Source organism: Chiloscyllium plagiosum, unplaced genomic scaffold (assembly GCF_037043375.1).
Source record: "Chiloscyllium plagiosum isolate Xiang-an unplaced genomic scaffold, Cpla_swu_hap1 HiC_scaffold_1, whole genome shotgun sequence".
Classification (NCBI taxonomy): Eukaryota; Metazoa; Chordata; class Chondrichthyes; order Orectolobiformes; family Hemiscylliidae; genus Chiloscyllium; species Chiloscyllium plagiosum.
In genome coordinates this window covers 127,714,947-127,859,125 of record NW_028270139.1, presented here as the reverse complement: position 1 = coordinate 127,859,125, position 144,179 = coordinate 127,714,947, and the positions used below count along the sequence as shown (strand labels likewise).

The window sequence follows — 144,179 nt, the reverse complement described above, 5'->3', positions numbered from 1 at the left end:
ACCGGTTCTGGGGAAGGTGGGACTATTACAAAATGGACAGTCTACATCTGAACCAGACCAGAACCAATGTTCTTGGGGGAGATTTTGTTACTGCTGTTTTAGATTAGATTACTTACAGTGTGGAAACAGGCCCTTCGGCCCAACAAGCCCACACCGACCCGCCGAAGCGCAACCCACCCAGAACCATTCCCCTACATTTATCCCTTCATCTAACACTATGGACAATTTAGCATGGCCAATTCACCTAACCTGCACATTTTTGGACTGTTGGAGGAAACCGGAGCACCCGGAGGAAACCCACGCAGACACGGGGAGAATGTGCAAACTCCACACAGTCAGTCGCCTGAGGTGGGAATTGAACCCAGGTCTCTGGCGCTGTGAGGCAGCAGTGCTAACCACTGTGCCACCGTGCCGCTGTTGAGGAGGTTTAAAACTAATGTGACAGGGGGCTGAGAACCAGAAGAGTAAACAAGTAGGCAACGAGGTGGAGACTGGAGACGGTAAGAATCATGAAGACAGCATTAATAAAGGGAAGAGTAGGCAGAGAGCAGATGAGTGCAAAACAACTGGTGGCATGAACTGCATCTACTTTAATGCAAGGAGTATAGTGTGTAAGGCAGATGAACTTAGGGCTTGGATTGGTGCTAGGAGTATGATGTTATAGCAATCACAAAGACTTGGTTGAAGGAAGAGTATGATGATTGGCAATTAAATGTTCCAGGATATAGACACTTCAGACAGGACAGGGAGGGAAGTAAAAGTGGGGGTGGAGTTGCATTGCTGGTCAAGGATGATATCACGGCTGTGCTAAAGGAGCACACTATGGAGGTCTTGGGTAGTGAGGCATTATGGGTGGAGCTGAGAAATAAGAAGGGTGCAGTTACACTGTTGGGGCTGTATTACAGACCTCCCAACAGTGAGCGTGAGGTAGAAGAACAAATAGGCAAACAAATTATGGAAAGATGTAGAGGCAATAGGGTAGTGATGATGGGAGATTTTAATTTTCCAAACATTGACTGAGATACACTTAACGTCAGAGGTCTGGATGGGATAGAATTTGTAAGAAGCATCCAGGAGAGTTTTCCAGAGCAGAATGTCAATAGTCCGACAAGGGAAAGGGCCATATTGGACCTGGTACTGGGGAACGAGCCAGGACAGGTGGTAGAAGTTGTGGTGGGGGATTTCTTTGGGAACAGTGACCACAATTCTGTAAGTTTTAGAATACTTGTAGATAAAGAAGAGAGTGGTCCTAAGGGAAGAGTACTAAACGGGGCCAAGGCCAATTATATCAAAATTAGGCAGGAGCCGGGAAATGTGGACTGGACACAGCTATTTGAAGGGAAGTCCACATTTGAGATGTGGGAGGCTTTCAAAGATAGGTTAAAGATAGTGCAGGACAGGCATGTCCCGTTGAAGGCAAAGGAAAGGAAGGGCAAGATTCGTGAACTGTGAATAATAGGAGAAATTGTATGACTAGCCAAGAGGATAAAGGAAGCATACATAAGGTCTTGGCAGCTAAGAACAGAACGGGCCCTGGAAGGATATCGGATAAGTAGGCAAGTCTTAAATGAGGAATCAAGCGGGCTAAAAGGGGTCATGAAATAGCTTTAGCGAGCAGAATTAAAGAGAATCCCAAAGCATTTTATTCTTATATAAGAAGCAAGCAGGTAACTAGAGAAAGGATTGGTCCACTAAAGGATAATGAAGGAAGGCTGTGTGTCAAACCTGAGAGAATGGGTGCGATTCTGAATGATTACTTTGCATCAGTGTTCACTGAGGAGAGGAATATATGAATGTTGAGATTAGAGATAGAAGTTTGATTAGTCTGGATCACGGTGGCATAAGTAGGGAAGATGTGTCGGGTAGGCTAGAGGTTATTAAAGTGGACAAATCCCAGGACCGGATGGGATCGATCCCAGGTTTCTGAGGGAGGCGAGAGAGGAAATAGCTGGGGCCCTGACAGATATCTTTGGGGTATCCTTAAACACAGGTGAGGTGCTGGAGGACTGGAAGGTTGCTCATGTTGTCCCCCTGTACAAGAAGGATAGTAGGGATACTCCGGGTAATTACAGATCCGTGAGCCTGACATCAGTGGTGGGAAAGTTGCTGGAGAAGGTACTGAGGGATAGGATCTATTTATATTTAGAAAAGAATGGGCTTATCAGTGATAGGCAACATGGTTTTGTGCGGGGGAGATCGTGCCTTACCAACTTAATAGCGTTCTTTGAGGAAGTAACCAAGTTGATAGATGAAGGAAGGGCTGTGGATGTCATATACATGGACTTTAGTAAGCTGTTTGATAAGGTTCCCCATGGTAGACTAATGGAGAAAGTGAAGTCACATGGTGTGCAGGGTATTCTAGCTAGGTGGGTAAAGAACTGGTTGAGCAACAGGAGACAGAGAGTAGTAGCTGAAGGGAAGTTCTCTAAATGGAGAAAAGTGACCAGTGGTGTTCCACAGGGGTCAGTGCTGGGGCCACTGTTGTTTGTAATATACATAAATGATCTGGAAGAGGGCACTGTTGGTATGATCAGCAAGCTTGCAGATGACACAAAGATTGGTGGAGTAGCTGAAAGCATAAGGGACTATCAGAGAATACAAGAGGATATAGATAGACTGGAGAATTGTGGCAGATGGATATCAATCCAGACAAATGTAAGGTGATGCATTTAGGCAAGACTAATTCTAGAGCGAATTATACAATGAACGGAAGAACCTTGGGAAAAGTTGATGAGCAGAGAGTGCAGGTCCATTGTACCCTGAAGGTTGCTGCACAGGTGGATAGAGTGGTCAAGAAGACATATAGTATGCTTGCCTTCATTGGGCGGGGTATTGAGTATAAGAGCTGGAAATTCATGTTAAAATTGTACAAGATATTGGTTCGGCCGTATTTAGAATACTGTGTGCAGTTCTGGTCGCCACATTACCAAAAGGATGTGGACGCTTTGGAGAGAGTGCAGAGAAGGTTTACGAGAACGTTGCCTGGTATGGAAGGTGCTAGCTATGAAGAAAGGATGAGTAGGTTAGGTTTATTTTCATTAGAAAAAAGGAGATTTGGGGGGGACCTGATTGAGGTTTACAAAATCGTGAAGGGTATATACAGGGTGGATAGAGACAAGCTTTTTCCCAGGGTGAAGAATTCAATAACAAGAGGTCACTCTTTCAAGATGAGAGGTGGAAAGTTTAAGGGGGATACACGCAGCAAGTACTTCACACAGAGGGTGGTGGGTGTTTGGAACGCGTTGCCAGCAGAGGTGGTAGAGGCAGGCATGATAGATTCAGTTAAGATGCGTCTGGACAGACGCATGAGTAGGTGGGGAGCAGAGGGATACAGATGCTTAGGAATTGACCGACAGGTTTAGACAGTTGATTTGGATCGGCTCAGGCTTGGAGGGCCGAAGGGCCTGTTCCTGGGCTGTAAATTTTCTTTGTTCTTTGTTCTTTATACATATTGGATTCATTGTCTGAAAGTTTGCCACTACGTTTAAGCAATGTTTATATTTTTGTTTACAATAGCTTGCTGGGCCAGATTCTGTCTAGCCCTTGCAGTTACAACTAAATCTGAGTTCCTTTTTGAAGTTTTAAAATAAGAGAATGTGACATTTTCCTTTCTCACAGCATCTGTGTTTATGGCTTCCCTGATTCAGATTGACAATCAATGCGTGTTCCTGTTAAAATGTATTCAGTTTGGTGTCACAAGCATGCGGCAAGTGGGAAATCAAATTGAGGACTGATTTTTAATTCGCAGAAGGAACCGCATGGGTTTAGCAGAAGGTGAGGGACATTAAAGGTACAGAAACTGACTGTGTTACAGGAAGCTGGCTCAAAACTCTTGCCATCTTCAGTGCATTAAACTTTGTCTACATAAATCCTCAGTAGAAAGAAATGTTATTAATTTTAACATTGCAATCACTCAAACACAACTATGTTAACATATCTTAAGCTGTTTAACTGTGGATGCAAAGGTTTTCCATTCTTCCTGGTACTCAGCATCGGAAGTTTGACAAGAAGATAACAGCAATTGAGAGGGAAAAAAACCTGACCTGGAAATATGCCAATAAATACTGAAGCACCACAGCTACATTATTGTTTGTTTGGGTGAAAGGTTTTGAGTGAGAAGTTCTGCTTGGGCTCTCTATTCTGGACTCAATATTGAGTTCAACGGTTTTAGGACTTGAGGCCCCTTCACCCACATTCTTACCCGAACACCCACACACCAGACCTTGTTACCACGTAATCTGCTATTTCACACATCCCATTGTTAGCTACTAAATGTCCCCATTAGGAGATATTCACTCTCTTAGGCTGACCGTTATCAACTCCTTTGTCTGTCCAACTGTTGGTCTCTCTCTATGGGCTCTATCTCCACCTAACATTTGATCCCTACCCCCCTCTCCCAACCTGTCTTCTGCATGAAGATCAACTTTTTCCTCACTACCATCAGTTCTGAAGAAGGGTCAATAGACCTGCAGCCTTAACTCTGATTTCTCTCTACAGTTGCTGCCAGACCTGCAGCGCTTTTCCTGCAATGTTTGGTGACAAGCAATAAATGTTGGTGAGCCTGTGACTCCCATGAGTAATTTGTTTTTAAAACGTGCGGTCCACTCTTTTTTGTCAGCCCATGCCAACAATGTTGTGATATCGGAAGCATAATATTGTTCTCAATTGGCTTGTGAAGAATTAATTGTTTATGATTATTAAATTGAATTATTTAATTAAGAACTCCATATACAGTGTTATGGGGACCAATTTTGGGGTGTATGGGATAGCGTGCTGCCTTTTTATATTACGAGTCCTCCTGCATCAAAAATAGTCCAAGTTGGGGTGCAGTGACATCTAGTCCCTTAATCTCATAGCTGCATTTGATTTCACTCCTTCTCTCTCGCTCTTTCTTCTCTCTCTCTCCAGCTGAATTCCTACAACTAACTATTGGTAAAGAAAAAATACATTGATTAATTCGAAAATTCTGTATTCATATTGTTGCAGAACCATCTCTGATCTTTACTCCCATTGGAAAAGGTTTCCTCCTGTGAGCACAGGATCAATGGCTTTGTTCTGCTGCGCTTTGTCACATTTTGAGTAGTCATTTTAGATTACATGCTTTCAAATGGCAGCAGATCTGAGCTTAATCCTGTATGAGATATGTTCGGCTGCAATATCAAAAAATAGGATGCATGATCAGTGATTATAAGACTCTAACACTGATAAATCTACACAGCAATTTCTCCAGAGATTTTCCATAGTTTTGTTTAGTTTTGAAATTGTGATTACAATTATAATTAATGAAATGCAATATAATTTGATCCTTTACCCAAAAGCCATTAAAGTATGAGTGATTTTTAGGAACACAAAAATGCCATTAAGCCAAAAGCAACACTTTTCACCTTTTCACAGATCAATCCAACCATTCCACTTTCAACATCATCAACTATATGTATTTATAGAACACTGGTTAATATCCCCAGGTGCTTCATAAGAGACAGGGCATGCAAATGTCAAGCCTCTAAGGGACGGTGTTGTGAAGTTCAGACAAACAGATAATTAATCCACCAAAAGCTTTTAACGTTGTAGGAGGTGATAGTGAGGTGGGGTTGGCTTTTGGCATGGTGCGGGAGATGGAACAAAGGTGTATTCGCTGCTCCCTCCTGTCCCCACTATCTCTATACGGTGAATCAATCATTAGGTGGCAAGTTAGTGTTCATCCAGCTGCAAAGCAATCAATTAGTGGTGCAAAGAGGGGGCTCTCATATATAATTGGGACAGGGGTGTCACACAATCAAGGGGCTGTGCTGTGGAGGGGAGGTTGGTCACTGCTATAAATTTAAAGGCTCTCTCCAACCTCCTCTTACTTCTTATTTCAGACTTCAAACATTGCAAAACTGAAGTTAAAAAATATACCCACACCACAACTCTGCTATTACACACAACTACAACCCTGTTAGCAGATATTTCCTTCCACTCTTGACCCACCTCTTCATATTTTCTGTAAATCACTTCCAAATGTATTTTTTTTTAAAATATGACCCAAGTTAGTTGGATATTTAATATTGGGAGTGAGCCTCTAATTTCCAAATTCACTTGCCGTCCATAATTTTGAAAATTGGCTTGAGGTCAAATTGCGACTCTAATGATATCATGCTATCTTTTATATTTTCCACTGCAAGGTGGGGAATGGCAAAGGACCACTGAATTTGTGGAGGTATAGTCCTGGAGAAGTTTTCAAAGAAAATTGTTGGAGTGGCTGATGAACAAGGGAGTTGGTGGCCAGTTAATAAGAATGAAATTAAATTGATAACAAGCACCTTTATAGGGTGGGACGGCACAGGATCCATGCGAGTAGAGTTAAGGAACCATAATGGAACAAAGACCCTGATAGGAGTTGTGCACAGGCCTCCAAGCAGTAGTCAGGTTGTGGGGCAGAAATAAATCAGAAGGAAGAAAAGGCATGTAAGGAACGTCATGTTTGACACAACGTCATTGGCCGAAAAGCCTATTCCTGTGCTGTACTGCCCTATGTTATATGTTGTAAAGGCACTATTACAATAATCACAGGGGACTTCAATTTACAGATGAACTTGAAAAATCAGGTCAGAAATGGATCCCAAGAACAGGAGTTCATGGAATGTCTATAAGATGGTTTTTAGAAACGCTTGTACGAGAGCCCATGAAGGAACAGTCAATTCTGGATTTGGTGATGCGTAATGAAGCAGACTTGATTAGGGAACGGAAGGATAAGGAACTCCTAGGGTGCAGTGACTATGATAGAATCCATCTGCAGTTTGAAACTGGAATCAGATGTAACAGTATTGACTGGAAAGAAAGCCTAGGCAGGAAGATGGTGATGCAGCAGGGCCTTCTGGGGAGTAATTCGGAAGGTACAGCAGAAATTTATTCCAAGCAGAAAGAAACATACTAAGGGGAGGAGAATGAGGCAACTATGGCTGACAAGGGAAGTCAGGGCCAACATAAAAGCAAAGGTTAAAGCATACAGTGCGGTGAAGATCAGCAGGATGCCAGAGGATTGGGCAAGCCTTTAAAAAGCAGCAGAGGGTAAGTAAAAAAGCAGTAATGGGTAGAAACATGAAACATCAGGGCCAGCTAGCTAGTACTATAAAAGAAAATTGCAAGAGTTATTGTTGGATAGATAAAAGGTAAGAGAGAGGCAAGAGTGGAAATTGGGCTGCTGGAAAATGAGGCTAGCGAAGTAGTAACGAGGAACAAAGAAATGGCAAAGAAACTGAATAGGTATTTTGCAATAGGGTTATGTTGGTGGCTTTCCAGAACTTCAAAAGATTCAGAGGCAGAAATGTGGCCCTCACTGAGAAGGTTTCGACGAAGAGGAAAGGTCTGAAGATGGATAAACCACCCGGACCAGGTGACTACACTGCAGGTTTCTGAAGGAGACAGCTCGGGAGATTGGAGAGTCCCAGAGCACTGGAAAATGGCTAATGTAACACTTGTTTTTTAAGAAGGGAGGGGGACAGAAAACAGGAAATTATAGGCTGATTAGCCTGACCCGGAATATTAGTAAAACTTCCAAGTCCATTATTAAGGATGAAAGTTGGAGTACTTAGTACATGTTAATTTAAGGCTGAGTCAGCACAGCTTTGTCAAGAGGAAGTTATGTCTGACAAATCTGTTAGAATTGTTTGAGAAAGTAATGAGCAAGTTAGACAAAGGAGAGCCAGGGAACATGATCTATTGGGATTTCCAGATGGCCTGTGACAAAATGCACAGGAGGCTGCTGAATAGGTCCATGGTCTTAGGGCAAGGTACTGACCTGGATAGAGGATTGGCTGGCAGGAAAAGGTAGGATTTGGAAATAAAGGGGTCATTTTGCCAGCGGTGACCAGTGAAGTTTTGCAGAAGTTAATGTATAACTATTCAAGTTCTATATTAACAATCTGGATAGAGGGACTGAGGGAATTGTTGCTAAATTTGTAGATGACACAAAGGCGGAGGGACAGGTAGGGTTGAGACAATAGGGACAGGACAGGCTGGAAGAGTGGGCAAAGAGGTGGCAGATACAATGTGGGAAAATGTGACGTTATGCAATTTGGTAGGAAGAATAGAGGCATAAACTATTTTCTAAATGGGAAACGGCTTCAGAAATCTGAAGCACAAAGGGACTTGAGAGTTCTAGTTCAAGATCCTCTTAAAGTTAACATGCGAGTTCAGTTGGCAGTTAGGAAGACAAATATAGTGTTAGCATTCATTTCAAGTGGACTAGGATATGAATATCTTTTATTGCCACTATAGACGAATGGGGATATACTGATGAGGCTGTATAAGGCTCTGGTCAGATCCTGTTTAGAATATTATGAACAGTTTTGAGCCCAGTATATAAGGAAAAATGTGCTAGCATTGGAAAGGGTCAAGAGAAGATTTACAAGAATAATCACAGGGATGTAAGGCTTGTCATATGAGAAGCGATTGAAGACCCTGGGTCTGTACTCAGTGGAGTTCAGAAGGATGAAGAGAAATTCATTGAAACTTACAGAATACTGAGAGGTGGAGATAGAGTGATCGTGCAGACGCTTCCAAAAGTAGGAAAGATGAGATCTCAAGGGCACAGCCTCAAAGTGAAGAGATGACACTTTAGAATGAGGAGGAATTTCTCCAGTGAGATAGTGGTGATACTGTGGGACTCATTTCCACAGAAGATAGTGGAGGTCAAAACATTGAGTGTATTTCAGGCAGAGATAGATAGGTTCTTACATAGTAAAGGGATGGAAGTTTACAATGAGAAGGTAGGACAATGAGATGAGAAATCTTTCAGATCAGACTTGATAGGCCAAATAGCATATTTTGCTTCTATATCATATGGTTTTATGATCTAATTGAATTATACCACCTTTCCTTCACTATTTCTGGTTAAATAATTGGAAATCCTTTCCTAACAGCACTGTAGATGTACCCACAACACCAAGAACTTCAGTGGTTCAGGGAAGCTCACCATCATCTTCTCAAGGGTAATTAACAATGATCAATAAATACTGGCCTAGACAACAACACCTACATCCCACTAACAAATAAAATAAATGTGAATTTGTGAATGGCACATACATGAATGGTAGAAATTTATTGCGTGTAGTGACATTTTGTAAACCTTTAGGCTTTTATATTTGTTGATATGTTAATGACCTGTGACAGAGTACATAGGACATCATTGCATCAAGAGGATCAAGGGTTATGGGGAGAAAGCAGAAGAATCGGGTTGAGAAATTTATCAGCCTATACTGAACGGCAGAGCAGACTTGATGGGCTGAATGGTTCAATTTCTGCTCCTATATCTTATTGTCTTATGAGTTGAAACTCAGAAATATGGTTAACAATGCTGAACACAGTAACCAACCTTAGGATAAGTAGATTGCTTAAATGAGCAGATACATTAAAGTCAACACATAGGGTTGAATTTTCTCAAAACAATAGGGTAAGTTCAATTTCGGGGAGTTTTGTTTAGGAGTTCTGTCTATGAGGTCCAAACAGCTATCTCACACAGTTCTATACTACTCATCGCATCATGTACGCACTACATCTCTATGGCACTGCACTTTCACTATCTTATGCTCACCAGTGGAAGAAGTTCTCATTGTTGTCAGGAGTATCTGGGAAATATGAAGCTTGTGCCTTGTTTAAAGCCAACTGGTGCACTATTTCAAACAGTGCTAGACAGGGATAGTCCTTCACAGAACACATTATACAATTCAAAAACAGAAATTGTTGGTGAAACTCAGCAGGTCTGGCAACATCCATAAGAAGAAATGGGTGTTAACGTTTTGAGTCCAGTGTTTATCAGAACAGAGGAAACTATGATGTGATTAGACATGAGTTAGGAAGCATGGATTGGGAGCAATTGTTCCATGGTAAAGGCACTATTGACATGTGGAGACTGTTTAAGGAACAGTTGTTGCGAGTGATGAATAAATATGTCCCTCTGAGACAGGCAAGAAGGGGTAAGATAAAGGAACCTTGGATGACGAGAGCGCTGGAGCTTCTTGTCAAAAGGAAGAAGGTAGCTTACATAAGGTGGAGGAAGCTAGGGTCAAGCTCAGCTCTACAGGATTACAGGCAAGCGAGGAAGGAGCTCAAAAATGGTCTGAGGAGAGCCAGGAGGGGGCACGAGAAAGGCTTGGCAGAACGGATTAGGGAGAACACAAAGGCATTTTACACTTATGTGAGGAATAAGAGAATGATCAAAGAAAGGGTAGGGCCGATCAGGGATAGCATAGGGAACTTGTGTGTGGAGTCTGAGGAGGTAGGGAAGCCCTACATGAGTTTTTTGCTTCTGTCTTTACGAAAGAAACAAACTTTGTAGTGAATGAAACCTTTGAAGAGCAGGTGTGCATGCTGGAATGGATAGAGATAGAGGAAGCTGATGTGCTGAAAATTTTGTCAAACATTAAGATTGACAAGTCGCCAGGCCCAGACCAGATTTGTCCTCGGCTGCTTTGGGAAACGAGAAATGCGATTGCTTCGCCACTTGCGAAGATCTTTGCATCCTCGCTCTCCACTGGAGTCGTACCTGAGGACTGGAGAGAAGCAAATGTAATTCCTCTCTTCAAGAAAGGAAATAGGGAAATCCCCAGCAATTACAGACTAGTAAGTCTCACGTCTGTCGTCTGCAAGGTGTTAGAAAGGATTCTGAAGGGATAGGATTTATGACCATCTGGAAGAGCATGGCTTGATTAAATGCAGAAAAATGTGTTGCTGGAAAAGCGCAGCAGGTCAGGCAGCTTCAAAGGAGCAGGAGAATCGACTTTTCGGGCATAAGCCCTTCTTCAGGAATGAGGAGGGTGTGCCAAGCAGGCTAAGATAAAAGGTAGGGAGGAGGGACTTGGGGGAGGGGCATTGGGAATGTGATAGGTGGAAGGAGGTTAAGGTGAGGATGATAGGCCAGAGAGGGGTTGGGGGCGGACAGGTCGGGAAGAAGATTGCAGGTCAAGAAGGCGGTGCTGAGTCCGAGGGTTGGGACTGAGAAAAGGTGGGGGGAGGGGAAGTGAGGAAGCTGGAGAAATCTGCATTCATCCCTTGTGGCTGGAGGGTTCCTAAGTGGAAGATGAGGCGCTCTTCCTCCAGGCATCGTGTTGCCGTGGTCTGGCGATGGAGGAGGCCAAGGAACTGCATTTTCCCAAAGCAACACATTTTCAGCTCTGATCTCCAGCATCTGCAGTCCTCACTTTCTCCTAGTTGATTAAATGCAGTCTACACGGATTTGTGAGGGGCAGGTCATGCCTCACAAATCTTATCGAGTTCTTTGAGGATGTGACTAGAAAAGTTGATGAGGGTAGAGCTGTGGATGTGATGTATATGGACTTCAGGAAGGCATTTGATAAGGTTCAAATCAATTAGGAGAAAGTGAGGACTGCAGATGCTGGAGATCAGAGCTTAAAAATGTGTTGCTGGTAAGGGCAGCAGGTTAGGCAGCATCAAAGGAACAGGAGAATCAACATTTCGGGCATAAGCCCTTCTTCAGCCCTGTTTCCTGAAGAAGGGCTTATGCCCGAAACGTCGATTCTCCTGTTCCTTTGATGCTGCCTGACCTGCTGCGCTTTTCCAGCAACACATTTTTAAGATTTGATAAGGTTCCCCATGGTAGGCTCATTCAGAAGATCAGGAGGAATGGGATACAGGGGAACTTAGCTGTCTGGATACAGAATTGGCTGGCCAACAGAAGACAGCGAGTGGTAGTAGAAGGAAAATATTCTGCCTGGAAGTCAGTGGTGAGTGGTGTTCCACAGGGCTCTGTCCTTGGGCCTCTACTGTTTGTAATTTTTATTAATGACTTGGATGAGGGGATTGAAGGATGGGTCAGCAAGTTTGCAGATGACACAAAGGTTGGAGGTGTCATTGACAGTATAGAGGGCTGTTGTAGGCTGCAGCAGGACATTGACAGGATGCAGAGATGGGCTGAGAGATGGCAGATGGAGTTCAACCTGGATAAATGCGAGGTGATGCATTTTGGAAGGTCGAATTTGAAAGCTGAGTACAGGATTAAGGATGGGATTCTTGGTAGTATGGAGGAACAGAGGGATCTTGGTGTGTAGGTACATAGATCCCTTAAAATGGCCACTCAAGTGGACAGGATTATTAAGAAAGCATATGGTGTTTTGGCTTTCATTAACAGGGGGATTGAGTTTAAAAGTCGTGAGATCTTGTTGCAGCTCTATAAAACTTTGGTTAGACCACACTTGGAATACTGCGTCCAGTTCTGGTCACCCTATTATAGGAAAGATGTGGATGCTTTGGAGAGGGTTCAGAGGAGGTTTACCAGGATGCTGCCTGGACTGGAGGGCTTACTTATGAAGAGACGTTGACTGAGCTCGGACTTTTTTCATTGGAGAAAAGGAGGAGGAGAGGGGACCTAACTGAAGTATACAAGATAATGAGAGGCATAGATAAAGTCGATAGCCAGAGACTATTTCCCAGGGCAGAAATGGCTAACACAAGGGGTCATAGTTTTAAGCTGGTTGGAGGAAAGTATAGAGGGATGTCAGAGGCGGGTTCTTTACACAGAGATTTGTGAGAGCATGGAATGCGTTGCCAGCAGCAGTTGTGGAAGCAAGGTCATTGGGGACATTTAAGAGACTGCTGGACATGCATATGGTCACAGAAATTTGAGGGTGCATACATGAGGATCAATGGTCGGTACAACATCGTGGGCTGAAGGGCCTGTTCTGTGCTGTACTGTTCTATGTTCTATGTTATATCAGACACTGCCAGACCTACCGAATTTCACCAGCAATTGCTGTTTGCATTTCAAATCACCAGCATTTGTAGTTTTTTGTTTTATCCAAATAGTTCATCACACTCAGTTAGAGTACAACAAAATAGAAAAGATTCTGAGGACATATAGGTGGCATGTTGGAAAAGCACAGCAGGTCAGGCAGCATCTGAGGAGCTGGAGAGTAGAATGGTCGATTCTCCTGCTCCTCGGTTGCTGTCTGAGCTGCTGTGCTTTCCCAGCACCATACTCTCGACTCTGATCTCCAGCATCTGCAATCCTCACTTTCTCCTCCATATAGGTGGCATAATGATACTTCATTGGAAATAGAGTATCACATTTTTAAATGTGTTGCCATTTTAAATCATTTTAAACCTGTCTGAATGACTATCATTCTGGCTGCAGCTACAAAAATATAGCAACAGAATCAATAATGCCATACCACATCGGAAACTTTCTGAAGAAGTGTTACTCTTTTCCTAAGGCTCAATATAATACAACAACTTGTCATTGTTCATAATACGAACTTCATATATCGTAAAGCCTTCAAACAGTTGTTAACAGTAAATTCTGTTAAACAAGAGGACAAGCGAAGATTGAATAAATAAAAATTATTGTGAAGAAAATGCTTAGAATAAAGGAAAACCCAAAGAGGCTTTTTAAATACTTAATAGAAAGAGAAAAAAACTAGGGTGAGAGTTAGGCCCATGAGAGACATGGAGGTAATCTTCATGGATTCAGAAGACTCAGTTCTGAGGAAGGGTCACCGGATCTGAAACATTAGGGCAGCACGGTGGCTCAGTAGTTAGCACTGCTGCCTCACAGCACCAGGGTCCCAGATTCAATTCTAGCCTCGGGCGACTGTCTGTGTGGAGTTTGCACATTTTCCCCGTGTCTGCGTGGGTTTCCTCCCACAATCCAAAGATGTGCAGGTTAGGTGGATTGGCCATGCTAAATTGCCCATAGTGTTAGGTGCATTAGTTAGAGGGAAATGGGTTTGGGTGGGTTGCTCTTCAGAGGGTCGGTGTGGACTTGTTGGGCCGAAGGGCATGTTTCCACACTGTGTAGAACCCACAGTTCTTTCGGTTTTTCTCTCACCTCAGATACAGGCACGTTATTAGAAAGAATTCTGGGGGACAGAATACGCTAGCACTTGAAGAGACACAGTTGGTTAAGGTAAGGCCATGTTTGACAGATTTGATCGAATTTTTTAGATTAGATTACATTAGATTATTTACAGTGTGGAAACCAGGAATGTTGAATCTTTGAAAATCTCTTCTTGGAAAAAATGGTGGAAGCAGAGTTTTGCGTGTTTTAAAACACATGTGGATAGATTACTGTTAAGCAAGGGGCTGACAGGTGGGAATGTAAATTTGAGGATACAATCTGATCAGTCACGAATGACAGAGACTACAAGTCCAACCCCTGCTCCTGAATTGTTCGTTTGTGTTGTGAAGCTCGTATATTTTGGACTGAAATAGGAACAGTTCTGCTTTAAAACTATGGATTGTGGAAGATATTGCTGCATTTTTAAAAACAGGTCATTGAAACTCAGTTTGTGTGGGGTTTACACTGCTGCTTTGTTCTGGCAGAATGTGGAGGCTGTTTAGAGATGGTTGGGCAACAGGATGTTCATGCAGAGTGAGATTTGCCCAGCAACCAGGAGCTGATTGGTTTGTGTATTAGTGACCAGCCATGGATACCAAAAGTAATCAGCCTGACAACAACTCTTGGATTAGCTTTTGGGTAGTTGAACTGCTTGTGAACAATTTAGTGAGAATTCAGCCGACTGGAAGGACAGCTGTTGTGTCTATATCTCTGCAGTTAAATGCCTGAAGCCTGGCGAAAGTCAACTATTTTCCCTAATTTAACTGGTTGACTCTTAAGTTTGAAACAGTGACACCCTAGTTTTAGATCTCTTTGAAAGGAATTATCCTCTCCACATCCACTCTATAAGGACCCCTCAGGATATTTTATGTTTCAATCAAATCAACTCTTAGTCTTCTAATCCCCAGTGAATAGATGCCTATTATATCCAATCTTTCCTCATACAACCCCACCCCAACCCAATTCCAGGGGTTATCCTGAAAATTTGATAATTAAACCCACTCAGGTGCCATTGGTACATGTTTTCATCCTTTATTCAAGTGTACTCAGGAAGAAAGTCCACTTCAGACTAGCTGAAATGAAACCTCTGAGGAATACAATATCTTTATACCATTTTTAGTTACATAATTATTTCATTATCCAATTACCAATTTTGTTTTGTATAAACATAAGAAATATGTACCCATTTTAAATCATAGGTGAATGTTGTTAATGTCTCTTTCACCCAGTCAAATATCAATTAATCCTATCACAGCCTGGCTTTACCCATTACCTACCTGTGCCCACGACCTCCCTGTGTCAAACGCTTTTCTAACTCCAAAGTGTCTTAGAAATGTTTTGTTAACAATGACTTCTGTTTTTACAATGTTCAAATGGAGAAGGGTTTACTATTACCCGTGAATATTAAAATCCCTATTAAACTCTTACAGTCTAATTCACTTTAACCATCTCCCATTTTGGCCCTTGGCCTAAGTTCAAGGTGGTCAAGATAGTGATGTTGTCCTTTTCCTTTGTGGTCTGCCACCCACTGATATTAGCTAGGTGTAGAGGTTTGGGTTGTAAAGGTCAGACTGTCAGTATTAATCACCCTTTTAATATCAGCCCCTAATCTAACACTCTGTTTCCCTAATTTCTAAACCTCTATCACATTTTCTGAGAGGCATCTTAGTGCAATAAGTTACGTAAGTTATATATTTAATTCATAATAGCTGGGCAATAACCAGGACATGAAAGATGATGTGAATCTATGGGTGTATCTGTACATTTGTTCCCTACTTTTACAGTTCCTCCCACCAGGTGGTAGTATCTATATGTTTAATATCTTAAGCTGAGTCTGTTGCTGTAATGTGGAGAATGTCCTACTGTGTCTTCTGCTGGATTAGGCTGGGACGTTCAGGCAGCCTAACTGAGATAACATAAGGGAACTCGCTTCGATATTGTTTCAGTTTTGGTTTTTTTTCTCATTCCACAGCTTGAACATTAACTGCTCCTCTTTTATACATTTCAACCAATTCTATCTCCCCCACTCTTTCTGACACACTCAGTGGTCATTGGGACATAACTGATTGCTCTCCTCTGCCACATGGTGATACACAATCTCCCATTACCCCCCTTTGTATTGGCTTTTTGCTTTCGAAGTAGTCTCCACTGGACAATTAGCTGTTTCACCGAATCCACATCTTGCCTTTTCTGTTAGTTATTTTGAATGAGAACGTACTACTGATGTGGATTCTAAACGACATCCATCTTTTACAGTGCTACTCATACCACCCTCAATCTCTATGGTGTATGGCAGCATGTTATGACATGACATGACATTTTACGTACTGAATTCCCTAATTACTCCATACTTTCTACCCTATGTCTTAGGAATAACAGAAATTAACAAAACAATGCTGACAAACATTTGGCCTCCATTCTACCCACACATGTTACAGTCTTGAACCAGCAATTGGTCAAACAATGATAGTATCATGGAAGATTAAAAAGATTTGCATTTGTTGCCTGGAAGGGAGCCATGCCCTCATAAATTTGTCTCACATTCTCCAGTGCTTGTTCAAGTATCCATGACGCATATGTATACAGTGGTCAAGAGCTGTATCTAATTGGGTGCTTTGAGTCAACCTCCCTTTTCTAATTTATTCTTACATTACAAACTTAGGCTTTGAATGTTTTGGCCCATGTTGGTGAGTTCAGTGAAACTGACAACTGATGTTCCTATATTGAATACTGTCAACTATTAAGTCACATTCCTTTGTCCCTGTCTCCCCAGGTCAACCACGCTGTTTCTATCACTGACTGGTCAATTTAAATCAAATAAAGTTATCGAGTGTGAGTCAAGCACCATTGGAGCAGCGTTATGTCTGAAATTTTTAGGACTGAGAGTACCAGCTCATGGTTTACATTCTCATACACGATCTTATTATTGTTAATTAGCACAAGTCAATTTCCTGGTCCTGGGCTGAATACTGAATATGGTACAGTCTGGTTTTAAATACCGAAGAAGGTGGTAAGGTGGTTATACCAATCTTTTCCTTGTGGTACATATTGCACATCCATCTCCAAAAATGTATTCATTTTGTCTCTTACTAGATCTATGTATCCATGGATATATCCATGTTTGTCATTTGGGTTACAAATGTCCCATCCTTGGCTTTCAGTAAGAGAATAAGTAACATCTTAAACCTCAGTCTAACATCCCACATGACTAACACTGTCTTTTGCATGAAAATATTTGTATTCCTTGTTTTTGAAATAGACTCATGATTCTGAGGCTTCGAGATTCCTGATGAAGGACTTTTGTATGAAACGTCAATTTTCCTGCTCCTCGGATGCTGCCTGACCTACTGTGCTTTTCCAGTACCACTCTAATCTTGACTCTAACCTCCAGCATCTGCAGTACTCAGTTTCGCCTTGAGATTCAGGAACTTAACAGATGTCTGAGTTTCTAAAAGAGTTCCTGCCAATCGTCCATATATGTCAAATCATTATTGCTTCTATGTCCAACTTAGGTCAACCTATATTCCAGGACTTGCTCTCCTATTTTCCACGTAGTCCTGCAATTTGTTATGCTTCAGATAATGACCCAAATCTCTTTGAAAGCCACTATTATCTCCACTGCATTCTCAGATACACCATTCCAGATCCTAACCACATGCTGCAGGTGAAAGCTTTCTCTCATTTGCATCATTTTCAACTTCAGTCTGTATCTTTAGGGATCTTAAGGCACAGTGGTAGCATCCCTACCTCTGAGCCAGAACGTCCAGCTTTAACTTGCAACTGCTGCGGAGGTGATTAAAAATCCCTACATCTCGGTTTTTCATTTTTGATCTTTCTTCAAATAGAAACCGTTTCTCCCCATTGAATATAGTTCCCTGACTGGGGCTGTTAACCTGGTCCAAACAGGGAGCCCTGTCTGTCAGGTGTAAAAGTCGTGTCAGACATCCTGATCACTCTGAGGGAGCCAGATCAGTATCATGTACTGTGATGTCTAAACAAAGGTGATTTGTCAATTTGGATACTGGCTTTCGTGGAGTTATCCCTGCATTTTTAAGAGTGCAGGGGAGACAACGGCCTAGTGGTATTATCTCTGGACTGTTAATCCAGAGATCCAGGCAATGTTCCAGGAAACCGGGTTCAAATCCCACTGGAGCAGATGATGATATTTGAATTCAATAAAAATCTTATTAAGAGTTGAATGATGACAATTGCTGATTGTCAGAAAAACCCATCTGGATCACTAATGCCCTTTAGTGAAGGAAACTGCCATCCTTACCCGATCTGGCCTACATGTGACTCCAGACCCATGGTAATGTGGTGACCCTTAACTGCTCTTTGGGCAATGAAAGTTGGGAAATAAATACTGACTTGGCAAGTGATGTTCACATTCCATGAATGAAGTAGAGAAAAAAAGGATTGGAGGCAGGATGTGATTCACCCAAGTGCTGTTCCTGGAGGCAGCTGCCTAGTTAACTGAACTGCTGCTATCACAGAAACGGGCTTTTGAAATCCTTGGCATCTGAAAGATGGAGCATAAAGATTAGACCAGTACATTCTTTCTGCGTAGCCAGGCAGGCCCTGCTGTAGAGCTGATGTACTCAGAGCACATATAGCGACAAGGCACAATGGATGTGGGGATCAGGGATCATTGGCGAATGACTGTGTCAGGTCATTTTTTTGGGTTAGAGATCAGGTATCATTTGGGATAGGTTCGGGTGTCCTTTAGGACAGTTACAAGACCAGGTCAAAGGTCAGAAGAGTAACTCTCCTCATGACTCCCCCATCCAAACATTTACAAGTCAAGAGTATAGTGTAATACTCCACACCCGCCTGGATAGAGATTGTGGGGACATCCACAATACACAATAAGTTGGCATGGCAAGTTTCAAGGAAATAGTGGTGGTTGGACTAGGCTTGAAGTTGGTATAAGGCTGTGAGAGGTCGGGAGACCTGCAGAAGGTATGATGGGCTGGCATGGATGAAGCACAGAGAATAGGAGGTGCTGAGGAGTGATTGCTGGTGGAATGTTTTATATTTCTCAACTTTTGGAGAAGTCCTGGGTTATGTTTGCTGGAGGTATGGGTCCGCTTGGGATTGTGAAAAGGCAACCTTGTGCATAAAACATACATAAACTCATTGGCATTTTCAATGTTGTTAAGCAGCGTTCCAACAATGTTCAGTTCAAAACAGATGTGAAAGGTTTTGAGGATTGCCTGGTTATGTAAAACTATGTTAGGATTACTGATGCATAATTAATATTTCAAATGATCATTTCCATAGAAGGGTGTCATTTGACAAATGCATCTAATAGCTTATTCACTGGAAATGTTTATTGACGTAAGAGTTTAAACCTTGAGTGAGATGTTTATAAAGTTGAGTATTTAAGTACTGAAGTGAGAAGCTTGTTGACATCATGTCTTAACATGAATTCTCCAGTACAGTTACATCATTAGTATGTACCTGACATTGTGGAAAATTCCTCATTCCTAATGAAGAGCTTATGCTTGAAACGTCGACTCTCCTGCTCATTGGATGCTGCCTAACTGGCTGTGCTTTTCCAGCACCACACTCTTGATTCTGTACTCCAGCATCTGCAGTCCTCATTTTCTCCAATGTAGAAAATTACCCAGGTATGCCCTGGACACAAAAAGCAGGACAAATCCATCCCAACCAATTACCGCCCCAAGGAAGGAGTAAATTATTGTAGATGCTGGAATCTGTACTGAAAAGAAAAAATGTTGGAAATCACAACTGAGAGAAAAGGTTGGACATGCTAAGGTTGTTTTCCTTCGAACTAAGGAAATTCAGGGGCAAATTAATTACTATATTAAATTATGAAAGGTCTAAACAGAGTAGACTGGAAAGTTGTGTTTCTCCTAATAGAGAAGCCAATTACCAATGCAAAATGATTAAGGTAAATGGATTAGAGGGGACATGAGGAAAAGCTTGTTTCATCCAGAAGGCTGCAATTTGCTGCACAGTTCAATGGTGGAGGCAGAAACCCTCAACTAGTTTAAAAAGAACTGCACCTGCACTTGAATTTCCAAAATCTGAAGGTATATGGACCGTTTGCTGAAAGGCAGGATTAGGATGGATGGTGAGCCTTTTTCTTTTGGCTAGCACTGACACAATGGGCTGAAGGACCACTTTATGTGCTATAACATTTTTACGGTTCCATTTGTGACATGATAAGCTGAGAAGGATTCACAAAGCTGATGGAATCCTGGCTTCATTAGGAGAGGAATTGAGCACGAAAGCAAGTAAAATATGCTAAACCATTAACAACATCAATTAGACACCAACAGTATTATTGTGTTGACTTCTGGCTACCTACTGCGGTTATCGAGGCCTTAGAAGGGATTTATTGGGAGACATTGGAGAATATTCTTCTTAGGGTAGAAAAGAGTAAGAAGAGAATTAATAGGTGTACAAGATCAATAGTTTTATTTGAGAACTAAAGAAAAAAGTGTTCCCAGATGCAGAAAGATAATTAAAAACTGATTTCAGGTGGCTAACAAAAGAACTAGAAGTAGTTTGAGGCCACAATGTTTCTGTACTGAGTTATTATAAACTGAAATACACCTTTTGGAAGAAGCAGATTCGATAGTAACAGCTAGAGGATGATTGATGAATTGCAAATACTCAAAGCAAAACAAATGGCAAAGATATGGGGAAAGAATGGGGAAATATTAGTAATTGGATACCTCCATTGTTGAACTAGCTCAGCCACAAAGAGCTGGTGGCCTTTAAAAACAAACCTTGGAATGGATGTAGCTGAGAAGGCCATAGTTTAATTGCCTATTCCTCACTAGCCTTGAGAAATGGTGCTGAGATGTCTTCCTGAACTGGTGCAGCTCATGAGGTGAAGGTGTCCCACACTGTTGGAAAGTTCCAGGAATTTTATGCAGCAGTTCAAAAATAACAGCAATACTGAGTGGCACGATGGCTTAGTGATTAGCACTGCTGCCTCACAACACCAAGAAACCAGATTCAATTCCAGCTCTAGGTGACTGTCTTTGTGGAGTTTGCACCTTCTTCCCTGTTCTCTGGTCTCTGCCAGGTGCTCTGGCTTCCTCCCACAGTCCAAAGATGAGATGGATTGGCCGTGTTAAAATCACCCTGTTAGTGTCTGGGGATGTGTAGACTTGGTGGATTAGCCATGGTAAATGGCGGGGTTATAGGAATAAGATAGGGGGCTAGGTCTGGGTGGGATGCTCTTTGGAGGATTGGTACAGACTTTATGGGCCTCTTTCTGCACTGTAGAGATTCTGTACTTCCATGACCATAAGTTGAAGTTGGTGGTATTCCTATGTGGCCTGCCATCCTTGTCTTTCTTGGCAGCATGGAATTGGGAGAAACTGTCAAAGGAGATTTGGTGAATTGCTGCAGTGAACATAGTTGATAGTCCACACTGCAGTCACTGTCTGTTGGTGATGAATGGTTGTGAATCAAGCAGGTCACTTTGTCCTGGATATATGGAGATTCTTCAGTGTTGTTGCAGCTGCACCCATCAAGGGAAGTGGGGTGCATTTCATCAAATTCCTACTTCTGTCTTGTGGAGACATGTTGAGGATTCAATAGGTAAGCCACTCATGACAGAATTTGAAACTTCTGTTCCATTCCTGTCAGTATTCATGTGACTGATCCTTTTAAATTTCTGGTTAATGATGACCGATCTTAGAATTTTGATAGAGGAAATTTGATTTGATGGATATCATGCCATTGAGTGTGAAATTTAATAGATTGCACTGTCTTGTTGGATTTGGCTATTGCCTGGCACTTGCGTAGTACAAATATTACTTGCCACTCATTCAGCCAAACCTGGAATTTGTTGCACGTGGAATTTGTTGCACGTGGACTTACTTTTCTAATGAGTTACAAATAGCATTGAACATTCTGCAATTAACAACAAACATTCCCACTTCTGACCATATGATTTTGGGGAGTTGTAGTTAGAAGAGAGATCATTGAAGAAGCAACTTACCTCCTTGATGCCATACTCAGTGTAATGCCACCTCAATATCAAGGGCAGACACTCACACCTCACTTCCAGAGGTTAACCTCTTCATCCATGCTTAAAACAAGGCTTTACTACAGGGGTGGCAATTAATTCTTCCAAGGCGCCACATGAGAAACCTGAGTTGTGTTGGAGGGCTGAACCAACAATAGATTAGATTAGATTACTTACAGTGTGGAAACAGGCCCTTCGGCCCAACAAGTCACACCGACCTGCTGAAGCACACCCACCCATACCCCTACCTTTACCCCTGCATCTAACACTATGGGCAATTTAGCATGACCAATTCACCTAACCTACACATTTTTGGACTGTGGGAGGAAACCGGAGCACCTGGAGGAAACCCATGCAGACACGGGGAGAATGTGCAAACTCCACACAGTCAGTCGCCTGAGGCGGGAATTGAACCCGGGTCTCTGGCGCTGTGAGGCAGCAGTGCCACCGTGCCACTGTGCCGCCCACAATAAGTCGAACATAATTCTGCTCAATATTAATTTTCTCCCATTGTAAAACATACTAAATTATATAGTTTTGCACTGAAACTTATAATCAAAAGAATACGGATATTCTGTTCCAATAAAGATATGAAATTGTGGATAGGTCAAATATAGAAGAAATAAACAGTAAAAACAATAATTTCAGTATTTCATTCTATTTTTAACATGTTAATCTCACAAACCAATAATGAAAAGTTGTTTCATTATTGTTAGATTAGATTCCCTACAGTGTGTAAACAGGCCCTTCAGCCCAACAAATCCACACCGACCTTCCGAAGAGTAACCCATCCCACCTTCTGACTAATGCACCTAACAACAATGGACAATTTAGCATGGCCAATTCACCTAACCTGCACATCTTTGGACTGTGGGAGGGAAACCAGAGCACCCAGAGGAAACCCACGAAGACACAGGGAGAATGTACAAACTCCACACAGACAGTCACCCGAGGCTGGAATCGAACCTGAGACTGTGAGGCAGCAGTGCTAACTGCTGAGCCACCGTGCCGCCCCTAGTTCAGTATTACAAACAACAAACAACTCTATACAAAAAGCAATAAGTGCTTTTGATGTTTTTCAGTTCATTTTACTTGTTTAGTGAGAAAAATCCAGTCTGTTTTGGGCTTGAACAAGTGCACTGAAATCTGGTTGAATGTCTGAGGTGGATATGCGAAGGACAGCTGAGAGGTGATCATCAGTGATAGAGGATTTGTATTTGGATTTGTTGAATTTCATCACTGAGAATGCCTGTTCGCATATATAGATAGATCCAAAGAGGACTAGAATCTTCTGAGCATGCCTCCTCATGTGTGGAAAGTTCTCCTCTTTGAGGGAAGAGTAAAAATCAAATAGTGAGACTGACCTAAAGTACTCTGCCAGAAATGTATCAGACTGCAGGTTGATGAGTTCAAGCTGAACATCACTAGGTGCATTCTCCACATTGCATGTAAATGGGGAAAAAAATCATGTGCATTTCATTCTCAACCGTTTTAAAGTCTTGAAATCGCCTTGAAAATTCACCATGCAGTGCTTCTAACATAGATGAGTACCTGTGGAGGTGATCAGCTGAAGGTGTGGCTTCCTTCAGTTTTGTCAACTGGGTGAGAATGTTGTCCTCCATTTGGCTTGAGAGAAGCTGCAACTTTCTTATAAAAGTCTTCACCAAGTTGTACATTTCATGCACAAAAAAGCCCTTGCACTGCAGTTTCACATTTAGTTCATTCGTAAGTGCAGTCACATCAACAGCAAAACCAAGGTGTGCAATCCAGTCTGCATCTGTAAGCATAGAAATCTTGAATCTCTTCTCTCAGGTCCCATACACTTTTCAGCATTTTGTCCAGGCTGAGCCTATGTCACGATGTTCAGTCTCATTTTCCTCCAAAAGTGCAACAAACTGCCCGTGATTCAAAGCTCTTGCCCTGATGAAGTTAACTATTTTAGTTACAACATCAATCACATGGTTAATTTTTAACACTGACTTACAAAACACTTCCTGATGTATAATACAATGCAAAAATACCAATTTCTGTTCAGGGTCAATTTCTGTCACTTTATCCTGCATTATCTTTAAGAGTCCAACATTTTTTCCATTGGATTTGGACAACCATCCATTGTCACACCCGCCAGCTTGTCCCATTTTAGTCCCAACGTGTCCAAACATGCATTTACCTCCGTGAACCAATCATTATCAGTTATTGTTCCTTTCATTGACTGCATGGCTGCCAGCTCCTCCGTGATTTTAAAGTCCATAGTTATCCCACCTACAAAGATCAGTAGCTGGGCTGTGTCACGTACGTCGCAGCTCTCATCTAAAGCCAAGGAAAAAAAGCTCCAGATTTCTCGCGATGTCCCCAATCCTTCTCGTTACAGTGCGCCGGGAGAGGGGCACATTCTCAAATGCCTCCTTTTTCTCCGGGCATATGAGATCTGCAGAGTCCAACAAACACTCCTTAATAAACTCTTCATCAGAAAATGGTTTATTGTTTCTGGCGGGCTGGACAGGAACGACCAAAGGGTCGGATATGGCCCGCGGGTCATAAAATGCCCAGGTCTGCTTTACTATGTATGGGCTGGAGCCAAATGTTCATAGTGGAACCAAAATTGAGCATTGATAAGCTAGTTATTGTTGAGTAAATGCCAATAACAACTCTCAAGTTGATGATTTATCCCACTTGCGGTGGATAGGATGTAGCTGAGCAATTTTCCACTGTTCAATAGATGCCAATTTGCAGCTTTACAGGAATGACTTGGCTAAAAAACACAACTGACGTTAGAGTACTAGTCTCCAACTCTGCAGACAGCATGTTGTCAGGACCAACATCTGCTATATTCAGTGAACTCAGTTATTTCTTAATATCTTTGAGGAGAAAGTGAGGTCTGCAGATGCTGGAGATCAGAGCTGAAAATGTGTTGCTGAAAAAGCGCAGCAGGTCAGGCAGCATCCAGGGAACAGGAGAATCGACGTTTCGGGCATAAGCCTGAAGAAGGGCTTATGCCCGAAACGTCGATTCTCCTGTTCCCTGGATGCTGCCTGACCTGCTGCGCTTTTCCAGCAACACATTTTCAGCTATTTCTTAATATCATATGGGCTAAATCAAATTGACTGACGACTGGGATTGTGTGCCCAGATTTGCTTTTAAAAGGCTGGTGATGTACCCAGTTGGATTTTTTAATATGTGGTCTTTATACTGTTTTGTATGGTCATGCACATGTGGCATTTTTGACACTGCTAGGAGCATTGCTGGAGACCTCAGCATCAGGCTGAGATGGACCATTCACTTCTTCCAGCTGAAGATGGCCATGAGTTCTTCAGCCTTGTCTTTTGCATTCATGCTAGGAAGCCCCCTATATCAAGGATAGAAATGTTCTTGGAGTCTCCTCCTTGTTTCATTATGGACTACCAGTCATCATTGAGTTTTGATCTGTTGGTTGTGGGATTGTCTTCATTCTGTCTATAGCAAGTTGATTCCATTGTTTATGATGAGGGTAGCTTCACCAGATTGGAACATTGTTTTAGGTGTATCTGATGCTCTTCTAAACCCCTTACTGAACCCAGGCGGAGAAAAACCTAGAAGTTAGCTTGGCTGTACCTATTTCTCAGCTTCCTAAGCTGTGACTATGGCAGTCAGGAAGCTTGAATAAATACATTTCTTGTATAAAATAGTAGAGTCTGTGGTAAAAGCAGGTCAGGAATTTTTAAACTCAACGAATGCTTTATTTAAGTTAGGGTCATCTTGCAAGACATGTCTCCAAACCTGTGTGGCTTAACATGAGAGTATTGCCAACTTTCTTCTCTTTTGTTGATTTTTAAAGTCTGTGTGAGATTTAATTAATTGCGTGCCTCTTTAATTTCTCTTGCACAGCCACACAGGGGAAATGGCTTGGAGACAATTTGTCTACAACCTAAAAGGAGGTATTTCATGTAGCTCCAAGTCCACACAGCTGGCAATTGTTGAGAATGCACTCATACTTACTGAAATATGGAACTGGCAAGAAGAGGCCACAAATAGTTGGCAGCTATTAACCACCTCCACACCACAGTCCCCAAGATATGTGAGTCCTGCAGTCTAGCCATTAGAGCTTGCAATCTCAACTCCCTAACTGGAGGCCCATTTACACCCTCTTTCCCCACTCAGTCATAGAGATGTACAGCACAGAAACAGACCCTTCGGTCCAACTCGTCCATGCCAACCAGATATCCCAACCTAATCTAGTCCCATTTGCCAGCACTTGACCTATATCCCTCCAAACCCTTCCTATTCATACACCCATCCATTTTACATGTTGCAATTGTACCAGCCTCCACCACTTCCTCTGGCAGCTCATTCCATACATGTACCATCCCCTGTGTGAAAACATTGCCTCTAAGGTCCCTTTTCTATCTTTCCCTTCTCACTCTAACCCTAAGTCCTCTAGTTCAGCCCAGTTGATGTGCAATCACATTACTCCAACACTAACCCACCTCTACACTGTTCATCTATTCTTCCGCTTGTCTACCTCACCAAAAATGATCTCCCAAATTCATAAAGATGGCCAACTCTGAAGCAATGTTTCTTCACGACTGAATATAATTGGGTTTTGTACCTTTATAATATTCTTTTTTTTGTCTCTGGGAAATGGGTAGAACTGGAGAGTTCAGAATTTATTGCCTGCACCAAAGGTGATGGTGAGTCCCCACTCCTATTCATGGTAAGGACCTCGTGAATGAACAGTGAGAGGCAGGATTGAAGACAGCACTGTTGCATTGCTCCTTCTACATAATCATTTCCTTGGGCTTCAAGATATGTGACATTTAAAAGGTTTCAGTTTAGTGTTTATACAATTGGAGGATATCACACTGTATTGTTATTCAATATATTTTCATTATATTCTTTGCAGACTGGACATTCTGTTAAACCATAATTCATTATTTAATCACTTTCATAGCTTTGAACAACAGATATTTTTAAAACAGATAATGAGATTGTTATAGAATCAATAGTTTTATGATGGCTAAAACAGCACTCTAAGCCTCACAGTAGGCTCCTAGCAACATAGATGAATAGAATTTTAATAGAGTGCTCTCTGAAAAAGATTCAGCTTTCTCTTGGTGTGACAGATTATAATTCTAACATTTTAGCTCCATTTAAAAACTGTAGAACTCTGGTAAAGTAACTTTTAAAATTGAAATGGTAATTGAGGTTTAGAAACAGATAAGTGAAGAAATTACAGAATCTAATAATAACATTCCATGAGAAGACTGGGTGGCATATAATGAAGGTGACAGAGGTTTTACCAACCAGCTGGAGAGGTAGCGAGAGACTTGTCACAATCTCTTTCTGAGAATGCCTGCTATATTAATGCCAATCAGGTACTAACATTGGCAACAGACTGCCATCCCCAGAGTTTATCTCCATTCCCTCCCCCAGAGCGGTTAGCCAATCAGTGACCAGAGCTGCTCCACTGCAGGCAACACGAGAGTCTCAGTGAGGGACCACACACCACACGAAAGTGAGGATGGGAAGGACTTTGCACTGAGGTTATCAGCAGCAAGATTTAACATTTGCCTTTCAGTGACCCAAACCTCTCCCACTGCAGGGTTTCTCCATTAAGCTCTGAATGCCTGACAACAAGGGATCAATCTTCATTCCCCCAGTGAACTCATTAACATCTCCAAAAGAACTTGTTCATCAGTCTGACTAGTCATTAACTATTGCTGGGGTGTTGCCCTTCAGTTTAATTAAATAATTAAATTAAGTATTCATAAGTACCCCACTTCCTGTAAAATTAGACTCAGCAGTTTCAATTTATGGGGCAATGGAAATGCTACACATGAGCTTTCTCATCTGGACTTAATGGAGGTAGAAGTGGGGAAAAACTTTGGGGTTGCTAATCTTTACCCTTTCTGAAATGCCCCCCCTCCCCTGCCTCCAATCTCATCTTTGATGAGGAATTAAATTCTATCCCTTGTGTGTTATGCTTAGTTTCTAAATTGCCTTTCAGTGGCTGATTATAACATAGGACGGTTACTTGGGAGAGATGGGAGTTGAAATGGGTGGTAAACTTTCCTGAGTCATTTTAACTGGTTTTAATACATTTTATAATGGTTTGATTGGTTGCTAACCATTCCAATTAGGAAACCACTTTCAAAAGGAAAGATGGTGGTTGGCTTGAATGCAAAGGAAATTGAATAATTTCAATCATGGGTCAAGTTCAAATCATACCCCCACCCCCTATCTTTGCCCTTAATGTTTTTTTTTCCTGATTTGACATCAATGTTCATCATAAATGTCACATTTGCAACAAATTGGAAAGCAAAATGTAGACTGCTCAAACATTGTGTTCACCGGCATTAAAAAGTTTAAAGATAGTGCATATTCAAATGAAGGCACCTGCTCATTTATGGTGTAGTTACAATTTTGAATTTGTGGAAGCCTCTTTGAAGAACTGTGGCCTGGAATATATTTGGAAAATCATTTCCTGAAGCTTGACTTCAGCCTGGCCTACTGCCCTGGTCCTTCTGGTGGTAGAAGTTGCAGGTTTGAAATGTGCACAGTGAGATGATTTGCTGCAGTGTATCATGCAGCTGGTGTGCACAGCTCCCAGCTGAGAGAGATAGAGAGGAGAGCACTGTACACTTACTCACTTCTTTATCTGAAATCTGAAAAGCTCCGAAATCTGAAATGTTTATCATGAAGTTTTTTCTCCATAACAAGGTTGTTTGGTGTGGAAACAGTTAACCCAACTCCACACCCACTTGACCCATGTCACTCAGATGTGACATCGTGGCATGGCCTAGCACTGGCAGGCATCAATTCCCTCTCAGCACTCATAGTAGTACTCACAGGTGCGTCTACTGTTTGGTAACTTTTTTTAAAAATTTCACCATGAAACTGTCACTTATTTCAAAATCAGAAAAATTCTGAAAACCAGCTGGCCCTGAGGGTTTCGGATAAAGGATTGTCTACCTGTACTGACTGAGTGGAAGGGTGTGAGAAAAGGGCTGTCCTTCAGGGGACTGTCATCCTCCAAGATATTACCCACCCTATTTTGTATTTTCAGCTTTCTGCTGTTATATCTACAATCCTCTTGCCCCCCCTCTGTGGGGTGCCCAATACCTCCTGCCCCCAAAAAAACCTTACTTATCTGTCTCCAGTTTCCATGACATTTCTGTGTGGGCATCTTTGTAGTACCAGTGGTAGCTGTAGAAAGAGTAGTCTCTCAGATTGAGGGTGGAAGATCCTTTCACTGAGGGATGGAAGTCTGCAACTCAGTTAGACAAGGCTGCCCACAGTGATATCACTGTATGTCCCATCTCCCTGTCAAATTCAGGTGAAGGATTTGTGGCCATTTAAGGATACCAGAAGTGCAGAAAATGGCCTTTGTTAAGAAATAAATTTATTACTGTAATGCATTTCTATAAGTTTCATGTAAAGCAAATTTCTATGAATTGTCTTCATTTGATATAGTGAAACCTTGAAGAATCCCCAGTAAACAGATTGCAGCACAAAATTAATATATAACATTTTCATCTGCATGATTTGGGATATTTATAAGTTGATTTTTTTTTGAGTGCTCTTCACTATGGAAACATCATTACTTACGTTTGGTTGGATCGCAGTGAGACCACTAATTTTTTGGGATTTCAGTAAAATCTAAGAGCTCTGTGAATATAAAGTCTTTTTTTGCTTTCTTTCATCATGGAGTAGACAATAACTCAGAAATTTTTACCGATTTAATCATTGGGAAAAACCTGTCTTTATGCAAACTCATTCTAAATTCTTCTTTGTTCTCATTTATGGTGTTAATCGAAGCACATGACTATTAGTGCATTATCATTGGTAATAAACGGTTTATTCTCCATTTTAAGAAATAAATTAGTCAACAACTAGTGGAATGGACATTCCTCTCCATTTTGTTGACAGGTTGATGGACTTTCTTGCTCTTTAAGTTGGTTAGGTTGGTAGTATTGTAGCTGAAACTTGGTGTTACTGGGGAAAAAAATCCCAACGTTAAAGAAATATAATCACCGACAGGGATATGGCTTGAAGACAAGGAAACAATGGGCGGCACGGTGGCACAGTGGTTAGCACTGCTGCCTCATAGCGCCAGAGACCCGGGTTCAATTCCCGCCTCAGGTGATTCTGTGTGAAGTTTGCACGTTCTCCCCGTGTCAGCGTGGGTTTCCTCCAGGTGCTCTGGTTTCCTCCCACAACCCAAAAAAAATTGTGCAGGTTAGGTGAATTGGCTATGCTAAATTGCCCGTAGTGTTAGATGAAGGGGTAAATATAGGCGAGTGGGTCTGGGTGGGTTGTGCTTCGGCGGGTCAGTGTGGACTTGTTGGGCCGAAGGTCCTGTTTCCAAATTGTGTAATCTAATCTATAAAGTTGAGTTCCAGATTAGTCTTGATGAAACAGATTTGAGAAGCTGATTAGCCTAATCAACTCTGATGTTGCACTGCTTTTCATTTTGAATTAAAGATGAGAGACTCTCTTGCATGATCAAGGAATCCTGGACAGTGAGAGCAGTGGAAGACAGTAGCTCTGAGCATAAAAATGTGTTGCTGGAAAAGTGCAGCAGGTCAGGCAGCATTGAAGGAGAATCGACGTTTCGGGCATAAGCCCTTCTTCAACCTCCTTCTCCTTTGATGCTGGCAGCTTTTGTGGAGAGAAATCAGAGTTAATGTTTTGGGTCAAACGTTAATTCTGATTTCTCTCCACCAATGCTGTCAGACCTGCTGAGCTTTTCCAGCGATTTCTTTTCTTGTTTCTGATTGCCAGTATGTGTATTTATTTCAGTTTTTATTGACAAGAATGGTAGCTGGACTTCAGGGGTTAAGTTGTGAGGAGTGATTATACCAAGTAGGTTTGTTTCTCTAGAATTTAGAAGGTTAAGGGGTGATCCGATTAAAGTCTCCAAAATATTAACAGTAAAAGGTAGGGTAGATAATTTATTTACACTGGTTGGGGATTCTAGAACTAGGGGGCATTGTCTGAGAATTAGGGCCAGATCATTCACAAGAGATATTGGAAAGCACTTCTACACACAAAGGGTGGTAGATGTTTGGAACTCTCTTCCACAAATGGCAGTGGATGCAGGATCAATTCTTAATTTTAGATCTGAGATTGATAAATATTTAAGCATATGGGCCAAAGGCTGCAGATCAGCCATAATCTCACTGGGTTGTACAATAGGGTCAAGAGGCTCAATGGCTTACTCCTATTCCTAATCTCATATGGATGTATGGTTGAAGATTGTAACTAAGCAACATTGCCCCTCAGAGAAGCCTTTATTGGCAAACCCCTCATGAATGCCCTAAAGATAAAGAAATACAGTAGTTACATTATTCATAAGAAATAAGAGCAGGAGCAGGTTGTTGTCCCACGGATCTGCTCTGCCATTCAATAAGATCATGGCTGCTCCAATATTCCTCACGTCCACTTTCCTGCCCTATCCCCATGATCCTTGATTCCCTACCCACCATTCATTGCAGTTCGGAAAAGCTCAGCAGGTCTGGCAGCACCTACTGCATTCTGAGGAAGGGTCAGTGGACCCAAAACATTAACTGATTTCTCTCCACAGATGCTGCCAGATCTGCTGAACTTTTCCGGTAACTTCTGTTTTTGTTTCTGATTTACAGTATCCACAGTTCTTGCAGTTTTTATTCTTTATAGTTCAGTGAGAAAAACAAAGATTGCAAGTAAATTCTTGTGTAAACTAAATTTTTTTAATCTGTGGTAATAGATTGTACAAGTGCTTTCAGTAAATAATTATAAAAATCTATTTAAATATATATCCTTTTAGCTTTACTCAGTCATAAAGCTGTAGATTACTGAATCCCAGGCCACATGATAAACAGGTAATCATTTATATACAGCACAAAAATATTTTTTAAATTCAGTAGAGAATATTACATTGCACCATGTCACAGATTTTTGATTGTTTTTACAAAGATATTAACTGAAGAAAAAGTTTTTTAAAAATATATTTAACACATATTTCAATACTTAAACAAAATCTGGTGCTTTAAAGTGTTGTTGAACTAAACTCAGCCTTATAACATTGTAACTTTTTAACCCTCGGGGATTCCCTTGCCTTCTTTAATGAAGTGTATTGTATTCCTGATTCATACTCTCATCAGCTAAATTGTTACTGAGAGTTTTGCTTCTCACCAGTACATTTAGAACTGCATACAATTCTAATCTTCAAGCTGACCAACTAAGTTTCTTTGGTGGGGAGGGGGTGGAATGTGGGAAATTGAAGGTGAAGAGAGTAGGGAGGACCAAGCAGGAGAAAGAGGAAGATTAAAGTAGAATAAGGAGAAGAAGGAAGTAGAATGAGTGGAGATAGGAAGCATAAGAACAAAGGGAGGGAGCAGAAAGAGGATGCAACTTAGAAACAGGTTGTGATTATGAACTTAAGAAGTGCTATTCTTACTTCATTCCAGAGTTGAGCATTATTTCAACCAGAAAAATCTCAAAGATTATTGCTGAGTTTGTGCACAGCACATTAAAGTGAAATCAACAATTAAGTGGTTACATTGGTCTTGCTGCTCTTGTGAATCTTCCCGTCCCATTTAAAAATCTGATCAAGGATTATGTAATGCACTGATCCTTTTTCAGCACTGTCACTGAAGATTTTGATCGACTTGGACTGACTTCTTTTGACGCAACGTACTTGGATGTAATCTTCAATTTCATGTATCTGAGATTATCAAGTGCAAAATTGAATACAATTACCTGCAAATGTAGAAAAAAAGTTAGCAATCGCTTTTAAACAATTAGTTACAAAACAAAACAAAATAGTGAAGAAATATTTTTAATATAGCCAATAATTTTCTGTCCATTACCTCCAAGCATCTTTTTAATTTCCCCCACTGTGAATTGAAAAGTACTGTCAAATTCTGGGCTTCACCCCTTAAGAAAGACATTAGTGTCTCAGACAAGGGAGAAGAAAATCACAAGACACCTTGAGTAATTAAGGAGAAACTTCTCATTAGCAGAAAGCTCCATATCAAGAGAATGGAGATTTCAAATCTTTGTCTAAGAGTCGAGGGTGAGTTGAAAATATCTTATTTTATGCAGCAGCTTATAACCAGCAATGCACTGTCTGAAATGATGGTGGTTGCAGATGGAGTTGTAATTTTTGAAAACAAAACAGTGGTAGAAGTTACTGGGGAAAGAGCAGGAAACTGAGTAGCTGAATGGCTCTTTCGAAAAATAGGCACAGACACCTGAAGTACAGAAGAACCTGGATGTTTGTCTAAATGAATTACAAAAAATAAGCATGCAGGTACAACAAATAATTAGGACAACAAATGGTGGGTTGCTCTTAAATACAAGGCAGAAGAAGCAAGGAGACCTTGCCATAACTCTATAGCGTATTGGTGAGACCACAGCTATGTGCTATGTACAATTTTGGCCCTTTTGAAGGGATTTAATTGCACTGGATGCATTTCAGAGAATGGGGTTGAAGCGACTGTCTAATTAGGAAAGACTGAGCAGGTTAGGCTTATAAATGTCTAGAAAATTGACAGCTGATCCAACATACAAAATTCTGAGCGGGCTGGAAGGGTAGGTGCTGAGAGGATGTTTCCTCTCATGCGGGGTAATAGAATTTGGGGGCACAGTTTCAAACATGGAGCCGCCTATTTAAGATGCTATTTGGGAAGACCTCAAATCATCTAGTCTAATAAAGCATCTTAACTAGGATCTTACTATCGCCTCAATTGAGTGATTTAGCTATTCTGTTCAAAAACTGCTTCAATGAATGACTCCATTTCTTTCTTTCTTACTACAGCTGGTGCTCTTCACAAATGCAAAGCAGTAAACAAAAACTAAGCAATGGATAACTACTTTTATTGCAAACAATTCCATTGGAAAGATTATAGTACTGTACCACCTTCATGCTTCACAAGCAAAATCCACTACTACCACTGGATTGCAGCGTCCACTAATAGACTTTGTTTCAAATCCTTGCAAGCTTTCCCAAAAAATTACCAAGTTGCAAACTCCCTACATGGCTAACAGTGAAGTCACAGGAGGGAGGAAAAATTATATCTGACGGCTACCTTTTCAAACACCAGATAATCAATCAATCTTTGTATTACAAATTAGCAAAAGCAAGGAACCAATTTACCTTATCAAGGGCAATCAGGAATGGGAAATAAATGCCAGCACTGCTAGTAACATTGTTATCCCATGAATGCAGATGGATATGGCACAGATTGCTTCTGTAATAGCTCCCCAAAAATTGTTCTGGCTGCTGTATATACCAATGACTTTTTAAAATGTTTATTGTGAGTTATACATTAAACAGGAAAGAATGTAACTAAGCTCTATAGTCCGAAATCAGGTAAGTGTGCAGATACACAGAAAATTATAGCACCAAAATAGTACTTTTCTGCAAAGAGGTCAAACTATTCATTAGCTCAGCTACAGAAAATCTGTAATGTAGAGGTATTAGTGGCCGGCACGGTGGTACAGTGGTTAGCACTGCTGCCTCACAGCGCCCGAGACCCAGGTTCAATTCCCGCCTCAGGCGACTGACTGTGTGGAGTTTGCACATTCTCCCCGTGTCTGTGTGGGTTTCCTCCGGGTGCTCCGGTTTCCTCCCACAGTCCAAAGATGTGCAGGTCAGGTGAATTGGCCATGCTAAATTGCCCGTTAGGTAAGGGGTAAATGTAGGGGTATGGGTGGGTTTCACATTATAATTTCTCAATATTCTCCAGATTTAACGCTTCTGCTTATCAATTCAAAGGTAAGAAATATTTGCATTATTTAGAATGGGAAGGAGGGATTTGTGCAATACCTGGTAGCTCACCATGACAGAGTGTGATTCAGCTCTGGGACAAGTGGTCAGTGTAAAGAGTGTTGTCATGGATATATAAAGAGCAGTTCATGTCCACTCATATGTGTATCCCATTCTCACAAAAGGTTGACAATGTGCAGGAATTAAAATTTTCAAGACTGAGGTCAATATACTTTGGATAGGTAATGCAGGCCAATGGAGTTGACGCATAGAAAGTCCATTATCCATCCTGAATGATAGAACAACTTTGATGGACTGAGTGCTCTGATCTCATTCCGAAATGTTTCATCAGTTAGGGGGACAGGGGCGTTCAAGAGAGAAACAGATAGAGAACATACTGAGAAAATGCCACGCGTTAGTTAATATCATTAGTTTGCATACAAGGTAAAGAGATGTGAAAAGTGTCCGTTAGGAAGATGATGCCTCAGCAAGTGATTAGGCCCAGGAAAGCTAATAGAATGTCATCACATATAGCAAGGGGAATGAAATACAAAGATAGGGAGGTTACACTTCAGTTAGATATGGAAATAATGAAGCCACATCTGGAGTACTGTGCACAGTATTGTTTACTATATTTAAACAAGGATGTAAATGCATGAAAGGCAGTTCAGAAGTTTGCCAGACTTATACCTGAAATAAGAGGTTGTCTCTGAGGAAAGACTGCATAGCAAGGCTTGTGGGAAGACAATGGTCTTGTGGTATTATCACTGGATTGTTAATCCAGAAACCCACAATGTTCTGGGGACTAGAGTTTGAATCTCACCATGGCAGACGGTGGAATTTGAATTCAATAATTACCTGAAATTAAGAATCTTATGATGCCATGAATCCATTATCGATTGTCATCAAGAACCCATCTGGTTCACTAATGCCCTTTTAGGGAGTAAAGCTGCCATCCTTACCTGGTCTGGCCTATATGACTCTAGACCTGCAGCAAAGCACAGAGGAATCTCGATTATCCGAAAGCCTCAGGCAGGGAGTATTTTGTTCAGACAATCAAATGCTAGATAACACAGTTTAGCCAAAAATTGGGACCTTGCAATCTTGTCTGGATAATCCAAAATTCGGATAACTGAACGCCGGATAATCAAGGTTCCTCTGTGTTGACTCTTTACAATTAGGGATAAGCAATAAATGCTAGACTAACCTGCGATGCCCTCATCCCATGAATCAGAATATTTATTGATATTTTTGCAAGGTTTATTGAAGGTTTGTAGCTCAGGTTGAGGTTTAGGGTGTAAGTTTGCTCACTGAGCTGTAGGTTTGATATCCAGACGTTTCATTACCTGGCTAGGTAACATCATCAGTGGCGACCTCCAAGTGAAGTGAAGCTGTTATCTCCTGCTGTCTATTTATATGTTTGTCCTAGATGGGGTTCCTGGGGTTTGTGGTGATGTCACTTCCTGTTCATTTTCTGAAGGGTTGATAGATGGTATCTAGACCGATGTGTTTATGGCGTTGTGGTTGGAGTGCCAGGCCTCTAGGAATTCTCTGACATGTCTTTGCTTAGCCTGTCCCAGTCGAAATGATGGGTTTTTTTTTCCTGTGTGTCGGGCTACGAGGGAGAGAGGGTCGTGTCTTTTTGTGGCTAGCTGGTGTTCGTGTATCCTGGTGACTAACTTTTTTCCTGTTTGTCCTATGTAGTGTTTGTGGCAGTCCTTGCATGGAATTTTGTAGACGACGTTGGTTTTGTCCATGGGATGTACTGGGTCTTTTAAGTTTGTTAGTTTTTGTTTGAGAGTGTTGGTGGGTTTGTGTGCTACTAGGATTAGCCACCACTTCTGCTTCAGTTTCACTATCATGGTATTCTAACAGATGAAAGGCTTAACAGACAATCAATTTTTCAATGTATAATTTCAGTTACATCAGACTGTAAATATTTGCTATAAATTCTGTTAGGATTGAGCCCTCCACTACCACCTGATGAAGGAGTGACGCTCCGAAAGCTAGTATGCTTCCAATTAAACCTGTTGGACTATAACCTGGTGTTGTGTGATTTTTAACTTTGTCACGCACTAGATATACTGGAATTAACCAGCATTCTTTGCATCCATGCTACCTTTAAAAGCCTGATGTGCACAAGCAATGTCGGTGCTGAGCTGACCTACACAGTTCCTGCTATAATCCCTGGGCACGGCAGAGAGAGGAAACTGTCACCTTGTTTCCAGGCAGGTCCTGGAAATTCTGCTGGACAATGTAGTGTACAGGATCAGCAAAGGTGGCTGTGATACCAGACCATGCCAGCCTGTTGAGGTTGCTCTGTATTAAAGCAGTTTCAGCAATCCAGCATTGTAGGTCAATGAGGAGGTCAATGACCTTTTCCACTCTGCCAGCAAAACTCCAACCACCACCTCTTCACCACCTCACACTCACTATTTCTGCTTTTGTACACACCTCCAACCAAAGCTCATGGTTTACTACTCTTAATATCACATGCAACATCTTCCCTCACATTCTGTCACTCACCCCAACTCCTTCCACTACTACTGCATGTCCTCTGCACTGCCTGATCCCACCTCCCAACTGCGCCAAAAGTAACAGCTGTGACAACTCTTGTAGTATCTGCCTTGCCAATTCTAGGAGGGAAACAGCCCAAACAGGGCTGAAATAGCCAATAAGGATGGTGACCTGACACACATTTAACTCCACACACCTTATGTGGAGACCATCCTGACTATGAGCACTCCAAGCAGCTGACTGTATCAAAGCTCCTGACTCTAAAGCTGCTCCTAACTTACTGTGCTGGGACCTCCTGACGAAGCTATCCCTTGACTTGAATAAAACTTGCTGACAGCTATGAGAAGCTTCCTTCCTTTGTGTCTAACTAAATGACAAGATAAAACAGAAGTAAAAGGAGTCCAACACCTCTCGTTGAGGGTGTAATGCACAGAGAGTCAAGGCAAGACAAGGATGCTGTGAGCATCCTGGTCGGGTCCATCAGTTTTGTGTGTGGATGCACGCATGCATGCATGTGAGCATCCTGGACCTGTATCCTTATTATAACATTACAATAATAGTTGCTGGTGCTGCATTGAAAAGCAGAAGCATTCTATAAGTGGATCAGAGATGACTCATGAGGGTTCTGAGGCTGGCACGTCAGATACCAAAGTCTGTGGATAAGAGGTATGTGTGCCCAGTGCCCACAGAGCATACAGAAATGGTGGTGTCCAATGAACAACACTGCGGTCCTTCATGAACAAGCAGGCAACTGAAGTCGCTTGGTAACTGCTATAACTTCCATGTTGATTTCCATGTGAAACTCAAAAAGGTTAGTATATAGGCACAGCGTATAATGATGATGAATGAATGAATGCTCTCCTTTAATGAGAGAAGAACTAAACAAAATGTTTTACTTCAGTTATACGGAGCACTGGTAAGACTATATATATCAAATGCAGTGTGTAATTTTGGTCTCCTTATTTAAAAAAAAACACTACTGAATTAGTTTTTATCATCACGTGTACTCAAGTACAGGGAAACAGGGGTACAGTAAGAAGTGTACGATGTCACTATTCCCAGCACCATCTTAGGAACAAAGGAACCTAGATACAAAGTCTTAGGCAAAGTATAAAATAAAGAGAGAAGTTAAAAGTTCACCATTTGGTCCTTCTTAAATGGGTCTGGATCACCATGACATAGGGACCAAGACCAGCAGGCAGCAGTCGGCCAGCCTAGAGTCCCTTTGTCATGTTGCTCTACCAACGCTGCTGTCACCACACCAGTCCATGTTAGAGGCAGTTCAGAGGAGGTTTATAAGTTTGATAGTTGGACTAAGTGCATTGTCTTATAAAATAAGTTGGACGGGCGAGATTTCTTTTAACTGGAATTTAAAACAACGAGGGATGATTTAATTGAAGGTTATCACATTCTGACTGGTCTTGACAAGGTAGATGCAGAAAGTTAAAAATCTCACAACACCCGGTTATAGTCCAACAGGTTTATTTGGAAGCACTGGCTTTCGGAGCACTGCTCCTTCATCAGGTCGTTGTGAGTCCTCGTGACTCAGTTTAAAACTATGCAGCACTGTTTTAAAATTAGGGGTCACTCTTAAGACAGTGAAGAATGGACTTTTTTTCTCTGAGGGTTGTGTGACTCTGAAACTCTCTGCCTCAGAAGATGGTGGATAAGAGGTATGCATACATTTTAAGGCAGAGATAGATAACGTCTAGCAAGGCAAGGGAATCAGACATTCTCAGGTAGCTGAGAACGTGGAATTCGAAACAAACAGATCAGCTATGATGTTATTGAATGGCTGTGCAGATTTCAAGCCAAATGATCTATTTCTGCTTCTATTTCAAATGTGCTTAGGTATTCTCATAAAAGATGTGCCTCTTCACCTGGGCAGCAGAGTGGCTCAGTGGTTAGCACTGCTGCCTCACAGCAGCAGGGACCCAGGTTCGATTTCAGCCTTGGGTGACTGTCTGGGTGGAGTTTACACATTCTTCCCGTGTCTGCATGGGTTTCCGTCGGGTGCTCCGGTTTCCGCCCAGAATCCAAAGGTGTGCAGGTTAGGTAAATTGGCCATGCTAAATTGCCCATAGTGTTCAGTGGCGTGTAAGTTAGGTGCATTAGTCAAGGGTAAATATGTAAGGTAGGGGAATAGGTCCATGTGGGTTACTCTTCGGACGGTTGGTGTGGACTTGTTGGGCCGAAGGTTCTGTTTCCACACTGTAGGGATTCTAATTCTAAATTCACTTTTGGAAATTCTACGTTTTAGGTGAATCTGCAAATGTCTTTCTTGGAAAGACCCTGGCCAAATGTAGCACAACTGGATGGTATGCAAAGTAACCTCTACAATGGCCTAACAATGTGACTTCATCTGTTGCATCTGAAAGATATTTTGATTTTAGATTTTAGGGAAGGTTAGTTAAAACATGAAAATTCAAATCAAAGGAACTATAAAAACATTTTTTTTAAACTACTGAACAAAAGTTTGAAGGTTAAATATTATACATTGCTGTCTAAGGGGTAGAAGCTTGAGACAAACATGGCATATTTTCCAGGAGACACGATATGGAGCCGCTAATCTCTATAATATTGGCTGTGTATTGTTAATTTAAGAGCTCTCTCCCTGTCCCACAGATCCTTTCACTCACCTTTAACACTCTCCCTCCAGCCGTTTACCTGCTCTCCGTCTGTTAATCAAGAATTGTTGATGTGACATTTGTCACCTTAACTTCTTTGCCTCCCTTACCCTTTCTGACCTATCTCCTTCAGAACTGAATGCACTCTAAGCTTTGATATCCAACTCTGACTTTATAAACAATTGAATTGAATTTATTGTCAGGTGTACCGAGGCACAGTGAAAACCTTTGTCTTGTGAGCAATACAGGCAGGTCACAGAGTTAAGTAGCATAGATAGTAAATAATAGGTAAACAGCAGCAAAAACAAAAACACAGGTACAGGTGAATGTTAAGAGTTTGAGTGTCCATTCAGTATTCTAACAGTAGGACAGAAACTGACGCAAAACCGGCTGGTGAGAGTGTTCAGGCTTCTGTACCTTCTCCCCGATGGTAGAGGTTGTAGAAAAACATTGCCAGGGTGGGATGGATCTTTGACAATGCTGGCAGCCTTTCCTTCAGAGTGGGCCTGCTAGATTGATTCTATAGATGGGAGGTTGGCCTTTTTGATTACCCGGACCGAGTTCACCACTCTCTGTAACCACCTCCAATTTTGAATGGTACAGTTGCCATATCAGTTAGTGATACATTCGATCAGATTGCTCTCGATAGTGCACCTATAAGGGTTGGCAAGGGTATTCGCCGTCATGCCAAATTTCCTCAGCTACCTGAGGGAGAGGAGATGTTGTTGGGCCTTTGTAACCAGTGTGTCCACATGAAGAGTTCAAGAAAACTTGTTGTGAATGACCACTCCCAGGAGCTTGACACTCTCCACTCGTTCCACCTCTGCGCTGTTAATGGGTAGGGGGGGATGGGTAACATCCCACCAAATGTCAATAATGAGTTGTTTGGTTTTGCCAGCATTAAGAGCTAGGTTGTTCTCAGTGGACCATTTTTCCAGGTCTTCCACCTCCCGTCTGTTTCATTGCCATCTGGGATTCGACTGACTATAGTGGTGTCATCAGTGAACTTGTAAATGGCATTAGTCTGGTATTTGGCAATGCTGTCATGGGTATATAGAGATTGCACATTTTGCTGATTGTACAAGCTAGCCGACAAGGGGGGGTTGGTGCTATTGTTGTCTGGTGTCCTGACCTCTACTTTGAAAAGGCTGAGCATCAGCTCTCAGATACTTCTTCCCATCTCCCCTGGACCATGAACCTACCACGGAACATTAGGCCATTGTGTCCACAACAGTCACTTATCTCAATTCATCTAGTGATCTCCCCGCTGTGTAGGGTTGAGGGCCTATCAGCTTGCTCCTGCCACCAAGCTGATAGGCTGTGTAGGGTTGAGGGCCTACTTCTGCCTCCTTCCCAAAATTCACAAACAGGATTGCCTGGACAGACCCATTGTTCTTGCCTGCTCCTGCCCCATAGAACACATCTCTTACTACCTCAACTCATTTTTTTCTCCCCTTATCCAGTTCCTTCCCACTTACATCTGTGAATCCTCTGATGTTTTACGTCAGTTTCAGATTTTCCAGTTTGCAGGCTCTAACTGTCTCCTCTTTCCCATGGCCATGCAATCCCTTTCCACATCCATCCACCATCAGGATGGTCTAAGGGCTCTCTGCTTCTTCCTGCAAAAAGGTTCACGTCCCCATCCTTCACCACCCTCCTCTGCCTCACTTTGAACAACCCCTCCTTTAAATCCCCCCACTTTCTTCAGCGACCAGCATAGGCCCCAGTAATGCCTGTCTCTTTGAGAGGTACGCGGCACATCTCTTGTTCCAGTCCTGTTCTGGTGCCGAACTACAACTCTTTCTCCAGTATATTGTTGAAATTGTGGTTTTTTCCTTTCTTGTCTAGAATTGTAAAAGTTTATCAATTTCGCTACCAATTTCCACCCCTCACCTAGCTCTGACTCCTCCCTTTCCCTTCATCCACATCTGTTTCTATTTCTGCGGCTAAGCTGGCCACCAATATCCACTACAAACCCACAGACGCCCACAGTTACTTTGACTACACATGCTCACACCATGCATCCTGTAAAGGTGCTGTTCCACTCTCCCAGTTCCTCTGTCTACATCACATCTGTTCTGATGATGCCAACTTTGATTACAGGTACTCCAAAATGTCCACTTTCTTCCACAACCAAAGATTCCCCTGCACGTCGTTGACAGGGCCCTCACTTGTGTCTGACCCATCTCCCACACTTCAGCCCTTCTCTTTCCTTCCATATCAGCGATAGGGTCCCCCTCGCCCTCACCTACCATTCTCCCAGCATCAATATCCAGAGGATCATTTGCCGCCATTTCCACTATCTCCAGCGGGGTGCCACCACCAGACACACATTCCCCTCACCTCCCTGGTTAGCTTTCTTCAGGGAACATTGCCTCTGAGACACCTTGGTCCATTCCTTCTCCTCCTCTCCCCACATCCCCACTACACCTTCCCATGCAATCACAGGATGTAACACCTGCCCATTTACTTTCTCCCTCCTCAGTATCCAAGGCTCTAGACACATCTTCCAGATGAAGCGGTGCTTTACCTGTACTTCATTCAATTTAAAAATGACACAACAGCAGGTTATAGTCCAACAGGTTTTATTTGGAAGCGCTAGCTTTCAGTGCACTCCTCCTTCATCAGGTAGCTACCCAATGAAGGAGCAGCGCTCCAAAAGCTAGTACTTCCAAATAAACCTGTTGGACTATAACTTGGTGTCGTGTGATTTTTAACTTTGCCCATCCCAGTCCAACACCGGCACCTCCACATCAGCATTCAATTTAGTCAACTGCATTTGCTGCTCGCAATGGTGTCTCCTCTACACTAGGAAGACAAAGTGCAGATTTGGCAACCATTTTGCAGGATACCTAAGTTTTGTTTGCAAAAATGACTTTAGTTTTGGTTGTCTGGCATTTCAATACATCGCTGTGTTCCCAGGTCAACATCTCTGTCTCGGGCTTGATGGAGTGCTCCAGTGAAGCTCAGCACCAGTTGAAAGAACAGCCTTCTGGACTCAGTCAGAGTTATACAGCAGAGAAACATACCCTTCGATCCAAAGTGCCCATGACGACCAGACATCTTAAACTGATCTAGTTCCATTTGCCAACATTTGGCTCATGTCTCTCTAAACCCTTTATGATCATGTATCCAATCAGATGCTTTTTAAATGTTGTAACTGTACCCATCCCCACCATCTCCTTTGGCAGCTTGTTCCATACACACACCACCCTCTGCATAAAAAAAGTCACCCCTAAGGTCCCTCTCACCTTAAACCTATTCCCTTTAGTTTTGGATTCCCCTACTCTGGAGAAAGACCTTGGCTATACACCTATCCATTCCCCTCATGATTTTACAAACCTCTAAGTTCACCCTCAGTCTCCAACACTCCAGGGAAAAAAGCCCCAACTTATTCAGAATCTCCCTATAGCTCAAATCATCCAATCCCAACAACATCCTTGTGAATATTTTCTAAACCCTTTCAGGTTTAACAACATCAAGCTCAATAATCGTCATGCAGGAAAATGTCCTCCCATGTCCTTATCCCAACCTTCACACACCAGGCCTTGTCATCACATGGGCTGCTACCATAAACAACCCATTTTCATTCACTAATGGTCCCCATTACTGACAATTTATTCTCCTGGGCTGACCTTTACCCATTCCTTTGTCTGCCCAATTGTTCTTCTCTCTCTCCCCCTGGGTTCCAACTCATTTATGCCTTCCCCTCTCCCACCCAATCCCTTCTTTAACATATATACCAATTATTACCTAGCTACAATCTGTTCTGAGGGAGGATCACTGGACCCAAAATGTTACCTCTGCTTTCTCTCCAAAGATGCTTCCAGACCTGCTAGATTTTTCCAGCAATTTGTTTTTGTTTCTGATTTCCAGCATCCTCATGATTTATTGTTAAGTTACTCTGCTGTGAACATGCAAAAAGAATTAACTTAATTCAAGCTGAATTCACAGCAGGACACAGACTTATAATCATATGACTAAAAAGGAGTTTGCAAGACTATTCCAAAAAATTAAGAGCAAGATGATAGAAACAAACATACCACATAATTTTCCTTTGCCAAGTCAAATATATATTTTTAAGCTCCGATCTCCAGCTGTGCAGTCCTCACTTTCTCCTATATATTTTTGCTGCCCATTTGTACATAGTCCATTGAGAATTAGGATTCGTTGTTTCAGTTTAGAAAAATTGTTATTTTGCTGCTAATTAAAAATGCTCATTGCTTTTCAGATATTCTATGGCACCACTTAAATGGTCTTTAACTCCTGCTGAACAGTAATTTGCACAAATCAACATAATGAATAAATGCACTTTAAGCCTTCTACTTCCAGCAGCTCTTAACCAGTAAACTCTATACTGGCAGAAAGTGAAATGATGAGGGCTTATTAGAACTCCAGTAGTGAGGTCATTTTTATACTTAGTTTCTCACTTAATGGTTGAACACCATCATCTTGTTGATAGAATATTTAAGTAATGAATGCACTATTTAGGAATAAATATTTACTGATTTTACAATGGAATAAAGTTATCATAAACACCCATATCTCTAAATCTTAAACATAATATCAAGGATTAAATTGGTTAAATATTGTCCATAATTTTGCTTAATGCTGTGTCCAAAGAAACAGATTTATGTCTGACTGTAACAGTTAAATGAAATCAAATCAGTATACAGTCATAGTCATAGAGATGTACAGCATGGAAACAGACCCTTCGGTCCAACCCGTCCATACCGACCAGATATCCCAACCCAAACTAGTCCCACCTGCCAGCACCTGGCCCATATCCCTCCAAACCCTTCCTATTCATATACCCATCCAAATGCCTCTTAAATGTTGCAATTGTACCAGCCTCCACCACTACCTCTGGCAGCTCATTCCATACACGTACCACCCTCTGCGTGAAAAAGTTGCCCCTGAGGTCTTTTTTATATCTTTCCCCTCTCACTCTAAACCCATGCCCTCTAGTTCTGGACTCCCCCACCCCAGGGAAACGACTTTGTCTATTTATCCTATCTATGCCCCTCAATTTTGTAAGGTCACCCCTCAACTTCCGACACTCCAGGGAAAACAGCCCCAGCCTGTTCAGCCTCTCCCCGTAGCTCAAATCCTCCAACTCTGGCAACATCCTTGTAAATCTTTTCTGAATCCTTTCAAGTTTCACAACATCTTTCTGATAGGAAGGAGACCAGAATTGCACGCAATATTCCAACAGTGGCCTAACCAATGTCCTGTACAGCCACAACATGACCTCCCAACTCCTGTACTCAATACTCTGATCAATAAAGGAAAGCATACCAAACGCCTTCTTCAATATCATATCTACCTGCGACTCCACTTTCAAGGAGCAATGAACCTGCACTCCAAGGTCTCTTTGTTCAGCAACACTCCCTAGGACCTTACCATTAAGTGTATAAGATCTGCTAAGATTTGCTTTCCCAAAATGCAGCACCTCACCTTTATCTGAATTGAACTCCACCTGCCACTTCTCAGCCCATTGGCTCAACTGGTCCAGATCCTGTTGTAATCTGAGGTAACCCTCTTCGCTGTCCACTACACCTCCAATTTTGGTGTCATCTACAAACTTACTAACTGTATCTCTTATGCTCGCATCCAAATCATTTATGTAAATGACAAAAAGTAGAGGACCCAGCACCAATCCTTGAGGCACTCCACTGGTCACAGGCCTCCAGTCTGAAAAACAACCCTATACCAGTTTTTTTTTAATACAATGTATAATGGCTTTTTAAAAAAATATTTGTAACTCCAAGCAAATTGCTGATGTTATACCTGAATAATATGGGCATATCACCTAATGTTATTGGAAGGATATTCCTGGGAATACGTCCAGGGCAGTTATTTGGGTGGAGCTGAGATATAAGAAAGGGATAATCACCTTATTGGGAGTATACTACAGACCCTGCAATAGTCAGCAGGAAATTGAGAAAAAAATTAGTAAGGCGATCTCAGTAATTTGTAAGAATAAAAGGGTGGCTATGGTAGGGGATTTTAGTGTTAACGGCTTAGATGGAGAAGAGTTTATTCAGTGTGCACAAGAACATTTTCTGATTCAGTATTTCGATGCACTTACTAGAGAAGGTGCAAAGTTTGACCTACTCTTGGGAAATAAAGCAGGCCAGGTGACTGAGGTGTCAGTGGGGGAAGAGACCATAATTCTATAAATTTTAAAATAGTGATGAAAAAAGCTAGACCGGATCTAAAAGTTAAAGTTCTAAACTAGAGAAAGGCCAATTTTGACGGTATTAGGCAAAAAATTTCACAACATGATTGCAGGCAGATGTTTGCAGGTAAAGAGATGGTTGGAAAATGACAAACCTTTTAAAAAAAATTAGATAACGAGAATCCAGAGATAGCACGTTCCAGTTAGGGTGAAGGGCAAGGCCAGCAGGTGTAGGGAATGCTGGATGACCAGAGAAATTGAGGTTTTGGTCAAGAATAAAGAGGAAGCATTTGTCAGGTATAGACAGCAGAAATCAAGTGATTCAAGCAGCAGGAGTATACTTGAGAGAAATCAGAAGGGCCAAAAGGGGACATGAGATAGCTTTGGCAAATAGGGTTAAGGAGAATCCAAAGAGATTCTACAGATTCATTAAGGACAAAAGGGTAACTAGGGAGAGAATAGGGCCCCTTAAACAAGGCCACATATGTGTGGAGGAGAAAGTGAGGTCTGCAGATGCTGGAGATCAAAGTTGAAACTTTATTGCTGGAACAGCACAGCAGGTCAGGCAGCATCCAGGGAACAGGAGATTCGACGTTTCGGGCACAGGCCCTTCTTCAGGAATCCTGAAGAAGGGCCTGTGCCCGAAACGTCGAATCTCCTGTTCCCTGGATGCTGCCTGACCTGCTGTGCTGTTCCAGCAATAAAGTTTCACATATGTGTGGAACCACAGGAGATGGGGGAAGATACCAAATGATTATTTTGCATCAGTGGGTGAAAGTGAGGACTGCAGATGCTGGAGAATCAGAGTCAAAATGTGTGGCACTGGAAAAGCACAGCAGGTCAGGCAGCATCCGAGGGGCAGGAGGTCGACTTTTTGGGCATAAGCCCTTCATCAGGAATTCCTGAAGAAGGGCTTATGCATGAAATGTCAACTCTCCTGTTCCTCAGATGCTGCTTGACCTGCTGTGCTTTTCCAGCACCACATATTTTGCATCAGTGTTTATTGTGGTAATGGATATGGAAATAGAGAACATGGGGAAATAAATAGCGACATCTTGGAAAATTCTTGACACAATATGTGGATAGTCCAACCAGAAAAAGGGTTATACTGGACCTAGTTTTCGGAAATGAGTCTGGCCAGGTGAGTCAAGTTTCAGTGGGGGAGCATTTCGGGAGTAGTGACCATAATACTATGAGTTTGAAGATACTCATGGATAGGGATAACAGCAGTCCTCGGGTGAAGGTGTTCAATTGTGAGATTGCGAACTACAACAATATTAGGGAGGAACTGGAGAATGTTGATTCGAGCTGGCTGTTTCGGGGTAAATCTACATTGGACATGTGGGAGTATTTGTATTGGCAGTTGACAAGAGTTCAGTCTTGTGAGAATGAAGGATGGGCTTGGCAACTTAAGTGAACCATGGATGTCCAGGGATGTTACGATCTAGGTCAAAAAGAAAAAGGAAGCATACATAAGATCTAGGATGATGGGAACTGATGAAGCCCTTGTAGTATATAAGGGAAGTAGGAAATAACTTAAACAAGGAATTAGAAAGGCCACAAGGGGTCATGAAACATCGTTAAACAGGATCAAGGAGAATCCCAAGGCTTTTTATACATATGTAAAAAGCAAGAGAGTAGCCAGAGAAAGAGTTGGCCCACTCAAGGACAAAGGAGGGAATCTGTGTGTGGAGCCAGAAGAGGTAGATTAGGTCCTAAACGAATACTTTGTCGGTATTCACCAAAGAGAAGGAATTGGTGGAAGATGATCTCAGGGAATGTTGAGTTTCTAAGCCAAGTTGCCATTAAAAAGGAAGAGGTGTTGTGCATCTTAAAAAGTATTAAGGTAGATACATCCCTAGGTACTGATGGGATCTATTCAAGAATATTGCGGGAGGTAGGAGAACAAACTGCTGGAGCATTGACAGATATCTTTGTAACCTCTTTGGCCACATGCGAGGTTCCAGAGGACTGGGGAATAGCAATGCTGTCCCATTGTTTAAGGAGGGTAACAAGGAAAATCCTGGAAATTAAAGGCCTGAGAGTCTGATGTCAGTGGTATGGAAATTATTGGAAAAGATTCTCATGGGCATGATCTATACACACTTAAAAGCAAATAGAGTTATTAGTGATAGACAGCATGGCTTTGTGGGGGAGATCATGCCTTACTAATTAGATCAAGCTTTTTGAGGCGATAACAAAGATGATTGATGAGAGAAAACTGGTTGACATTGTCTACATGGATTCTAGTATAGCCTTTGACAAGGTCCCTCACGGCAGACTGGTACAAAACGTGAAGTCACATCATACCAGGGCTGAGCTGGCAAGATGGATATAGAACTGGCTTAGTTATAGGAGACAGAGAGTAGCAGTAGAAGTATGCTTTTCAGAATGGAGGGTTGTGACTAATGGTATTCCACAGGGATCAGTGCTGGGACCTCTGCTGTTCTTCACTATTCTATCTATCTGTGACTATACTTCCAAAGAACCATGAACCTGCACTCTCTTTGTTCAGCAACACTCCCCAGGACCTTACCATTACGTGTTCAAGTCTTGCTCTGATTTGCCTTTCCAAAATGCAGCACCTCACATTTATCTAATTTAAACTCTATCTGCCAAGTATATATATTACTTACTAAAATGCAAATTATGCATTCCATAATGCATACCAGTCAATTGATTTGGAAGTAGAGTTTTTGTCTAATATTTTCCAGGCTTTATTTGTATAACAAAAAAGGTTGCCAATCCCTGATTGAGGTAGATTTTTTAAGTATAGCATTGACAGAATATTGTGTATTTGGAGATACCACCTTCTGGTTGAGACATTACTATTATCATTACCATCAAGCCAGGAAATCAACCTGGTTACAAACAAACATATGAACAAGGAGCAGAATTAAGCCTCTTCAGCCTGCTCTATCATTCATCAAGTTCATGGCTAATCTGATTGCAATCTAAAATTCTCATTCTTGCATAACCCTCAACCTCTCAACTCTTTCCTTAACAAATATTTATCTATCGCTGCTTTAAAATTAACTAATGACTATGCTTGCAAAGACTCATAACTCAAGAGAAAAAAAATCCCATAATGTGTTTTAAATGGACAATGCTTGATTTTTAAACTGTGATCCCTAGTTTTAAATTCGCCTATTAGAGAAAACCATCCTCTCTGCACCTACCCTGTCAAGTCTCTTCAGGATCTTCAAGGATTCAGTAAAATCATTTTGTAATCTTCTAAACCCAAGAAGACTAAAGCTTGCCTAGCTAATCTTTCCTTCTATCTTTCGCATTCCAGGTATTTACCTGGCAAGCCTTCTATAAACTGCTTCCATCCTTCCTGAAATAAGGTGACCATAGTTCTCCAGAGAGGTCTCAACAGTTCCCCAAATAAATGTACAGTAAGATTATTACTTTTGTATTCTATTCTCCTTGTCATAATGAAAACATTTCAGTTGTTTTCTTGTGTACACTAAACTTTTCTGATTCTTGCAAGAGCATATCCTGAACACTCCATTTCAGAGCTCTGTAATCTCTCATCATTACATAATTGCTGATGATTGCACAATGTCCAACAACATTCATAACTTCTCAGACAAAGAAGCAGTCCGTGTCCAAATGCAAAAAGGTCCGCACAATATGCAGGCTTGGGCTGACAAGTCGCAAGTAATATTTGTGCTACACAAATGCCAAGCTATATTACCAATAAGAGACAATCTAACCACCACTCCTTAACATTCAACAGTGTTACCATCACTGAACCCTCACATCCTGGGAGTTATCATTGATCGTAAACTCAACTGGACACACTATGTAAACACAGTAGCTACAAATTCAGGTCAGAGGTGAGGAATACTGCGGCAAGGTACTCACCTCCTGTATCCTGAAATCCTGTCCACCCTCTATAAGGCACAAGTCAGTAGTGTAAGATGGAATACTCCCCATTTGCCTGGATGAGTGCAGCCCTAACAACACTGAAGAAACTTGACACCATCGAAAACAAAGCCTCCCACTTAATTGGCACTGCATCCACTCTCTCCACCACTGATGCTCAGTGCACACTGCTGCGACCATCTACAAGATGCACTGCAGAAATTCATCAAAGATCCTCAGACCGCATTTTCCAAACCCACAAGCACTTCTATCTAAAAGGACAAGATCAGCAGATATACGGAAACCTTCAAGTTCCCCTCCAAGCCATTCACCATCCTCACTTGGAAATATATCACCATTCTTTCACTGTTGCTAGGTCCAAATCCAGGAATTCCCTCCCCAATGGCATTGTGAGTCAACCCACAGCAGGTGGACTGCAGCGGTTCAAGAAGGCAGCTCACCACTACCTTCTAGGGTAACTAGGGTCAGACAAATACTGGCTAGCCAGCAACGCCCACACCCCACATGATTTTTTTTTAAAAGTAGGTTTTTATTCTTCCTGTCAATACAGACAATATCACAGTTGCTTCATCCTTGTTGACTCACTTAAACAATCCACATCTTTTTTAGCCTTATATCCTCTTTACAATTTATTTTCCTTCCAACCTTTGTGCCATCAGTAAAATTGACAAATGTATCTTCTGTTTCTTCATCCAAGTAATTTATATAAATTTTAAATGTTTGAGCACCAACCCAAAGGCATACCATTTAGTATATCTTGCTAATCTGAAAATGACCCATTCATGCTTATTCTCAGCTTTCTGTTAGCCAGCCAATCTTTTCTCCATGCCAATATATTAACCTCTACACTATGAGCTTTTATTTGCAGTGTGGTATCTTGGGTACAGTTCTGGTTGCTACACCACTAGTAAATGTTTAGATAGGGTACAGAAATGGTTTACCAGGATGTTGCCTGGTGTGGAGGATATTAGCTATGATGAGAGACTGGACAAACTTGATTTGTTTTCACTTGAACATTGGAGACTGTGAGGCAACTAATAGAAGTTTACAAAATTATGACAGGCATGGATAGAATAGATAGTGCCTTTTTCCCTGGATAGAAATGTCAATTACTAGGAGATATAGGTTTAAGATAAGAGGGAAAAGTTTAAAGGAGATGTGAGAGGCTTTTTTTTTTAAAGTAGAGGGTACTAAGTGCCTTCAACGTGCTGCCAGAGGTGGTGGCAGAAGCATTTAAGAGGCATCATGACAGATACTTAAATGGACAGGGAATAGAGGGATACAGAACGCACAGGTTTTTAATGTAGAAAGGTGTCATGTGTTGGTGCAGGCTTGGTGGGCCAAAACATCTGTTCCTGAACCATACTGTTCTTTATTCTTTTAACTAACAGCCAACCTTTCACACTTTCCAACTTCCTTGTCATCCTTTAAGATTCAGGTCCCAATCAACGTCATTGTGCCACGATGACCCTATGATAACTACCAGATTGTATTTATTTCTATTTGCACAGAGTTAATTTGTTTTATTTTGAATGCTGTATGGGTTTAGGTACAGAACCTTTGGTTTTATCCTTTTACTCTTTGTGTAACTTTACTGTATCTTCACAAATATTTCCCCTGCCCCCATTAAGTTTAAAATTCTCTCTGCTTCCACAGTTATGTCATTGGCAGGAACTCAGTCATGGTTCAGGTGGAGACAATCCCTTGGGACAGAAACAAAAAAAGAAATTGCTGGAAAAGCTCAGCAGGCCTGGCAGCATTTGTGAAGAGAAAGAACAGTCAATGTTGCGGGTCCAGTGACCCTTCCACAGAACTGAGCTGAGTTTACCCGGTACAGCTAACAGTATCTAATGACCTGGAACGCACTTCTACCACTGCAGTCTATGAGCCATGCATTCATCTCTCTCATCTGGTTGCTCTCGGCCAATCTTCACATGGCTTAGGTAATAATGCAGAGATTATGATCTTTGAGGTTCTGCAATATCTATTCAGGAATTTTTATATATATTTTCACTAAAATAACCACTAGTTGCATTGCTATATTGAATCTTAGGAAGAAGTGTTAACCACTTATCAGATACACACCAAAAAACTAGCTTCTTCTCATGTAGCAGATTAAGAAACAATCTTAAGGCTGAAAAGGTTCAAGAAAAGCAAAACTACAAAACACATTTCCTTTCTGACCTCCCGCCTTAACTCTGGCAGCGGTTTATACAGTGTAGAGACCAGACTACCAGTGTTTGAATTAACTGGTTGTTCTTTTTATAAAATTTGCAAAATTAAATTTATATGCATTTCTGGTAAGGCAGAAGAGTAGTGATAATGTTACTGGACCTGTAATCCAGAATCTCCACTTTGCAGAAAGAGGTCATTCAGCTAACCTAGTTTTCACCAAACTCCCGAAGAGCATCCTACTCAGATCCACAATCCCCGTAATCCCTAGGCACAATGGGGCAATTTAGCAAGGCCAATCCATATAACCTGTACATCTTTGTGGGAGATGAGTGGAGCACCCAGAGGCAGAAACAGAGAGAATGTACAAACTCCACACACACTCCCAAGGCTGAAATCGAAACTGGGTCACTGGCACTGAGAGGCAGCAATGCTAACCAATGAGCCACTGTGCCGCCCCAATGCTCTGGGAGTAAGTTCCATTGTGGCAGATGGTAAAATTTAAATTAAAAGAAAAAAAATCTGGAATAAAAAGTTAACCAAATGGCAGTCATGTAACCATTGTTGTAAGAACCCATCTAGTTCATTAATGTTCTTTAAAGATAGAAATCTGTTATTTGGTTTGGTCTACATGCCACTCCAGACCCACAGCAAAATTTCCATTTCATACCTCAGCTCTGTCTCATCTTTTTGTGTAAATCCCCTTTTAATCCTTGATCAGCCCCACTCCTATTACAATCCTTTTACTATTGACATGCCTAAAGAACATTTTGGATTTCCTGTTTATGTTAGCTTCCAGTATCTCTTCATATTCTCTCTTAGCTTTCTTTGTTTTTGTTCAGTTCCCTTCTGAGCTTTCTATATTCAGCCTGGCTCGCAATTGATTTGAGAATTAGAACGGAATCTAAAAATAGGTCTAAGCATCCAATACATCCAATATGGAAAATGATCCAGGAGATATACATTTCTTTCTAAATTAATGAGAACTCTAGAAATTCCACTGTATTTTGGAATATAACATTAAAAAATGTTAATGATCCTTACAAAGTAGCTCATTATCATATCCAAGGATTAATTATCAAGCTGATGCACAAATGTAAACAAGAGTAGTGCTGTGTTTTGACAAATCTAAGCATCACAGAGAAAAAAATAAAACAATCTTTATAATAGTCTTCCCTCTATTTTATATGGTTGAATCTTATTTAAATGCTGACAACACCTCAGCTGGAAATCTATTTGAAGTGATATGCCACATTTATTCTCAAGGTAAAAGCTCAAACGTGCCAACTTTTGATGGCGAAATACCTAGAGTAGAAAAGCAAAGTTGTCAGCTTCACAAAGCAACCTTGTTTCTCTCCTTCACTTTTGATTAATCTGAAATTCAATCATTGTTTTCTTTTAGTCACTTAAAGTTGTTGTAAAAGATCCATATTCCATACAAAATGTGAATGGTTTACTATGGTATAATAACCACAACATTCCTCAGAAGGATATCTCATTCAAGTTCCCAGCAACATTAATGTAAGAGAAAATCACTGAAAACACTATCCTTTTACTATTGATATGCCTAAAGAACATTTTGGATTTCCTGTTTATGTTAGCTTCCAGTATCTCTTCATATTCTCTCTTAGCTTTCCTTAGTTAACTGCTATTTGGTTAGCTTTTTATTCCAGATTTTTTTTTCATTGAATTTAAATTTTACCATCTGCCACGATGGAACTTAAACCCAACCCTTAAAAGGCTGGAGGGAAAGTTGGGAGAAATGCACAAGACCAGCAATGAGGAGCTTCCAACCTTCAAGAGGAAGTAGTCCCATTTTCCAAGCAAGTGTTGACTGGTGAGAAGAGATTCTTGCTGGCGAGTGGCCTACTTGCATGTATTAGCATCCTCATTACATCATCTCACCTCATTAATATGCAATTTTATTTTCATACCCACCAGAGTGAAACTCGACAGTGACAATTCCTGGCATTAAAGTCAGAGTGGTATGTCAGTACCCTCGCCTCGCAGCTTACATCTCTAGACCTCTAACAGTCACCAGCATCTAAGGATACACCTCCATGAGAAGCAACTGCACGCAGACTACCCACCTATCAAGCAGAACTTCCAAGGTTCCCTCAGTTTTTTTTTCAAATAACACCAACCATCCAGAATGGCTGCAGAGTGCCAGATCTTGAGCAGGTGCACAACCAGACTTTAAAGATGGCATCACCACCAGGGACCCACACAGGTCCCTGCAATGGAAAGTACATCTACCTGTCGTAAATGTGGGGGAATATGACAAGCAGGGTGCTGTGGAGGCTTGGGGTTAAGGTAACGAGACAGGTTTGGAAAGAAGACTTACTGAGGCTTGTGGTGCAAAACCCTCCAGGAAACTCAAAAATTGGCTGATTTTTCAAGAAAATCAGTCCTATATACCTGTTCTCCCAAAGTAATGATAATGTTTGCTTTATAAAAGATACTGAACAAGTCCTGCTGCTTGATCCAGAGGGATTTAATTTATTGGATTAAGTGATTTAGCCAAGATATCCAAACAACTTGCTTTTTTTTGGTCCAGACAGGAGATAATCCTAAAAGATTATCAGATGCTCTCGCCCTATGCCATTCAATTATATTACCCAGGCTGCAATGAAAGTCTCACCCCTGTGCATCATATTGCTCTCGGTCCAAGCGTCTTTCTTCTGTTGCTTCCTCCGCTCGTGCTAATTCATCTGCCATTAGAGCTTCCTCCAGTTTTTTCCGCACTTGCTGTACTCGTTCCTCCTGTTTCCTGTAACACAGAATATGGTTTGACATTTCTTTAGAAATGGTTCATTTTCTTTTATTTGTACAGTGACTTAGCAACAGAAAAATCAATTTTAGACTGTGCAATGTGATTTAGAAAATGCACAAAGTGAAAATGTCAAGACCTGCACTGATGTTAGCACATTGTTCCTATTAGTTGAAGACCATCTTAGTTAAACAAGGCGGCAAATTTTTAGGCTGAATAGCAGGAGGTTTAGAGGTGATTGGAGGAAAAAAATCTTTTCACCCAGAAGGTGGAATGCAGTGTCTGGGATAATAGAAGAGGCAAGAAACCTCTCAACCTTTAAAACATACATTGGTGAGCATGTGAAATATCATAAAATTCAAAGATATGACCCCAGTGGTGGAAAGTGGAATTACTGTAGATGGGTCATGTACACTCAAAGGGCCTCCTCTATATTGTATGATGCAAAGACTCTACTGTATTATTTGTATTCCTCAAATTTAGAGGTCAGAGAGCTGCGCGTTCCAAACAAAACATTTTGTGAATTTTGTGACAGTTCAAGATGAATGCAAGATGATAAACATTGACCACATAATTAGTTTCCAGACTTTGTTTAACATTGTTAAGCACAAAGCGAGATTCTTCAAGTTCAACATTGAGTAAAGTGTCATTGGAGTTCTGTACTTAAAGTATTTCAAAAGGATGTAGATAGATTTTTGGAATATCAAGTAGTTGAGGCCAAAGGGAACTGACATAACAGAAAGGTTGAGGCTTGGGATGGATCAGCCATGATCCTATGAATAGCAGGTTGGCTTGAGGGACCAAATGACCTATTCCTGCTTCTGTTTCTTAGAGTCATAGAAATAGAGCCTTTGGTCCAAGAGTCCATGCTGACCAAAGCCCCAAACTAAACTAGTCCCACCTGCCTGCTCCAGGCCCTTATCCCTCCAAACCTTTCCTATTCTTTCACTTACCTAAATGTATTTTAAACATTGCAATTGTACCCTCATCCAGCACTTCTGCTGAAAGTTCATTCCACACATAAACCACTGTCTTTGTAAAATATTTGCCCCTCATGTCTTATCTAAATTGTTCTTCTCTCATTTTAAAAATGTGTCCCCTAGTCTTGAAATCCCCCATTCTACGGAAAAGGCAACTACCATTAACTCTAACTATGCCCCTATTATTTTATAAACTTCTATAAAGGTCACCCTTATATCTCCTAGGATATAGTGAAAAACAAGTCACAGCCTATCCAGCCTCTCTTTATAACTCAAACCTTCCATACCTAGCAACATGCTGGTAAATCTCTTCTGAACCCTCTCTAACTTAATAATATCTTTGCATAACTGGGTGATCAGAACTGGACACAGTATTCCAGAAGAGCCCCCACCAATGTCTCGTATAACCTCAAAACATGACTTCCTAAATCCTATATTCAAAGGACTGAGCAATGAAGGTAAGTGAGAGAAATAACCTTTTCACCACCTTGTCTTAGTGTGATGCAAACTTCAAAGAATTATGAACCCGCACCCCATGTCCCTCTGTTCGACAACACTACCCAAGGCCCTACCATTAATTGAAGAGAAAATGAGGTCTGCAGATGTGGAGATCAGAGATGGAAATGTGTTGCTGGAGAAGCGCAGCAGGTCAGGCAGCATCTAGGGAACAGGAGAATCGACGTTTCGGGCATTAGCCCTTCTTCAGGAATGAGGAAAGTTTGTCCAGCAGGCTAAGATAAAAGATAGGGAGGAGGGACTTGGGGGAGGGGTGTCGGAAATGTGATAGGTGGAAAAAGGTCAAGGTGAAGGTGATAGGACAGATTGGGGTGGGGGCGGAGAGGTCGGGAAGAAGATTGCAGGTTAGGGAGGCGGTGCTGAATTTGATGGCACCTATTTCCACCTATCACATTTCCGACGCCCCTCCCCCAAGTCCCTCCTCCCTATCTTTTATCTTAGCCTGCTGGACAAACTTTCCTCATTCCTGAAGAAGGGCTAATGCCCGAAACGTCGATTCTCCTGTTCCCTAGATGCTGCCTGACCTGCTGCGCTTCTCCAGCAACACATTTCCATCCCTACCATTAATTGTATAAGTTTATTGTACCAAAATGCAATACCTTTGACTTATCGAGACTGAACTCCATCTGCCATTTTTTCAGCCCATTTACTCATTTGATCAAGCTCCTTTTGTAGTCTTAGAAAACTTTTTTCACTGTCTACTATCCCAGTTCTTGGGTCATCCGTGAACTTATTAACCATGCCTTTTACATTCTCATCCAAATCATTCATAAACAAAAGAGGACCCAGACTGATCCCTGTGGCACAATGCTGGTGACAGCCTCCAGTCTGAAAAGCTACCCTCCATCATGACTGTGTCTCCTGCTGTTAAGCCAAATATGTATCCAATTGCCAATCTCACCCTGAATCACGTGTGATGTAACTTTACTAATTAGAATACTCTGTGGAACCTTGTCAATGGCTTTATTAAAGTAAAGAAACAACATCATAGCTTTGCCCTCATCAATCATTTTGGTAACTTCCTCAAAAAACTCAATCAATTTGTGAGACATTATTTTCCCCACACAAACCATGCTGACTATCCCTACTCAATTTTTGTCTCTCTAAATGTCGATAAATCTTTTAAAATCATCTCCAGCAATTTAGCCACAACCAAAGTTAGACTCTCAGGTCTATAGTTCCCTGGTTTTTCCTTATAATCTTTCTTAAACAATGGTACAACAATTAGCCACCCTCCAGTTATCAGGCACCTCACCTGTAGTTATAGCTGTTGCAAATATTTTTGCAAGTGGTTTCGCAATTTCCTCCCTTAATTCCCCAACATTCTGGGCTGCATTAGATCAGGTCCCAGAGACTTATCTCCCTTTATATTCTCGAAGACCTCCCAAACTTTCTCTTCCGTAACGTGAACTGTTTTTAAAACATCGAAGTTTATTTCTCTGCATTCTCCCAACTCCATTTCTTTCTACACAATAAAAACTGACAATATTAAATTAGGTTCACTCCCACCTCCTGGGTTCAATATCCTTGCTCTTTAAAGGGCTCTGCCCTCCTTAATTACCCTCTTGTTTTTAATGTATTTGTAGAATCCCTTTGGATTATCCTTCACCTTATCTGCCAATGCGATCTCATATCCTACCTTTGCTTTCCTGATTTCTTCCTTAAGAATGCCCCTACACTCTTTATATTGACTTAGTAATTCAATTGAACCAAGATGTTTATATCTAAAATAAGGCGCTCTTTTATTGTTGGTGAGAACCACAATATCTTTATTCATTCATTGTTCCTTAATCTCACCAGCCTTACCCTTTAACTCTAACAGAAACATAATGCCTCTGAAATCTCAACTTCACACTATTGAAAGCCTCCCACTTGTCAGGCATTCTTTTACCTGCAAACAGTTTACTCCAATCAACTTTTGAAGTTTATGTTTCTTACCATTCAAATCTGCCTTATTCCAATTAAAAGCTTTAATCTTTCTTACGTTATGTTCTGTTAAAAAGCTGATAAAATGATCTCCTGATTCACCATTTGCAAACCATATGGACAACATAATTTCAACATGATGTATTTGGTGTCACTAAATCTGTACTTAAACCAATAGACAATAAAGTTCCTGTACAAAGCACAGAACACACAGAAGGAAGATTTGCAATCAGCATAGATAATAGACTTTTTGAACAATTTCAATTTAATATTCTCTGCCACACAATACTTTGGGACACTTGGACTGGTATGCATGCCAGTAGACAATCACTGACATATGTTCCCCAACTGAAAGGAATAGTGGACAAGTCAGATCTCAGTGAAACCTGCCTGACAGACCCCAACTTTTACTATTGCAATTTATTTGCTGTGGTTAGTCACTGATCATGTTCATTAAAAGGATGCTGGTATGCTTAAAAAAAAAACTAAAGCTTACAGAAGGGAATAAAAACAAAAATATATTGTATTATCCAATAAGAATTATTAGACATTCAAATCTGTGAAGGGCCACCTGTTCCAACTTCATAGTTCTTATTCAATTGGCACAGTTAAAAGTGAGTTGTTTTCACCAAACCTCTCTATTTACTCAATTACTTATTAGCCATTAACATTAGTTAATGTCTTTCCCTAACCGCCTTAAACAAACTGTTAACATAACTTTTTTTTTCTTAACATGGGTAGCTTAAACAACTGTTTCACAGTTTTCTGTTTCAGAAGCTTTTCTTTTACTGACATAAAGCCACTTAAGACAGCTTTTCTTCTGTTCTAGCTGCTTTGAAGGCTGATAAACTGCACTGGTGCTTTTGTGGGCCCTTTTCCCTATGACCTTCGCTCTCTGAAATAGACCTGCACACTCCTTGACCTTCTGTACAGTTCTGTCCTTTTTCAAAAAATAAATTTGTTTCCATCTGTCTCCCTATGCCATGGGACGCGTTGTTGCTGGGCACCAACCTTTTTTTTAAATTCTCTGCTACACTTCTGTTTACTTTAGAATCCAAAGATACCGAATGATAATAGATGATGACTTTCAGCACACTAAGTAGAAAGTAACTGACCAGGGAAAACTTCTCTCTATTCCAAGATCACCCCAATAAAAGTAAAGTCAATGTTCTTTTGTCCACTAACTATCTCTCCTTCTCGCTCACCTGCAACAAGTGCTCGGGTTTCATGACCATTTGTCTCTCTCACCTCATTCTTTAGCCATTCCCTTCTTACACTGCCTTTGCGTCATGCTTTGAATAGATTTCCTTTTCTTTCTGCCTCCTCAGCCAATGATAAACTGGAGATCAGAGAAAGAAAGCCAAGCATATATCTCCAGTAATGAGCTACTTTAGTATTGACATACTCAGCTATTTTTTTCAATGCCTACCCATTTCTAACAGATGTATTCTCAGCAACTAACTGTATCTTTTAAAAAAATTAGTCACTTTTAAACTAATGCTGTTATTTTTATACCACAATATCGACAAGACTCGTAGAATAAAAATAAGATATTGCACTATAATCATGACATAGCCATAATAGTGATTAAACAGGGAAGAGGGGGCAGAAAATATCTTATAATCTTCACAGATAGCATGTAAGATGAGACGGTCACACCGTAGGGAAAACGTGCATAAACAGAAAGGGAATGGGCAATTACCAGGGTAAAAACACTCGGTGGGTAGTTCATGGTCTATCGCTCTTTGTAACAGATTTTCCATTTTGGGCTCTGCTGAGGACAGTGATTTCTCAGGAACGCAGGAACAACCAAATCCCTGCCACTACAGCTTCATGGGTGGGGGTGGGATAGAAGAAAAGTTATGATAGGAAAATATTTTATAAGCAGCAAAGTTAGACATTTCTGCCTGCAGACATGTCACCAGAATGTTACACTGCCTCCATGTTCAACACTGTCATTGAGCACATGCAGGACATTCTGAAGGTGAAGGGTGAACGGACAGAGGTGTGATCCATGTTGGTACCAATGACCAATGTTTTCTTTAGACTGTCCAACCGTGTACAGGTGCAGCTACTCCAGTATCCCATGTGTGGCAACCTGCAGTACCATGCCAATCATGGCATTGATTTCCAGTTCCAGAAGTCATTGCCACGCATAGGCCTTGGAGCCCTATGGAGCTGGAAAGAATAGGAGTGATATAATATACTGGCATAAACTACCAGACTGAAAATAGAACTTAAACAAATGGATACTTTTTTTGGAGTGGAAAGCAGTGACGAATGTGATAAGCAAGGATCAGTGCTTGGGCCTCAGTTATTCACAATACAAAACAGGCCAATTCTGACAGTATGAGATTAGATTAGATTCCCTAGTGTGAAAATAGGCCCTTCGGCCCAACAAGTCCACACCGACCCTCCAAAGAGTAACCCACCCAGACCCATTTCCCTCTAACTAATGCACCTAGCACTATGGGCAATTTAGCATGGCCAATCCATCTGACCTGTACATCTTTGGACTGTAGGACATGCAGACACAGGGAGAACATGCAAACTCCACACAGTCACCTGAGGCTGGAATCGAACCTGGGACCCTGGTGCTGTGAAGCAGCAGTGCTAACCACTGAGCCACCATGCTGCCCCAGGACAGGAACTTTCAAAAGTTGATTAGGGGAGGCTACACCCAGGGGGGATAAAGGGATAGTTAGAAAGTGAGAGGCCTTTAAAAATGGGATAATGAGGGTTCAGAGATAGTATGTTCCTGTTAGTGTGAAGGGCAAGGTTGCTAAGTGGACAGAATGCTGGATGACTAGAGAAATTGAGGGTCTGGTCAAGAAAAAGAGGCGTGTATCAGGTAGAAACAGCTGGAATTGAGTGAATCCCTGCAGGAGTAAAAAGTAAGTAGAAGTCTACTTAAAAGGGAACTCAAGAGGGCAAAAAGGGGTCATGTGATAGCTTTGGCAAACAGAATTAAAGAGAATTCCCCAAAGAGATTCCCTAAGTAAGTTAGGGAGACAAAGGGTAATTAGGGAGTGATGTGGACATCTACGTATGAAAGCATAGGATATGGATGAGGTACTAATTGAATATTTTGCATCAGTATTTACTGTGGAGAAGGATGAGGAAACTAGGGTACTTGGGGAAATAAATAGTGACGTTTTGAAAAGAGTTCATAATATGGAAGAGGTGGTGCTGGAGGCCTTAAAACATATAAAAGGTAGATAAATTCCCAGAACCTGATCAGGTGTTTCCCAGAACCTTGTAGGAAATGAGGGAAGAGATTGCTGGACCCCTTGCTGAGATATTTGCATCATCAGCAGCCACGGGTGAAGTGCTGGAAGACTGGAGGTTGGATAACGTGGTGCCATTATTTAAGGAAAAGTCAGGGAATTATAGATCGGTGAGCCTGATATCAGTGGTGGCTATGTTGTTGGAGAGGTTCCTGAGGGACAGGATTTACATGTATTTGGAAAGGCAAGGACTGAAAACAGTCAACACAGCTCTGTGCATAGGAAATTGTGTCTCACTAACTTGATTGAGTTTTTTGAAATAATGTCAAAGTGGATTGATGAAGACAGAGTGGGAAATGTTATCTATAGGGACTTAAGCAAAGCATTTGACAAGATTCAGTATGGTAGACTGGTTAATGAGGTAGATCACATGGGATCCAGGAGAGCTAACCAATTGGATACCAAATTGGCTTGAATGTGGTGGTAGAGGGTTGCTTTTCAGATTAGAGGCCTGTGACCTGGAGTGTGCCACATAAGGATTGATGCTGGGTCCACTGCTTTTCATCATTTATACAAATGACCTGAATGTGAACATAGGAGGTATGGTTAGTAAGTTTGCAAATGACAGCAAAATAGTTAGTGTAGTGAAGGTTACTTCAGAGTCCAACAGGACCTTGCTCAAATGGGGCAAGGACTGGCAGATGGAGGTTAATTTAGATAAATGCAAGGTATTAAATTTTGGGGAGGGCATGACTTATACAGTTAATGACAGGACACGGGGAGTGTTGCCGATCAGAGATCTAGGGGTTCTAGTGCATATTTTCTTGAAAGTGGAGTCACAGGTGCGTATGTACAGTGCCTTGGTGAGACCATACCTGGAGTGCTGTGTGCAGATTTGGTCTTATCAAAGGAAGGATTTAATTGTCATAGACGGAATGCAGCAAAGGTTCACCAGATTGAGCCCTGGGACAGCAGATTTATTCTGTGAAGAGAGGTTGGGTCAACTATGCCTCTATTCCCTACTTTGAAAGAATGATTTAGATTAGATTAGATTACAGTGTGGAAACAGGCCCTTCGGCCCAACAAGTCCACACCGACCCGCCGAAGCGAAACCCACCCATACCCCTACATTTACCCCTTACCTAACACTATGGGCAATTTAGTATGGCCAATTCACCTGACCCTGCACATCTTTGGACTGTGGGAGGAAACCGGAGCACCCGGAGGAAACCCACGCAGACACGGGGAGAACGTGCAAACTCCACACAGTCAGTCGCCTGAGGCGGGAATTGAACCCGGGTCTCTGGCGCTGTGAGGCAGCAGTGCTAACCACTGTGCCACCGTGTCGCCCACTAGAGGAGATCTTATCTAATTGTGAGAGACTCTGACAGGGTTGGGCAGACCGGATGCAGAGATGATGATGTTTCGTCTTCTGGGAGATCTAGAACAAGTCACAGTCACAGGATATGGAGCCAGCCATTTGGGACTGAGGTGAGGAGAAACTTCTTCACTCAGAGTGATGAGTTATGTAATCGCTTCTTTGGATCCTTTACTTTTGTTCATTAGGTATCTAGAATTCTTTATTACATAAGGCTGTGGAAGCCAAATCATTGAATGTATTTTCAAAATAAATAGATTTCTAGACATGAAAGGTGTCAGTAAATGGGAGACAGCAACAGTATAGTGATGATACAGGATAATCCTGTATCATATTCAATGGTAAAGCAAACTCAATGGGTCAAATGGCATACCTCTGCTTCTATTTTCTATATTTTTAGTTTTATGATCTGAGTGACATTGTTTGGCTGAAAGTTTCCTGATGTTTGCATTATTAATTAGTGTTTAAAGCTTTGGGGTTAGAATAGACAAGATGGTCATTTTTGACCAGTGCAGACACAATAGACCAAAGGGCAGTTTGCTGTTCTTTAGAACTCTACCACTCTAAGTAGAGTTTGAGGTGAACAGTTCAGGATGAGACACAAGGCTGTTACCTAGTTATGGGTTTCAGTATCACCAAAAGGTAAACCAACCATAAGGAGAAAGTGAGGTCTGCAGATGCTGGAGATCAAAGTTGAAACTTTATTGCTGGAACAGCACAGCAGGTCAGGCAGCATCCAGGGAACAGGAGATTCGACGTTTCGGGCACAGGCCCTTCTTCAGGTAAACCAACCATAAGGGCAAGTTGTAAGTATCGGTTCAGTCAGAGCAAAAAAGCTGATGTTAGTAGAGCAACTTACTTCCTGCCTAGGTTTTGCTGTCAGCAAATTTAGCAACCACAGATTCAGTCCTTTCATCCAAGCCAGTGATACAGACTGTAAATACTCAATGCCCCAGCATTGATACGTGACACCCTACTTGTTGCATCTTGCCAATCCAGAAATTGCCAATTTACTTCTTCTCATTCCTGTTGGCTAACCAATCTCTATCCATACTATTACATTAACCTCCCTACCATTGCATTTATTTGACAGTAATCTTTAATGTGACAACTTGACAAATGTCTTCCTCAAATCCAAGCAGACTACGGGCACGAGTTCTCCTTTATTCACCTTGCTTAGTACTTCCACAAATAACTAATCAAAGACTATTTCTTTTCCATAAAACCATATCGGCCATACCTGACCGCATTGAGACTTTTCAAGTACCTCCGTAATGAAAGATGTAGTGGTGTTCTACTTTCCTGGATGCATATATATAGTACCCCCATTAACAAAATGAAGTTACAAGCAGTCCAAACCTGGAGGATCATCCTTCTGCCACGGTGCTATTTTCCAGTGTTCAATATCTAACATTCATCTAAGAACACCATTAATGCTTGAAAGTACCTAAGTAAAGGCCGCATAGTCCCAAGAGGACCACAGGGCTGCTCTCTCATTAGAGACAGACAGCTGGTGGTGGTTTAACCTCAGGGTCACATGCCTCAGGTTAGGGGCGAGGCAGAGAAGGCAGGATCTTCAGCCATATGGGAATTGAAAAGTGCTACATCATTCTGCATCGCAGATCAGCCAACTAAGCTAACTGACCGATAGGAATAACATTATAACAGGCAACGGGCAGGAAAACCGCCAAAGTTAACCTTGTACATGTCTACATGTTAACCTTGTACTTTATTTTGAAATGTGTTACTTGTTATTGACTATAATATTGAATGCGTATAGTCTAAAAATTCTCACATATTCTGGGAAGCGGATTAGAAACCAGATAACCTACTGGCGTATGCACAATATTATGACATGTCATCAGATAATTGCCAAAAAATCATCAAATTCACAGATGGCACAGTTAAAAATGGAAACATAAAATAATAACAAGGATGTAAAAGTTCTTTATGAGTCTCCTGAGGAAGCCGAGCTGCTGCGTGAATACTTAATTGTTTTTTGAGATTATACTCTTAATGAAAAAAAACACACTGCGGGCAAATGTCCTTATCAAGGAAAAGCAAGTACTGTTGTCAGCACTGAGGGCTCAAATAAAATGACTGACTGTATGTTGCATCACTTAAGTACCACCTGCGCTTTTAGAGCTTTTAGATGTGGTCAGACTAGATAATAGTTATGGAGTCAAAAATGCTACGTTATCAGCTGAATTCTAATAGTAATTAACCCACAGAAAGCAACTGGCTCAGGTGGACTCACTGAAACCACTCAGATGCTGTGCGGACCAGTTGGCGGGAGTATCTGCAGACAGCTTTAACCTCTCCTTACTACGATCTGAAGTCCCCACCTGCTCCAAGATGACCACTATCATCTTGGTGCCAAAGAAGAATCATGCAGATTGCCTCAATGACTACCACCCAGTGGCTTTGACCTCCATAATTATGAAGTGCTTCAAGAGGTTAGTCATGGTTCACATCAACTCCAGCCTACCAGATTGCCTTCATCGTTTGCAATTCACCTGCCAACACAACAGGCCCTCTCAGCAGACGCCATCTCCCTGGTCTTACACTCATCCCTGGAAGATTCTGGACAACAAGAATACCTACGTCAAGCTCCCACTTACTGACTACAGCTCTGCCTTCAACACCATAATTCCAAACAAACTCATCTCTAGACTCCGAGACCCAAGTCTCAGTTTTCTGGATCCTGACCCATAGACTGCAATCAGTAAGAATTGACATGAACACCACCTCCACCATGATACTCAAGACCAGTGCCCTGCAAGGCTGCATACTCAGCACAATACCATATTCCTTATACACTCAGGACTGTGTGGCCAAATTCCGCCCAACTCTATTTATAAGTTTGCTGATGATACTGACACTGTCGTTCGGATCTCAACAATCACGAAACAGAATACAAAAAAAGAGATTGAGTGCTTAGCAGCATGGTGTAAAGACAACAATCTCTCCCTCAACATCAGCAAAACGAAGGAGCTGGTCATTGACGCCTGGCAGTGGAGTGCAGTGCACACCCCTAGCTGCACCCCTAAGGTGGAGTTGGTTGAGAGCATCAAATCCCTGGGAGTGATCATCATGATGTCAGAAACATGGCTGCAGTGGTAGCTTTTCACTGTATTTTTCATTGAAAATACATGTAACAATAAAATCAAATTATTAACTCACCAATGATGCTTCTACTACCTCAGGGAGGCTAAGGAAATTTAGCATATCCATAATGACACTTAGCAATTTTTAAGGATAGATCATAGAAAGCAGCCTATCTGGATGCATCACAGCGTAGTACAGCAACCGCTCTTCCCAAGACCACATGAACAGAGAGTCATGAACACAATCCAGTCCATCAAACAAACCAGCCTTCCACCTATTGACACTATGTTTCCTGCTGACCTAGGAAAGCAGCGAACATAATCAAACACCCCTCCCATCCTGGTTATACTCTCTTCCACCTTCATACATCAGGAAGATATAAAAGTTTGAAAATACCAAAAGATTCAAGACCAGCTTCTTCCTTTTGAACAGACCTCTCAAATGTTAATTCTGATCTCTCTCTGCACCTGTAACACTGTATTATGCACTCAGTTCTGCTTCCCTGATGAACTCTGTATGGTACAATTTGCCTGTATAGTGTGCAAAACACCACTTTTCATTGTAATGCAGTGCACATGACAACAACAAACTCAATTACTCATATGAAACAGCAACCATAACTAAATGTATAACAGACTGCCTATATCAAAATTTTAAGAAGAAGTGATTAGTTGGATATGATATCCTTCACTGCTGAACAACCTACCAATACTCAATGTGAAGGCTAATACACGAGAATACCTAGATATAAATGCATGTTGAATTATATTGCAGAATAGAGGGAGCTAAGGAGAAACCGGGTTTGAAATATTTGTCAGAATTATCAAAACTTTACTCCCCATTATAATCATTTCATGAATTAATTTTAATTTCACTTTTACATGGTGAAACTGTCAAATTACAATGGGACGTGTTGAAAATGAAATGTTCTTGCCGTTATAAAAGACATCTGACGTGTTGACTCTCACCTGATATCCTTATCTGTGACAACAAATGCTCTGCAGAGTGGTTGATAAGTGTTAAGCCAAACTGCTGGGTTCTTCTCTACAGCTGCAGACACTTGCCCTGTAATGGGTCCAGAACTGGTATGCAAAGCACTTGCTATTGCAGACAATAGCACCTCATTTGTATGACCAGGACCAATACCTTTATAAAACAAAATAAAGACAGATATTACTGTTGTTATAATATGTAATTTCTCACCCTTGCCTGCCAGTAACTTAGATGCTATGACAATCAATTTGCTTTAATGCACACATTAGTCTTTGGCATTGTAATTTACCTGCAAGATGATTCCAGTAATGCAATTGAAAATTTGACATTTATTTGACTGCTGCGGGAAGAGAATGGAATAGATGATGGGGTTGGGGAAGGTATTGTTGTGGGGAAGGTATTGTTGTAGGGAAAGGCTGCTGGAAGACATTTTAATTTATTGTGGAGAATATATTTACTTTATGATAATTCAACTTTAACATTATTTGTCTGACTGATACAGAAGAATCAGATATCTCTGCTAAACACCCTGGTCATGTAATGTTAGACATATGGCATGGTTAAAAGGTTGAGGTCACTCAGTGCATACATGTATAAATAGTTAATGGGGTGCTTAAATCTGTTGTGCAGTTTGTGAGAGGACTGGTTAGGATACAGGGATGTGAACAAAGAAGGGTGACAAAGATTCCTGAGTGGACACCACTTAATGCTCTGACTATTTTTATTTATACTGATCATGTGCAAGGTAGCAATTGCACAAAAAACAGAAAATGAGGATATTGTACAGCCCCTCAATCCTATTCCAATAAGTATTCAACAGGATTATGTCTGCTATTTAGTTTCAATTCCTCATACCGCCCATTCTTCCTATTCCTCTATTTCGTATGGCAAAAAACTGTGAAACCACAAATTGTTGGAAGAAGCATTTGCAAAGGTCCACAATCCTTCAAGAGGAGAAATTTCTCGTCATGGTCTCAATTGACTGTCCCCTTTTTCTGAGATGTATCCCCATGTTAGACTCGACTCCCCACCGCCCCCCCACCCCCAACCCCAATCCAGCTGCTGCACTACAACCCCCTTGTGATCAAGGTCAATATAATATAATGCCTCCATAATTGTTTATAGCGTATGCATACTAAAATTTTCAAGTTCTTGCAAAAGGACACACAAGTCCACGTGAATATCAAGATTTCTAAATTTTATATTAAAGAATTATATTTTTCTATGCTAGCTATCAAACTGAATCAACTCAATTCTTTAACTAATAATCAATCTCCTGGTTTGCTGCTCTTTTAAAATATCTATACCTCTGTGTACTCTTCACAGTTTCCATTCCCACCTAGCTCTGTAGCATCAGCAAAGTCAGATGCATTACTCAGTTTCTCCATCCCATTGATTTCAAATCAACCTCTTCAGACAAGTAGTGACACATCAGCGTACAGTAAGACTTGAACCTGGCCCAGAGGTATGAATACTACCATTACACCTCAAGAGCTCTCTATTACTTTATCTGCATATTTTCCTGATCAACCTTTTCAGAGATGTTATTACATACTTCTCAAATAGATAGGATTTGAACCCATTGTAAACAGCAGAGGTCCAAGTACTGATTGGTGCAACTCTATTATAAACTGCTAATATGAAAACACTTCATTTGTCTCCGTTCTTTGCTTTCCAACCAATAAACAATCCTCATGCCAATAAATTATTCCAACAGCATGAGCCCTTGTCATATGTATTCAAATTTAGGTAGCAACTAATCAAATGCCTAGTCTCAAGCATACTACATCTACTGGGTCCTTTTTATATACACCAGTAGACACACCCTAAAAAAATTGAATAAATTTGTCAAACTCCTTTGATCATAATGCGCTTTTCTGAGTGCATTGTTTATCCTTGCCCAATAAATATCTGCATTTTTTCGATGACGTCAAGCTAACTCTACTGTCATACCATTTTCCTCCTTCCCTCCTTTCTTGAACAGTGGGATGGTACTTGCTATCCTCCAACTTTCTGAGAGCATTTTAGAATTTGTGGAATTTTGGAAAATCATAACCATCACTTCTAGTATCTCATTTAGAAACCTAGGATAAAGGATCATGGAGATTTGAGATTTAGTACCTTAAATTTGTCCAATATGTCTTTTCTGACATTGATTTACCTTAGGCTTGTCACACTTATTAACCTCTTTGGTACCTTCTACCCCTGCTATGTAGTATACATCAACTTCTTTAAAAACATATACAAGATAGACATTCAATGTTTCTGTCATTTGCTCATTATCTATGATGATATCTCCTATTTCTGCTTTTAAGGGATAAATGTTCAGTTACTCTCCTTGTTTGTACATGTTCATAAAAGCTTTGAGTCATAGATCATAGAGATGTACAGCACGGAAACAGACCCTTCGGTCCAACTCGTCCATATCGACCAGATATCCCAACCCAACGTTGTCCCACCTTCCAGCAGCCGCCCCATATCCCACCAAACCCTTCCTATTTCATATACCCATCCAGTTGCCTTTTAAATGTCGCAATTGTACTCTCCTCCACTACTTCCTCTGGCAGCTCATTCCATACACGTACCACCCTCTGCGAGAAAACATTGCCCTTAAGGTCTCTAATACATCATTCCCCTTTCACCCTAAACGTACGCTCTCCCCCAGCCCAGAAAGAGACTTTGTATATTTATCCTATCCACGCTCCTCATGATTTTATAAACCCCTATAAGGTCACCCCTCAGCCTCCGACGCTCCAGGGAAAACAGCCCCAGCCTATTCAACCTCTCCCTATAGCTTAAATCCTCCAACTCTGGCAACTTCCTTGTACATCTTTTCTGAACCCTTTCAAGTTTAACAACACCCTTCCGATAGGAAGGAGACCAGAACTGCACGCAATCTTCCAAAAGTGGCGCAATCAACGTACAGCCGCAATGTGACCTCTCAACTCTGGTACTCAATACTCTGACCAATAAAGGAAAATATACCAAACATCATCTTCACTATCCTATCTACCTGCGACTCCAGTTTCAAGGAGCTATGAACTTTTATAATCTGTTTTTATTTTCCTAAATGGTTTACTTTCACTCTATTTCTTCCATTTATCAACATTTTGGCAGCCTTTCACTGGTTTCTAAAATGACACAATTTTCAGCTTATGGCAATTCCCTACAGCATTACAAACCTTCACTTTTAATCTAATACTACCCTCAACTTTTTTAGTAAGTCACGGATGGATCTCTCTTGTTAAGTTTTAATTTTTCAGTAGAATGCATTTTCTGTTGAACAATGATTCTCATGTCTTATTCTTAGCCTAAGTAACTGATGGTATATAAGTTTATAATTCTTGTTAGGGATTAGAGTAAAAACCTAATATTGCAGAATACTTATCTCTAGTTGGTCCTACGATGAATTATTCCAGGAAAGAGTCACAAAAAACATTCTACAAACTCATAGAACACCCTTGACATTTGATTGGTCTACCCTCCATGAAGATTAAAGTTCTTCCACATCTATTACATTGTCATTTGATATATATAACATTTTTTTGTAAGCTCCTATTATTTCTTGCTTAATGTGCTGTTCAGTGGTATACCACTGTCAGGGAACCTTTAGATTACTCCCATCAGCAATTTCTAATCCTTGAACAGGGGATCAGATTTACAATGTTCCCTGCCTACGATCACACACTATCTAAGCTTGCCCATGTTGTCTGCACCTATAAAAATATATACTCAGATTAACTACTTTCAAAGATGTAGAACAAGAAATACAGTTTACTGGCAACTAAACAGAAAAGAGCTTCTACCACAGTGCAATTTTATAAATTCAGTGGAGAAAGTGAGGACTGCAGATGCTGGAGATCAGAGCTGAAAATGTGTTGCTGGAAAAGCGCAGCAGGTCAGGCAGCGTCCAAGGAGCAGGAGAATCGACGTTTCAGGCATGAGCCCTTCTTTAGGACAGATTTATAAATTCAGTGCCCAAGAAGAATCCCCTGAGAAGTTGTTTAGAATTTAAAGAACTCAACTTATTGATGTCTAAAATCAAGATTTATTGACATTTGCAGGTATGTTGCCATTTTACAAGTTTAAAATCAAATCTGCTAAAGACACAATTGGGAATGTATTGCAACCAGCAGTCAAGAGATTGTAAAGGCTGTAAGAATCCATTTTTAAAAAAACTGATGCCTCATACCTGAAAGAATTCATGAAAAGCAAGAAGCATTGGTTTATTTATATTGTGTTATCCCATTTTTGATTACCACATTATCAGCAAAACATACCTTGCAATCCTTTGGGAAGTTCCATTGATTTAATGATCTGCTCGGCTATGTCACAGGCACTTAAACCCTGCAGTCGTTTCTCCCAAAACAGCTGTTAAAAAAATAGCGCAATTAAAATCTTTAAAAATAAACAGAGCTTAGTCCTCCTCTCCCTGTGTAATAAGGGCAAAGGAGAAATAGAGGAGGTAAGGAGGGGGAACTAGGCCAATTAAATATAGTTAAATACTTTGAAAGGAATAGAATGCTGTAAATAGGAACAGAAATGTTCCTTAGCTTGATACTTTCTAACAGATCTCAAATATACCTTCATATCTTAAATCAGGACGTGGAGGTGCTGACATTGGACTGGGGTGGACAAGATCAGAAGTCACATGACACCAGGTTATAGTCCAACAGGTTTATATGAAATCACAAGCTTTCAGAGCCGTACCCCTTCACCAGGTGAAGTCACTCTTTGCACAGTCCGGCTTGGTCAATAAATGATTTCCAATAGCAGAATCACATTTGATGGTGGTTACACTTTACTGTGGCTTGCAAGCACAGGCTAGTTAACACAATTACCACGATTTGCTGTGACTAGTCAACGTAATATGCTGTTTGATATGGTCTACCAGTCGTTAGGACATGCATCACCTGGTTGTTCCATCCCTTAAGTTCTAATACATACAAGTCAAACATCTTTAGGGTAGAAACTAGGGCAGCACGGTGGCTCAGTGGTTAGCACAGCTGCCTCACAGTGCCAGAGACCCAGGTTCAATTCTGGCCTTGGTCAATTGTCTATGTGATATTTGCACGTTCTCCCTGTGTCTGTCTGAAGATGTGCAGGTTAGGTCGATTGGCCATGCTAAACTGTCCATAGGGTTCAGAGTAGTGCAGCCTAGGTGGGCCAGCTATGGTAAATGTAGTGTCACAGGGATAATGTGGGGGGCTGGGTCTGTTGAAATGCTCTTCCGAGGGTGGGCTAAATGGCCTCTTAGAGCACTGGATGGAATCTATGATTCTAGAGTTGTAAAGTTTAAAAAAAAATGTACAGTGCTATGTAAAAAAGATCAAAGACTCAAGAGTATTGTACATGTGGGATTACCACAGTGTGTCCCTTATCTTGGTTATTTCACATGTTAACTACCATCAGGTTGAATCAACATTTAAAAATATAACCAGGTAGCTAGACTAAAATTTCATTCTACTGTACGTGATGGTGCAGTACATGCAGAATTTTTACTTAGATTTCAACTATTCACTGAAACATTTACCATCAACTCTGGAACATTTGAAAGAAAACTAATTGACACGGTCAGGTAGGCACACAAAATTCACAACTAAATCAAACATGTGGCTAATCTTTCTGATAGCATTGCCAGCATCACATATATGCCTCTATCATGCGCCAATCTAAAGTTACATTAGATTGCAGCCGAAAATTCTCAGAATGCAATGTTTCAGAAAGCAGCCATACAAATCAAGTGTCTTCACCAGCATTATAATTCCATTCTCTTGGTCTTTCCTCCATATTCATTAATATTGCTCTAACTGGCTTGGCTTCAATGGCCATTTATTATGAAGCAATCACAATAATATTTTGCAAGAAATTAATCCTAACATCCCTTTTACATGCCTAATGATAATCCTGGGGGTTTCTACCTCTTTCTTCTGGATCACCAGTGTAAACCATTCATTAAAATTTGAAAATAAAAGCTTCTGTTCTATGATTAACCAAAAATATTTATAAAACATTATTTCCTTCATAATGTCTTGCAACAGATTAAGCCGTTGTATAACCTCAAATCATACAATTCTCTAAGTATCAGGGTAATTTGCAAAACAAAATCTGTAATTAAACCTGAGGTTCATTAGCCTCAGTATCATGATGATGATTAGCCTTATCTATATTTCCTTCCTGTACACTGCAGAAGTGTAATGATATTTTCTTCAGTGTAATATTTGTGAAAGCTAAGCAGCTGTCTGTTCAAACTACATAAAGTATTGTTCCTCTTTATACAGTCTTAGCAATCTTGCAAAAGTCCTGATGATTGCAAGTCAAAGGGCTTCAACAAAAAACCTTTTTTCAACAATAAGCATAGAAATACAAATTCTCTAGAAATGATAATGTAAAGACTTTAAGTTGAGACTTAAATTGTATGTTCTCCTAATTTCATCAAACAATAAAGATTCTGGAACAATAACCAGAGTACAGCAGGGAGCTCTATGTTGTGATCAGCTTCCCTCCCTTTTCCAGTATTACCAAAAAGCAGATCAACTTATCATTTTGTCACTGCCTGTAAGATCTTACCATCCACAAGATGCTGATGAACACAACAATCATTGCCACGAAGTAGCAGCCAGAAATCTTTGGTTGTAATGACAGGAAACTGTTAGCATTTGTTTTTATGATCATGAATCTAACAACTTCAATTTGCAGATGCATAGATAAATATGTAAATTCAGAAGATGCTGTCAGCAATTGACTGTTTCTTTAGTGGGTTCATTGTTGAAGTCCTCACAAATGATTTAACACGAACCTCCAAGTCAGTCCAGTCAGTTTAACATTAATGAAGGGTGAGACTTTATGAGCAATATTCAAAGGAGAAAAAAAATCAATGGCCACTTGGAGACATTTGAGTTAATTAAGAAGAACCACACAGATTTGTAAAAGGCAGACTGTGTTTGACAGATTTTCATTAAGTAACAAGAGATGATTACTGAAGAAAAGGCAGCTGATGTTGTCTTTATGAATTTAAGAAAGCTTTTTACAAAATGATGAACAAAATTGAAACTCATGAATAGGAAAGGTAATGTCAACTTGAATAAAAACTGGCTCACAGCAGAAAACATTGAGACATGATGAATTGTTCTATTTCAGACAGCAGGTTTGTAGCTAATCACAGAATAGTTACAGCATGGAAAGGATTGTGGGAAAATGCAGTAAACTGGGCTTGAGTACTAGCAGATCCAGCTATAATCTCATTGAATGGTAGAACAATATTATAGTTGCAGCCCTCTGTCCTTTGGCCATTTAGCCTGATGTCCATGCTGGCTCAGAAAGAGCAACTCCACAATAAAGCCTTCGTTCAGTCCAATAAAGATCCATCAACCACTACTCTTGTCCCTCAGACAATTATGTATCCATGTTGTTACTCTCCTTTTGATTGCCTCTGCTTTAATGTTGCCCATAAGCATGTCGTAGAGCACTTTATCAAATGCCTTTGTGAAGCAGTGCTCCCTAATGTCAATGTATGGACCACTGTTTCTTTTTGGTTTACACATATAACTTGGACATCGGAGTGGAGAGTAACATTTCAAAATCTGCTAATGATACAAATCTGGAAAGGTGGCACACAATGAGGATGCTACCAATTATTTAGAAGGGATATAGACTGGCTGCAGAATAAGCACCCAAGTGACAGATGGATTTAAGAGAGAAATGTGGAGACGTGCATTTTGGCAGAAAGGATAGGGAGATATAATGCAGAATTAGAGGGATAATTCTGAAGTGTTTACAGAAATAGAAGGACCAATTTTTGAAGATGGTAGGACAAACTGAGAGGAGATTAGCCAAGTTCTTGGGCTTCATTAAAAATAGTACTGAGTAAAAACGGCAGGAAGTTGTGCTGAACACTTATACAGCTCTGGGTTAGGCCCCAACTTGACATTATACGGTCACACCACTTCTTTAAAAATTCTTTTTTAAGATGCCAGCATCAGAGAGGCTCTAATTCATAGCCATTGCTAACTGTCCCTCAAAAGATAGTCATGAGCCAACATCATGAACCACTGTAGTCCACATGGTCTAGCTAAACCTACACTGCTATTATGAAGGGAGTTCCAGGATTTTCATCCAGTGACAGATAAGGAATGATGGAGCACTTCCACATCAGGATGGTGTTTGGTCTGGCCTTTCTCCTTGAAGCAAAAGAAGTTGAAGGAAAACGTGGCAGATCTGTGCATGATTATAATTTAATTTAGTTAACGCAGGTAAGGTAAACTTAATTCTTCATCCAGCTAATTCCTGAGGACATTCTAAACTGGAAAAGATGTGCATTATATGTTATTCCATGCTTTATGATGAATATAGGGATATACCAAAGATCGTGAAAGGTACAAAGCAATAAAATGACCGTATGTCTGTCTGCTAATCTCCACTGCTTTGGCTAAACAGCTTTTACTGATAGGTTTTTTTTGCTGTTCCCAGGTTACTGAACATATACGCTATACTGAAGCCTCAGGGCATACAGAGGGAGTTCTGCACTGTCAAATGTGATGTTATTGAACACTATGTTTGTTTAGGAAGGATGCTAACCTCAGAGTAAGAGAGCTGTACAGCACGGAAACAAGACCCTTCAGTCTAATTCATCCATGCTGAACAGATATTCTAACCTAATCTAGTCCCATTTGCCAGCACCTGGCCCATATCCTTCCAAACCCTTCCTATTCATATGCCCATTCAGATGCCCTTTAAATGTTGCAATTGTACTAGCCTCCACCACTTCTTCTGGCAGCTCATTCCATATATGCACCACACTCTGAAAAAGTTGCCCCTTAAGTCCCTTTTAAATCTTTTTCCTCTCACCTTAAATGAATGCCCTCTAGTTCTGGACTCCCCCACCCCAGAGAAAAGACCTTGTCTCTTTATCCTATCCATGCCCCTCATGATTTCATAAACCTCCATAAGGTCACTCCTCAGCTTCTGACGCTCTAAGGAAAACAGCCTCAGCCTATTCAGCCTCTCCCTGTAGCTCAAACCCTCCAACCTGTGAAGAACAGCTGACAAGTATCTACAATCCTGGTCAACATTTATTCCTGAATGAACACCAAAAATTACAATAAAACACATTATCCAGCATTGTACTAACAGGAATCTTCAGTAAACAATATTTCTGACTGCTCAATTCTTTTAAAAAAAAAACATTGGCAGCTTGGTCTTCAGTTTCCATGTCACTCCACCCATTAATAGTAAACCTAATGAGGAATTGCCAGAACAGTGACACTGCTCCCATCTGATTTTTAGAGTCAGAGTCATATAGCACGGAAACAGACTGTTTGGTCCAAGTCATCCACGCTGATCAAGTTTCCCAAACGAATCTAGTCCCACTTGCCTGCATATGGCCCATATCCCACCAAACCTTTCCTATTCATGCACCTGTCCAAATGTCTTTTAAATTTTGTAAGTGTACCTGCATCTACCACTTCCTCTGGCAGTTCATTCCACAGATGGACCACCCTCAGTATGAAAAAGTTGCCCCTCAGGTCCCTTTTAAATCTTTCTCCTCTCACCTTAAAATATGCCCCCTAGTTTTGAACTCCCCCCTCCTAGATAAAAGACCTTTGCTATTCACCTTGTCTATGCCCCTCGTGATTTTTATGAATCTCAAAAGGTCACCCCTGAACCTCCTATGCTCCTGTGAAAAACGTCCCAGCCTATCCTTATGATTCAAAGCCTCCACTCCTGGCAACATCCTGGTAAATCTTTTCTGAGTCCTCTCCAATTTAATATTCTTCCTATGCAAAGGTAACCAGAACTGTACACAGTACTCCAAACGCATCAAAAAGCATCACTGCAAAGCTGGTGACTCACTAGGAACCAATCTAGGTCTGGGAAAACAGGATTTAGTGCAGGTTTGAGCAACAAATATTTCACAGCTGTTTGTTTCAGGAAAATAAGGATTATTTATTAGCTTTCCATTGGGAACTCCACATTAACCAGAAATTTGTTTTACCTGTTCTCAATGCATGTTGGATAACACAACTTACTGCTCATTAATCTTATTGCTAATTTGGGGACTTGGTTCTGAGGAAACAGGCTGTCAAGTTTAAGCAAGTAAAACAATTTTGAAACTGGTTGCCAATGGAGCAAAAATGAAATGATTTAACATTTGGAAGCATTGCAGCAGGACTCTGATCTAATTCCCACCAAGCAGAGGGTCATGGTCGAGGGGCATTTTTATGACATGAGGCGTGTGTCCAGTGGGGTTCTTCAGAAATCGGTGCTGGGGCCATTGCTGTGTGCAGGAAAAAGAGAGACAACTTATACTTGAAGGAAGGAGAATTAATCAGCAAGCTCAAGCCTGTTATAAAAATTGGTGGGGTGGTAAATAGTGAGGAGTTTAGACGTAGATTACAGGAGGATATAGGCAGGCTGGTCAAATGGGCTAATTCAGTGGTGAAAGAAATTCATTTTGGATAAGTGAAAGGTGAGACACTTGGGACAGGACAAATAAGGCAATGGAATACATGATGAACAGTAGGACCCGGGGAAGCACCAGGGGGACCATGATGTGCATGTGCAGTATCTTAAGGAAGCAGGACAGGAAAAGTGATTAAGAAGGCTTATGTGATATTTGCCTTTATTTGTCAAAGTATAGCATTTAAGAGCAGTGAGGTTATGCTGGAAATGTATAAAAGGTTGGTTAGGCCACAACGAGAGAACTTCAGAATACCATTCTAGAATCCATATTTTAGGAGGGCTGAGATTACACTGGAGAGGATGCAGAGGAGTGACATGATAGATGGGGTTGTTGCCCTTGGAGCACATGAGACTAAGGGAGGACGTGATGGTGACAGATAAAACTATGAAGGACGTAGATAGGGCAGATTAGAAAGGAACTTCTTCCCTTAATGGAGGAACCACTGACTGGGGCATAGATTTAAAGTAAGAGGCAAGGTACTTAGAGGAAATTAAAGGAAAAATATTTTTGGGGTGGTGGAAATCTGGAATGCACTGCCTGTAGAGACAGAAATACTTATAATATTTAAAAAGTAATTAGATAGACACTTGTGACACTGAGGCATGCAAGGGTTTGGGGTCTGAGGGCTGGAAAATGGGGTTGGAATTAGGAGGTTGGCAAGTTGAGAAGATTTGTAGCTCAGGTTGAGGTTCTGGATGTAGGTTTGCATGCTGAGCTGGAAAGTTCTTTTTCAGACATTTCATCACCATACTAGGTGACATCTTCGTTGAGCCTTCAGACAAATCACTGCTTGTGATTCCTGCTTTCTATTTTTATGTTTACCCAAGGAAACCCAAACATAAAAATAGCAAGCAGGAATCACCAGCAATGCTTCGTCTGGAGGCTCACTGAAGATGTTACCTGGTACGGTGATGAAACATCTGAAAATGAACCTTTCAGCTCAGCGAGCAAACTTACATCCAGGCATCTTTCAGGAATAACTGGAGTCAGGAAGAGTCCCAGAGAATGGGAAAATAGCTAATGTAACACCCCTAAGGAGGAAAAGAGGCAGAGGATAGGAAACCATAGGCTGGTTTCCCTGACCTCAATCATGGAGTTCTACAGCATGGTGACAGGCCCTTTGGCCCAAACTGGTCCACGCTGACCAAAACGTCTGTCTATGCTAACCCCATTTCCTTGCACTTAGCCCATATCCCACTAATCATTTCCTTTCCTTCTATTTGTTTAAATGCCTTTTAAATGTTGTTAACGCATCTGCCTCAACCACTTCTGCTGGCAGCTCATTCCATATGCATACCACTCTCTGTAAAATCATCGCCCCTCAGGTTCCCTTTTATTCTTTCCACTCTAGCCTTAAATTGATGGCCTATTGTCCTCGATTCTCCAATCTTGGGGAAAAAAACTGAGTGCATTCACCCTATCCATGCCTCTCATCTTATATACCTCTGGAAGGTACCCCCTCACCTCCTATGCTTGAAAGAAAAAAGGACTAGGCAGAAGGGAGGACTGCAAATGCTGGAGATCAGAGTCCAAACGTGTGGCACTGGAAAAGCAGAGTGGGTCAGGAGGAGAGTCGATGTTTCGGGCATAAGCCCTTCATCAGGATACCATCATTCCCGATGAAGGCTTATGCCTGAAATATCAACTCTCCTGCTCCTCAGATGCTGCCTGACCCACTGTGCTTTTCCAGTGCCACACTTTGAGTCTCAAGAAAAAGGTTGTAGCTTGTCCAACCTCTAACTATAACTCAGACCCTTGAGTCCTGGCAGCAGCCTTGTAAATTTCTTCTGCACTCTTTCCAGCATAATAACATCCTTCCACAATAAGGTGACCAAAACTGAACACAATATTCCAAGTGCAGCCTCACCAACGTCCTGTATAACTGCAACATAACTTTTCAACCTCTATACCCAATCCCTGACTAAAATCCACATGGACTACGTCGACCATCCTGCCCTCGCCAACCTTCCTGTTTACTTCAAAGAACTCTAACAAATTTGCAAGGCATGAGCTCTCACTCACAAAGCCATGCTGACTACTGCTAATCAAACCCTGTATTTCTAAATCCATGTATATCTTTATCACTCAGAATCTTCTCAAGTAGCTTACCCACCACAGATGTTAAGCTTACTGGTCTATAGTTCCCAGGCTTTTCTTTACAGGCCTCCTTGAATAATGGCACAACATTCGCTACCTTCTGGGACCCCTCTGATGCAAAAATATCAGCTAGGGCCCCTGCAATTTCTTCTTTGGCCTTTTTCAGTGTTCTTAGATATATCTAGTCAGGACCAGGAGATTTATTTAGCTTCATTCATTCTAATACATCCAACACCACCTCTGTGATATGTACTGTGCAAGATACCACAACTAACTTCCCCAAGTCTTCGTGTCTTTCTCTACGGTAAATACAGAGAGAAATATTAATTGAGTACCTTGCCCATCTCCTGTGGTTTTACACATACATATGCACTTTGGTCCTTTAGAGGCCCTATTCTCTCTCTAGTTCTTCTTTATCCTTTAATATCCTTTCATATACTTAAAGAACCTTTTTGGATTCACCCTGATCTTCTTAGGCAAGGCTATCTTGAGCCCCTTTTCATCCTTCAGTAAACTCCCGTATCTCCTACATACCTCCAGGGATTCCCTTGATCCCAGCTGCCTGTACCTGAGCGACACACCCTTTTTTCTGGTCAAAGCCTCAATATCTCTAGTCATCCAGGGTTCCCTATTCCTGCCAACCTTGCCCTTCACCCTCACAGAAACATACTGACCTTGAGCTCTAGCTATCTCACTTTTAAAGGCCTCTCACCTGCCAGAGGTCCCTTTGCCTTCAACAAACTATTCCAATCAACCCCCATAAGCACCTGTCTAATTCCATCAAAATTCACCTTGCTCCAATTTAGCACTTGAACCTGTGGACCAGTTTTCTTCCTCGCCATAACTACTTTAAATTAATTGAACTGTGGTCACGGGTCCCAAAATGCTCCCCCACTGTCACCACCGTCACCTGTTCTGCCTTATTTCCCAAATGTAGGTCCTTGGTAAGATTTAGAGTCCATTATTACGAATGATTGTGGAATACACGGAACTGCATGGTAAAACAGGGATGAGTCAGCATGGTTTTGTCAACGGCAGGCCATACCCGACAAATCTGTTACAATTCCTGGAGGAGATGGCGAGCAAGTTAGACAAAGGAGAGCCAGCCGACATGATGCATTTTGATTTCCAGAAGGCCTTTGACAAGGTGCCACACAAAAGACTGCTAAATATGATAAGAACCCATGGTGTTGGTAGCAAGGTACTGCAATGGATAGAGGATTGGCTGACTGGAAGACAGCAGACAAACATACAGGTTCAGTTGGCAATTAGGAAGGAAAATACAATATAAGCATTCATTTCAAAAGGGCTAAAATGAAAAGCAGAAAAGTACTGCTGAGGTTGTACAAGGCTCTCATCAGACTGCATTTGGAATATTGAGCGCAGTTTTGGACCAGTATCTAAGGAAAGATGTGCTGGCATCACTGAGTCCAGAGGAGGTTTACAAGAATAATCCAAGGGGCAAAGGGCTTGTCATATGACGAGCGGTTGAGGATTCTGGGTCTGTACTCATTGGAGTTTAAAAGAATGAGGATTGAAACTTAGAGTACTGAGGCCTGGATAGATTGAACAGGGAGATGATGCTTCCACCGATAGGAGAGATTAGACTGGAGGCACAGACTCAGTGAAGAGACAAAATGAGGAGGAATTTCTTCAGCCAGTGTGGGGTGAATCTGTGGAGCTCATTGCCACAGAGGGCTGTGGAGGCCATGCCATTGAATGAATTTAAGACATACAGATAGATTTTTGATTGGTAAGGGAAGGCAGCAGAATGGAGTTGAGAAAAATATCAGTCACGATCATATTGTGGAGCAGACTCGATGGACTGAATGGCCTAATTCTGTTGTAGGTTATGGCCTTAAGAAAGGACCTCAACATCTTTCCCTGGATGGTAAATGGTGAATAACCCTAAAATTATGTATACACAAAACAGAACTGTTTATCTACTTGTGTTCGCAAGGGACTAGAATGATGCTACAAAAGATCTAGCAAAGGATTCAAGACATTTCATTCTACCTTCAAATAAAAGACTACTGAGACAATCCTGAGACAAACAATTGTTTTGGCAAAGATAAAAGAACAGTGCTTTTTGTACCAGTGAAACTATTAAAATGCACAGAGGTATGCCAAGCACACAACAGTAAAACATGTGATTTCTTGCTATCCAGAACTGCTTCTTACTACAATAGAAGAACTACTGAAATTTCTCGAGCTTATAAAAATCCCCTTTCACTATAAAGGAGAAACCACATCTCTGCATTATCAAAGTAACAGCAGATGCAATTGTTTTTGAGGTGCATTATGAAGTGGCAATGAACCCCACAGATAAGAAAAACTGATGAACTTCGACTTTAACTAAATTCCAATTTGCGAAATAGTCCACACTAGCATGGCCAATCCACCTAATCTGCACATCTTTGGACTCTGGGAGGAAATCGGAGCACCCAGAGGAAACCTACCCAGACACAGGGAGAATGTGCAAACTACATACAGACACTGGTCCGAAGATGGAATCGAACCAAGGCCTTGGTGCTTTGAGGCAGCAGTACTAACCACTGAGCCACCCTCACTGTGCCACCCTTTGCTGGTGAAGGCTATTCAACCCATTGAATTCAAGCTGGCTGGGTATGTTTAACATAAAGGTTGATAGATTTCTGATCACCAGTGGCATATACGTTTATGGGAACTGAGTGTGCAAAAGACATTATAGTGTTCAATCAGTTATTATCATACTAAATGGCAGGGCAGACTTGAATCCTGTTCCTACTTTCCAAACCAGTCTTCACAGCTGTATGTATCAAAGCATGCCAGTTTTGATGGATTGGCCATGTGATTTGAATACAGGTTTCTGCATACCACAGGTAATGAGGGGACATGGTGGAATAGTGGTAATGTCAATGGACTAATATTCCAGTCCTTCCTGAAGAAGGGCTTTTGCCCAAAACATCGACTCTCCTGCATCCTCAGATGCTGCCTGGCCTGCTATGCTGTTCTAGCACCACACTCTCGACTCTAATCTACAGTCCTCACTTTCTCTTAATATTCTAGAACTCCAGGTCAATGTTATGGGAATACACATTTGAATCCCACCATGTTAGAACTCAATGGAAAATCTGAAATCAGATTGCCTAATGGCAATCAAATAACCATTGATGATCATCATCTAAACCTACCTGGTTCATTAATATCCTTTAGGAGACGAAATCTGTCCTCTTTACCTTGTCTGGCCTATGTATGACTCCAAACCCACAGCAATGTGGTTGACTTTTAACTGCCGTTGAGGCCATTCAGGGTGGGCAATAAGTGCTGGGTTAATCAATGATGCTTACATCCCGTAAACAAATTAAGAAAAAAAATTTTACATCCAAATAAGCTCAGGAACCCACACCACAATACATCCTAAAGTTCAATATAAAGACAATTGGAAAGCCAATCTCAGAGCTTACAAACTAGAGTCAGAAAGTGTGCTGCTGGAAAAGTACAGCTGATCAGGCAGCATCTGAGGAGCAGGATAAAGAGCTTATAACTTTCCTGATGAACATTCCTGATGAAGAGCTTACACTTGAAATGTCAACTCTCCTGCTCCCCGGATGCTACCTGACCTACTCTGCTTTTCCAGCATCACACCTTTTTTGACTCTGATCCCCATAATCTGCAGTCCTCACTTTCTCATAGTCACTTACAAGCTGATCCTAGTACATTGAAAGAAACATCCTTGGACGGACTCAAATAGAAAAGTCTGTCATAATGCGATTTCTACATTTGAGGAGAAGAGTGAAGTAGCTTCAGGATAAGTGAGGACAGCTCAAAGCTAATGCCTCCATTCATCCCAACATTGATTTTATCTCAGTATCTGCAATTGGACATGCAAATTAAACTCAGTCTAATGTCACATATGAAACTACATCAATCTAAGTAAACAATGTTTTTTCTTATAGTCCCTCAATCTCCTGCTCCTTACCTTAAATCCATACCCCCAGTCATTGATCCCTCCACAATGGGGAGGAGCTTATTTCTATCTATCCTAACTATGACTTCAATTTTAAACATCTCAATCACATCCCCAGCTTCGGTTCCTCAGCTCCAGGGGAAAAAAATCCAGTATATCCAATCTCTATTCATAACTAGAACTGTCCAGCCAAAGCAACATGATAAATCTCTTCTGTACCCTCTTCAATAATCTGACTCCAGAACTACACGCAGTCCTCCAGCTGTGGCATTTTATACAGTTCCAGTGTAAGATCTCTGCTCTTCAACCCTCAGCTGACAAAGGCAAGTTAAACATGTTCCTCCTTACTCTTTAGCTACCTGCCTCAGTACTTTAATGAACTGGAGGGTATGCATACCATGTTCCTCATAAGATACACTGTTCCTCAATGCTTCCTAAAATCTTATCATTCATCATATATTCTCCTATCTTGTTGGTCCTACCAAAGTACATCACCTTACACTTATCTGGATTGAATTCCAATGATCGGCCCAACTGACAAGCCTGTCCACATTCTTTTGTAGTCTAAGGCTATCCTTCTCACTATTTACCAATCACCAATCTTTGCGTCAACCACAAACCTTTTGATCGATCCTTACATTCAAGTCTAAAATATTTTTATGTACCACAAACATTAAAAGGTCTCAACACTGATCCACGAGGAACTCCGCTGGACATAGGTTTCCAGTCACAAAAGCACAACTTGACCATTACCTGTTGCTTCCGCCACTCAGCCGATTCTGGGTCAAATTAGCCAAATTTCCATGGATCCCAAAGCCCTTTACCTTCACAATAGTCTCCCATGTGAGACCTTACCAAAATGTTTGCTGTAGTCAACAAGATTATGCCAAATGCATTGTTCTCATCAACATACCAGGTTACTGCTTCAAAGAATTCACTCAAGTTGGTCAGACATGACCTCTCCAACTTGACCCCAAGTTTCCATTTCTACAATAAACTGCACTTAACAACCGGTACAAAACAAATACTTGCTCTTACATTTTGGACATGCAACACTACCTTTGAGTGTGCTCATTCTAGTAGTCTTGCTAAAATTAAAAATTAGCTAAAATTGTGCATAAACTATGAAATTAAATTCTGTTACATTAATGAGGCACTATCACTTTGTATTATCAGTGAACTATTGATGAACATCGATGTAGGAAGCAACATCACAAAGTTTATTTTTCAATCACACAATGAGGAAGTTAAATTGCTACCCCCTTCTATGCTGCTGCCTTCATCCCAATTTTATTGTATAATCAAAAGGCTAGGCTAGTCTTGTCTATCACAGTAGCCAGTGTCTCACTGGCAATTCGGAATTGATTATACATTTAATTATTAGATACTTGCTCATTTATGTTTTCATGGGATGTGGGTGTCATTCGCAAAGTCAGAATTTGTTGCCAATCCCCAATTGCCATTGTATTATGTGCTGTGCAAGGTCAATTAAGATGCAATTTAAAGTCAACCACATTACTGTGCCAGATTAGGCAAGGATGACAAGGCCTTCTTTTCTAAAGGACATTTTAGTGAACCAGATATACTTTTATGGCAATAATGCCATAATCACCTATTTGAGACCAACTTTCAATTCCAGGTTTTATTCATTGTACTTATATTTTACCAACTATCCTGAACCCACGTCACCAGAGCATTAGCCTGGAACTCTGAATTACCAAGTACAACCATAATATCTTTAGCTCCACCACCTGATTGGGGTAGCCACGTCATTGCAGGATTTATTTACATGTGATACACACTTTAGTGGCAAAACAATAAGACAGAAAGCAGAGTATCTAAGTGTTTGCTGGTGTTTATTTTTCTTCCTTAAGTCCCAGCATGCTAGAGCGTAAAACCGGACCTCTGGAACATGGGGAATAACTGCAACACCAAATGTCACCAGGGCGAGTATGAATAATTAAATAAACCCTCCAGGGAAGAAAGCAAATCATACCAACAACAAAAAACCCAGCTCCAACAAAGTACATCATGGCAAAGGGCAAACAGCACCCATTCTGGATGGAGAGTATAGGTGTATCTAACTTTGAAAATCAACATCCTCAGCAAGAATTCCAAAGAAGTCAAAGTATTAGATTTTTAATTGGTGATGGGTCGAAGGGATACGGAAAGAAAGCAGAAAAATGGGACGGAGGAGCATATCAGCTGCTCCTATATCTTATGAAATTATCACTAGCGATGAATCAAAATCAAGAAACTTCACTCTGATTTAATTCTTTTTACCTGTTTTAAAATTGAGTATCTAACAGTACCTACTTCAGAGTCCCATTGTGATAAAATAAGTGAACACAATAGGTACATTAAATATCTATAATGATTAGATGCAGCCTCCTATACTACCTCTCAACCTCCTATGCTCCAGGGAAAGTAGTCCCAGACTCTCCTTATAACTCAAACCTTCCAGTCCTGGTAACAGTCTTGTAAATTATTTCTGTACCTTTGCCAATTTACTAATATCCTTCCTACAGAGGGTGACCAGAACCATATACAGTACTCCAAAAGTGGCCTCACAAGTGTCTTGTACAGCCACAAAATGGCAGCTCAACTCCTATACTCAGTGGTGTGACCAATGAAGGCGAATGTGCCAAATGCCTTCATCACCACCCTGTCTACCCAGGACTCCACTTTCAAGGAGCTACGTACTTGAACTCATGGGTCTCTGTTCAACAACACTCCCCACGGACTGATCGTTAACAGTGTATTCCCTGTCCTTGTTTGTCTTACCGAAATGCAACACCTCACATTTATCAAAATTAAACTATTTGCCACTCCTCAGCCCATTGTACTCTTAGGTAACCTCCTTCACTGTCCACTATACCACCAGTTTGGTGTTATCTGCAAACTTACTGGCCATGCTTCCTATATTCTCATCCAAATAGTTAATATAAATGACAAACAACAGTTGGACATTGCTGGTCACAAGCCTTCAGTCTGAAAAACAACCCTCCACCACCAGCCTGTATCGCTTACTGCCAAGCCAAATGTTATTACACACTCATTTTCTCCCGTGTTTGCTGCTGACAGGTACATTAGTGTTTATGCATCTGCAAACAGTTAGGGAGGGCCTTGTGGTTAGCCAAGAGCTGGGTACTGGGAGCCAGCTTCAGCAATGGTCAGGTTGGGTTTTGAGGTTTTGCAATTTCCAGGAACTGCTTCTCTCTGAGAAAGTTGGAAGGGATGAAGCATCTATCTGCAAGGGGATTTGCAAGCAAGGAGGCGGCTATGGGGAAAAGAGGCTACAAGTGGGTCAAGAACATGCAGAGACTGCAGGGTGGGGTGGGGGTGGAGAGAGAAAGAAGGAAGTTATAGTTTTAAACCTGTCAAAGGAATACTCAGCTAATTGGGATCCAAGAAAAGTTCCTATCACACGTAGTTAAGTACTTGCAAATGAATGCAGAACCTCAAGCTTACATTTTAGGGCCTACTAACATTGATAAAAGATGTAGTGGATACTATTATGGAGTCAGAGTCTTACAGCACAGAGACAGGGACTTTGGCCCAAACTGGTCTACGCTGACCAAAATGTCTGACCACACTAACTCATTTCCCTGCACATGGCCCATATTCTGCTAATCCCTTCCTATCCATATATTTGTCCAAATGCCTTTTAAATGTTGTTAATGTACCTGCCTCAACCAGTTCTGCTGGCAGATTACATATTCATACCACCCTCCATGTAAAAAGGTTGCCCCTCAGGTTCCCTTTTATCCTTACCTCTCTAACCTTAAACTGATCCCCTCTAGCCCTCGACTCCTCAACCCTGGGGAAAAGACTGAATGTATCATATTGAGTGTATTATATTGAACACTTGCAATTATTAAATTTAAATCAGATATTAAATTGGGGATGCAGAAAAAACAATTCTAAAAAAAATCAAAAAGTGATCTTGACCATAGTACATTGCAAAATAAAATACCCGATGTAAATAGCAAAGCAAATAATGTAATACACCACATTGTGGGATCATTCTACATCAAAAATACAATTTATAAATTGATAAAGCAACAGTGAATTCGCTTCTAAGTAACAATCTACTGACACATTTATCAGCATGCGTCTTTCAAATGTGATATCAGCTGTAAATAAAAATTATGTTCTAATATAAAGCATAATCTGCAGCAGTATTTGATTTTATTCTTGATGGGCAGACATTGCTAGAGCCAAAGATTTGATGAAACAATCAGGTAGAATTGGATAATTAAATAGCTCTCATTTACAAAGCAGCACTCAGACTTTATGGACAGGTCTGAACTGGTAAGTCTCCAAAAAAAAAGTTGCATTTGTAGTATTAAACATTCAAGAATGCACCTTTGGAGACATCTATTGGTGGTTTGGTGCTACACCAATACCAATGTTTTACACAAATGAAAGCACAATAAGCTCCCCTGGTGTCAAATTGCATAGTGTTCAGTAGTACAGAAATTGGGTATTGTTGGAAAAATATTTCATCAAATGTTTCAACTTGGACTCATCAAAACAACTAAACAAAAAGTGAAAAGGAAAACAGCATTTTATAGAACAGTACAGAACAGAACAGGCCCTTCAGCCCACGATGTGCCGACCATTGATCCTCATGTATGCACCCTCAAATTTCTGTGACCATATGCATGTCCAGTAGTCTCTTAAATGTCCCCAATGACCTTGCTTCCACAACTGCTGCTGACAACGCATTCCATGCTCTCACAACTCTCGGTGTAAAGAACCCGCCTTTGACATCCCCTCTATACTTTCCTCCAACCAGCTTAAAACTATGACCCGTCGTGTTAGTCATTTCTGCCCTGGGAAATAGTCTCTGGCTAGTGACTCTATCTATGCCTCTCATTATCTTGTATACCTCAATTAGGTCCCCTCTCCTCCCCCTTTTCTCCAATGAAAAAAGTCCGAGCTCAGTCAACCTCTCTTCATAAGATAAGCCCTCCAGTGCAGGCAGCATCCTGGTAAACCTCCTCTGAACCCTCTCCAAAGCATCCACATCTTTCCTATAATAGGGTGACCAGAACTGGACGCAGTATTCCAAGTGTGGTCTAACCAAAGTTTTATAGAGCTGCAACAAGATCTCACGACTCTTAAACTCAATCCCCCTGTTAATGAAAGCCAAAACACCATATGCTTTCTTAACAACCCTGTCCACTTGGGTGGCCATTTTAAGGGATCTATGTACCTGCAAACCAAGATCCCTCTGTTCCTCCACACTGTCAAGAATCCTATCCTTAATCCTGTACTCAGCTTTCAAATTCGACCTTCCAAAGTGCATCACCTCGCATTTATCTAGGTTGAACTCCATCTGCCACCTCTCAGCCCATCTCTGCATCTTGTCAATGTCCCGCTGCAGCCTACAACAGCCCTCTATACTGTCAACGACACCTCCAACATTTGTGTTGTCTGCAAACTTGCTGACCCATCCTTCAATCCCCTCATCCAAGTCATTAATAAAAATTACAAACAGTAGAGGACCAAGGACAGAGCCCTGTAGAACATCACTGACTTCCAGGCAGAATATTTTCCTTCTACTACCACTCACTGTCTTCTGTTGGCCAGCCAATTCTGTATCCAGACAGCTAAGTTCCCCTGTATCCCATTCCTCCTGACCTTCTGATTGAGCCTACCATGGGGAACCTTATCAAATGCCTTGCTTAAGTCCATATACACCACATCCACAGCTCGACCCTCATCAACTTTTCTAGTCACGTCCTCAAAGAACTTGATATGGTTTGTGAGGCATGACCTGCCCCTCACAAAGCCGTGTTGACTGCAGTTAATCAAGCCATGCTCTTCCAGATGGTCATAAATCCTATCCCTCAGAATCCTTTCTAACACCTTGCAGATGACAGACGTGAGACTTACTGGTCTGTAATTACCGGGGATTTCCCTATTTCCTTTCTTGAAGACAGGAATTACATTTGCCTCTCTCCAGTCCTCAGGTACGACTCCAGTGGAGAGTGAGGATGCAAAGATCTTCGCAAGTGGCGAAGCAATCGCATTTCTCGTTTCCCAAAGCAGCCGAGGACAAATCTGGTCTGGGCCTGGCGACTTGTCAATCTTAATGTTTGACAAACTTTTCAGCACATCAGCTTCCTCTATCTCTATCCATTCCAGCGTGCACACCTGCTCTTCAAAGGTTTCATTCACTACAAAGTTCGTTTCTTTCGTAAAGACAGAAGCAAAAAACTTATTTAGGGCTTCCCCTACCTCCTCAGACTCCACACACAAATTTTAGATTAGTGGTGCTGGAAGAGCACAGCAGTTCAGGCAGCATCCAAGGAGCAGTGAAATCGACGTTTCGGGCAAAAGCCCTTCATCTGAAATAAAGGCAGAGAGCCTGAAGCGTGGAGAGATAAGCTAGAGGAGGGTGGGGGTGGGGAGAAAGTAGCATAGAGTACAATGGGTGAGTGGGTGAGGGGATGAAGGTGATAGGTCAGGGAGGAGAGGATAGGTGGAAAAGGAGATAGGCAGGTAGGACAAGTCCGGACAAGTCATGGGGACAGTGCTGAGCTGGAAGTTTGGAACTAGGGTGAGGTGGGGGAAGGGGAAATGAGGAAACTGTTGGAAGTCCACATTGATGCTCTGGGGTTGAAGTGTTCCGAGGCGGAAGATGAGGCGTTCTTCCTCCAGGCGTCTGGTGGTGAGGGAGCGGCGGTGAAGGAGGCCCAGGACCTCCATGTCCTCGGCAGAGTGGGAGGGGGAGTTGAAATGTTGGGCCACGGGGCGATGTGGTTGATTGATGCGGGTATCTCGGAGATGTTCCCTAAAGCACTCTGCTAGGAGGCGCCCATCACTCTGCCGAGGACATGGAGGTCCTGGGCCTCCTTCACCGCCGCTCCCTCACCACCAGACGCCTGGAGAAAGAACGCCTCATCTTCCGCCTCGGAACACTTCAACCCCAGGGCATCAATGTGGACCTCAACAGTTTCATCATTTTCCCTTCCCCCACCTCACCCTAGTTCCAAACTTCCAGCTCAGCACTGTCCCCATGACTTGTCCGGACTTGTCCTACCTGCCTATCTCCTTTTCCACCTATCCACTCCACCCTCTCCTCCCTGACCTATCACCTTCATCCCCTCCCCCACTCACCTATTGTACTCTATGCTACTTTCTCCCCAACTCCACCCTCCTCTAGCTTATCTCTCCACGCTTCAGGCTCTCTGCCTTTATTCCTGATGAAGGGCTTTTGCCCAAAACGTTGATTTCGCTGCTCCTTGGATGCTGCCTCAACTGCTGTGCTCTTCCAGCACCACTAATCCAGAATCTGGTTTCCAGCATCTGCAGTCATTCTTTTTACCTCCACACACAAATTCCCTATGCTATCCCTGATCGGCCCTACTCTTTCTTTGACCATTCTCTTATTCCTCACATAAGTGTAAAATGCCTTTGTGTTCTCCCTAATCCGTTCTGCCAAGCCTTTCTCGTGCCCCCTCCTGGCTCTCCTCAGACCATTTTTGAACTCTTTCCTCACCTGCCTGTAATCCTCTAGAGCTGAGCTTGACCCTAGCTTCCTCCACCTTATGTAAGCTACCTTCTTCCTTTTGACGAGAAGCTCCACCGCTCTCGTCATCCAAGGTTCCTTTATCTTACCACTTCTTGCCTGTCTCAGAGGGACATATTTATTCATCACTTGCAACAACTGTTCCTTAAACAGTCTCCACATGTCAATAGTGCCTTTACCATGGAACAATTGCTCCCAATCCATGCTTCCTAACTCATTTCTAATCACATCATAGTTTCCTCTTCCCCAATTAAATATCATCCCATTTTGCCTAACCCTCTCCTTCTCCATAGCTATGTAGAATGTGAGGCAGTTGTGGTCACTATCACCAAAATGGTCTCCCACCACAAGATCTGATACCTACCCTGACTCGTTTCCGAGCACCAAGTCTAGAATGGCCTCTCCCCTCGTCGGCCTGTCTAGTTGATTGGCAAGTGCAATCTGATTGGTAGATGTATTGCTATAGAAAATGTACCCCAGTCAGATGATGCAAATAATTTATTGCTTTATTTAAATTTAAATAAGGCAGGTTCACTCTGATTGGTCAAAGTACTGATCTGAGAAATGAATCAGAAAGTAACCTGTTTTGTTACTGTTTTGAAACAAGCAAATAGTGGGCGTACATTCTTTATGTCTGCAAAGAACAGGGCCATGCATTAGCATATGTAACTTCCAGTCTGCAACACACTGTGAACCCAACATTTATTGACTATACAATTCCTAGCACACTCAGGATTATTTAGTAAATGTTGTCAAATTGTAGAATTTCATCTAATGTTGGACACTGGTTTGGACTTTGCTCAATATGCTGGCTGGTTATGGTCAGTACCCAGTTTATTCCAAAAAGTCAAATGCTTATGATGTTTTCAAACTGTCTGCCAGTCTCTGACATGCACCCTTATCACATAGCATCACACCAACACAAATTCATATACAATATTACATATTGGTGTGACAGGCAGAATGTTTTTTTTGACTTGACAGCAGTAGCGGGTTAGTGACAAACACCACTTGAATTGCTCACACACAGTGGCAGCATGAAACAGGTAGTTTCACCTCTCGAAAGTGGTAAACCGAAATTACAATTTTTGCCCTGTTCCGATCTTCACATTATATCCGATTGCTGTAATTAGGCTTCTGGTCAATTATGACCCTCAGAGATGATGATGATAGGGTAGTCTGTTGCTGAAGGACAAGGTGAGGCAACTACTTTGGTCCTCACCTGGTACTTCAGTGGTTCAAATGTCAGAAAGGGAGTTCCAGGGTTTTGACCCAATAACAGTCAAGAAACAGATGTGGTTACAGTCAAGATGTTGAGAGACTTTGAGGGGAACTTAATGATGTTCCCATGCACCTACTGCCCTGGTTTCTCCAAGTAGCAAAGGCCATATGATTGAAAAATACTGCCAAAGATGGTTTCATCAGTTTCTTCAGTATATCTTGTAGACAGTAAACACAGCTGCAACTGTGCATTAGGGGTGGGTGAAGTATATGTTTAAGGCAGCAGATGGAATGTCAATCAAAAAAGTCGTATTGCCCTGGAGGCCATTGAGCTTCTTCACTATTGCTGGAGCTGTTCTCATTCAAGCAAGTGGTTTGACTTGTAAATATTTGAGGGTTTGGGAAATCTGGACATTGATTACTCGAGAATTCCCAGCTTTTGAACTGCTTCTCTTTAGCCATAGTATTTACTTTACTTCAGTTAAATCTCTGGTCAATAGTAACTCTTAAATGTTCTTTTTTTTTATTCACTCATGAGATATGGGCAGTGCTGACTGACCAGCATTTATTGCCCATCTCTAGTTGCCCTTGGGAAAGTGGTAATGAATCGCCTTCTTGAATCACTTCACTGCAGTCCATGTGCTATAGGTAAACCCATAATCCCATTAGGGAGGGATTAAAAGAATTTTGACCAAGCAACACTGAAGGAATAGTAACATATTTCCAAGTCAGGATGGTGAGTGGCTTGGAGGGAAACTTGCAGGTAGTGGTGTTTCCATGTATCTGCTGCCCTGTCCTTCTTAGATGGGAAGTGGTCATAGGTTTGGAAGGCATTGTTGGTAAATTTTTGCAGTGCATTTTGTAGATAGTATCAACAGTGTGTACTGAGCATCAGGAGTGGAGGGAGTGGATGTTTGTGAATGTGGTGCCCATAAAGCAGACTGCCTTTGTCCTGGAATGTGTCAAGTTCTTAAGTGTTACGTGCACTCTTAAATTCTTAAGTACACTCATCCAGACAAAAGCAGAATATTCCATCACACTCCAGACTTGTACCTTGCAGACGGTGGACTGGCTTTGGGGAGTCAGGTGGTGAGCTACTCATTGCAGTATTCCTATTTTCTGACCTGCTCTTATAGCCAGTGTACATGGTGAGTCCAGTTGAGTTTCTTCGAGGAGAAAGTGAGGGCTGCAGATGCTGGAGATCAGAGCTGAAAATGTGTTGCTGGAAAAGCGCAGGTCAGGCAGCATCCAAGGAACAGGAGAATCGACGTTTCGGGCATAAGCCCTTCCTGAAGAAGGGCTTATGCCCGAAACATCGATTCTCCTGTTCCTTGGATGCTGCCTGACCTGCTGCGCTTTTCCAGCAACACATTTTCAGCCCAGTTGAGTTTCTGGTCAACGGTAACCCCCCTCAGGACATTAGTAGTGGGAGATTCAATGGTGATAATGTCATTGGACATCAAGGAGCAGTGGTTAGATTATCTCTTATTGGAGACAGTCATTGCTGGCATGTCTGATGCAATTGGTACTTGCCAACTGTCAGCTAAAGCCTGGATATTATCCAGTTCTTTTTTGCATTTGAGCATGGATTGCTGAGGGATCTGAGTCATGAATGGTGCTGAACATGATGCAATTATCGACAAACATCCCCACCTCTGAAGTTATGATGGACAGAAGGTCATTGATGAAGCAGCTGAAAATGGTTCAGCATAGAACACAACTCTGAAGAACTCTTGCAGGGATGTCCTGGAGCAAAGATGAAGAACCTCCAACAACCACAACTATCTTCGTATGTGTCAGGTATGACTCCAACTAGCAGAAAACTTTCTCCCTGATTCCCATTAATCCTAGTTTTGCTAGGGTATCTTGATGCCAAGAGCAATTACTCTCACCTCACTTCTGGTCTTCAGCTCTTCTGATCATGTTCGAATCAAGGCTGTAATGAAGAGCTGAGTGGCCCTGGTGGAACCCAAACGGAGCATCAGTGAGCAAGTTATTGTTGAGCAGGTGCAGCTTGATAGCACTGTTCATTACATCTTGTATCACTTTACTGATGATCGAGAGAAGATTCTTGGGGCAGTAATAGGCTAGGTTGGACGTGTCTTATCTTTTATTCCCAACAACAAGGTCATTCTCTTGAGAGACTTCAGTGCCAGAGTCAGGAAAGGTCATAGGCTTTGGACTGAAATAATACGCAAGGAAGGAGTTGGCAAGGTCAACACTAATGGAAAATTTCTCACCAAACGTGCTAAACACAATCTGGTGATTATAAACACCCTATTTCACCAGAAAAACAGGCATAAAGTCTCCTGGCAGCATCCACGCTCCAAACACTGGCATTTCATCAATTACATCATCATATGATCTCAGGATCAACAAAATGTGCTGATAACAAGAGCTGTTACTGGTACCAACTAGTGCTGGGCAGACCATTGACTCATCTTGTCCATTATGAGAATGAAGATTTGGCCCAAAAGGAAACACCAAAATCTGAACACTATCAATGAATTCAATGTTGACATCCTCCAAGACATTAACTATGTACAGAAGTTCCAACAAAATCTTCAAGAACATCTGACTCAACAAATCCTACTATCTGTAGAAGAATACTGGAACAGAGGAAAGAAAATTGTCAAGTTGGGCATAGATGTTCTCCTTTATTTGGTCTTCAGCGCCTAGAGTTGGAGCATAGGTGCTGATGATAGTGGCATGTTGGTTCTTGAAGAGCTGAATTCACAGAGTCATGAGACATTTATTGATTCCCAGTGGTTGCACTGTCAGCTTCTAAAGTAGGCTGGTTCAGATGGCAAAACCTACACCATGTATCCTCAGTTGTTCAGGATCAGGTCCTTTCCAGAAAAAAAGGTGTATTGACCTTGGTCTTGCTTTAATTGCCCTTCTCCAGCTTTGTGGGTTTCACTCAGAGCAACCATGTCAAAGTTGAATTTTTGGAGTTCCCGGGCAACAAAGGCAGTTTTCCTCTCTGGCCGGTCTGAATTTGGGTCATTCATCAGAGTTCATACATTCCAGGTTCCAAATTTCCATAGTTTCGCTTCTTGATGTTTGTCGACTGCATAATGATGATCCCTCTGGATGAGGCTTTTCAGTCAGGATGGGGTGAAGCAGACTATTTTTGGGGCAACTTTCCTAGCCCTCTCTCAGTTCAGGGTGAGCAGAGTGGATCCTAAATAGGACTGCTGAAACGTGAATATTGCTACCAAACAACTTTCCTCCTCCTGTCCAAACGTTGAGCAACTGAATCAAGTATTCACCGCTTTCATGCCGGTTGTTAACTCGGAGCTTCCAGCCATCACTTTGCCTGCTCCTATCGCCCTCTCCCGATCGCCAGAAACCTGAAGAAGTAGCCCACAGAGTGAAGACACCTGTATGTGTATTTGTTTAATGTGTACTTGATGTTGCACTTCAAGAAGCACACGATACTTCACAAATCAACCAACTGATTCCAATGGCATGTAGACCACGAGGATCAGAGTTGATGGATTTGCTGCAGCCTTCATCTGCCTTCACAGCCATTGAGTCTGAAGCAACTTCACCCATTTGTTCCACCGTTGAGATCTTGGTTGGATTGTTCTTTGTCAGGGACATCATCCTCGACCTTACCGCCATGGGTGACCCTACCAGGAACATAGCTCCAGACAGCATCACCCGCAAGCTTCTCCACAGTGGCAAAGTGAATGCTAAATAAACATGAACTGATTCACAAGGGAACATTTACTCAGAGCATTTATTAAACCTGCCTCATTCCACAATGCCAGACTCAAATCTGCCTAAACCCTATTTGCAGCCACAATATATTTTTTCAGAAAAATGTCCCAAATACACAATGCACGTTTCATCCTGATACCTCTGCCAATTTAATTTTCTAATCTGCATAATGATTAAAGTCATCCATGATTACAGTACTGCCATTTTAATTGATATCAATATCTCCTGATTTAGTCTGTCTTGCAGTATAGCTATTGTGAGGGTACTCCCACCAGTACTGCCTTCTCCTTTCCCAATCAAAGATTATTTCTTGCTCTTGCACTTCTTCCATATCATACTAACAATTCTACTCCGTACCCTTTCCTTCTTGCTTAATATTTCAAAAAGTGACTATCCCTGAATATTTAGTTCAGAGCTTTGTTCTCCTTATAACTACATCTCCATAATGTACGTAAGATCATAATTCCTTTTTGTTCCAAATACTACATACATTTAAGTTGAATGTTATTAAATCTGCCTTTTTACCATTTTCCCCTTTGAGCCTACTTGCTTTGTTTTATGTTTGTGTATGCTGTCCTTTCCTGCCCTACCCTCAATATTATCTAAATAACTTCCTTATGATGCTACCAAATCCTTTTGCTTTGCAAGCCAACATATTTCTTCTCCAGAACCATCCCCCTAATGTGTATTTAGTTCAAAGCCCACTCTGCAGACTGATGATTTTATTTTGACAGGACACTGATCCCAGCATGGTTCAGATAAAGCTCATCCCCATTTTAGATAAAGGGCTGATCATTTAAGGCCGAGATGAGAAGAAATTTCTTCACTCAACGGGTTTTAAATTTCTGGAATTTTCAACCACAGTTTTTTTTTTAGATTAGATTCCCTTCGGCTCAACAAGACCACACCGACCCTCCGAACAATAACCCACCCTGACCCATTCCCCTATCCTATATTTACCCCTGACTAAAACACCTAACACTATGGGCAATTTACCCTGGCCAATTCACCTAAATTGCACATCTTTGAATTGTGGGAGGAAACTGGAGCACCCGGTGGAAACCCATGCAGACATGGGGAGACTGCCTATGTGGAGTTTGCACAGTCTCCCGAGGTGGGAATCAAACCCAGGTCCCTGGTGCAGTGAGACAGCAGTGCTAACCACTGAGTCACCATGCCGCCCTTGGTAAGTCATTAAGTATATTCAAGAACAGACTGTAGGGAAAGACTGTGTTTATGACCACGAAAACCAAGAGGAATTAGTGGGAGAGTTGGCCCATTGTCAACAATCGACCACAGTTTTAGTGACTAACCTATAAATGAGCAAATATTAAAGACGACGCCTTTTTCAAATAAAATACAAATACTGAGCATGAGAATAATATTCACATAGTATGTTAAACTTACCTGTTGTGGTTGTTCTGTTACTCTCTGCAGTTCTGATTTTACTTTGTTGTTCGGGTGATCTGTAACTTTTGTTACTGGCTGCTTGAAAATGGATGCAGTTTGTCTTATTGGCAGGGTGGTGTTCAAATCTAATTTCCCCTGCAAGTTGGAAAACACAGGAATAAAAAAGAATAAATAAAAAATGATACACTTTGCTCTTTTATATATTTGCAAACCAAAAGTCCTCTCTCATACAGCATAAATGTTGGTTTTCCTCTGAATTGGTACTTTTGCAAAAGTTGGAGTATTTCTCCAGCATAAGTGAAAAGTACTTACTTTACACCATAGTGGTGGGTGGGGATAGAAGTCATAGAAGTCTACAGCATGGAAACAGACCCTTCAGCCCAACTTGCCAATCCCACCCAGTTTTCACATTTGTACTAGTCCCATTTGTCTGCATTTGGTCCATAACTCTCCATACCTACGCCATCCATGTACTTGTCTAAACGTTTATAAAATGATGAAATTGCAATCGCTTCCACCATTACATCTGGCAGCCTATTCCAGACACACACCTCCCTCACTTTACAGAGAGGTTTTGATAGGTTAAACAAGGCCTACAACAAGTTGGCAAACAGACTACGTGGGAAAATATGAAGCTGTGCATTTTGAAATGGAGAACAAAAAAAAAGTCTGACTTAAATGAAGAAAACTGCAGAACAATGCATCACAGAGGGACTTGGGATGCTTGCGAAAGACACACAGAAAGCTAGCACATGGGTGCAGCAGCTAATCTGGAAGGCTCATGGAATGCTGGTCCTTATTTCAAAGGGGCTGTAATATAAGATTAGGGAAAGTCTTAACTGCACCTTACAAGGTGCTGGCGAGACCGCATCTGGATCACTGGGAGCAGTTTCAGATCACTTTTTTAAGGAAAAACATCATTTCTTTGAAGTAGTTCAAAAAAAGTTCACTAGGATGATCCCCAGTGAGGGGGGAATTGTCTTATGGGCAAATCCTAAACAAATTGGGATCAATTCACTGAGTTTAGGAGAATGAGAGTTGATCTCAGTGAAACATATAGGATTCTTCAGGGGTTTGACAGGGTTAATAAGGGATATTATCCTTCATGGGAAAGTCTAGGACCAAAGGGCATACTCTCAGAATAAAGGACTGCCATTTTAAGATTTAGATGAGGAATTTCTTGAGAGAGTTTAGAGTTTTTGGAATTCCTTGCCACAGAGAGCTATGGGGGCAGAGTCCTTGTGAATATTCAATACTCAGATAAATAGATTGTTGATCAGATGGGGAATCAAGCATTATAGGGAAAGGGCAGGAATGTGGACATGAGGAGTGTCAGAACAGCCATGAGTGTAGGTTCCAGGGAATGAATGGGGACTACTCCTGTTCCTTTTCTTTATGGTTTTATCACTGTGGGCCAGGGCAGAATTGTTTGATAGTGTAGAACTTCGGTGCTGTTGAAAAAATAACTTTTTCCAAAGTGCTTCATCTTGTACTCAACAGTTTTGCAAAAGTGCCAATTCAAGAAGAAAACCAACATTTATACTGCATGAGAGAAGACTGCTGACTGGTTTGTAAGAGGACTCTGATTGGTTATGACAACACCTCAACCAGAGACAACTTGCCAATCAGAACTCTCCTCTCATGAAGTATAAATGTTGGATTTCCCCTTGAATTGGTACTCGTACAAACCATCCCATTGAGTACAGATCCAGAATCTACAACTGCTTCTCATATGACAAGCTCTTCATCCCTGGGATTATTCTTGTAAACCTCCTTTGGACTCCCTCAAATGCCAGCACATTTTTCCTCAGATATGGGGCCCAAAAATGCTCTCAATATTTTCTAAATGCAGTCTGACCAGAGCCTTCTACAGTCTCAACAGTGCATCTCTGCTCTTGCATTCTAGCCCTAGTGAAATGAATGCCAAAATCGCATTTGCCTTCTTAACCGCCAAATGAACCTGTACATTAGTCTTAACAGAATCTGAATAGGACTCCCAAGTCCCTTTGTGCTTCTGGTTTCCAAAGCCTTTCCCAATTAGAAAATACGCTATGCCTCTATTCTTCCTGCAAAAGTGCATAGCCTCACACTAACATTTTATCCATCTGCCACTTGTGCACACTCACCTACCCTGTCCAAGTTCTTCTGCAAGGTAAAAACAATGACTGCAGATGCTGGAAACCAGATTCTGGATCAATGGTGCTGGAAGAGCACAGCAATTCAGGCAGCATCGAGGAGCTTCAGCAAAATCGACGTTTCGGGCAAAAGCCCTTCATCAGGAATAAAGGCAGAGAGCCTGAAGCGTGGAGAGATAAGCTAGGGGAGGGTGGGGGTGGGGAGAGAGTAGCATAGAGTACAATGGGTGAGTGGGGGAGGAGATGAAGGTGATAGGTCAGGGAGGAGAGGGTGGAGTGGATAGGTGAAAAAGGAGCTTTGTAGGGTTTGCGGAGGTTTGTAGGGTGGAAGGTGAGCACCAGGGGCGTTCTGTCCTTGTTACGGTTGGAGGGGTGGGGTCTGAGGGCGGAGGTGCGGGATGTGGACGAGATGCGTTGGAGGGCACCTTTAACCCGGCCCCCAACGCCCTCCCCACATACGTTCGAGACACCACCCGCGCCCTCCAACTCCTCCAAGACTTCCGTTTCCCCGGCCCCCAACACCTCATCTTCACCATGGATATCCAATCCCTCTACACCTCCATCCGCTATGACCAGGGCCTCCAAGCCCTCCGTTTTTTCCTCTCCAGATGTCCCCAACAGTACCCTTACACCGACACTCTCATTTGTTTGGCCGAACTGGTCCTCACCCTTAACAATTTCTCCTTTGAATCCTCCTACCTCCTCCAGACCAAAGGGGTAGTCATGGGCACACATATGGGCCCCAGCTATGCCTGTCTCTTTGTTGGCTACGTAGAACAGTTGATCTTCCGTAATTACACCGGCACCACTCCCCACCTCTTCCTCCGCTACATTGATGACTGCATTGGCGCCACCTCGTGCTCCCGCGAGGAGGTTGAGCAATTCATCAACTTCACCAACACATTCCACCCTGACCTTAAATTTACCTGGACCATCTCTGACACCTCCCTCCCCTTCCTGGACGTCTCCATCTCCATTAGTGAAGACCGACTTGACACTGACATTTTTTACAAATCCACTGACTCCCACAGCTACCTGGATTACACCTCTTCCCACCCTATCTCTTGCAAAAATGCCATCCCGTATTCCCAATTCCTCCGCCTCCGCCGTATCTGCTCCCAGGAGGACCAGTTCCACCACAGAACACACCAGATGGCCTCCTTCTTTAGAGACCGCAATTTCCCTTCCCACGTGGTTAAAGGTGCCCTCCAACGCATCTCGTCCACATTCCGCACCTCCGCCCTCAGACCCCACCCCTCCAACCGTAACAAGGACAGAACGCCCCTGGTGCTCACCTTCCACCCTACAAACCTCCGCATAAACCAAATCATCTGCCAACATTTCCGCCACCTCCAAAAAAACCCCACCACCAGGGATATATTTCCCTCTCCACCCCTTTCCGCCTTCCGCAAAGACTGTTCCCTCCGTGACTACCTGGTCAGGTCCACGCCCCCCTACGACCCACCCTCCCATCCTGGCACTTTCCCCTGCCACCGCAGGAACTGTAAAACCTGTGCCCACACCTCCTCCCTCACCTCTATCCAAGGCCCTAAAGGAGCCTTCCATATCCATCAAAACTTTACCTGCACATCCACTAATATCATTTATTGTATCCGTTGCTCCCGATGCGGTCTCCTCTACATTGGGGAGACTGGGCGCCTCCTAGCAGAGCACTTTAGGGAACATCTCCGAGACACCCGCACCAATCAACCAAACCACCCCGTTGCCCAACATTTCAACTCCCCCTCCCACTCTGCTGAGGACATGGAGGTCCTGGGCCTCCTTCACCGCCGCTCCCTCACCACCAGACGCCTGGAGGAAGAACGCCTCATCTTCCGCCTCGGACCACTTCAACCCCAGGGCGTCAATGTGGACTTCAACAGCTTCCTCATTTCCCCTTCCCCCACCTCATCCTAGTTTCAAACTTCCAGTCCCTTTGAATTGTCCGGACTAGTCCGACCTGCCTAGCTCCTTTTCCACCTATCCACTCCACCCTCTCCTCCCTGACCTATCACCTTCATCTCCTCCCCCACTCACCCATTGTACTCTATGCTACTCTCTCCCCACCCCCACCCTCCCCTAGCTTATCTCTCCACACTTCAGGCTCTCTGCCTTTATTCCTGATGAAGGGCTTTTGCCCGAAACGTCGATTTTGCTGAAGCTCCTCGATGCTGCCTGAATTGCTGTGCTCTTCCAGCACCATTGATCCAAGTCCTTCTGCAGCCTACCCATTTCCTCCACTTATCTTTGTGCCATCTGCAAACGTAGCAACAGAGCACTCAATTCCTTTGTCTATATCATTAATGTATAATGCAAATAGTTGTGGTACCAACAGAGACCTCTGTAGAACTCTACTAGTTACCTGCTGCCATCCTGAAAAACACCCCTTTGTACCTACTCTCTACCTTCTATCAGTCAGCTAATTCTCTACTGATGCAAATACTTTTGTACCTAATACTGGCCTTATTTAGTAGTCTCCTGTGTGGCATGTCATCAAGTGACCTTCTGGAAATCCAGTCACTGGCTCTCCTTTGTCTAACTTGCTTGTTACCCCCTCAAAAAAATTCTAACAGATTTGTTAGGCATGATCTCTTTGATGAAGCCATCCTGACTTTGTCGTACTTTTGTCGTACTTTACCCTATTCCACAATCTCTTTAATAATTTATTCTAAAATCTTACCAGCATCTGAGATCAGGCTATCCGGTGTATAGTTTCCTGTCTTCTGCCTTCCTCATTTCATAAACAAGGGTGTGACATTAGCCATTTTCCAGTCATCTGGCACACGCCCGGACTTCAATGATTCTCGAAAGACCAGCACCAATATCTCTACAATCTCCTCAGCTATCTCCTTCAGAGTCTTGTAATGTAGTCCATCCAATCCAAGTGATTTATCTACCTTCAGATCTTTCCGCTTCCCCAGTACCTTCTCCTTAGTGATGGCCATTACACTCATCTCTGCCCCCTGACTCTTTTGAAACTCTGCTATGCTACTTGTGTCTTCCACTGTGAAGAGTTTCAGACTGAGATGAGGAATTTACTCTCAGAATTGAGCATTTTTGGAACTATTCAGTTTCTGACATTCTTGTTTCTCACCCTCATTTTCCACTGGTCTAATGTCCACTTTTGCCTCTTTCCTAAACTCTAGATATTTAAGAAAATTCCTGCAATCTTTTTATGTCACCAGCTAGCTCACTCTCATTTCATCGTCGGCCCCTTTTTGCATTTTTCATCATGCTGGTTTTTAAAGGTTTCCCAATCCCCTGCCTTCCTACTAATCTTCACCACATTGCATGCTTTTTCTTTTGCTTTTATGCTGTCCCTGACATCTCTAATTGGCCCTGGTTGCCCTTAGTATTTTTCTTCTTCCTCGGGTGAATTTCTGCAATGGTTCCTAAATTACTGCCATTGCTGCTCCACCATCTTCCTTGCTAGACTCTCCTTCCAATCAGGTCTGGCCAGCTCCTTCCTCATGTCTTTGTAGGTACCTTTACTCAATTGTAATACCATAACATTTGATTCCAGCTTCACCCTCTCAAACTGCAGGGTAATTCTATCAAATTATGGTCACTACCCCTAGGAAGCTAGAGGTTCCTTCGAAACTAGCTGCCTAATCAAGTCTCCCTCATTGCACATCACCAAATCCAGAATTGCTCCCTAGTTGGCTCTACCACAAACTGCTCCAAAAATCATCTAGTCGATATTCCATCAATTCCTTTCATTAGGCTTCACTACCAACCTGATTTTCCCAATTCACCTGCATGTTGAAGTCCCCCCATGACTATTGTAATCGTTCCTTTCTTACATACCTTTTCTATCTCCTGATGTATTTTCTTCCTGACATCCTGGCCACTGTTAGTTGTGTAACAGGCATCCTATCAGGCTATTTTTTCCCCTTTGCTGTTCTTCAACTCTACATGCACAGATTCCACATCTTTGACTCTATATCACGTCTTGCTATGGATTTAATTTCATTTTTTACTAACTAACATCACATTCTCAGCCCCTCTGCCCAGCACTAGGACATTTATCCTGAGATATTTAGCTTCCAGCCCTGATTCCTTTGCATCTATGATGTTCACAACCTGCCAATTTCAATCTGCACGACATTTACCATTTTTCATATACTGTGCGCATTTAAGTAGAACATCCTCAGCCCTGCATTGACTGACCTTTCTCATAATTGTCCCCTTATCTGCTGTGCCTGCAGTTAGAGTTCTCATTCCTCCTATACTGTCCAAATACTTGCTTGGAAACTTTCACCTCTGCTGAACTCTCCTCTCCTTTAACTTTTTTGTAAAAGTTTTGTGGAACTAAAGCTCTAAAAGACATTAAGTTTACCTTGAAATAAAGGATAAATGTAAAATAGTAAATGTTCTGTATATTGCTTGCAATTTTAACACAAACAGGTTATTCAGTCCCCATTAATAATCTTAACTGCCAAACTCTCACCCTGCTCCCATGTCAATTACCTCCCCACACACAACCTCTTTCACTTTATTTATCTGTTGTTAAAAGGGACTACGCTCTGTGCTTCACTTAACACAAATACACAAAAACTCCTTTTGCTCTCCTTCCTAAATTACGTACGTTAAATCTTACATCCATATCTCCCCACTGTAGATCAATTGCTGAACAATCCATTTCTATCTACTATGTTCAATACCAGCATGAATTTAAGCATTTTTACCATTACATCCATACTCTCAACTGTTCGCATGAACTACCTCAATTTTTTTTCAAATTTCCTTCAAGAATATTTCTTGAACCAAGTGAATCCATGCAAGTCCTATTGCATGAACATTTTCCCAGCGGTGTAAAAGCCGACTCCACACAATGCTACAAATGTGGCCACAATGGGGTTTTACACAAATTCATCATTGTTTCTCAACTTCTACTTTCGATATCTCATTTTATCTACAATTCTCAGTCTTCTGTATTTGAACCTCAAATTTATCCTTCTACATTCTGTTTGAATGGTAATTATCAAATCTTGCACATCAAAATAGCAATCTATAAGAGGTATAGTTAATAAGTTTGTAGATGACACCAAAATTGGAGTGTAGTGGACAGCGAAGAAGGTTACCTCAGATTACAACAGGTTCTTGATCAGATGGGCCAATGGGCTGAGGATTGGCAGATGGAGATTAATGTAGATAAATGTGAGGTGCTGCATTTTGGGAAAGCAATTCTTATCAGGACTTAATACACTTAACTCAAGGTAGATAGGATAGTGAAGGCAGCGTTTGAAATGCTTTCCTTTATTTGTCAGAGAATTGGGTACAGGAGTTGGGAGGTCATGGTGCGACTGTACAGGACATTGGTTAGGCCACTGTTGGAATATTGCGTGCAATTCTGGTCTCATTCCTATTGGAAAGATGTTATGCAACTTGAAAGGGCTCAGAAAAGATTTACAAGGATGTTGCCATTGTTGGAGGATTTGAGCTATAGGGAGAGGTTGAATAGGCTAGGGCTGCTTTCTCTGGAGTGTTGGAGGCTGAGGGGCGACCTTATAGAAGTTTATAAAATCATGAGGGGCATGGATAGGATAAATAGACAAGGTCTTTTCCCTGGGGTGGGGGGGGTCCAGAACTAGAGCACATAGGGGCAACATTTTCATGCAGAGGGTGGTACATGTATGGAATGGGCTGCTAGAGGAAGTGGTGGAGGCTAGTACAATTGCAACATTTAAAAGGCATCTGGATAGGTATATGAATAGGAAGGGTTTGGTGGGATATGGGCCAGGTGCTGGCAGGTGGGACTAGATTGGGTTGGGATATCTGGTCGGCATGGACGAGTTGGACTGAAGGTTCTGTTTCTGTGCTGTACATCTCTACGACTCTATAAGTCTACAATTCTGTGACATGTTTTGATCAATAAATCAGTTATATCATCATCTTGCAGGTTGGGGGTCAAGAACAATTAACTATGCCTAATCTTTAATGTACAGGTAGGTTTAGATACTCATTTTTCTACCTAAATATTATTTTTATATAGTCAAGAGAAGTAATAACACAACAAATCACTGAAATACTAATACCCATTTCCAATCCTTGCCTTCATCTCATACTAGGCTTAGCTCACTTCTAATTAAACTAATTTGCCACCTTCTCATGAAGTCCATATGCTTAATCCAACAGTCTGTGGTACTCTGCCAAAACATTTCTATTTTTATTTAATTAAAATTAAAGCAGATCAAGAATACACAATTAAACTGCACTGTCACCCCATCCATGGGTGTTCCTAATACCAAAATGGGCTAAATGGTCTTCACATCCTATAAACTACGTGAGAAACTGAAATTACAAAAGAAGCACTAACAACCCAATTTCAGAATGCTTTAGAACTAACTGGAACTCATTTTAGTAGGGTTAAGCATTATCAAAGAATTTGATAGACTCAATTACCCAAACACCTACATAAATATTCATTTTCAAAAATTATAACAATTCTTAGATTACAAGTTGCATAGTTAAGGACAGATGTGATTAAAAATATTTTTAAAATAAATTCTATAAAATCACTAAGGATCAGATCTGAATAGCAGCAACATAATTGAAATATATTAAATTTAGTCAGTATACTTAGTTCTTAATTAAAGCTACTCAATCTACATTCTGATAATTAAACTTTTAAACCCCAGGCCCTCAGGTAGCTATGTTGCTTATTTTGATAATGCAAGTTAATCAAAATTTCAACTTCTTACTTCATATGAGCACCATGCTATGGCTAGATGGTCTAAAAGTTTCCATGGCTTAATGCAGAAATGTTGAGTGTATAAATGTGCAATCATTATTTAAACCTGTAGGGGGAGGTATTGGTTTCAAAAACAAACTTGAAAGCTAATTAATGTTAGCCGGATAAAACACTGAATTAACATGTAGGGTAAAAGAGACAGAGATATGAAAGTCAATGCCAAGGTTTGTGTCAACTACAATATTTAATCCAGTTAATTACTACTTTATCATTATCCTTCGAATCAACAGAAAAGCAGTTAAGTAAAACCCTTCAACTTCAAACCTCATCTCAACTTTAATCCAAATACATCCAAAACAGTGAAATGCAAGGCGAAGGGTGAATACTTTCCTCCTGCAGAGTGTGAGATTAGTGTATCATGAATCTATAGATCTCAATGGCAGTGAAAGCCTCCAGTGGTTCAAGTCATACCTGACAAAGAGCACATGGTCACGTTTGTCAAGGGCCAATTAACATAGTCCCAGGACTTTACAGCCAGAATTCTTGAAGACAAGATCAAACGTGAGGTCCATTTGCTGATACTTGTACATGGAGGAGTTCTGGAACTCCTCCAATAATGAATTAGCCTCTGTCAGCCAATGAACTGTATCAAGTCAGTATTTACTCTCCTGCTTTACCACTTCCAAAATACATAGCTTTCCCTGATCTTCAACATCATCATCACTAATTCCCCATTCATCAGTAACCCGGGAATCAACAGTGACTCAGGATATCAATTCCAGGGCACAAGAGTATTGTTGCTGAAGAGAATGCATTGCCCAATTCCATGGCTGTGACAGAAAACCTCAACTTGTTTAAAAGGCACCTGGATCTGCACCTGAAGCTTTGCAATCTGCAAGGCTATGAACTAGGTGGTTGAAAGTGCGATCAGAATAAACAGCTGGTTTATTCAGCCAGTGCAGATATAAAAGGCTGAATGTCCCTTTTTTGACCTTTAAGTTTTCTACAGTTCCATGTCATTTTCCTATGTTCTTCAATAGAGCTCTATTGGTCAATAAGATTCAAATCAGGAGCATAACAATTCCTTTCGAAATGTGCAAGGTAATGAAAATCTGAGGGGCAAACATGTTTCGTACATTGGTGTACACAATACTAAAGAGGTGTTAGTATTATAGCTGATAAGGAAATACTGAGGAATAATCTCGAATTTAGATATGAGAGCACTTCTAAAAATATCCATTATACAGTGCCCATCATGACTAGGATACAAAGGAGAAAAAAAACTGCAGCTTCTAAGGCTTTCTTTGCACTTTCAATGAAGGAACCAGTGTTCCACAGTGGAGGGCAAGGCAACAACGCACTCATGCCTTATACTGCTGGATCACAAACACAAATACCACGGATCATGGAAATCTAATAAACTCAGAATGCTGGAGAAACTCAGCAGGCCCGGCAGCATCTTTGAGGAGAAAACAGATAACTTTAAGTCAGGTATAACACTTCTCCCAGTTTGATTTTCCAAATCATAGACAATCAGTACACAGATCATGAGGGGCTTCTGCTGTCAGCTGACTTGTTGAGGAGGATTAAGCATCCTTGGCATTGACAAAATTCTGCCTTTTGGAAAAGAAAAAAATCGCACAGGAATGTTGGGTCTTCTTGAAGGTGTAGACCCTGCCAAAAAAACCTATCAGGCAATGAGACACCATAATACATTCATCTCCCTTGCAATTTAATACCTGAGCCAGGTGTGCTCTCAAGTATTTTAAGGAACTGTTAATGAGTAACCAGTTTTCCTGATCATTAATGGGGCCCAGTGACAAAGGGCTGAATTATCACTCCTGGAGCACAGAGGTAGGGCAATTCCCAACTCCACAAACCTTACTCGAGACCAAATACCCTGGACAGGCAGATTTTTAATCTGGCAGGTATTCATTGCAGTCTGACCTACTGCTACCAGAAAATGCACAAAAGAAGCTAAAGGGACTGGGTTCATCCACATTTTATACACATTGTCGCCTTTTTTAAAAAATAATCCCAAACAGATCATGGTCTCATCCAAAAAATTAATTTTTGACTAGAGGCATCTCTTTATCTATCCAAAAGCACATCCTACCTCTCCATAAACCTCTTGATTGATCAAGTGTACAAATCATGTTTTGGATATCCCCATGACTGAACAGTGCACCTGAATGAAGGCAGCTACACTTTAATGTGTGCAGTTTCTTCAGTAGCCCATGGATATGCAAATTACAGTTACTTTCCCCCACTCACTCCCCAGCTCCACAGCAAAACTTTTAAGTGCAGACTTGTACACTTCATGATAAAATTCTAAGGAGTGAGCCAAACAAGGAGACTTTAGAGCGCAGGTTCATAGTTCCTTCAAAGTGGATAGGTAGACAGGGTAGTGAAGAAGTGTTTGGTACACTTGCCTTTATTGGTCAGTGCATTGAGTATAGAGTTGAGAGGTCATGCTGCGGCTATACAGAACATTGGTTAGGCCACGTTTGGAATATTGCTTTCAGTTTTGGTCTCCCTGCTATTGGAAGGATCCTGCAAAACTTGAAAGGGTTCAGAAAAGATTTACAAGTACATTATCAGGGTTAGCGGGTTTGAGCCATAGGGAGAGGCTGAACAGGCGGGGGCTATTTTTCTTGGAGTGTCAGAGGTAAGGGGTGACCTTACAGAGGTTTAAAAAAAGTCATAAGCGCCATGGATAGGGTGAATGGTCAAGGCCTTTTTCCCAGGGTAAGGGAGTACAAAATTAGACAGGATAGATTTAAGGTGAGGGGAAAGATTTAAAAGGGACACAGGTGGCAACCTTTCCAAGCAGACAGTGATAAGTGTATGGAATGAACTGCCGAGGAAGTGATGAAGACATCTGGATGGGTGTATGAACAGGAAGAGTTTAGAGGGATATGGGCCAAATGCTGGCAAGCAGGGCTGGATTAATTTAGGGTATCTGGTCGGTATGGATGAGTTGGACCAAAGGGTCTGTTTCCGCGCTGTATATCTCTATGACTCTATGTGCTGGAATCAGGAATGCCTTTTCTGGCCTTCAATCTCACTTTGACTAAGTTGGAGACACGCCCTTCTGTCATGGTGAAAATCCAGGCCAAAGTTTGTAACAGAATTGAGATCCTTCCTACTCAGCAGCAGACAATATCACGTCAATGTCCCTAAAAAGGTTTAAAATAGCCTCAAGCACATGTTAACACTAAAGGTGCAAGTACTAGTTGTGGAATTCAGTTAAAATGGCACACCCTCAAAGCAAGGCACTGGCAAACTACATTCTACTTTCTAAATAAAAGCTTTAGAATCACAAAAGAATGGGTTTGAAGGCAAGCTATATCAGTAAATGAGCTACCCACATCAAATTCGGGATGTTTGTTTTCAAAACTACCATACTGATTGATTCTTTAAAATAGTGAGATGCATGTGCATTCTGTCTTACACTGAACTCAACAAAAATCAGGGAAAATGTCATCACAGACAGTTGTGCAATAAAAAAAAAGGAGTTCTGGAGAACATCACTCCATCCCAAAGGATCCATTATACAACAGGTTCTAATTGACTAACGTAGACAATAAAGGTTATAAACAATAAACCAGAGATCATACCATCAGGAGGCAGAACAAGTTTCAAGGTTATGTTCAACAGCTGTTTTCCAATCAATGAGGGAAAAAAAAACTTCTCAACCCAAAAACCCAACTGTAATTAAAAGATAAAAGTGTTGTACTTGGGAAACAGAAATTACAATTACAAAAAAAAGGCAACAGCACAAAGTAGTGAAAACACTATTAAAACCAGCATTGACAAAAATGAACACACACAAATTGGATTGAAATTTTGACAATATGTAATTACTGCCTTTCTATTGCTCCTCATGCTTCATAAAAATACTGCACAGATTCCTTACCCTTGAAGTGGCAAAAATAATTTCTTGGTGCATCCTCCACGGTCCAGCCTCAACCAGAGTTGACTTCCCAACCAATCAGCACCCTTTTGTCACGCAGTATTAGGTGGTGCTCCCTTCAAATTTTGGCATTCTTGTGCCTATCCTGATGAGTACGATAGGAAAAGTTTTGCCAACCTTTTTTTAAAGCAATGCAAAAGCTATGTTTCCTACTCATTCTCTTCCCTCTTCTTCCCTCAAGTTTTGGTGCAAGATTTCTGGGCCAATTAGGGATAGGCAATTGATGCTGGCTTGGCCAGCAATGCCCACATTCTATGAATCCATTGAAAAAGAAATCTCAGACAATGCACTTTTTTCTCCCCAGGTGAAAGCACTAACAAGCAAAATGTATGGAGAATTCTGCTTAATTAGATACTGGGACGAGATTAAAAAACATTCAAGTTGAACTTTAATTTTAAAATCCCCCCCCCCCATGGAAATACATTTGGTCTCTGCACATCACCTTCATTTTTGATTGGTAAACAGTAAGTGTTAACCTTGTAAGGAAGTAGAAGACTCTAATCTGCAGCCACCAGTCATTAGCACAAGTTGCAATAGGTGCCCAAAAGATAACATTCATAAAAATATGTAGCACTATTAAAACTTCGTATCTGAAACACACCCTGAGTAGAATTCTGAGAGTATACAATACCTTTGCTTGATTTATGGCTTCATTCCGAAGACGCTGTTTATTCCTCTGTAATTTATTAGGCATCATCGTCCCGGTTCGAAAGTCAAAGCTATTGAGATCGAAACTGTTTCCGAGATAGCGAGCCAGTTGAGGCTTACTCCTGAATTTCTTACCACTTGGGCTGAAAGAAAAAAAAAATTGTTCTAGTACCAGTTGATGATACATGCCATTATAGCCCCAGCAATGCATACTAGGGCTTAAATCAAGAAAAAGTGTAAGAGATAGAATACATGTATATAACATATATAGATCACATGGGATCCGGGGGAGCTAGCCAATCGGATATAAAACTGGCTTCAAGGTAAGAGACAGAGGATAATGGTAGAGAGTTGCTTTTAAGGGGGCTCCTATTGTGCAGAGGTTAAATCCCTCTCCCTGGACTGAGGGGCCCTGGTTCAAGAACCACCTCCTCCAGAGATGTGTAATAACATCTGAGCAGGTCGATTAGACAAAAAGAAAGTATCTTTTCAGACTGGAGGCCTGTGACTAGTGGTGTGCCACAAGGATCAGTGCTGGGTTCACTGCTTTTTGTCATTTATATAAATAATTTGGATGTAAATATGGCAAGTATAGTTAGCAAGTCTGCAGATGACACCAAAATAGGTGATGTTTTGGACAGACAGGGTTACCTCAGCGTACAACAGGACCTTGATCAGATGGGCCAAGGAATGGCAGACGGCATTTAATTTAGATAAACGTGAGGGTGTTGCACTTTGTTAATGCAAATCAGGGTAGGACTTATACAGTAAATGGTAGGGCCTGGGGGAGTATTGCCGAACAAAGAGACGTACGGGTGCAGGTACATATTTCCTTGAAAGCAGAGTGGCAGATATTCAGGGTAGCAAAGATGTTTGCTTTCATTGGTCAGAACATTGCACATAGTAGTTGGGACATCATGTTGTGGCTGTGCAGGACACTGGTGAAACCACTTTTAGAATAATGCATACAATTCTGGTTGCACTTCTATAGGAAGGACATTGTCAAACTTGAGAGGGTGCAGAAAAGATTTAAAGTGGTTGCTGGGACTGAAGTGATGATGTCATAGGGAGAGGTCAGGTAGGCTGGGGCTTTTGTTCCTGGAGCGACTTAGGCAGAAGGATGACTTCATAGAGATTTATAAAATCATGAGGGGCATGGATAGAGTAAACAGCCAAGGTCTTTTTCCCAGGATAGGGGAGTCCAAAACTAGAGGACAGAGGTTTAAGGTGAGAGAGAAAAGATTTAAAAGGATCCCAAGAGGTAGCTTTTTCACAAAGAGAGTGGTGCGTGTATGGGATGAGCTGCCAGTGGAAGTGGTGTAGGCAAGTACAATTATATTTAAAAGGCATCTGGATGAATATATGAAGTGGAAGGGTTTAGACGGTTATGGGCCAAATGCTGGCAAATGGGACAAGGTCAGATTGGATTGTCTGGTCGGCATGGATGAGTTGGTCCGAAGGGTCTGTTGCACAGAGTGCTTTTGCCCTCTTCTACTGTTAGGTCAGCATCAATTTTTCACTCCAGGAAATCCAAGGTGTACGTTTTTTTTTTGAGAAACGGGAGTTACAGCTAAAAATCAACATAAATCCCATTATCATACCTACTTGGCATAGATAAAGGAGTCTGTGACAGCTAGCAGCTTTGCAATTGGTAGGATCATAATCAATCACAACAGTAAGAATGTCAGTAAAGCTAATGAAAGCATATATCACTGTAGAATGAACAAACACTGATACAAAGATCCCAATCTAATCCAGAGAAGAACACTTCACAATTGTACTTCCAGTTCCTCATTTTTAATTCCATCTTGTAGACAGTATACACTGCTGAAGGGAGTGGATGTTTGCACATGTGGTGCCAACCACATGGGCTGCTTTGCCCTGGATGGTGTCAAGCTTCTTGAGTGTTGTTGGGAGAGCACCCGCCCAGTCATACTCCTGACTTGTGCCTTGTAGATATGGTTAGGTTTGGGGAGTTGGAGGCGAGTTACTCACCACAGTATTCCTAGCCTCTAACCTGCCCTTGTAGCCACTGTGTTTAGAATCATAGAATCCATCCAGCGTGGAAACAGGCCATGTGGCCCAACAACTCCACACTAACCCTCCAAAGAGTATCCCACCCAGACTCTCATTCCCCTACCCTATTACTCTGCACTTCCCCTACACATCCATGAACACTAAGGGCAATTTAACATGGCCAATTCACCTAAACTGCACATCTTTGGACTGTGGGCGGAAACCAGAAACACCCAGAGGAAATCCACACAGAGACAGGGAGAAAGAGCAAACTCTACACAGTCAATTGCCTGAGGCTGGAATTAAACCTGGGTCCCTGGCACTGTGAGGCAGCAGTGCTAAATACTGGGCTACAGTGCTGCCCAAAACTATGTAACAAGTTCACATGAAGTGGGCTTCAATAAGCAGTATGGTCCACTCCTGCTCCTATTTCTTAGATCCTCAGATAAATTAAAATGTAATTTTTTTGTTCAAATTCTCTAATGCACATTACATTGCAGGAATGAGTGCCCACACACATACAAGTAAATTCCCAATGCTACAGCAAAGTTATCTGGCTACAATTATGATTTGGCACATCATCAAAAATTCAGCTACACCTGAATGCACCAAGTCTAACATTTTCTGGCATGTTTACTTGGTAACAACGTGTCCCTACATGGATTTCAATGTTGAGACTATTGCGTTATACCATGCTTCCTAGTTTGTGGAGGACCAGGATAACACAGAGCAATTTCCTGATTGAGAAACAGAAAATACGAACAGGAGTAGGCCACTCATCCCATGGAGTCTACCCCACCATTCATTATGACTTCTTTAAAAAAATTTCAATGTTTCTCATTTGTCCATGACTTTTTAGACCCTGAAGCAGGGAACAACAACACCACACCCCCCCCCACCCACCCAAATCAAAGTGATAATCAGAAACCAATGTATGCACAACTAGCTTTAATAGTTCTCATAAATATAAGTTATGCAAAAAAAATTCTTGATATACTGGTGAAAATCTTATAAAGTAGGGGAGATATCAGGTCCAAATGTAATTAGAATTATTTAATTAGAATCATTCACAGACAATAGTTCCTGGGCTTGCAAGATTCCATAGATATGATAACATCAATGAACTTAACCTATCAACCAACCTCACCTAGGATCTCATAACACATTGTTCTACTGAATCACCCTGTGCATTGGATCATACTTTCCAGCAGCATGGGCAGACTCAAACACTCCTGATTAGTGGTTCAGAGACTACACTGTCATCTCAATTCCAGTCCACTTCCATTCTTGCGCAATTTTCACAATACTGCTGCATGAGCTAAGCTCAAACCCAGGATCCATGTAACTACAGAGCCTGCTCCTTTCTCCCTCTGGAGTATAGGCATACTTCCATCCCAACCTCACCCCAACCAACGCACTGTCTACATTGAAGTGGATATTCTCCTTGCTAGACTCAATCCTACACAAGCTGTAGAATTCCACATCCAAAATTTCTTTTGCCTATATCGCAGACTTCCAGCTTATTTGCTAATGAACTGACGTTTTTTTAAAATGTGTGATTTATGAATTGCTCCATAACCTTAATAAACACACATTTCAGTTGCCCTCACCACTGAAACACTATTATTACCTATTCTTCACACCCCACTCCACAGACTCAAACCATCCTGACCCAGTAAGAAACTCAAAATGATTACAGCCATTCTGCTCAGAGTCCCGCAATATAAGGAGTAATTCATCTAATGCAACTGTGGCCTTTCCCTGTGGTCCTGTATTTGTGCAGCTTTTCAAAGAACGATCTAATTATCTTAGAAAAGCCTCAATTGAACGTCCTTCCACCACACTGTCAGGAAATAGATCCCAACTAGTTGTGGTATGAAAATTTCTCTGGTTTCTACTACCTTCAATCTGTGCTCTCTGCTTCTCGATTCTTCCAATGGAGGAAATTTCTCTTCATTTATTCCAGTCAGATTCCTCATGATAGCAAATACCTTCATCAAACCTCCTCTAAATCTCCCCTTCTGCAAAGAAAGCAGACTAAAATCTCTAATATTTCTTAGTAATTAGTTTCTCATTCCTGACCTCCTGAATCTTGTCTGCATCAAAGCTCACATCAGATCACATTGTAAGTGAGAAGTAACTGGGCAAAGTGAAAGGGAGGCAGAGATGAGACTGGCAAGCCAAAGCACAAAGGCTACCATAATTATAAAAGGGGGTGTTGGGAAAGGAAAGATGGACGGATAGAAGAACAGGAAGGAGGGAAATAAAGAAAAAGACAGACAGGAAGAAAAGCAGAAAGAATTTGAGTGAAGGAGAGAACTTATACACTTAATGGTAAGGTCCTAGGGAGTGTTGCTGAACAAAGATACCTTGGAGTGCAGGTTCATAGCTCCTTGAAAGTGGAGTCACAGGTAGATAGGACAGTGAAGGCGGCATTTGGTATGCTTTCCTTTATTGGTCAGCGCATTGACCACAGGAGTTAGGAGGTCATGTTGCGGCTGTACAGGACATTGGTTAGGCCACTGTTGGAATATTGCGTGCAATTCTGGTCTCCTTCCTATCAGAAAGATATTGCGAAACTTGAAAGGGTTCAGAAAAGATTTATAAGGATGTTGCCAGGTTTGGAGGTTTTGAGGGAGAGGCTGAACAGGCTGGGGCTGTTTTCCCTGGAGCGTCAGAGGCTGAGGGGTGACCTCATAGAGGTTTACAAAATTATGAGGGGCATGGATAGGATAAATAGACAAAGTCTTTTCCCTAGGGTCAGGGGGTCCAGAACTAGAGGGCATAGGTTTAGGGTGAGGGGGGAAAGATATAAGAGAGACCTAAGGGGCAACTTTTTCACACAGTGGGTGGTACGTGTATGGAATGAGCTGCCAGAGGATGTGGTGGAGGCTGGTACAATTGCAACATTTAAGAGGCACTTGGATGGGTATATGAATAGGAAGGGTTTGGAGGGATATGGGCTGGGTGCTGGCAGGTGGGACTAGATTGGGTTAGGATATCTGGTCGGCATGGACAGGTTAGACCGAAGGGTCTGTTTCCATGCTGTACATCTCTAGAACTCTATAAAACATTGGAGAATTCAAAAATGAAACAAAAGGAAATCAATTGGTTTGTTTTGAAAGAAAGAACAGGGATGTGGGTAAGATAAGAGAGAACTAGTCCTGTGATGCATGTTGAATTGAAGACACAAAACTACTAGCAAGCATATACATAGCCCAATTTCTTGGTAAAGGTACACTCTGCAACATTACAGCACTCTAATAACATGGCAGTGACTAATTTGCAGAGTACTGAGATTTTCTGCTTTTTTTAAAAATTGTCATTCATGACAAGACCAAAACTACAAACAGTTCACCACACTGATCACACAGATGAGTCATTCTGGAACGTAAAGGTCAGCAGTTGACACTGCAGGATGGGATACATTCAAAAGCTGCACTGGAAATAATGAAAGCTCCCAAGAAAATTAAATCCAGTTTCTCTACTTATGAGGGTCACTCTAGGTCATTAACAAACTTGTATATTTTTCCTACATGAAGTTCAGGGACTTCAAAGCAAAAGGAAAAGCATGCTTGTTTTAAAAAAGATCTGAGTTCCATTACGTTAATTTGTAGAGTGAAAAACAATGGAATACAGGCAGTACAGCCAGACACTGCCTTAGGGAGAAGGAACACTTCTGGATGAGGGGAAACATTAAGCAGCATTTCACAAGCAGGGGAATAATACAATGCAGTTAGAATGGCAGGAAGTCATAGTTGAGCTTTTCAGAAACTTGATAACCGCAATGCTGAAAGAGTACATTAATTGGTACTGTACATGTTCCAAAAAGATTGCTTGTAGCACAGGGAATGTAATTCTGGTGCTTTGGGATAAGGAACAGTCTGTGACTCAGGGTTTCACAGAATTCCCTCATCATGTACCACACCTCACCCTGACGTATGGCAAACTGCTGCTATGGCACCGTGGCTACAGATCACTGGAGTTACGACACCATGACTCACCAGTGATCCACCCAGCAGTTAGACAGTCTGCAGCAGCTGTTTTATCAAGAATACATACACAGTGCATGCAGAATTATAGGGTACTGAAACACGGATAATGTGCATAAGTCTGTCAAAATTGGCTCACTTTGCACAAGTGAACCACCCAAAAATCATATTCGAATATGATGCAAGAAATGGAGGCTTCTGGGAGGTGGTACAAAAGTGTAACTCAGTCCAGTTATCGGAGATCAAAGTGCAAGAGTGATGCTTGAACTGTTAGGTGATCAGCAACACCCTGGATTTAGTTATGGCCTTGAAATCAGTTACTTTTTTTGTGTATGTTTTAATTTTGCAGCTAGCACAATTGTAGAGGCAGCATTACAATCTTATAATTATGTAGTGCACTTAATGTAAGAAATGTCAAAAGATTATTCACAGGATTGAAAGAGGGGGAGTAGAACAGGATGTGGAACCATAGTGTGGGTATTTGGCAGGGAAATGGGTACAATGGCTGAGAATGACATTAAGAGTCATCTCCAAATACTGGTCAGAAATAGATTTAACAAAGTGGAAAAGCAGTTAGCAGTGGAAGGGTCAAAAAATGTTCAAACCAAGACAGCCAAAATCATCTATTTGCTGAAATACAAAGGTTAAAACACACAAACAGAAAATAAAACCAACTAAACAGTGGAGAAGGATGCAGACATTAGATAATGTGAGATTGTGGAAAGAGTTGAAAAATTATCATTCAAACAACTATGAGCCAGACAGAGTTGGTAGGTAAGATGGTCACCTAAGACATCAATAGGATCAAGAATAAAATGCCAACAGCACAAAGATGGCCTTTTAGCACATCCATGCTGACCCTTGAAGGAGTAACTCACTGGCTGCCATTGCCGTTTTTCCAAGTAGCCCCGTTTCTTTTTTTTGTTTTCAGATAATGATCAAATTTATTTCCAAAACTGTCTGTCTCCACTATACCTTCAGGAAGTGTACTCCAAATCCTAGTCATTCGCCCATGAGTAATAGCTTTTCATGTCAGCATTGTTTCTTTTGCCAATTACATTAAATCTGTGCCCACTGCTTATTGGTCCTTCCATCTCATCTACTCTGTTCAGATCCCTCATTATTTTAAATACCTCAATCAAATCTCCTCTCAATCCTTTATTCTCTCAAGAGAATGGTTGCAACTCCTCCAATCTTTCTACGTGGCTGAAGCTCCTCATCACTCCAGAATCTTTTCTGTATCCTCTTCCTGTAATCCAGAGGGTTGGAAAGTGTAGAGAAACTAGAAAGGTGGTAACAAGAAATTTGGGCTATAGCAGAATGCAAACAAGGCAAGGAAATAGAATGATTCCTCTCAAATGATTTCACATCTTTCTTAAAATGGAGACTCCAGAACTAGATGCAGTGCTCTAGTTGAGGTCAAACTAATGTTTACTACAATCAGTTTTATATAGGCAACTGCGCCCTTGCCAGAGCAGCAAAAGTAACACTCCATGATAAAGATTACATGGAGAAATGAAAGAAGGATAAATAAGAGTTTAGATATCCAATGAATACCCAATATGAAGGGCTAAGATTTGCAAGTCAATGAATTGGGAAACAAGCTAGAGAAAGTGACCTGGATATGAAATTTTAAGCTTTGCACCAGCTTATGCCATTTACAAACCATCAGCATGAGCTGGAGACGGCATCTAAGGAGGGATTAGAGCTTTTGTCAGAACTGGACAGGATAGATTCAGTCTGGCCTCTGCTGTAAGACTATATGGCTCATCGACAGCTGGGCATCAGCCACTGTTGAGATGAAAGCCAATCTGGCTCACCTACGAGTAGATACAAAAGACAATGCGATACACCTGAGACACGGAATCAAATGTGGCAGTGGAGGTTAAGATGGGTATCAAATGCACACATACAAAAGCAGAGTTCTTTTTGCAGAAAATGTTAATGGAAATTAGAGTACACTGAATTGGAGGTAAACTATTGGGTAAATAGGATACTGGTTTGGAGATGAAAGACACAATGACTATATACACTTAATTGGCGGGATGTGACTACTGGTATCCTGTAGGAATCTATACTGGGCTACAGCCATTCATTATAGATATGAATGTCTTGAATGAAGGATTAGACATTTGTGTACCTAAGTTTACAGCAGACACTAATAGGGTAGGACTGCAATTAGTATAGATGGAAGTTCTAAGGGGAAAATGTTAGATTAAATGAGTAGACAAAAAACAAAAATGGTGGATACAGATTAATGCAGCAAAGTGAGAGTTCATCCACTTTGAACCCAAGATAGATAGATCAGAGTACTTTCGAAACAGGGAGATGCTAGGAAATGTGAATGAGCAAAGAGAAGGGGTACAAGAACAGAAATCACTAAAAGTAAGAGGTACAAAAACTAATTTAAAAAGATCTTTATTCTGCATTTGAATCATCCTGCTTTATGATACATGGAGGATATGTTTATATGTTTTTCATTTTATTAAACTATTCAAAGCCACATGATGGATGAAAATATTAAGAGGCATCATAAAATGAATATAAAAGTGCATTAATATAATTTGGTCATTTTGGAGATTTTCTTTTCCCCATTGCTATCTTTTTTCTCTCTCACTGGCAATTGCTATGACTACTTAATTGTTAAAAACTAATTTAAAAGATGGTGGAATTGAATTATTTCAAAGTGCTGTAATTCAAAAGTGTTGAAGTTCAGTTACTAATAAAAGCAAATACTGCAGATGCTGGAAATCTAAAACAAACACAGAACGCTGGAGAAATATCAGCAGATCTGAAAGCATCTATGGAGAGAAAATCAGTTACTACTTTGAGAAACTCAGTGGGTCCAGTATCATCTGTGGAAAGAAAGCAGAGTTAGAGTTCAGAGGCCCTTCTTCAGAACTGAGTTGATGTTGCCAGACATGCAGAGTTTCTCCAGCAATTACTGTTTTTGCTTCAGACCTTTAGCATCCACAGTTTTTTTGTTTTATTTTAACATTTTGAGTCCAGTATGATGAAATTCAGAATCAGAAAATAGAAAATACATCATACTGGACTTGAAACTTCATTTCTCTGTCAATAAAGACTGCCAGACCTACTGAAGTTCAGTTACTGTTGCCAAAAACAGTGAAAGCCCCGCCTAGAAAATGACATTTAGCTCCAAGCACAGCACCACCTGAAGAACATCAATTCTTTGGTATGGTGCTATGAAGGCTTCCTAGAATTACAACTGGACAAAAAGGGGTACAAATGAAGATTGAATAGATAAGATTTTTTATTCCTTTGAACATAGAAGATCAAAGGGTGACCTAATTGTGGTGTTTAAGATAATCAAGTTAGAGCAGATGATCACAAGATGTAGGAGCAGAAGTAGGCCATTCAACCCATCGAGTCTGCAGTGTCATTCAATGCGGTCATGGCAGATCTGATAACACTCAAACCTGTTTTCCTGCTTTTTCACTATAACCCTTAATACTCCAACAAATTAAAAATCTGTCTGTCTCAGCCTTGAATATACATAATGACCCAGTCTCGGCAGCCCTCTGTGGTATAGAATTCCAGATTCACTACTCTCAGAGATACAACAGCTCCTCATCTGTCTTAAAGGTGCAACCTCTTATTTAGAGATTACGCCCTCTGGTCCTAGATTCTCCCACAAGGGAAAGCAACCTGTCTACATCTACACTGTCAAGTGCCCCAAGAAATGTGTATGTTTCAATATGGTGGCTTCTCATTCTTCTAATTTCCAATGAGTACAACCTGCTCAACTTCACCTCGCAAGACAATCTCTTTGTTGTCAGCTATTACCTATTTTCTTAAACATCTGCCACTGTTCCTCACCATCTTTGCAGCTACATTCCTTTCCGAGTCCACCCCAGCCAGATCTGCCCCCATTCCTTTGTAATTAACCTTTTAAAGCTTAGCACAGCTGTTTCCAAGCCAGGTTCCATCACCTCAAGACTAATGTGAGATTCTAACATTTTATGGCCACTGTTTTCTTGGGGATCTTTTGATTTCTTAATTTATTCTCTGTCTCACCATACATGTTAGGAAGCCCATTAACTATTGTCAATCTCTCTTTTCCCTTCTTATTTCTTATCTCCAGCCTATTGATTCTATATCTACTGATTCAACATAATTTATTGCTCTAGTACTGATTTCATCCCATACAAATAATGCCACCCCACCACCTTTCCTTCCTGTTTGTTTCTTTGAAAAGTCTCAAACTCCTGAGTATCTCGTTCCTTGCTTTGATTTCCTTGTAACCTTGTCGTCATAATGGCTTTAACATCATACGCATTAACCTGTATTTGTGGCGTTAATTAATTTAATAATTCGTAGGGTAGCACTTTGCCTCTACATGAGAAGGCACTGAGATCAATGCCCACTATAGGATGGCACAACCTTAGCTGACAGTCCAGCAGATCACGGAGGTTATGCCACACTGCTGGAGGTGCTGTTTATTGGATAAGACATTGAACCAAGTCCTTCTGTCTCAGATGGAGACAAAAGATCCTGTGGCATCATTTCAAAGTAAAGATGAGGCTAATATTTAGTCCTCAATCAACTTTATTTTTAAAAAAATCATCTGGTCACACATGCACTGCTGTTTTTCGGAGCCCACTGCACCCAAATTTGCACTACAGGATATGTGGTAGCCATGTATACGTGACACTGTGGTCATGTTACTGGAATAGCAATACGGAGGCCTGAACTAATGCTCTATAGATATGACCATAAGACACAGGAGCCATTCAGCCCATTGAGTCTTCTCCACCACTCAATTAGACCATGGCTGACCTGACGTTTCTTATCTCCACTTTCCTGTTTTGTCCCTATAACCTTTGATTCCCATGCTGATTAAAAATGTCTATCTCAGCCTTGAATATACAATTAACGTCCCAGCCCTAACACCCTTCTGCAGTTCACAGATTCACAGAAGAAATCCCTCTTCACCTCTGTCTTAAATGTGCAACCCTTTATTCTATGATTATGATCATTAGTCCTCGACCCTCCCATAAGGGGAAACAATCCTTCTACATCTTCCATGTCATCTTGCATGTTCCAATAATAGGTTGCCTCTCATTCCAACAAGTACATGCCAAACCTACTTAAACTTTCCTCATACCTGGGATTAGCCTAGTTAACTTTCTCTGTACTGCCTCCAATGCCAGTTTATAATTCCTTAAAATTCTTGGACTTTAAATTCCACCACATTAGCTGGTAAATTTAAATGAAATTAAATAAAAGGTAGATTTAACATTGAAACTACCAGACGGTCACAAGAAATCACTTGTTTCACTGATGTCGTTTAGAGAATGAAACCTGCCATCTTTTTTGGCTCAATCTGTATGCTAATGGATTCCCAGAGATGTATATAATACACTAAAATGTTCCAGTTAGCCACTATGCTGTTCCAAACCCACCAATAAAGTGAGGAAGGAGTGGTGGAATGAAAATGTCCCGACACTATTAATTCCTTAGGGAAAGAAATCTACTATCCTTACTTAGTCTGGCCAGCATGTGATTCCAGATCCACAGCCATGTGCTCAATTCTCAACTGTCCTCTGAGCAATTAGGGATGGAGAATAAATGCTGGCCTGGTTAGTGCGCACACATTCCATGAATGAATCAAAAAAAGCCTTCAACAGGGATCAGGCCAAGGCCTTCACACAGTGCCTGGTGGCAAACTTTATGTTTTAGCAATGGTTAGATGCAACAATCCATGGCAGCAATGCAGTGATAACCATTCCCAAAACTATCTGCAGCATAACCAACATTGTTATCCTTTGCAAGATTTTGTGACAAAAAGTATATATTCCTATCGCTATTAACCATCTTTCTTATCGATGGTACATTGAGCTGGTGATTATGGTCTGTTAGGGAAGACTCACTAAAGCAGGTGAGCTTAATATTAATAACGTTTGCATCTACTGAAAGCAAAGTGCGGGCTGAAAAGATTTGTATGGTTCCGAAAAATGTCTATTTGCAATTAACTCTCAGTGGGGAGAATTCAGCATGCTCCCTCCAATTAAGTTTTCAAAATGCTGAATTAAGTGTCAGCTAACCTTGAAGTCCATAGAATAGTCACGATCTTTCAGTCCTCTTTCCTGATAGCCAGTCAATATTTCCCAGCCTCTGTAAAAGCTCAGCTTGCAGCCATTTATGAAACTATTCTTTACTTCTGCTACTTCTCTGTGCTATGTCCACTTATAACCTTCATTATTTCGTGTTTAGGTCTACTTAACCTTTTCACCATATGAAACAACCAGTCTCCATTGCAGGCATACTGTTGCTGCAGGGTGCATTATCTGCAGGATCCACTGCATCTTTCAGCAACACCTCTGAAACATGCAACCTCTACCATTAGATGGCCAAGGGCAACAGACACTTGGTAACACCAATGTTAAGTTCTCATTTAAATCAATCGTCACCTTGTCTTGCAGTTTCAAAACCTGAAACTCACTACCTAATAGCACAGTGCAGGACCTTGCGTTATGTCTGCACATCATAATTTCTCAAGGATAACCTTTGGTGAATAATATACATTGACCATAATAAAAATGCCCACATTTCAAGAATCATTATTTGCAAATATACTCTGTCAGATATCTGAAATAATTATTATAAATACCCTTCATAATTCTTCCCCAATACCTGCGCTGTTTGTACTGGTAAGCTATAAGGAAAATAATTAGAGTCATAGAGATGTACAGCATGGAAACAGACCCTTCGGCCCAACGCGTCCATGCCAACCAGATAGCCCAACCCAATCTCGTCCCACCTGCCAGCACCCAGTCCATTTCCCTCCAAACCCTTCCTATTCATATACCCATCGAAATGCCTCTTAAATGTTGCAATTGTACCAGCCTCCACCACTTCCTCTGGCAGCTCATTCCATACACGTTCCACTCTCTGTGTGAAAAAGTTGCCCCGTAGGTCTCTTTTATATCTTTCCCTCCTCACCCTAAACCTATGCCCTCTAGTTCTGGACTCCCCGACGCCAGGGAAAATACTTTGTTTATTTATCCTATCCATGCCCCTCAATTTTGTAAACCTCTATAAGGTCTAGATTGGGTTGGGATATCTCGTCGGCATGGACAAGTTGGACCAAAGGGTCTGTTTCCGTGCTGTACATCTCTATGACTCTATTAAGGTCACCCCTCAGCCCCAGCCTGTTCATCCTCTCCCTGTAGCTCAGTTCCTCCAACCCTGGCAACATCCTTGTAAATCTTTTCTGAACCCTTTCAAGTTCCACAACATCTTTCTGATAGGAAGGAGACCAGAATTGCACGCAATATTCCAACAGTGGCCTAACCAATGTCCTGTACCGCCACAACATGACCTCCCAACTCCTCTTCTCAACACTCTGACCAATAAAGGAAAGCATACCAAACACCTTCTTCAATATCTTATCTACCTGCGACTCCACTCTCAAGGAGCTATGAACCTGCACGCCAAGGTCTCTTTGTTCAGCAACACTCCCTAGGACCTTACCATTAAGTGTATAAGTTCTGCTAAGATTTGCTTTCCCAAAATGCTGCGCCTCGCATTTATCTGAGTTAAACTCCATCTGCCACTTCTCAGCCCATTGGCTCAACTGGTCCAGATCCTGTTGTAATCTGAGGTAACCCTCTTCGCTGTCCACTACACCTCCAATTTTGGTGTCATCTGCAAACTTACTAACTGTACCTCTTATGCTCGCATCCAAATCATTTATGTAAATGACAAAAAGTAGAGGGCCCAGCACCGATCCTTGTGGCACTTCACTGGTCACAGGCCTCCAGTCTGAAAAACAACCCTCCACCATCACCGTCTGTCTTCTACCTTTGAGCCAGTTCTGTATCCAAATGGCTAGTTCTCCCTGTACTCCATGAGATCTAACCTTGCTAAGCAGTCTCCCATGGAATCTTGTTGAACACCTTACTGAAGTCCATATAGATCACATCTACTGCTCTGCCCTCATCAGTCTTCTTTATTACTTCTTCAAAAAACTCAATCAAGTTTGTGAGACATGATTTCCCATGCACAAAGCCATGTTGACTATCCCAAATCAGTTCTTGCCTTTCCAAATACATGTACATCCTGCCCCTCAGGATTCCCTCCAACAACTTGCCCACCACCGAGGTCAGGCTCACTGGTCTATAGTTCCCTGGCTTGTCCTTACCGCCCTTCTTAAACAGTGGCACCACGTTTGCCAACCTCCAGTCTTCTGGCACCTCACCTGTGACTATCGATGATACAAATATCTCAGCAAGAGGCCCAGCAATCACTTCTCTAGCTTCCCACAGAGTTCTCTGGTACACCTGATCAGGTCCTAGGGATTTATCTACCTTTAATCGTTTCAAGACATCCAGCACTTCCTCCTCTGTAATCTTTTGCAAGATGCCACCATCTATTTCCCTACAGTCTCTATCTTCCATATCCTTTTCCACAGTAAATACTGATGCAAAATATTCATTTAGTATCTCCCCATTTTCTGTGGCTCCACACAAAGGCCGCCTTGCTGATCTTTTAGGGGCCCTATTCTCTCCCTAGTTACCCTTTTGTCCTTAATACATTTGTAAAACCCCTTTGGATTCTCCTTAATTCTATTTGCCAAAGCTATCTCATGTCCCCATTTTGCCCTCCTGATTTCCCTCTTAAGTATACTCCTACTGCCTTTATACTCTTCTAAGGATTCACTCGATCTATCCTGTCTGTACCTGACATATGCTTCCTTCTTTTTCTTAATCAAACCCTCAATTTCTTTAGTCATCCAGCATTCCCTATACCTACCAGCCTTCCCTTTCACCCTGACAAGAATATACTTTCTCTGGATTCTTATCTCATTTCTGAAGGTTTTCCATTTTCCAGCCGTCCCTTTACCTACGAACATCTGCCCCCAATCAGCTTTTGAAAGTTCTTGCCTAATATCGTCAAAATTGGCCTTTCTCCAATTTAGAACTTCAACTTTTAGATCTGGTCTATCCTTTTCCATCAGTATTTTAAAACAAATTGAATTATGTCACTGGCCCCAAAGTGCTCCCCCACTAGTAATCATGCCCAGAGTAAAGGTCTCAATATCTATTCCACACCCCAACCTTAGAGATAAAATCATGCTCACCTCAAGCGCCGGAGCCAACGTTAGGCCCCACAGCGATACCTCAAGCCATCTTACTTGTAGCAATAACTTACACAGTACCTGAAGTAACACAGCCTACTGCTGAATCTGTAGCAACACCACCACTGTCATAGCAACATGTCTCCCAGCGCAGTACTCTTAGTAACATGCCTCAGCCGCTATACACATTATTACGAGGAGACAATGTTGGACTGCCGTAGACAAAGTTAAAAATCACAACACCAGGTTATAGTCCAACAGGTTTATTTGGGAGCACCAGTTTTCAAAGTGCAGGTCCTTCATCAGATAGCTATGGAACGGATTCATAAGACACAGAATCTATAGGAAAAGATTACAGTGTCATACAACTGAAAAGATATATTGAACAATATATCATTCAATATATCATTTCAGTTGCATAACACTAAACTTTTGCTATCCAGATCTACCCGATGAAGGAGCAGCACTTCGAAAGCTTATGCTTCCAAATAAACCTTTTGGACTATAACCTGGTGTTGTGAGATTTTTAACACAATACACATTGACATTCCCTTGCTGCCCCCCACACACACACAATCATTAACCCTTCTGGTGTATCTTCAGTACTTGTACTTGTTGTAATATGCATCACTTCTGTAGACATAGCAAACTTCTCACACCTATTGCATTCACAAGACCATCATCTTTCACACCCCCTCCCAGCACCCATGGAAGAATCGCGCCCGACCCCCCCTTCCCCCACCCAATCAGCACCCACGGGAGCAATCCGCCACTTCTCAGCACCCAGTAACATTCCGTGTCAACACCCACTATTCACATTAACATCTTTCCCAAACCCATCACCCGCAGTAAAATTGTACAGTATCCACACTCCATAGTGCACCCTTACCCCCTCACTCAGTATCTCCCACAATCAGCCGCCCTCCACAACACACACCCACTATTCCCCTCACTCACTTTCTCACTACCCCCCCTTCCTCACTCACTACCCCCCTTACTCACTAACCCCTCACTCACTCACTAGCCCCTCATACTACCTCTCCTGTCCCTTGATGCTCTCCCCCCAAACCCCACTCGCTCCCCATCGGCCTACACCCCTCCACTCGCTCAACCTCCTCCCCTAACCCCCTCACTTCCCCACCCCCCCACTCGTTCCACCTCCTCCCCTACCCCCCCACTTTCTCACCCTCCCCTACGCCCGCACACGCTCTCCCTCCCCCCCACCCCCCACACTGGCTCCACCCCATCCCCTACCCCCAAAACTAACTCCCCCTCCTCCCCTACGCCCAACACTCTCCCCCACTATGCTCCCCACTCGCGCCCCCCCTACGATCCTCACTCGCTCCCACTCCTCCCCTATCCCTCCCACTCGTTCCCCCTCCTCCCCGACCCCCCCACTCGCTCCCCCTCCTCCCCTACCCACCCAACGCTCCCCCTCCTCCCCTACCCCCCACACGCTCCCCCTCCACCCCTACCACCCACTCGCTCCCCCGCCTCCCCGACCCCCCCACTCGCGCCCCCTCCTCCCCGACCCCCCCACTCGCGCCCCCTCCTCCCCGACCCCCCCACTCGCGCCCCCTCCTCCCCTCCGCCCACTCGCTCCCCCTCCTCCCCCCACTCGCTCCCCCTCCTCTCCCCACTCGCTCCCCCTCCTCCCCCCACTCGCTCCCCCTCCTCCCCCCACTCGCTCCCCCTCCTCCCCGAACCCACCACTCGCTCCCCCTCCTCCCCGGACCCACCACTCGCTCCCCCTCCTCCCCGACCCCCCCACTCGCTTCCGCTCCCCCTCCTCCCCGACCCCTCCACTCGCGCCCCCTCCTCCCCGACCCCCCCACTCGCGCCCCCTCCTCCCCGACCCCCCCACTCGCGCCCCCTCCTCCCCTCCCCCCACTCGCTCCCCCTCCTCCCCCCATTCGCTCCCCCTCCTCCCCCCACTCGCTCCCCCTCCTCCCCCCACTCGCTCCCCCTCCTCCCCGACCCACCCACTCGCTTCCGCTCCCCCTCCTCCCCGACCCCCCCACTCGCTTCCGCTCCCTCTCCTCCCCGACCCCCCCACTCGCTCCACCTCCTCCCCGACCCCCCCACGCTCCCCCTCCTCCCCCCACTCGCTCCCCCTCCTCCCCGACCCCCCACTCGCTTCCGCTCCCCCTCCTCCCCGACCCCCCACTCGCTTCCGCTCCCCCTCCTCCCCGACCCCCCACTCGCTTCCGCTCCCCCTCCTCCCCGACCCCCCACTCGCTTCCGCTCCCCCTCCTCCCCGACCCCCCACTCGCTTCCGCTCCCCCTCCTCCCCGACCCCCCACTCGCTCGCCCTGCTCCCCGACCCCCCCCACCTGTTCCCCCTCCTCCCCTACCCCACCTGTTCCCCCTCCTCCCCTACCCCACCACTCGCTCCCTCTCCTCCCCTACCCCCCCACTCGCTCCCACTCCTCCCCTACCCCCCCACTCGCTCCCTCTCCTCCCCTACCCCACCACTCGCTCCCTCTCCTCCCCTACACTCCCACTCGCTCCCTCTCCTCCCCTACCCCACCACTCGCTCTCCCTCCTCCCCTACCCCCCCACTCGCTCCCCCTCCTCCCCTACCCCCCCACTCGCTCCCTCTCCTCCCCTACCCCCCCACTCGCTCCCTCTCCTCCCCTACCCCCCCACTCGCTCCCTCTCCTCCCCTACCCCACCACTCGCTCTCCCTCCTCCCCTACCCCCCCACTCGCTCCCCCTCCTCCCCTACCCCCCCACTCGCTCCCTCTCCTCCCCTACCCCCCCACTCGCTCCCTCTCCTCCCCTACCCCCCCACTCGCTCCCTCTCCTCCCCTACCCCCCCACTCGCTCCCTCTCCTCCCCTACCCCCCCACTCGCTCCCTCTCCTCCCCTACCCCCCCACTCGCTCCCTCTCCTCCCCTACCCCCCCACTCGCTCCCTCTCCTCCCCGACCCCCCCACTCGCTCCCTCTCCTCCCCGACCCCCCCACTCGCTCCCTCTCCTCCCCGACCCCCCCACTCGCTCCCTCTCCTCCCCGACCCCCCCACTCGCTCCCTCTCCTCCCCGACCCCCCCACTCGCTCCCTCTCCTCCCCGACCCCCCCACTCGCTCCCTCTCCTCCCCGACCCCCCCACTCGCTCCCTCTCCTCCCCGACCCCCACACTCGCTCCCTCTCCTCCCCGACCCCCCCACTCGCTCCCTCTCCTCCCCGACCCCCCCCACTCGCTCCACCTCCTCCCCGACCCCCCCACTCGCTCCACCTCCTCCCCGACCCCCCCACGCTCCCCCTCCTCCCCGACCCCCCACTCGCTCCCCCTCCTCCCCGACCCCCCACTCGCTTCCGCTCCCCCTCCTCCCCGACCCCCCACTCGCTTCCGCTCCCCCTCCTCCCCGACCCCCCACTCGCTCGCCCTGCTCCCCGACCCCCCCCCACCTGTTCCCCCTCCTCCCCTACCCCACCACTCGCTCCCCCTCCTCCCCTACCCCACCACTCGCTCCCCCTCCTCCCCTACCCTACCACTCGCTCCCCCTCCACCCCTACCCCCCCACTCGCTCTCCCTCCTCCCCGACCCCCCCACTCGCTCCCCCTCCTCCCCGACCCCCCACTCGCTCCCCCTCCTCCCCGACCCCCCCACTCGCTCCCTCTCCTCCCCGACCCCCCCACTCGCTCCCTCTCCTCCCCGACCCCCCCACTCGCTCCCTCTCCTCCCCGACCCCCCCACTCGCTCCCTCTCCTCCCCGACCCCCCCACTCGCTCCCTCTCCTCCCCGACCCCCCCACTCGCTCCCTCTCCTCCCCGACCCCCCCACTCGCTCCCTCTCCTCCCCGACCCCCCCACTCGCTCCCTCTCCTCCCCGACCCCCCCACTCGCTCCCTCTCCTCCCCGACCCCCCCACTCGCTCCCTCTCCTCCCCGACCCCCCCACTCGCTCCCTCTCCTCCCCGACCCCCCCACTCGCTCCCTCTCCTCCCCGACCCCCCCACTCGCTCCCTCTCCTCCCCGACCCCCCCACTCGCTCCCCCTCCTCCCCTACCCCCCCACTCGCTCCCTCTCCTCCCCGACCCCCCCACTCGCTCCCTCTCCTCCCCGACCCCCCCACTCGCTCCCTCTCCTCCCCGACCCCCCCACTCGCTCCCTCTCCTCCCCGACCCCCCCACTCGCTCCCTCTCCTCCCCGACCCCCCCACTCGCTCACTCTCCTCCCCTAACCCCCACTCGCTCACTCTCCTCCCCTACCCCCCCACTCGCTCACTCTCCTCCCCTACCCCCCCCACTCGCTCCCTCTCCTCCCCTACCCCCCCACTCGCTCCCTCTCCTCCCCTACCCCCCCACTCGCTCCCTCTCCTCCCTTACCCCCCCACTCGCTCCCTCTCCTCCCCTACTCCCCCACTCGCTCCCTCTCCTCCCCTACTCCCCCACTCGCTCCCTCTCCTCCCCTACTCCCCCCCACTCGCTCCCTCTCCTCCCCGACCCCCCCCACTCGCTCCGTCTCCTCCCCGACCCCCCCCACTCGCTCCCTCTCCTCCCCTACCCCCACCCCCCACTCGCTCCCTCTCCACCCCTACCCCCCCACTCGCTCCCTCTCCTCCCCTACCCCCCCACTCGCTCCCTCTCCTCCCCTACCCCCCCACCAGTTCCCCCTCCTCCCCTACCCCCCCACCAGTTCCCCCTCCTCCCCTACCCCCCCACTCGCTCCCTCTCCTCCCCGACCCCCCCCCACTCGCTCCCTCTCCTCCCCTACCCCCACCCCCCACTCGCTCCCTCTCCACCCCTACCCCCCCACTCGCTCCCTCTCCTCCCCTACCCCCCCACTCGCTCCCTCTCCTCCCCTACCCCCCCACCAGTTCCCCCTCCTCCCCTACCCCCCCACCAGTTCCCCCTCCTCCCCTACCCCCCCACTCGCTCCCTCTCCTCCCCGACCCCCCCCACTCGCTCCCTCTCCTCCCCTACCCCCACCCCCCACTCGCTCCCTCTCCTCCCCTACCCCCCCACTCGCTCCCTCTCCTCCCCTACCCCCCCACTCGCTCCCTCTCCTCCCCTACCCCCCCACTCGCTCCCTCTCCTCCCCTACCCCCCCACTCGCTCCCTCTCCTCCCCTACCCCCCCACTCGCTCCCTCTCCTCCCCTACCCCCCCACTCGCTCCCTCTCCTCCCCTACCCCCCCACTCGCTCCCTCTCCTCCCCTACCCCCCCACTCGCTCCCTCTCCTCCCCTACCCCCCCACTCGCTCCCTCTCCTCCCCTACCCCCCCACTCGCTCCCTCTCCTCCCCTACCCCCCCACTCGCTCCCTCTCCTCCCTTACCCCCCCACTCGCTCCCTCTCCTCCCTTACCCCCCCACTCGCTCCCTCTCCTCCCTTACCCCCCCACTCGCTCCCTCTCCTCCCCTACTCCCCCACTCGCTCCCTCTCCTCCCCTACCCCCCCACTCGCTCCCTCTCCTCCCCGACCCCCCCCACTCGCTCCCTCTCCTCCCCTACCCCCCCCACCAGTTCTCCTCCCCTACCCCCCCACTCGCTCCCCCTCCTCCCCTACCCCCCCCACTCGCTCCCTCTCCTCCCCTACAGCCCCCACCAGTTCCCCCTCCCCCCCTACACCCCCACTCGCTCCCTCTCCTCCCCTACTCCCCCCACTCGCTCCCCCTCCTCCCCTACCCACCACTCGCACCCCCTCCTCCCCTACCCACCACTCGCACCCCCTCCTCCCCTACCGCCCCACTCCCTCTCCCTCCTCCCCTACCCCCACTTCCTCCCCCTCCTCCCCTACCCCCACTCCCTCCCCCTCCTCCCCTACCCCCACGCTCGCTCCCCCTCCTCCCCTACACCCCACGCTCGCTCCCCCTCCTCCCCTACACCCCACGCTCGCTCCCCCCTCCCTTACCCCCCTACTCTCTCCCACTTCCCCAACCCCAACACTCTCTCCCGCACTCCCCTACGCTCCACACTCGCTCCCCCCTCCCCCCGCCTCGCTCGCACTCCTCCCCTATCCCCCCCCTCGCTCCCACCCCCTCCCCCGTCACCCCCTCCCGTCACCCCCGCCCCCACCTCCTCCCCCGTCACCCCCTCCCGTCACCCCCGCCCCCACCTCCTCCCCCGTCACCCCCTCCCGTCACCCCCGCCCCCACCTCCTCCCCCGTCACCCCCTCCCGTCACCCCCGCCCCCACCTCCTCCCCCGTCACCCCCTCCCGTCACCCCCGCCCCCACCTCCTCCCCCGTCACCCCCTCCCGTCACCCCCGCCCCCACCTCCTCCCCCGTCACCCCCTCCCGTCACCCCCGCCCCCACCTCCTCCCCCGTCACCCCCTCCCGTCACCCCCGCCCCCACCTCCTCCCCCGTCACCCCCTCCCGTCACCCCCGCCCCCACCTCCTCCCCCGTCACCCCCTCCCGTCACCCCCGCCCCCACCTCCTCCCCCGTCACCCCCTCCCGTCACCCCCGCCCCCACCTCCTCCCCCGTCACCCCCTCCCGTCACCCCCGCCCCCACCTCCTCCCCCGTCACCCCCTCCCGTCACCCCCGCCCCCACCTCCTCCCCCGTCACCCCCTCCCGTCACCCCCGCCCCCACCTCCTCCCCCGTCACCCCCTCCCGTCACCCCCGCCCCCACCTCCTCCCCCGTCACCCCCTCCCGTCACCCCCGCCCCCACCTCCTCCCCCGTCACCCCCTCCCGTCACCCCCGCCCCCACCTCCTCCCCCGTCACCCCCTCCCGTCACCCCCGCCCCCACCTCCTCCCCCGTCACCCCCTCCCGTCACCCCCGCCCCCACCTCCTCCCCCGTCACCCCCTCCCGTCACCCCCGCCCCCACCTCCTCCCCCGTCACCCCCTCCCGTCACCCCCGCCCCCACCTCCTCCCCCGTCACCCCCTCCCGTCACCCCCGCCCCCACCTCCTCCCCCGTCACCCCCTCCCGTCACCCCCGCCCCCACCTCCTCCCCCGTCACCCCCTCCCGTCACCCCCGCCCCCACCTCCTCCCCCGTCACCCCCTCCCGTCACCCCCGCCCCCACCTCCTCCCCCGTCACCCCCTCCCGTCACCCCCGCCCCCACCTCCTCCCCCGTCACCCCCTCCCGTCACCCCCGCCCCCACCTCCTCCCCCGTCACCCCCTCCCGTCACCCCCGCCCCCACCTCCTCCCCCGTCACCCCCTCCCGTCACCCCCGCCCCCACCTCCTCCCCCGTCACCCCCTCCCGTCACCCCCGCCCCCACCTCCTCCCCCGTCACCCCCTCCCGTCACCCCCGCCCCCACCTCCTCCCCCGTCACCCCCTCCCGTCACCCCCGCCCCCACCTCCTCCCCCGTCACCCCCTCCCGTCACCCCCGCCCCCACCTCCTCCCCCGTCACCCCCTCCCGTCACCCCCGCCCCCACCTCCTCCCCCGTCACCCCCTCCCGTCACCCCCGCCCCCACCTCCTCCCCCGTCACCCCCTCCCGTCACCCCCGCCCCCACCTCCTCCCCCGTCACCCCCTCCCGTCACCCCCGCCCCCACCTCCTCCCCCGTCACCCCCTCCCGTCACCCCCGCCCCCACCTCCTCCCCCGTCACCCCCTCCCGTCACCCCCGCCCCCACCTCCTCCCCCGTCACCCCCTCCCGTCACCCCCGCCCCCACCTCCTCCCCCGTCACCCCCTCCCGTCACCCCCGCCCCCACCTCCTCCCCCGTCACCCCCTCCCGTCACCCCCGCCCCCACCTCCTCCCCCGTCACCCCCTCCCGTCACCCCCGCCCCCACCTCCTCCCCCGTCACCCCCTCCCGTCACCCCCGCCCCCACCTCCTCCCCCGTCACCCCCTCCCGTCACCCCCGCCCCCACCTCCTCCCCCGTCACCCCCTCCCGTCACCCCCGCCCCCACCTCCTCCCCCGTCACCCCCTCCCGTCACCCCCGCCCCCACCTCCTCCCCCGTCACCCCCTCCCGTCACCCCCGCCCCCACCTCCTCCCCCGTCACCCCCTCCCGTCACCCCCGCCCCCACCTCCTCCCCCGTCACCCCCTCCCGTCACCCCCGCCCCCACCTCCTCCCCCGTCACCCCCTCCCGTCACCCCCGCCCCCACCTCCTCCCCCGTCACCCCCTCCCGTCACCCCCGCCCCCACCTCCTCCCCCGTCACCCCCTCCCGTCACCCCCGCCCCCACCTCCTCCCCCGTCACCCCCTCCCGTCACCCCCGCCCCCACCTCCTCCCCCGTCACCCCCTCCCGTCACCCCCGCCCCCACCTCCTCCCCCGTCACCCCCTCCCGTCACCCCCGCCCCCACCTCCTCCCCCGTCACCCCCTCCCGTCACCCCCGCCCCCACCTCCTCCCCCGTCACCCCCTCCCGTCACCCCCGCCCCCACCTCCTCCCCCGTCACCCCCTCCCGTCACCCCCGCCCCCACCTCCTCCCCCGTCACCCCCTCCCGTCACCCCCGCCCCCACCTCCTCCCCCGTCACCCCCTCCCGTCACCCCCCGCCCCCACCTCCTCCCCCGTCACCCCCTCCCGTCACCCCGCCCCCACCTCCTCCCCCGTCACCCCCTCCCGTCACCCCCGCCCCCACCTCCTCCCCCGTCACCCCCTCCCGTCACCCCCGCCCCCACCTCCTCCCCCGTCACCCCCTCCCGTCACCCCCGCCCCCACCTCCTCCCCCGTCACCCCCGCCCCCACCTCCTCCCCCGTCACCCCCGCCCCCACCTCCTCCCCCGTCACCCCCTCCCGTCACCCCCACCCCCACCTCCTCCCCCGTCACCCCCTCCCGTCACCCCCACCCCCACCTCCTCCCCCGTCACCCCCTCCCGTCACCCCCACCCCCACCTCCTCCCCCGTCACCCCCTCCCGTCACCCCCACCCCCACCTCCTCCCCCGTCACCCCCTCCCGTCACCCCCACCCCCACCTCCTCCCCCGTCACCCCCTCCCGTCACCCCCACCCCCACCTCCTCCCCCGTCACCCCCTCCCGTCACCCCCACCCCCACCTCCTCCCCCGTCACCCCCTCCCCCACCTCCTCCCCCGTCACCCCCTCCCGTCACCCCCACCCCCACCTCCTCCCCCGTCACCCCCTCCCGTCACCCCCACCCCCACCTCCTCCCCCGTCACCCCCTCCCGTCACCCCCACCCCCACCTCCTCCCCCGTCACCCCCTCCCGTCACCCCCACCCCCACCTCCTCCCCCGTCACCCCCTCCCGTCACCCCCACCCCCACCTCCTCCCCGTCACCCCCTCCCGTCACCCCCACCCCCACCTCCTCCCCCGTCACCCCCTCCCGTCACCCCCACCCCCACCTCCTCCCCCGTCACCCCCTCCCGTCACCCCCACCCCCACCTCCTCCCCCGTCACCCCCTCCCGTCACCCCCACCCCCACCTCCTCCCCCGTCACCCCCTCCCGTCACCCCCACCCCCACCTCCTCCCCCGTCACCCCCTCCCGTCACCCCCACCCCCACCTCCTCCCCCGTCACCCCCTCCCGTCACCCCCACCCCCACCTCCTCCCCCGTCACCCCCTCCCGTCACCCCCAACCCCACCTCCTCCCCCGTCACCCCCTCCCGTCACCCCCACCCCCACCTCCTCCCCCGTCACCCCCTCCCGTCACCCCCACCCCCACCCCCTCCCCCGTCACCCCCTCCCCCGCCCCCCACCCCCACCCCTGTCACCCCCTCCCGCCCCCCCCACCCCCACCCCCTCCCGTGCCCCCCACCCCCACCCCCTCCCATGCCCCCCACCCCCACCCCCTCCCCGTCACCCCCTCACGCCCCCCCAACCCCACCCCCTCCCGTGCGTCCCGCCCCCCCAACCCCACCCCCTCCCGTGCGCCCCACCCCCACCCCCTCCCGTGCCCCCCACCCCCACCCCCTCCCCCCACCCCCACCCCCTCCCCCCACCCCCACCCCCTCCCCCGTCACCCCCTCCCGCCCCCCCCCACCCCCACCCCCTCCCGTGCCCCCCACCCCCACCCCCTCCCCCGTCACCCCCTCCCCCGTCACCCCCTCCTGACACCCCCACCCCACCCCCTCCCCCGTCACCCCCTCCTGACACCCCCACCCCACCCCCTCCCCCGTCACCCCCTCCCCAGCCCCCCACCCCCACCGCCTCCCCCGTCACCCCGTCCTGACACCCCCACCCCACCCCCTCCCCCGTCACCCCCTCCTGACACCCCCACCCCACCCCCTCCCCCGTCACCCCCTCCCCAGCCCCCCACCCCCACCCCCTCCCCCGTCACCCCCTCCCCCGCCCCCCACCCCCACCCCCTCCCCCTCCCGTGCCCCCCACCCCCACCCCCTCCCCCGTCACCCCCTCCCGCCCCACCCACCCCCACCCCCTCCCGTGTCCCGTGCCCCCCACCCCCACCCCCTCCCCCATCACCCCCTCCCGCCCCACCCACCCCCACCCCCACCCCCTCCCCCGTCACCCCCTCCCGTGCCCCCCACCCCCACCCCCTCCCCCGTCACCCCCTCCCGCCCCCCCCACCCCCACCCCCTCCCGTGCCCCCCACCCCCACCCCCTCCCCCGTCACCCCCTCCTGACACCCCCACCCCACCCCCTCCCCCATCACCCCCTCCTGACACCCCCACCCCACCCCCTCCCCCGTCACCCCCTCCCGCCCCACCCACCCCCACCCCCTCCCGTGCCCCCCACCCCCACCCCCACCCCCTCCCCCGTCACCCCCTCCCGCCCCCCCCACCCCCACCCCCTCCCGTGCCCCCCACCCCCACCCCCACCCCCTCCCCCGTCACCCCCTCCCGCCCCCCCCACCCCCACCCCCACCCCCTCCCCCGTCACCCCCTCCCGCCCCCCCCACCCCCACCCCCTCCCGTGCCCCCCACCCCCACCCCCACCCCCTCCCCCGTCACCCCCTCCCGCCCCCCCCACCCCCACCCCCTCCCGTGCCCCCCACCCCCACCCCCACCCCCTCCCCCGTCACCCCCTCCCGCCCCCCCCACCCCCACCCCCTCCCGTGCCCCCCACCCCCACCCCCTCCCCCGTCACCCCCTCCCGCCCCCCCCACCCCCACCCCCTCCCGTGCCCCCCACCCCCACCCCCTCCCCCGCCCCCTCCCCCGTCACCCCCTCCTGACACCCCCACCCCACCCCCTCCCCCGTCACCCCCTCCTGACACCCCCACCCCACCCCCTCCCCCGTCACCCCCTCCTGACACCCCCACCCCACCCCCTCCCCCGTCACCCCCTCCTGACACCCCCACCCCACCCCGTCACCCCCTCCCCCGCCCCCCACCCCCACCCCCTCCCCGTCACCCCCTCCCCCGCCCCCCCACCCCCACCCCCTCCCCGTCACCCCCTCCCCCGCCCCCCACCCCCACCCCCTCCCCCGCCCCCCACCCCCACCCCCTCCCCCGTCAACACCTCCTGTCCCACCCCCTCCCCCGTCAACACCTCCCGTCCCACCCCCTCCCCCGTCAACACCTCCCGTCCCCCCCCACCCCCGCCAACACCTCCCGTCCCCCCCACCCCCACCAACACCTCCCGTCCTCCCCACCCCCACCCCCGTCAAAACCTCCCGTCACCCTCACCCCCTCCCCCGTCACCCCCACCCCCCCCGCCGTCACCCCCTCCCGTCAACCCCACCCCCTCCCCGTCACCCCCTCCCCCGTCACCCCGTCACCCCCACCCCCTCCCCCGTCACCCCCACCCCCTCCCCCGTCACCCCCGTCACCACCTCCCCCGTCACCCCCGTCACCACCTCCCCCGTCACCCACTCCCACCCCCACACCCTCCCCCGTCACCCCCTCCCACCCCCACACCCTCCCCTCCTGTCCACCCCCACCCCCTCCCCCGTCACCCCCCCCTCCTGTCCACCCCCACAACCTCCCCCGTCACCCCCACCTCCTGTCCACCCCCACACCCTCCCCCGTCACCCCCCCCTCCTGTCCACCCCCACACCCTACCCCGTCACCCCCACCTCCTGTCCACCCGCACACCCCCTCCCCCGTCACCCCCCTACACCCCCTCCGCCGGCACCCCCCTCCTGTCCCCCCCACAACCCCTCCCCGTCACCCCCTCTTGTCCTCTGCACCTTCTCCCCCGTCACCCCCACCTGTCTGTCACCCCCTTCACCCTCCTGTCTCCCCTACCCCCTCCTCCTCTCCCCCACCCCCCAACCCCCATCCTCTCCTGTACTCCCCCTCCCCCTCCCCTACCCTACCCTACCCCCCAACCCCCATCCTCTCCTGTACCCCCCTCCCCTACCCCCTTCTGTACTCCCCCTCCCATACCCCCCTCCCCTACCCCTCCTATTCCCCCCTCACTCCCCCGGTACCTGTAATAATAAACATCGCTCTTGCCGGCACTCAGCCCTGATTTCCGGATCACCTCCTCCTTTTTCCAGCCTGGCGGCAGACACGGACAGTCAGTGCGTTTCCTCTCCATGGCGCAATGACACACTCACTCAGTGAGAGAGACACCGAGCCGGCTCAGGGAGCGCGCGCGCGCACGCGCATGCACACACTCTGGGCCAGTCCAGCCTGACACTAGGCCCACCCCCCCACCACCTCACAGCACCTCCCCCCCCTCTGGGGCCGGGACAGGCTCCCCCTCGGCCCGCCCCCCAAACTAGATCCGGGTCCCACCCATCTCTCGCCATCCCCACCCCCAACATCACAGCGACCTCTGGCCCCACCCACCTCCCCAACAACCTCGGCCCCGCCCCGTGCATTCGGCCACACCCCTCTCATCTGGCCCCCCCCTCTCTCCATCAGTACCGCCCCCTCCCTTTAGCCCCGCCCGCCGTTGCCCTTTGATCCCACCCCTTCCGACGGCTGCGCCTACCACCGGCCCCGGCCACGCCCCTCCAGTCTGCTCCCCCCTTATCCAGGACCGCCCCTTTCTTCTGCCCCGCCCCTTTCCTCCGCCCCCACACCAATCCTTGGTCCCATTTCCTTCCCAATGTGCTGTTGGCAGCGCGGTGGCTCAGTGGTGCTGCGTCACTGCGCCATGGACGCAGGTTCGATTCCACCCTCGCACAAATGTCATAGAGCAGCATGGAAACAGACCCTTCGGTCCAACCCGTCCATGCCTTGTAGAATTTGCACATTTTTCTTGTAGATGTCCTCCCCCAGTCCAAATATGTGTCAGTCAGGTGGATTGACCATGCTCTGACCATGTCCATAGTGTCCAGGATGTGAAGGCTAGTTGGATTAGCCATGGGTAATGCAGGGTTACAGGGATGGGGTTTGGTATGAGGGGGGGGGGGGAGATACTGTTCAAAGTGTAGGTGTGGATTGGATCTGCCCAATGGGATTTTATGATCATAGTCCATTCCCCTCATCCTGTGCCTTTTCTGATCTCCATCAATGCGGGAGTCCTGCCTCTGAATTGAGAAATTGCTCGAGTCACAATTTTTTTACGAAGTCTACAAGAGGAAAACCAAGGAATTATCAGAAACTTAGCCCCATAATGTATAGTAGGGAAATTGGTAGAATCTAGAATCAAGGATGGGTAACTGAAAACACTGAAGACTTTCAATTTACCAGGGAGAACTAACATGGATTCATGACAATGAAACAAAGAACTGTGGATGTTGGAGATCTGAAACAATCTGAAATTGCAGGTGAAACTCTGAAGGTCTGGCAGCATCGGTGGGAAGAAAACAATAAAAAATTTGAGTACAGTTACAAACATATTGATTTTTTTTCGGTGGTGACTGAGGTAATAAACAGGGTATTGTCTATGAATGTTGTTTATATTGAGTTCTAGAAGGCTTTTGATAAAGCCCACAAAAGAAACTGTTAAGTAAGGCAGAAACCTATGGAATTAAAGACAAATTACTAGCATGGCTGGAAAATTGGTTGAGTGGCATGTTACAAAGTAGGGATGATGGTTAGGTATTCAGATTGGCAGGATGTAACCAGAGAACTCCGACAATGTTCTGTCTTCGTGCCTTAATTATTCAAATTATCTATTAACAATTCAGATGATGGCAATGAATTAATTTGCTCATGACACAAAATTAGGTGGCTTTCTACACAGTGTACAAAGGGAGATTAATAGACTAAGCGAGTGGGCAAAAAAAGCTGGTGATTGACATAAGCAAATGTATGGATATCCATTTTGGACGAAAAAGGATAGAATTGGGTACTTTCTTGGTTGTATAAAGTCCAGTGGATGTCCAAAGAGACCTAGAGGTCCAGGTGCATAAATCTTTTAAAATGCCATGAAGAGGTGTAGAAAATAATTAGGAAGGCCATTGGAATGCTGACCTTTAAATCTAAAGCATGGGATATAAGGATGCAGAAGTTATGCTGCAGTTATATAGAACTGATTAGACCCCACTTAGAGTACTGTCAGCAGGTTTCAAGATGGAGTACAATGTAGTTTTACACGACTGATACCTGGACTTCAGGGGTTAAGTTATGAGGAGAGATTATCCAAATTAGGAACAAAAACAGAAATAGCTAGAAAAGCTCTGCAGGTCTGGCAGTATCTGAGGACAGAAATCAGAGTTAACATCTTGATCGAGTGACCCTTCCTCAGTTCTGATTTCTCTCCACGGATGCTGCCAGATCCAGTGAGCCTTTCCAGCAATTTCTGTTTTTGTTTCTGATTTATAGCATCCAAGTTCTTTTGTTTTTTTCTGCAAATTAGGCCTGTTTTCTTCAGATTTTAGAAGGATAAGGGTGATCTGATTGAAGTGTTCAAGATATTAACAGGAAAAGGCAGGGTAAATAAACTATTTCCATTGGTGAAAGGTTCTAGAACTAGGGGACATAATCTGAAAATAAGGGTCAAGTGTTCAGGAGAGATGTTAGTCAGACCTTCTAAACACAAAGGGATTGGAAGTCTCTTCCAGAAGTGGTAGTCAATGTCAATTTTAACTAGAGACAAAAAAGCTGGAACCCAAGATAAGCAGGAGGCTGGAAGAACACAGAAAGCCAGGCAGCATCAGGAGGTGGTGAAGTCAATGTTTCGGATGTAACCCTTCTTCAGGACTGGGGGTGGGTGTAAGGGGAGCTGCAGATAAAGGTGGGGGTGGGGAAGGGCTTTGGATGGGGAGGGGCAGGGTGGGGAGTTAGGAATAGTTGAACATAGGTAGATGGTATCGATGGAAGGAATGGATCCGGTTGGTAGCTGGAAGGAAGGGTTGATGAGAGGAATGAGGAAGGTCTGGAAAGGGAGTCAGGGATGGGAAGAGAGGTTATTTGAAATTGGAGAACTCAATGTTGACTGCCCAGGCAGAAGATGTTCATCCAATTTGTGGTCTGATTTGCTGTGGCAATGGAGGAGGGCAAGGATGGTCATGTCGGAAAAGGAATGGGAAAGGGAATTAAAATAGACGGTGACTGGGACATTAGGTCAGCCCCTGCAGGCCCGGCTGAGATGCCCAGCAAAACGTGCCCTGAGTGTACATTTGGTCTCACCGATGTAGAGGAGCACACATCAGGAGCACTGGACACAGTAAACTAGGTTAGAGGAGAGGCAGGTGAAACTTTGTCTCATCTGGATGGACTGTTTTGCGCCTTGGATGGAAATGGGGGTGGGAGGAATGTGTCGGCAGGTTTTGCATCTTTTCTGGTTGCAGGGGAAGGTAGTTGGTGGTGAGAGTGACACAATACATTTTTGTGAATCAAAAGTATTGAAGGATATGAGCCAAAGGCAGATATATATTCTGGTCTCCTTCCTATCGGAAAGATGTTGTGAAACTTGAAAGGGTTGGAGGATCTGAGCTACAGGTAGAGGCTGACCCGGCTGGGGCTGTTTTCCCTCGAGCGTCGGAGGCTGAGGAGTGACCTTATAGAGGTTTACAAAATTAAGAGGGGCATGGGTAGGATAAATAGACAAAGTCTTTTTTCTGGGGTGGGGGAGTCCATAAGTAGAGGTTTAGGGTGAGAGGGGAAAGATATAAAAGAGACCTAAGAGGCAACTTTTTCACGCAGAGGGTGGTACGTGTATGTAATGAGCTGCCAGAGGATGTGGTGGAGACTGGTACAATTGCAACATTTAAGAGACATTTGGATGGGTATATGAATAGGGAGGGTTTGGGGCCGGGTGCTGGCAGGTGGGAGTAGTTTGGGTTGGGCTATCTGGTCAGCATGGATGGGTTGGACCGAAGGGTCTGTTTCCATGCTGTACATCTCTATGACTCTATATGGAATTAGGACACAGATCAGCCATGGTCTCACAGAATGGTGGAATGGGCCAGAGGGGCTGAATGGCCTTATTACTGTTCCTGCATGTCAAGACCTCACCCCCAGAGGCAGTGCCTACCCTCCGGCCTCTCCATTGGGCACCACCTGAGAACCTTGGCCTCACCTTTTCCAATTGTGCCCCACCTTTGGCCCCGCCCCCTCCAGTGTGGCCTCCGGCGGGGTCCAGCCCCGCCCCATCTGGGCCGCACTGACCACGCCTACACCGATCTTGGCCCCGCCCCCTGAGCCCACCCGGAACGTCGCCGCTGCCGCAGGGTCCTCCTTTCGCCCCCTCCCTTTTTCCACATTCAGTTCTCAATCTTCCTCATGGAAATGGGACCCGGGCACAGCTCCTCACAACCGTGCCTGGACCCTCCGCCAAGTCGCTCCAGAAAGAGTGCGAGTGACAACCGGCCACGTCAACAGCTGGCCTTTCTGAAACTACACATTGGTGGTTATACTTTCTCACGAGGTTCCGATTAAACTTGAAAATGCTTCTTTTTGATAAAATCCTTCCGCGGAACCGTTTCGCGGGCTATGAGAGCTGGTGGCCGACCACAGTTTCCCCAGAATTAATCAGTGCACCTTTTCACATCATGAGGAGCTCAATCTTTTTACCCAAACCAGGTCTTACTGTTGGGCAATTGCCCTCCCAATAGACTCCATACCGCCCTATCTAATTGAACAGACTTAAGTGCAGCGATTCATCAAAGCCAAAGCAATAAGTATCTAGAAATATTGTGAAAGCCTTTTTTAAAAAAAGTTGCTTTCACACCTAATGATTTTGACGATTGTTTCACGAAGTTATTGATTTCCTACTCATTAGAAATGTTGCAACTAATAGCCATCATCATTTTTTTAAAAAAGTCAAGTACATTCCCCTGGCCACTGACCCAACTCCGCATTCTGTACAATATTAGAATTGGGAAAACATTATGAAGGGTGGTGAGAGGGTTTAGAGATTTGGTTATCTTGCCATCTGACATCAACATCTGAACAGTCTTAAATCGTTTATTTTTCCAAAACAGCATGATTTGAAATGTTTTAGGAAAATTGACCTGTTTTATTCCAGTAAAAGTGCCAGCATAACAAGTTCTCCCCTCACCCTTCTCAGGAAGGATGTGCCTGCAGTAGTTCCAGCCACGTTCACCAAGGAACAGTACTGAAGGTCTGGTCCAAATAGATCCAAGCACAAGCAGTTTTAGCTGATGATCTAGATATTACAATCCAGGGATCGGTTAATGTGCCAACAATCAAATAGATCCTCCAGTGATGTCACATATCTGGATTTGTAATGCAGAGTAGTCAAGTTCATAAGCAGACCCACCGAGACACCCTCCCATTTGTTCATCCTTTGTGATGATAAAAGATGAATAGTCATAGAGTTTTAACAAAGGGTCAGTTAGACTCAAAACATCAACTCTTTTCTCTCTTTACAGATGCTGCCAGACCTGCTGAGATTTTCCAGCATTTTCTCTTTTGGTTTCAGATTCCAGCATCCACAGTAATTTGCTTTTAACCAGTGCACATCTTGGTTTCAGATTGAACAAGTGGCTATGGCATTAATGATGTGCTCCAGATACCGATCAACTGCCACAATGCTTGCAATATTTTTGCAGTGGCTCACCTATGCTATTTGGGAAAGTACTTCACTACAGTGCATCTTGATGAAAAATCAGTGTGAGGAAATGAATAGTATGCCAACAGTAATAACATTTAAGAAATACAATATAGAATGGAATGAATTCCTGTGAACCAGTTGTGTTGTGAATTGGATAGGTTGGGAATTTGCAGGAGCCTGTCCAAAATAATGTGAGATTTGATGGGTCTATTGCCTTGAGCCAACTTAATACTCTCAAAACAAAAACCAAGAGCCCAGAGCAGATTTTATTTCATGATATTGCAAAACACATATAATGTCAGGATATATGGGAGATTAACACATCTAGTGACATATATCCTGCTCTAACATCATCCAACACATTCCTCAATCTGAATCTCACAGCCAGACATAACCTTCTTTCTGATCTTGGAGCATAAGGTTACCTGTGAAGGATTGCATTTGATACATTGTTGACACTGTATGCTCTTGCAGGTGACATCCAAATTTTTTTTTTATTCTTAATGAAATGTTGGTACCACTGGCTCTAGCAGCATTTATTGTTGATCCTTAATTTCCCTAAAGAAGATTAGATTAGATTAGATTAGAAACCCTACAGTGTGGATGATTTAAAAAAAAATTGTTTTCTTGAGCCACAGCAGTTCATGTGGTATAA

At 44.4% G+C, this 144,179-nt stretch overlaps 1 protein-coding gene across 3 annotated transcripts; it reads right to left on the bottom strand.

The window, feature by feature from the left end:
• Nucleotides 1-31,531: 31,531 nt before the first annotated feature.
• Nucleotides 31,532-138,216, bottom strand: LOC122565129 (methyl-CpG-binding domain protein 2-like). 3 transcript variants are annotated; one of them, XR_015758156.1, is made up of 8 exons: nt 138,039-138,216; nt 110,703-110,862; nt 97,264-97,401; nt 71,139-71,229; nt 66,834-67,011; nt 54,602-54,730; nt 35,919-39,460; nt 31,532-32,561 (listed from the first exon to the last, which is right to left on the bottom strand). XR_015758156.1 is itself a non-coding variant. In XM_087990617.1 (7 exons), the coding sequence occupies exons 1-7, from the start codon at nt 138,146-138,148 to the stop codon at nt 32,558-32,560; spliced, it is 810 nt and encodes a 269-aa protein (XP_087846743.1). In that variant the 5' UTR covers nt 138,149-138,214; the 3' UTR covers nt 31,532-32,557. The 3 variants fall into 3 exon arrangements, 2 of the variants coding, with proteins under 2 accessions (XP_087846743.1, XP_087846744.1); XM_087990617.1 differs by lacking the exon at nt 35,919-39,460 and having other exon boundaries at nt 138,039-138,214; XM_087990618.1 differs by lacking the exons at nt 31,532-32,561; nt 35,919-39,460 and having other exon boundaries at nt 54,598-54,730.
• Between the last annotated feature and the right edge of the window lie 5,963 nt (nt 138,217-144,179).

What these genes read in the sequence shown, in the direction of transcription:
- LOC122565129 (XM_087990618.1), bottom strand. Translation starts at nt 138,148, where the DNA reads ATGGAGAGGAAACGCACTGACTGTCCGTGTCTGCCGCCAGGCTGGAAA. An exon ending in AGCGATGTTTATTATTACAG is followed by an intron (nt 110,863 to 138,038) that starts GTACCGGGGGAG and finishes TTTTTCTTTCAG; the next exon opens with CCCAAGTGGTAAGAAATTCA. An exon ending in TAACAGAACAACCACAACAG is followed by an intron (nt 71,230 to 97,263) that starts GTAAGTTTAACA and finishes TTTTTTTAACAG; the next exon opens with CTGTTTTGGGAGAAACGACT.